At 45.2% G+C, this 144179-nt stretch overlaps 1 long non-coding RNA gene across 1 annotated transcript; it reads left to right on the top strand.

The window, feature by feature from the left end:
• The first annotated feature begins 31343 nt into the window (after positions 1–31343).
• Positions 31344–137664, top strand: LOC138581424 (uncharacterized). The gene is made up of 3 exons (XR_011304548.1): positions 31344–31455; positions 136724–136888; positions 137099–137664. It is a non-coding gene; the product is annotated as an uncharacterized lncRNA (long non-coding RNA).
• The last annotated feature ends 6515 nt before the right edge of the window (positions 137665–144179 follow it).

Here is a 144179-nt window from a genome sequence, read left to right as displayed (position 1 = left end):
ACAGCACCTTCATTTTCTTTCTATGCTCAGCTGATATTCTTTTCAAATAACCATGTGCTCTGTATCGTCTCCAGCATCTCCCTGCATCTTATTTAACTCATAACAAAGTATTACAAAGTATTACAGAAGAGGGATCCATAGTTACAGAAGAAGGGACTCAATGGGCCTCATTACGAGTTTGGAGGCAGCCATGGTGCTTTTAGCACCATGGCAGCCTCCAAACCGGGCTCCATTACCGGGTTCCTGCAATGAGGACTTACCGGGTCATTTTGACATAGGAGGACCCGGTAATTCCTCCTTGCAGGAACCATTCCCCATTCCCATTTGAGCCCCAATAGGGCTCAATGGGAATGGGGAGAGAGGTAATAACAGGCACATTACAACTGGCCCGTTATTACCTCCCTCTTCTCCTCGCGGGACCCGGAAAGGACGCCTGGTTTTACCAGGCGTCCTTACAGGGTCCCGCAAAGCGAACCTCGTAATCGGCGTTCCCGTAATGAAGGGTGCTGGTCCCGTACCGGCACCCTTCATTACGGGAGCGCCACCCCTGTAATGTTGTATCTCTTGAGATTTGATGCCATTAACTTAAAAGGCATATATATGTGATTTTATTACACAGAGATCCACAATAAACCCCAATAACGCTCTTGTTTAATTTGTCTAGGCTCTGGTGTGTAATGGTGACAAAAACCATAGACTATATTATGTTCCCTATCATTTCACTTTCTATGTCAGGGTTACAAGCAAGGCTCTAATCAGATTTTGCTCCCTACATGGAGTCAAATGATTTTTCGGGGAGTAAAAAAGTAATATGCGTTGCCACTAGTGATACTTTCTGCTTATTAAAAGATGTTCTTCCTCTTAAAATTCCTGTTGAGATCAGGCATTCATATTATTAGATTCCTTCCTATGCCACTGCTCTGCTGCTGGTCTCTAATTCGGGAAAAATATCAGCAGAGCTTTGTGGGTTGAAGCAACAAAATGTTCATTGCTTCTCGTTTTTTGTTGGGCACATTTTCATTTTTAGGGAGTAAAAATTGATGGTGTATATGTCTCTTAGCTGTAAGGATGGTTTTATCACTACCCAAAGGACAACGTAATGTGGATAGTAAGCAGAGGCACAGGAATATTTAATCATCATATTCTGAGGTGCAGTTATTCTGATGCAATTATCATCCTTACACAAATTATTAGACGCATGTTCTCCTGGCCCTTGAATTACTTCATTAAAGTGGCTCTTGAACTCATATCAGCATGTTTATTGACACATTGCTTTTAATTTCCACTAATCCATTGGCAAATGTTGTATTCTGTCTGAATTTCTTGACAGCCACATCCGTTTATGGCAAGAGATATTTGTGTTTTGTAGTGCACATGAGTGATTTTCCAGTGGCATAAAACGTTTTCAAGGTACTGTGGCAGATGTTGAAATCTTGGACTGGTTGATGAGTTTTCTGTTTAATCACATATGACATTCTATTTTAGCCTATGTGTTTGGAAAAAGTGTAAGATATGTCAAGAATTGCAGTGGCTGGGAAGAGGAAATTCCTTTCCAAACTCTCTTCTGCGACGGTAGTTCACTAAATACGCATGCTCACAAAGTGGCTTACCATTAGTCAGTTGCGCACATGGAAAATAATGTGCGCACAACAGCAAACCAATTCCGCACATAGAGAAAAATAATTAGAGGGAACATTGTCTGTCACCAAACCCGAAACCAGAGTTGTTCCATCCACCGCGTTGACCACCTGCGGCCTAGGTGTAGAAACAACGGATATCCCTGTTTCCTGGGCATACTGAATATCGACATAGTTGCCTGTAGCTCTAGAATCGATAACTGCCAGAGTGGTCCAGGGTTGGCCCGAGCGAAACAACAGAGTCACCGTGATCGTGAATGGTGCCAGACCGGCAGGAAGAACTCGACAGGCAGACCACATCTACTGTCAAGCCTTGGTGTTTCCCAACTTTCTTGCCAGTCTTTTTGGACAGGAGCGTTGGAAATGCTTGGAAGGACCACAATAAAGACACAAGTTGTTCCTCCTACGGTTTTCCCTCTCGGCCGGGGTATAATGGACCACGTACTGCTCCTACTTGCATCGGTTCAGCGTCACCACCCCCTAGGGAGTCAGGACGCGGAGGAACCGGGATCAACGGCCTTATCTCGCCCTTTCTCTCGGCCTTCCGGGTCTCTATTTGGAGCACCAGGTCCAGGAGCTCAGGGAACGTAGTGGGATCCACTGGGACGGTGGCAAGGGTGTCTTCTAACAAATCAGAAAGCCCCTTATAGAAAATAGCAAATGTTTTGTCCTCAGGCCATCCCGTCTCGGCTACTAGTTGGTTAAATCTAGCCAAGTAGGAAAGCAGAGAGGAGTTCCCCTGGTGAAGACTGAGCAGTGCCAGGTCGAAGGCTTGCGTCTTCTAGCGGGTATCAAAGACACGACCCAGGGCATTGATAAGAGCATCACAGCCATATAACATGTAACTGTTCTCCTCAAGTAAAGGATTAGCCCAGGCCGTGGCCGACCCCCAAATAAGACAGTACAAAGGCAGTCTTTATGGTGGAATTGGGGAAGGAGGCCCAAAAGACATAGAAAGTGTAGCCGACACTGGTTGATAAAAGTACAGTACTGTTTGGGATCACCATGCAACCTCTCCAGGGCTGCCAGAGGGAATTGGGCGGACATTAGGACTAGTACCGGGTCTTGCCGGGGTAACGGGAAAGCAGAACCAGAAGCCACCGGCGGGGCGGATGCCTCTGCTCCTGTGGCTTGTGACGAGGCCTGAAGCACAACGATACGACGATGCGTGGCCTCATGTGCAGCCGTCACATCCCCACGTAAGTCAGAGACCAAGCGGACCAATGTGTCAAGAGCGTCAGCTGTCTCCATGTTAATGGCTTCTAATTCTGTTAGGGTTCACTGCTGAGTGCCGCCTTACAGAGTATGGAGAAGCTGTCAGAAGACGGTTAGAAGCCGATGAGTTATTCCCACAAATGTAACCATCTACTTAGTAATAAGAACAAGCAAAGGAGTCTATTAGTTGGAAGATGGAACACACTGGATCACACCTGCTGCGGAAACAGAATAATTGGTCAATAACACTGCTTGACAAAACCTGATGCAGTTCCCCAAACCTTAGACCAAGATACATGCACCTCACAACAAACGGAGCGCAACCCAGGTGACAGGTGGTGGCGTGGTGCCGGCAGATAGAGGGCCTCATTATGACCCTGGCAGGACGGGGTAAACGGCGCCGCAAAAGGTGCCGGCGCCGTTTACCCCATACCGCCTCATTACGAGGTCCCTTTGCGGGACCCAGGAAGCAACGCCTGGTCAAACCAGGCGTGCTTACCGGGTCCCGCGAGGGGAAGAGGGAGCAAACAACGGGCCAACTCGTAATGGCCCGTTGTTTGCTCCCTCTCCCATTCCCATTTCAGCCCTATGGGGGCGAAATGGGAATGGGGAAGGACCGGGTCCTTGGAGGGAGGAATTACCAGGCCTTCCTAACTCGGAATGGCCCAGTTATTCCTCATTCTGAGGACCCGGACACGATTTCGGCGGCAGCCATGCCGCCAATAGCGGCATGGCTACCGCCGAACTCGTAATGAGGGCCATAGTATGTTTGGTTTTTCCATTTCAGAAAGAGCGTTTGTGAAATTACAAGGAACAATAATTATTGACGAGGAAAACGGGGTATGGTGAACAAGCATAAACGAAGAAAAGTTATTACCAGATGTGTTCCCTTGGATTGGAAGGGTCAGTCTGAATCCAGAAGCAAAGGTGATATTCCCAGATGAAACGAGGACACCTATACAGTGGGCCTCATTCCGAGATTGGAGGTAGTCATGGGGCTATTTGCGCCATGACTTCCTCCAATAACGGTACCGGCACTGGTCTCATTCAATGGGGACTTACCGGTGAAGTCTGACCTTTGCGGGACCGGTAAGTCCCCATTGAAAAAACCATTCCCCATGCCTCACACTTGGAGCAGATACATTCTGGGTCACACCAGTATAAATTTCACTTGCATAGAGAAAGAACTGCATGGGATCGAGCAGTGCAAGCACCCCCACACCGAAGAGGTACATTAAGGGCCTCACCACAGCAATGCAAACTACATTCACATATAAATGGAACATCATAGGCCTCAGCAGTCCAACTTACTGTCACAAAAAACATGCCCAGCATGTGCCTCACTGATCCAGCAGTGGGAGAACCCCCCACATAGAACAGGAACAGTAAATTGCCTCAGCAGTGCAAGCTCCTCAATGATAGAACTAATAGACATTGACAGCGACTAGTCAAAATACACAGGCTAACTCGAATCAGAAAAGCTTTGCATAGTATGGATTTAATACATCATAATTAGAAGGAATTCAGCCTTAGAAAAACACATTATTTCTATACCAATTCCGAGCTACTCTACAGTTGGTTCACTTCCTAAAACATGTTGAAGTGTCCTGGGAGGATAGCTCATGGGCAACGCACTCACCTTGGAAGCAAGACGACATGGAACAACACAGGCTCAAACCCTGGGTCCATGCTTAGAAACCTCTGGGTTTAAGCACGTTATAATTAACCAATTGCCATTACAAGAAGGGTATGTTAATTTAATACAAGGCAGTAAGTCACTCAATGCCCCTTTCGTTATTTCTCTCTAAGGTCTGGCCATTTGATCTCTTCTCTATAAATGTTATTTTTTTAAGACACACACCCTAGCCAATTACACAGTAAAGCAAACATGAATTGTATAGTGTGTTTTGAAGTTCGATAGAATTGTCTTTTGATTTTTAATAAAAGTCCTAATTTCCTGGAACTACTACTACCTAATGGTATGACAATGTAATATACAACAGTACAGAGAGGCAAGGACTCCATGCTAATCTCTATACCTAATCTCACAGTCAAATTCTGCACAGAGTAAATTATTTGTTATGATTTGTTAATTATATAGTGCTTTTGCAGGGATCGAAATCAATACTAGGTAAGCAGGAGCTAAAAGCAGCTCCTGGGTATCCGGAATTAACCAGCCAGCAGGAGCTACCAATGGGGGAACCAGGAGTTAGTACATAGCATTCCGTAAATCTAACTTCAAAAAAAGATGAAAACAACATTTTGCTTGTTATCTAGGACTCCTTATGCTTTAAATGGGACATAGATGTGGCCTAAGGCTTATTTATAGATTGTCCCAAATGTAGAGATTTACATTTACATAAGTGTGTTTGTTTGGCATCAGTTGGCCTCGAGGGCTAAAGGTAGCACCTGGTAGCTGTTGGTGCCAAGCTAACAAGGCTCTTCTAGGCTACAAGCAGGAGCTAAATAGCTCCCAGCTCCCCTAAATTTTGAACCCTGCTTTTGCAAAGTGCTGCACATAGAACCAATGCACATACCATTATCACCCTTTGGTACTCATTTATGGACCTTGAAAGGATGAAAGGCTGAGTTGGCCTTGCTAGAATTCAAACCTGCGACCAGCAGATCACGCACAGATCGCAGCAGCAAGCACTGAACTGACTGAGCTATCTTACCAGCTACCATCCTTCAGAGGTCCGTAAACTGACTATCTACTGCGGTATAATAATCACAGTGCCTAGAAGTTGGATGAATCCTGCATGAAGCACTACATAAAAAAGTTCAATAGAAATCTGGATTATCAGTACAGGGACAGGTTTTCCTGAGTTTCTATTTCAATTACAAATGTAACTTACATTTTTTTTTTATCCGTACTTGGACTTCCTGGAGAGTCAGGTTTTGGATGTTTTAATTTTAGTCTTGAAGAAGTCTCTGACACCTGTCATTTGTGTAATTAAAATCACTCGCCCTTGAGCAAGGACTCTGTTGACACTAACCATTTACATTAATGTACCCCATTGACTGCAAGTTAAGATTGAATGGATGTAAACTAGACCGTGCATACTCATCATTGTACACACTGTTTTTGTAATTGAGTGTACATTAAATGATACACGTAAAAACACAACAGGCAACCAAAACATGTCAAAACTTGAAAATGAATCGGACCCATTAGAAACTAAACAGTTGTTCAGCAAAGAGGTCTGGTTTCAAACAATGTATTACACATGTGGGCAGCTTTTACTACACAATAGTTTGTACGAACACACCATATAGATGCGTGTTAATGACAAATGCACACAGAACTGGAATTCTGAAAATACGTTTGTGCAATACTGGTTTGATTTCACGCAAAAAAACATATTTGTTATAAAAGATAATTCTCAATTGTAACCCAGTATTCCATCTTATTAATTATACGGTCCTAAAATGCTAGGAAAATAAATATGCACAATGCTTCTGTCAGTTCCATGAGCATCTACACAAAACACAGCAGAGACTGAACAGAAATAACCCATTTGTTACATCAGGGTGTGTGGTTTATTTCTGAAAGTCTTCAGAGAAAGCAATTCTGTTTCACAGGCAAAAACTCCATGGTGTGCAATTACATCCATGTAGATAAAAATCAAAAGAAGTGTTCTGGTTTCTGTCAAGTAACTGGACCTTGCACTGCCCTCTGCTCTAAACCTGTGCGTAAATGTATAAAGCTGTCGTATTTACAAGATTTCAATGCATAATAAGACCTGGTAGGACATTTATCTGGAGACCTGGTAAAAACTATGAAATTCACTGGGAACACAAGAAAAGATTCCTCACCAGGTACCAGATAAACTGGAAGCATCATTTTGCCAAGTGCATCAGCCAAGTAGGAGTCTAACTAAACATGTAGAGTTGCTGTGGACAATGTTTACTAAGAGACAGACAAACCGAGAAAAGTTACTGGACCTCATTATAAGTTTGCCGGTCCAGTAACTACGGTACCAGCAAGGTTGCGCAAGGTTGCTGGCACCGTAGTTACCGGACTGGAAAACTACGAGTTCTGCTCGCGGGTCCCTTTTCGCCCACCAGGTCTGACCTGGCAGGCGGACCAGCACCTGTGAGCAGTCCATGTCGGATGCACCGGCACCCTTCAGAATGGTGCCGGTGCATCCGGCCTCCCCATTCCCATTCGAGCTCCTTAGGGCATTATTACCAGCACCCGAGAATGGGCAATTACCGGGTCCCCTGGGGCTGTAATGCCCTGCTAATTGCCCATTCCCGGATGCTGGAAAAAAAATTACTCCAGCGGCAGCTGTGCCGGTTTTACCCGCACGGCTACCGCCAGAGTCATAATGAGGCCCAATGCCTGCAAGAAGTGCTTACATACCTGCAATAAAGAGTCAGCTGCCAGGTCATGGTGTGGAACCAAGACACATCACGGCCACACATTCCCTCTCCTGTTGGACATGGATGGAACATGGAGGACTGAGAAAAAGCTCCCATTCTCTGTGAATTGCAATGTGTGCCAGACTCCATTCTGCAGTTGATAAGATGTGTGAGTGTGAATAACAGATGCATTCCACTGTGCAAATGTTTTCCAAACAACGAATATAAATGTGTAAGTGTAGAAGGAACAATGAACTGCGTGATAATGATCCTAATGCTGAACTGAACTTAACCAACGGTGGCAGTAAAGTTCATTTCAGTAGTCCACACCGAACTTGAGAGTGGGCAATCTGCTCCCCCCTATTTTCCCTTCCTGCCAAATGACCCCCCCTCTTCCCCTACCACGTTGTTAGTTCCCCACTCCCTTGTATTCATCCCTTGTAATCTGGTTCTCTCGCCGTGTACTTCCCCCATGACTTGTAAAGCACTCTCTTACTTCCTGAAAAGGGTTCACGTTGAACAAATACCATAATATTAATAATACTAATAATAACAAATATAAAATATCTCAATTAGTGACCTACTAAAGGACACTAAGTATGTTTTCTCAAGGTTAGTAATACCATCAGGTTAGTTCCAGTCATGTTTCAAAGGGTAAAATAAAAATGCTCAAATGTTATTTTGATAAGTTGTATTTCCTGTGGAACATGCAATTAAAGGTACACAGGAGATTTTATAGTATAAATGTGGTTATTTATGAGACATCATTGACTCCAGAGTCAATTTGCAGACACTACCGTTTAGGCTTGAAAATGTATTTTGGATGAGTCCTTAGAAACAAGTATCCATTCATAAATAAATTAGATATTGAAGATTTTATCAACTTCATTGGTGGCCAGATTGATGACATCATCAATCCTACATGCCATAAGATAGTGACACTATGGACATTATTAATCTATTGGTGCTTTCTGATGATACAAGACCAGTGACACATTTTCCGCACTAAAACTGCCACAGACCTACAAATGCTCCCCTAGTACAATAGGATCAAAATTCCAGTTGTTCATGACAGAGGCACGTCGTAATCCTGTGATATAGGGTGATTAGAAAAACTACATAGTCCCAATCCTCCCAAAACGTATGAGTCTAAGGCTGCAGATTGCTGAAAGAAGCGATGATGCTGGAGAGAACTGAGGAATGGAAATTTATTTCACCTGGACAGTTGGACCTGCCAGCCATTTTAAACTTGCCTTCCTGACCAAAGAAATAAAAGTGAACCTGATTTTTGATGTGGACTTCAGAAAATGTGGCAAAATATGTTAAACTCTCTCATCGCCCTTAAGACGTATGCATATGTCCCAATTTACAAAGGAAGTAATTGAAGCGTCAGCAATGAAAGGCATAAGAAGATAATCGTTGTCTCTCTACCATTCACCATTCATTCATGTCTCTCCACCATTTAGGTGTAGGTTCGGGCATTCTGGGCAATCTCAACCAGTCTCTACTGGGCTGTCGAATTGATGTCCCCGGTCCTTCTTCAGATCTGCTGTGACAAAGAGTCTGTTGGAAGCAGAACCAAGGGTAACATATGCCCTTTAAATGCAGATTCCTATTTCCTTCCTGAACTTTCTCTATTTCTCCAGAGTGCCCGGAGCCACGTCTTGATAATACCTTATCTTGTGGCGTTCCCACATGGCGTGTTCCTTTTTTGTCATGCCTGTAGAAGAAGCCTCTTCTGCAGAGCACATTGAAAGAACCACTCTATGATTAGTCTATGTGGCTTCTCGTCACGTGATCTGGGTCTGAGGGTTTGGTGCGCACAGTCAATGTCCTTAAGACCTTTCAGCTGCAGGTGAAGTATAGTGTCACATATGCATGCCAGCTTCCGTCCCTTAATTGACCACCAACATTTTAAAGTGTTCCTTCTTGCCTGTGAATCTAAATCATCCAGCGATCTAGTCGGTATTGGCGATAAGTTCCCTCACCATTCATCATGCATATTCAAGAATCCAGCAATGCAAAAATACAGCAAGGTAAATAAATGAGATGTCCCAGGGAAATGCAATTCCCTGATCCCCCAGCATTGATGGCGCACCCCAGTCTTTATCGAGAATGAAAGGTGTGGCACAAACAAATGCACTGCAGTAGAACTAATGATGAATGATATACTTACATGATCAGCTGGAGCATACATGGGACCACAATCCCATAAAGAGGACTAATGTACTGTCCCATAATTAAGAGATGGGGGAGTAAGAGACCCACCTGTCTGATGAAGACCATCTCAAGATGTGAAAAATGTGGAAGGACGAGTTATTTACAGATCAACATTGCAACCAATTGTGGAGCAGCAGTTCTGAACTCCCTGACTCCCTTCTTTCCTTTGTCTTCCTCCTTGCCGCCCTATTCTTCCTTCATGGTGAATTTAAATGTCATTTGAACTCCATCCACTCTTCTTCTTCCCTTCTTGACTCTCATCATCTTCAATTTCCTACTCCTCCTTCTCATGTTCCCAGCTTCTATCTTGACCTCATAATTTCCTCAATCCCCATTGATGCCACCATTTCTGCGCTATTCCTCTAATCATTTCTTGCCCTCATTCCCCCATACTTCCGTCTTCTCCCATTACTCCCCCTCACACCCATACCTTCTTTTGCCTTGACTTACGTCTTTTCAAAATTGTTACTTTGTGTCTCCTCGCTCGTTGTCCTTTCCTTCACTCGCTGACCTTTCTCTTCTCTCACCTGATCAAGCTGCATCCCCATTTCCCTCTAAGCTCCTTTCCACACTTAAATCACTCTACCTCTCCAACCCCTTACTCCCTCTTGAAGCCACCCCAATCTTGACTTTCCCCAGCTCTTCTTGCACTCTGCAATTTACTTCGCTCAACGGAAAGACAATGGGAAAAACCTCTCCTGCGTCTGATCGTGCTACTCTCTCTTCTCTCCATTATTTTTACAATTTCTCCAATTATTGTTCTGACCTCACTTTAGCTTTCACTTCTCACCCAAATTGTTTTAACTTCTCCATTGAATTCTTGCTCCTCGTTTGCTTGACCACTCTCTAGCCTATTTTCTTTCTTCCTATGATTTTGCTAAGTATTTTACCTACCAATTCTCCCTTTTACGCTCTTCCTTTGTGCCTTCCACCCTGAGCCTGCCCATCACCTTCATTATCCCCTCCCCAATACTCCTTTTGCTCCTTTTCTCCCCTCCAATTATGTACTGCTACGTTTCTTTTTTGCACTCTCCCTACTGATTCACTTAATGTAATAATGACCTACCCCTTCCTCTAATTCCTTATGCCTATCCTTCTCTTCTATCTTATTTAAACTCTCTCTTCAATATTTCTCTTTTTTATTTTCCCTAAGATTTCAAGAATGCTGTTATCCTCCCTCGACTCTACTCTACTGTTCCAGCTTATTTCATCCCATTTCTCTTCTCCCCTTTCTCGCTAATGACCTGGGGCCTACATTCAAGTATCTTCCCTCTTAGGCTTTTGCCCTCTTCTTCCCCTTTTTTCAGTCTGGATTTTGTCCTCATCCCTCTACTGAACTGCTCTTCTTCATGTTACTGATTTTCTGATTTCTGCCTGTCACGCTAAACTACCAGATATTCTCGTTTTACTTGACTTGACTTGTCTTCTGCTTTTGACACTGTAGATCATCAGACTCTACTTTCCTACCTTTTTTCACTTGAGTTGTCTGCCTCTGTCCTGCCGTGGTTTTGCTCCTATCTTCACAACTGCATATTATGTGTTCCTTGGGCTGGAAAAACCTGTCCTTCTCTCCCTTTTCACTTTGTTACCCCCCAGGGCTCGCTGCTTGGCACTCTTCTGTTCTCTCTTCACACCATCCCTCCTTTGACACTAATTGCCTCCTTTGATCTCTTTGGCGGTTACCAGTCATTTGGTCGACAACCAAATGGTCGAATGACCATTTGGTCGACACCAAATGGTCGAAATCCAAATGGTCGAATTTTTTTTATTTATATTCTTATATATTCATTTTTTTTTAACCAAACAAAACGAAAAAATATATATATAAATAAATAAATAAAAAATGTCGACCATTTTTTTTTCGACCATTTGGTTTCGACCAAATGGTCATTCGATCTTTTTTTTCGACCAAATGAGCGGACACCCTCTTTGGCCACGTCTATGCTGATGATTCACGTGGCTTATTTTCCTTGTCCTCCTTTTCTGACTCTCTTCATGTGATTCTGGCTACTTGATTTCCATGCGTGCCATATTGTTCACTTCAATTCTGCTAAACTATGGTTCTCTTCTTTCCTTCTACCTCTCCCACTCCCTTTTCATTTACCTCTTCATCTTTTGCTTTCTCCATATCGGCATGCAATCTCTGTGTCACCTTTGATTCTATTCTTTCTTTCTCATTGCATACTTCTAATTCGGTTCACACCTGCATCTTTCATCTCTAAAATATCCACAAAGCTCGCCTCTTACTTTCCTTTAATGACACTAAACTTCTTATCTCGTCTCTTGTTCTCTCCAATCTCGGCTATTGCACTGCTCTCTTAGTTGGCCTTCCTGCTTCTTATCTTACCACCATCTGTTCTGTCTTAAACTCTTCTGTTTGTCTTCTTTACTTGCTCATTTCTTGTTTCCCCATCACTCACTCTCTCTTCTCCATCTCTTTGGTCCACTTCCCCACTCTCGTGTCCTCTTCCATTTCCTATGTATTTTCTATAAATGCACTACCTGCCTTTCCCTGCCCTATCGTTCTCCCCTGGGCTTCTTCTGTTGACCTCTGGGTTTACTTCGTTCCCAGTCACACTTCCTTCTGTCTGTACCTAAACCTCCCTGTGCAAAATCCTGTTTCCTCTCTTTCTCTCTCATTGGTCCTCAATTCTGTAACTATTTGACTCTCACTGTGGGTTCTCCCCTTCCCCACTATTCTTTCAGATCCTTAAAATGTCACCTTTGATCATTTAACTGTATATTCATTTATCAGTCATTTTTTCAATATTTTATGCTGTTATCATGTATTGTGCAGCATGTTGATGAAAGCGCTATATTTATGTATTGCAAGAATACAAATACAAAATCCAGAAACCCTTCACTGCAGAACACTCTTCAAATGAGTCTCAAGGAAGATGATTGCTGGCCTCTTGAAAGTTGAACTCCCACCTGATGATACACGTCTTAGCATACTGCCCAAACCAAGCAGAAAACCCTTGCGTAGATCAAGTATTAACTCAATTAGAGGCAGCCAAGCTGGATCTGCTCCCAAGGACATGATGGAGGACCATTAATTGATAAATGACTGAATATTGCTAAATTCCAGAGAATGAGGGTCCAGCTTTTTATCTACAAGACACAAGACCTTCTACAAGATGGATAACATTCTTAGGGACAGATTACATACCACTAGCATCCCAGAGGCTACAAGCTGGGCTCTTGGCATCACAGACCACACCCCAGTGGCTCTATGATAGACAGTGGCTGCAACACTGAGACCTCCTATTGGCCCAAAATACAACATCTCCTTAGTCAAGACCCCAGTGGAATTGTCAGAGCTCCATGATAACATGACAGAGTATGAATATGTGTCGCTGAATGTAGTTTGGAATGCTGTGTATGTTGAGGTGCAATGTTGCACAAAGTAAGCTAGAACCCCCTTTTGCACTCATGTATGTCTTGATATTGGGCAAAATCTTCCTCGGGGCCAGCCCTTTGAGAGCAAAAATACCCAATTCAGCCCAAAATACAGGTTCTATTGTGCTGAGCAGTGATCTCATGCTAGTGACAAATGACACCCTCAAAGTGTTAGCATATTTATTCTAAGCAGTGAATTTCATATACATTTGGGATTCAAGTTAGAGAATATTACAAAGCATAAAACAAAGAGCAATGCAAAATATAGTGAAACATGGAACTTAGATAAACATAGAGAAACATAGAGAAATATAGAGAAACATAGAGAAACACAGTCTTACGTCCCTTAATCAGCCCTGGGAGACCTGGGTTTTTCATAAGCTAGCTGTAAAACAAGCCCCGCTCATAGAAAAACAAGGCTGGAGGACACCGTGAGAGCCAATTCCGGGCACCTGACTGTACACGAATCAAGTCCACAGGCGATCTCCCCCTGATCCCATGTGTGCATGGATATTTTATAATCTCTTGCTGTCAGTCACCATGACGCATAGTTCCAGAACTTTCCCTGTGAGGCTGGCTCATGGAAAAAACCCAGCTCTCTCTGAGATGCTCCCTGCTCGCTCCTACCCCCTCCCTTGGTTCCCATCTGCGCTGGCTGAGGAATGTCTTATCAGTACCTTCCCAGAGAAAAGGAAGATTAGCTTGGAGCCAGGGCTACCGTTAGTGAGGCTGAATATTCTACGGGAAGCAGGGATGTATTAACCCCATTTGCAAGCTCTAAAAGGCATGCACTCATAGCTTAGTGTTTATAGCGCTTAAGACTGGCTATCTAAGCGCTATATAGGTGCCATGATGTTCCAAACACTCCAAAAATACCTATTAGCTACATAGCTAGGGGCCCTCCCTGCCTGTCTATCAACAATGCTTAATTTGACCTATTTCATACTAGGCCTGCATATTCCTTGTAGCTCACTACTGCATAATGGAAGTGCTACAACAGACTACTGTCAGCATTTTTAGCACATACTTTGAATACACTATTGGCTTTCAGCGGCTAATGCTGTCATCTAAAGCCCTGATTGGCAAGGTTGCAATTTCGTGTATCACTACATTCCACCCCTATTCAACGTGTGTGCGACAAAATGCTGACTAATACCTATCAATATAGTATTTAGTGCAGTGATAAAGACCTTGGGGCTTTGCAAGAGGTTTAAGCAAACTATCTTATAGCGGTTAGTTAGCGTGGCATGCAAGGTAAAACACTACCTAAACAAAAATGTACACAAAGTGAACAGTGACATATACCCTTGCCAAAACCTGGCCTACACAAAAATACCTACGCCAAGTGAACATGGACATTTACTCTAGCCAAAACCTGGCCTACACAAAAATACCTAAATCAATTTTGTATAACTGATTGTCAGTTAAAAAGCAGCATGCAGTTAAAATGTCAAGGCAATCCAGTGTAGTCTAATCTACAATGCACTATTGCATTTATGTATGGTTACCAATTCTAAAACCTGGCAGCCTTTCACCCTAAGGGCCTACCCTCCCCCTGATCCCAGGGCATTCAAGCGTGACTATGGGCTGTGTGACTAGACACTTCCCCCAGGTAGGTGGAACCCAACCAGAAACCATCTAATTTCGTGAACAAGGTGAACCCATGGGCACCAGGTTGTCTAAATAAAAACAATTCTACTAATTTACATCAAAGCATGGCATGTGTTATTCATGCAATCAAAAGCAAGCAATTCAATCCATATGTATGCTGGTAACTGTAGCTCTGCGTGCCAGTGTGTGGAGGATGGTCGCCCCCACCCAGTAAAAAGCCAACACCTGCTGATTTAACAATGTTTGCCATACAATGCATTGTGTGTATTTAGCAGTCTTGTTGACCTGCCCTATGGCAGACAAAAATGTCTTCATGTCTAAAATTCTGTCATCTTCAATTGGCTGTCAATACTTGTAGCAGTGCTGGGCATATCAATGGGCCCCACTAGGCCAGAAGTTCTATAGCAGAGCTGGCATCAGAACCCATAGTGGCTAGCTTATTGTGCACAGTTTCTATGTCACAAGCATATAAAGCTCCTGCAATTAATGAATCTAGCTCCCTAGCTACGCGCACTCTAGTGATGGGCCATAGAAATGGACTCCATTTGTAGCAGCTTGGTAGTACTAAGGAAACATTGCCTCATGATAAATCTATGTCTAAGTGTAGCACTGTAATAATGAAGGTGTGCATTACCAGTCTACAATTTACATGTTGTCTTACCACTGGAAAATCTAACAGGTTCACAGTGTCTACCTTCTGTGACTTGGAGAATACCCTTCTTCAAGTGGGATATCTACCATATACAATATTAACTTTAGCCACAAACACCATACTACTATCCGGCAGTGGCTGTTTCATCACACCATGGAAAAAATTCATTTAGTCAAGTTATAGTTCATTAAATCTTGGCGAGAACACTCGCTGCAGTTCTTGGTCAGAAAAACATCACATTAGACAAATTAAACAAATGGTATCCATTCAGTGACAAAAGATGCCTGACAATGTGCCAGGCCAGTACACTAGCAATTCCATGTGGATACTCATTTGTAGCGCTTTTCCAAAGAATTATTCCAAATGTTTACAATCAAAAGGTGACTCTTTGCATTAGTGTGCTGGAGACAGCTGTCCCCACAAAAACATGAAACTGGTTGGTTTAACAAAAAACCGTGTCACACTCTGTGTCATAAAATCAAACATCAAGTCAGTCATGGTTTCATTTACCTGCCTTAAGCTGGCTGTAAAAGTATCCAGTGTTTCAAAGATTACCATTTCAAATTATAGCTCATACACTTGGCAGCATTACTTCAATTAAGAATCTTAACCTACGCACAGGTGACTTTGATGTGCGCACTCATCTTATCTCAAAATAAATTACGCTCCTGCTTGCATAATTCTGCTGCCCCAACAGTTCATAAATCATTCTCCTGCCTAGGTGCAATGTAGAATATTTTTTTTTTCTTCAAAAAACAAAACATCTCTGGTTAAAGCCATTCAGTTGGAAGAGTAAAACCATTTGGTTTTTTCAGATTCATCTCAACAGTGCATTTAAAAACCATTTTTCAATGTGTTAGCATTCAATTGCTGTGTCACACAGCTGTATGTGGTGCCTGATGTTACAGTTCACAATTCATTGTCCATAGTCCTTTAAACAAGAAAGGGCAAAACATGTCATTTAAATGTGTAGCATCAAATACTTGATAATTAGCCAAGTCTGCATCGTGCCAGTTCAGCAAAAGTTATTACTCTGTTGGACACTATTCGCAGGTTACAGCATTGAGTGCGGTGCAGGGCACGTTAAAGTTGAAATAGCATGTCGCAGTGGCTCGCTTTCTCTGAGAATGCGTCTGACCCTTCTTTGATCAGTGTCACCCACAAACTGCATATTAATTTCTGATATTATGAAATGTCTTGTCGTGCTTTGCCTAGGCAAAATACAAACAGAAATGTTAGGATGTCATCAAAACTTCAATATCAGCGTTATCCACCCCTTCCCATAATACCACCCCCATCTTCAAAAAGTCTCATCAGGTAACTACACACTTTGTCATTGCTACTGCAATTATTTATCACCTTTCTGCATGTTTCTGGGGGCTTATTTACACTCAACCATACGGGGTGTAACTGCCTAATCACAAACTCATTTGTGCAATGCAATCATAGCTGGTCAATGGTACCTCAGACTGATCTGTGCTTTTACAAAGCCATATAGTAAGTACCCAGGTCGCACAATGCTTTTCTTTTTCACCAAAGCGATCACAAATGCCAGGCGCCAACTTGCTTCCAGTGTCCCATGATCTTGGTTTAGGTTGCCCTGCTGGCATCACTCCATTTTTCAAAGGTAAAGTCTTTCAGTCCAATACCGCTTGCAGTTGTACGAGCAGCTTTGTTTATTTATCTTTCTTTTCTTAGCAGTGTCTTTTCAAGCCTCTGGTTTTTTCACTTGTCATTTTTTCAAAGGGCGTTTGCTGTTTTTGAACCACCCCTTTGAGTGCGATAGTCTAAGCCAGTTTCTTTTGTTGCTTCAACAAATCATTCATTCTTGCACTAAGCCGTGTGGCTTCTGGATCATGGCTAATGTGCAGTGTTCATGTTGTACTTCAAAGCCCCGCTCTGCATGTTGTCTCTTGCAAACCGGCTAAGCACTTTTGTCAGTTTTGCTTCCATCTGGAATGCCATAATGTCTTTGTCAGTTACTCCATCCCCTGGCAATGTAGCTTGCAGTTTGCCAGATGTGTATTTTCTCTTCTCAAAGCGCCTAGAGGTTTCTTCTCCAGTGCACAGCGCTTTACTTCAGTTCACATCACATGGAGCATTGGAATGCAGCTTGCACAGCAATAGCGTTTCACTTCACTTCACATCACATCACATGGGAATGCGGTTTGCACAGTAATGTCTGTTGGAATGGGCAGCTGTCTTTTCTTGGCCCATTCACAGATGCATAGGTAAATGTTCAGATGTGATGTGCCCGTCTGCCATCCTGCATGAAGCCTTTGCTCCGTACCACAGTTTACTGGGCAAATTCTTTACTTTTTGAACAGCTCTCTGTTTTTGCTCCCCCTTCCTCAGGAATGCAGGCATGTTTATCTTTCGTGTGCACCTGGCAGCGCCATGAGCACGCAGCTTATCTCTTTTGCCTATAACTCTTATACTGTGGCGGCTTCACTCGTTTCAGACAATTCATCCAGATTAACTCTTTCTTGTACTGTTTCTGCTTTTGTTTGCCTTCACGCACCTCGCCCAAGACAGCTTCAAGGCACAAGCTCTGCACACACAGCAAGACTCTTGTTTTCAAAAGCGGCACTTTTCTTGTCATTTTTCTACTCCATGTAATTTTGCAAAATGTCAAAGCGTCTTTTTTTTTCTTGTAATGTGCGATCTTTCAAGAGAACTCACAACCCATTAAATCTTTGTGCTATCTTATCACACACAGATGTTTCATTCTGTTGTACCATTGCCAAACTATAACCACTCAGTTCAGTGCATTTAAAAATAAAAATGCCAATGTTTAGTGCAGCTCCCTGCACGTTTTTTTTCTGCAAGAACAACCCACACTCTATTGCTTGTGGGCTGTTTAATGTGTCAACAACATTTTTCCCCATGTATCACAGTCAACAGGACACTATTTCCAAATCATACATCACTTATAAGGCAACAGCACAAATCCATGGCATAGCATGGGGACAAAAAATACTCCAGGGGCAATTTAGAAAAATATAAATTGTTTTTCCCCCCAAACCATTGCAAACTGGTTCTGCAATTTCAAATCAGTACACAAAAATCGAAAATCCAAATAACATTCACTCACTTTCCTTTTAAGTGAGTCTCTCACCCAATATAAGCATGGCACAGCCTAAAATGCAATATAACCATTTTAGTGTGTTTCCTTTAAACAGAATTTGCCACCATTAGCACATGGAATTTTACAGTTGCCAAAAGAAAGAAAAAACTCTTTAGGCTCTCAGCACAGATGTTACTCATTCTCCTAAGCATGGCTCATTCCCCTTCCTCATTATTCAGGAATGCCAACCCTTCAAAAGCATATATCAAAAAAGACGAACCTTCGCCTCCGAACATTACAGCCCCCACTCGCTAGCACACTGGGGCTGAGTCAATGGTTAAATCACTATTCACAATTTGCATGTCAAATCCCTGCAATTATTTTTTTTTTCCTGCCCTCATGACAGAATAGAGATGAGAACTCCGTCTCATTATGCATTCCAAATTACAACTTTAAACTTGGGAAACCACATGATAAAATTCTTTTTCTAATTGAGCATACATCTTTCTTAACCATTCATCGGAGTGCTTTAAACAAAGCCATTTCCCGCTCGTTTATTGCCTTGTACTCCCTGGAACCAATCCCATGCAATAAGTCAGTCACGACTGATTTACTGAAGGGAGTCTTAACCACACAAGCTATCGGCCACGGCAAGCCGACACAACATTGCTGCCTTTTGAAGTCTCAGAGCTGCAGTGAGACCATCAAGGAAATGCGACAGCCTGCTCCCCACTCTACACTGTGTTCTCTCACACCATTTGTCATGTCAGCATGGCACTGCTCTTCACAAATCCCACGAAGCTGCCACCAAATGTCTTGATATTGGGCAAAATCTTCCTCGGGGCCAGCCCTTTGAGAGCAAAAATACCCAATTCAGCCCAAAATACAGGTTCTATTGTGCTGAGCAGTGATCTCATGCTAGTGACAAATGACACCCTCAAAGTGTTAGCATATTTATTCTAAGCAGTGAATTTCATATACATTTGGGATTCAAGTTAGAGAATATTACAAAGCATAAAACAAAGAGCAATGCAAAATATAGTGAAACATGGAACTTAGATAAACATAGAGAAACATAGAGAAATATAGAGAAACATAGAGAAACACAGTCTTACGTCCCTTAATCAGCCCTGGGAGACCTGGGTTTTTCATAAGCTAGCTGTAAAACAAGCCCCGCTCATAGAAAAACAAGGCTGGAGGACACCGTGAGAGCCAATTCCGGGCACCTGACTGTACACGAATCAAGTCCACAGGCGATCTCCCCCTGATCCCATGTGTGCATGGATATTTTATAATCTCTTGCTGTCAGTCACCATGACGCATAGTTCCAGAACTTTCCCTGTGAGGCTGGCTCATGGAAAAAACCCAGCTCTCTCTGAGATGCTCCCTGCTCGCTCCTACCCCCTCCCTTGGTTCCCATCTGCGCTGGCTGAGGAATGTCTTATCAGTACCTTCCCAGAGAAAAGGAAGATTAGCTTGGAGCCAGGGCTACCGTTAGTGAGGCTGAATATTCTACGGGAAGCAGGGATGTATTAACCCCATTTGCAAGCTCTAAAAGGCATGCACTCATAGCTTAGTGTTTATAGCGCTTAAGACTGGCTATCTAAGCGCTATATAGGTGCCATGATGTTCCAAACACTCCAAAAATACCTATTAGCTACATAGCTAGGGGCCCTCCCTGCCTGTCTATCAACAATGCTTAATTTGACCTATTTCATACTAGGCCTGCATATTCCTTGTAGCTCACTACTGCATAATGGAAGTGCTACAACAGACTACTGTCAGCATTTTTAGCACATACTTTGAATACACTATTGGCTTTCAGCGGCTAATGCTGTCATCTAAAGCCCTGATTGGCAAGGTTGCAATTTCGTGTATCACTACAATGTAACAATCATATTTAATATCCCCCCTCACAGAAACCTTTTCAGAAACTTAAAAATGATATGTATGAATTAAATAATATCTGCACAGAACAATCCTTATTCACTGACATAAAGAAAGCGGAATGCTCATTCTACGAACAAAGTATCAAAACAGGTAGGCCTCTAGTACACCTCACTAAGCAGTGACAACTGACACATCCTGGCTATTGGCACAGCTCAAGGAGGCATAACCACAAAACTGAAAAAATATGCAGTGTGTTTGCGTCATTATTTTTCTTACTGTTTGGAATTTAACTCAAGGGACGACCAATGCGAAGCATACTTCGGAACCTAAGCCTGCCCCCAACTCACGCAAGACAGCACAAACAAACAGCACAACAAATCACTGTGATGTTAAGGCATCATGACTCAGACACAGACAACAGGTTCAGGTTTTCTCAACAAAGATCTATTTAATTTATAAGGCAGGGTCGATAAATGCCTTACATGCCCTGTGCTGAGGTGGGATTTCCCTACCTAAAAACAACTAAGGATAGTCTATGTCAGGAAGTCCAAAGTAAAAACTCTGTCTTTGTCCAAAACCTATACTTGTACTTACAACTAGCTGCATACAATGTGCAGGGATGTCAGCATCAAAAGGAACAGTGTTCAAAGGAACGTTCAGAGCTTCTTCCAGCTCTTTGGTTTTTAATCAGCTGCCCTTCCGCGAGGTCAAAGTAGTTCATCAAGTACAGGGGTTCCCTTCCCCAAGAGTTCAGATCTTCCAGCTTTTAAACAAATACAACACTGGGGTTTTCTTTCCCCAATAGTTAAAATCTTTCAGTTTTCGAAATAACACTTGTCTTAAATATCACAACAAGGTCTTTGCACAACACAAGCTTCTTTATAGGTGTTTCAGTGGCTTTTCCATACCGGGGCACCCGATCTAGGCGCAGTTCTCGGACCACATGGTGGACCCCTTACAGGTCACGCAACTGGTACCCTTCCTTGACTGTTATTATTTGACATCAGTCCACTGCTTCTCCTCAGCAGTGAGGTTTGCCTCGGTCACACGTGTCACAGGCACCGGACACTGTATTGTGGCCTGTTTAACCATCTTGCGCTTGTCACACCTTCTTAGGTTTCCTTGGCTCTTTCCAATGCTTGTTTCCTTATAATACACAGTTCCTTGCACTTTCTTGGCTATGTCCAGTGCTGGATTTCCATATCCTGTATTCACCGCTTTGTGATCTCTTGGCTTTGTTAGCACTTGTTTCAGTTAATGCAGTTCAAAAGGTTCCTTTCAGTAAAGTTCACTATCTTTCTTTCACTCCTTTCAATAAGCCAGAGTGTTTCAATTTGCTTTCAATTTGTTCGGTATTAAAAAAACTTCTCATCTGCTTGAAGTTGCATTCGGAAGTGAAAGTGCCTTGCTTTCATTTCATTAAGTATTCAAAATACTTGACATCTGCTTTAACTTGCATTTGGTATTTGGTATTCAAAATGCCTGGCTTTCATTTCATTTCTATCACTTCTTCACCCTTTCTGGTTTCACTCACCGGTCGGTCTTATAGCTCCTCGTGAGGTCTTCCACTGCCATGGGTTCCTGTTTCTCCATACCGTCGCTCCTGCCTTCTCCCGGCGGTCTTCTTGTGGCTTGCAAACACCCAGCAGTGCATCCACGGCAAAGTATTATACATACGACCGCTTTCCTCAGTCCGTCTGGCCTCCTTCTCACGACTTGACAACGGCCTCCAGCTTCTTGTGCCACTGCTTGCTGCTGCATACACTCTGCACTGCTTCCCCGCTCTCCAGTGCTCCTCCTGCCATGACGCCAAGTCAGAGAGGTCTCCCTGCACAAAGCTGACTGTGCTCCCGCGGCTGACTACATTTGTTTGGGGCTTCCCGCTTTTAAAGCTCCCACCTCCATTTTCATTACAAAAAGAACTGGACCGCTCACCATCAACCGGTCATCCTGCTTTGCTCTAGTTGTCCTCTTCTTCGTCCCAGTAACATATTGATGCAATTTGGGGCATACATTAGGGGAATCACAGGACAGGGCTGACAACATCCTATGAAGGCTTGAGGGATGGAGGGTCTGTGGTGAAAGGGAAATATGGGATACCATGTCTCACCTAAGGGCGTCCTCTCCCCACTCCACAAGTCTCCTCCACCCAGGTGATCTTCCCTCGCATATCCAATCCCAGGGTCGGGATCCAAAAGCAATGGCCTTTCCCTGGCCACCTGAGCAGAGGATACTAGGGGAAACGAAGTGAGGACGCCCTCAGGTTCTTCACAAGAGTTGAAGGAGGCTATTAAAAACGGTTCTATGACTTTGCTCCTTAACACTCAGCAAACACCCCAGAACACCTTTCCTTGCTGTGTGCTTCTCCTGTCCCAATGTGACAAACTTTTTGGTAGGGGGGGCCTTGTCGCCTCCGACCCCTTGTCTCTTGCTCCCACAAAGGGGCAGTTACCCCTATCACTGTCTCCCCCTGTCCTGGCCTTCTCCCCAACACTTACTTCTCAACCGCTATTACTGTCACGCCGCTTCCTAGACCACGGACACACCTCCCCACTCGCCCCTCCTTGCCTACCCTTTCCCGCACTCCCCAACACTCGTGCACCATGCCCCCCACTCACGTCGCACACTTCAGGGCACGGCATGGCATGTTTGGGGGAGCGGGTGTTTATCGCCCTTCACGGCGGTGGCAGATCAACTGGAAGCTCCGTCACTTCAGGAACTTACGTCCTTTTCGGAGACCGGCGCTTCCTGGCGCTTTACGGATCACGTGACTTTGGTTACCTAGCAGCATTGCAACGCTTTCGGGTCACGTCACACGTGACTATGCGTGCGTCCCTTCCGAGGATAAAAGGAGTCGGTGAACCGAAGGCGTTGCTTCACAGCTGTTTAGTTTCGGATCACGTGACTTCTCTCTTTGTTCAAGGACCTGCTCTGATTCTGACCTCGGCTTGCTCCCCGGACTCCTCTTGCTTAACCCTTCAAGTACTTTTGGATTTGCCTGTTACCGACTCTCGCCTGCTCCCCGGACTCCTCTTGCTTAACCCTTCAAGTACTTTTGGATTTGCCTGTTACCGACTCTCGCCTGCTCCACGGACTCCTCTTGCTTAACCCTTCAAGTACTTTTGGATTTGCCTGTTACCGACTCTCGCCTGCTCCACGGACTCCTCTTGCTTAACCCTTCAAGTACTTTTGGATTTGCCTGTTACCGACTCACGCCTGCTCCACGGATTCCTCTTGCTTAAGCACTTCATTGGCTAGGACCTCGGTCCTACAAATAGGTGGTTGCCTGTTCTACCCTACAGCACGTTTCCAGCCTAAGCTAGGAGACCTACGCCTTGACCCAAGTTCTCACAGGTATTCTGGTAACTTGGGGTTTATGTACATGGAGGTATTTGGGCCCTGTTTCGTTGCTTAACCACTGTATCTTGCTTTGCAGCGCTCAAGGGGTTCTTCCGGCTGTTCCCGCGTCCTGGTTTTCCGGACTTCCACCTGTGGCCTTAATGTTCACACTGACCATATAACAAAATCGGTCAGGGTGTTTCTTGGGGACAGAGGGGTTGTCCATACTCTACACGACCAACGAACTTTGTAACAATAACAGCGTCCCGTCCCTTCTAGGTTGTTCTACTGGATCGTGCCCCGCCACGTCCCCTGTCAATGCCCCCTACCCGATCACCATCCACTCTCTGCCCATATACTCCCCGCCTGCCTCCCGAGCCCAGCCTACCTGTGTCTCTATTACGGCACAGTGAAGACTGTCAATGCAAGTGCATCACGGTAAATACCCGCACCGCAAAGTTGGCGAGGTATTGACCTGCCACCATTAAAAACTTGATGAACAAGAGAGGTCCAGTCTGATTGCTTTCCACTAGAATATTACCGACAGTATGAAGAGATTCTCATTCCCCACTTGACAAAGCTATTCATCCACATTCTTACATCTAAAACCATCCCCCTACTATGAGAGAGGCATACATCGCTAATCCATAAAATTGTGAAGGACCTTACAGTGTCTGAGGGAACTACCACTGATATGCCTCCTGAATACAAACCTCCACATCTTCGCTAACTTTCTAACAGATGGGGTGCAGAAGAGCATAGCTCAGATAATGCACAGAGATCAGGTGGGATGAATTGTGGACAGAAACTATATGAGACGGGTCATTCACATGAATCATCACCACACTTTACACAGATGATCTTTGTGCTTGGTCTTGATCTTTGCCGAAAAGGCAATTGATCTCATTCAATGTTCCTTTTTGCAACACACTCTCTTAGGTAATTTGTTATTAATGACATATTCTGAAGGTGCACTAAGACCTTCTTTGATTACCCCAAAGGACATCTATCTACAGGACTATTGAGATTGGACTGTTTCCTACTGATGAGGGGAACGAGGCAAGCAAACCGCTTGTCACCCCTCGTATATCCCATAGTTGTAGAACCCTTTGCCTTCAAATTAAAATGGCCAGGCATAAAAGGAGCACCAACCCCTGGGCTTTTGCATTGGCAAGTGGATCCTCTATGCCAATGATATCCTGTTTACCTTGAGTGTCCTCGGGGCAGATCAGCAGACGATCCTAAGCATGGCAGAGGACTGCAGAGTTGTTGCTGGGTACTTGTTAAATTGGCAAAAGTCAGAGCTAGTGACCCTTACAGAAAATAAACCAGAAGAAGGAGACCTGAATGAGGCCCTAGGGCTTACCTTTAGAGACTCAGTGAATCAACATGCACTGTGCTAACCGGCTGCCAAAAGTGGGAGACATGCTTTAGGAGACCACATAGCGTTCCATTACATTTCAAGCCATAAATAGTACCCTTTGGAAGCTTGCTGAAAGGAACTTTGACAAAGTATGGAAAAGATAAATGGGACGAACTCCCTATATCCTTTATTGGGAGGGTACCCTTTTTTTTTAAATTGCTACCACACCACAGGAAAACTCTCTTTTTAGCTGAGCTCTGCCATGGGTGTAGACTGCTTTCTCAGGTGGCTAGAGATGTTGCTGAGTTTCACGTAACTGGGGAAAAACCACATATTTAATTAACTGACATGAATAAAGGAGAGAAAGCCATGAACCCAAGATCAGGCTGTCACTGACACATTAGCTGAGGATGCTGTCCCCTCTAGTGTTTGGACCCCTCGCTCTGTATCTTGGTGTGCCCTGGGGAGAAGGCGGCATGGTTAAAGATTAGATGGGGGTGGTGAGGGGTAGAGGTTGGGCAGAAAAGGCAATGAAGAGAGGAGCCCTCTGCAAACAGAGAGATAATAGGAAGAGTATTGGGCAGAGGAAGTAACAGGGAGGCGCATAGCGACCATGCATAGAACATGTGGCATGAGGAGTGACATGGGAGAAGGAAGGAGCCGAGGGCGACCTGTAGAGCTTCTGTTCTTGAGAAGCAGGCTATGATTACAATTGTTGCACTAATGTGACCCGGAACACCTCTGTAGATTCTATAATTAACTCCCTGTGGAGAACCCCGGAGGTAGACTAACAGGAAACTGGGTGTGGCGCCAACACTTCCCCATAACTAATTCATCTCTTATTATGCGCGTAACACCGGAGAACAGTCTCTAGGCGGGACCGATTGGAACCTCGTAGCTTTTAATTATCTTGCTTCCAAAACAAACGCATTGCCTCTGAGCTATCCTCCTGGCTCATAGCTAGCCCATATGGCTTATAGCTAACTTTAAGATAGAAGTGGAGAGTATTTTGGGGGGAAATCCTTACATTGGTTTGCCATTGATTGTACTCCATGATGATAGACTTGAGTAACCCAGAGCAGTCGCATGCCAAGGCATATAGATACATCCGCTCCATGGGTCTGATGAAGTGAAGCACGGCATGGGCCTGCGCAGTCCTACACCCAACAGCACAGCCATGCTTATCTCAGGGGAGAGGCCTTTATGTCATGCAGGAACAGGAGGTTTGGTTACAGTGCTTCCAAAATAGATTTCATTTCACATTTTGCACAGGTACCACACCTAACTCCACAGTTGAAGCAACTCCCATTCAACTAAATAGTGGGGTTTGATGTGCAAGTGATTTATCTTTTTGGCATATGCTCTGGTGAGGACTTAGGTTTTCGCAGTTGTGGTCACAAGTCTGTAATTCCATTGGAATGGCATTGCAGTATTTGTCGGATTCTTCCATGGCTTGGGTACATTCCTTAATGTCATTCCCAGGATCATATTGATTTTGCAGAGGGCTCCTAGAACTCTGCTGCATCATTTTCTAGCCTTGGCTGCATTCTATGGCCTTGCAGTCACAACTCTATAGTTAAGGCTATATGACACTTTATTTATTTTTTCTTCAGATGCAAACAGTGAATCATTCACTCAACCAAGAGTGGCCACGTTTCAGATCCGTTTTCAAGTGGAGAAACACATTTGAATTTATTTTATTTATTGTTCGCTTGTTAGGTGTTTATACAGCAAGTAAATTCAGTTTCAAAGCGCCCAAGGTGTTTTCTCCGTTTGGTTTTCCATACATCCACAAAATATATGTTTTTGGGATGTATATTTCAAAATTGTCAGATTTCCGCACTGAGAATGTCGCCACACTCTCAGCCCTTATTCTGCCCAGGTGCAAGTTGCAAAATGTTTGGGAACCCGATCAGCCAAACTCAAAATAGTCACTCCCTTGAGGCGCTCCCTGCTGCTGGCCCCACTGGGTTGGATGTTGATGGGGCTGGGCAGACCCTTGCAAAATGATCTTCTTTCCCGCACCTCCCGCACGTATGTCCTTTGGCTGAGCACTCATGTGCGTGCGGCAGACCCCATCCACACTGAGGGCATAACGTTGTGCCCATCTCCTTTCGTGGTCACTCCCCTTTTCTTGCCGGCTTACTTCCCTGACATTTGCCCACGACACACACGTCCTCCAAATGGGCCCAGATTTCCTCACCGCCAATGTGGTGTCCCGCTCTCAGGGAAAAGGAGTGTGACACTCAGTGCACCGGGATCACCCGGGCAGACAGGCGTGTCAAACGGCAGCGGTCACCTGCGGGGGTCAGGATCACCCGACCCAATACCAACACTGGAGGTCACTCAGCAACGGCTCTGTGATCACACAGGAAGAGGCTTCCACACAGGCCGTGTGCACACAGCGGGCACACCATAAGAAAAGACACATGAACAAAGTTGACACTACCTGGGTCTCTGCTGAGTGCCTGCACGTGCATGCAGAGGCCCCTTTTATTGCCTAAAGGGGCAACATGCCACAGTTAAAGGAGCGACACACCACAGGCGAGAGGAGTCTTCTGAACCCCAGAAAAAAAGGTGTGGTCCAGTGAGGAGTGAAAGAGCCCCTCAGAACCCCAAAAGTGGGGTCTGCTCCAGTGAGGGGGAGAAGAGCTTAAACCCCCTGAGCACCTAAAGTGGCGTCTACTACAGTGAGACAGAGAGGAGCTCCCCCGAGTCCCAGACAAAGGGTATGTTTCTGTCAGCAAGAGATTTGTCCCAGGGAACCCAGAAGAAGAGAGGTGTGCAGAGGACTGCCCCTTGACACCAGAAGAAAGAGACCTGGACTCCAGAGAAGGGATGGCTGAGAAGTAGTGAGAGAGCGAGAGGGACTTTGGCCCCAGAACAGAAGAGGGGATATGTTGCAGAAGAGGAGAGCCCTTTGAACCCAAAAGATGTGTGTGTACAGTTAAGAGGGATGGAGTGAGCTGGGAACTATATCCCTCAGTACTGTTTAGTGAGCAGTGCACTATAATCCGGGGTGCATATTAGTTAACAGGGTACTATCCCTGGGAGAGTGAGTAGGGAACTATATCCCTAGGTGCGGACTACTAAGCAGGGAGCTATGTCTCTAGATAAGGATCAGTGAGCAGGAAACTATATACCTGAGTAAAGACACAGAGAAAGGGAGCCCCAGTGAAGGGGAGGTCTTTGTGGTGACATTTGACAAAGGGAGGAAGGCCCAAAACCCCAGAAGTGATAAAGGCTGAATGCCCGAGTGACCTAAACAGGAGAACTTCCTGTCCAGAACCTTCTGAATGCCTTTTTGTTATAATCCTCAGTTCAATTACTATGTTGTCCAATAATTATTATGTTATAGCCACCCTGAACCAATTTCCGTTCAGTAGTGTTATGTTTTTATTTCGGTTACTAAAACCCTCTAAACCTATTTTGGTGTCAGTAGGTGTGTGTTCCCTTGGCCATGTGACAATGCAAGACAGCATGCATGTACCGAATAGCATATGATTAATAGAAACATTATTTTCACCACAAAGGGATCTAGACAACATGGGTGACCAATAGGCAGAGACCAGAGACACCTGTGGAATATAGGCAAAATCATTTGCATGCTTGATGAACTTTCAAAGTCTCAGAGGAATTGAGAAAAATGAGAAACGTGAAGTGCATGTAAAACCAATGGTGTCAGTCAGTTCAAAAGATGTAACACTAGAATGTTCAAAGATTTTTTTTCATTTTCTGGCTCAGTGTGTGTATTTCACTAATCATATGTTTTAAGACTTTACCAGTATTGTGTGCTTGCTCCGTGCTTTTAAGTGTTTTGTTTTCATGAGCTGCGCATCTCCTGACTCTTCGTTGATGAGCTCTAATGAAAGCGAGGCACATGCCAGTAATTGCTTTTCCATTATTTCTGGTTGGCTTGGATGGTATCTTACCAATCAAAAAAACTGTAAAAATGTCCCTGGAATGGTAAAAGTCTCTAGTGCATTGCAGCAAATTAAGCTTTTCAGAAATGAAATTCCGCTTTCTTTGTAGGCGTTCTCACTGTAATGTAACAGTAGTTTTTTGTTGCATTTGCAGTATGTACATGTATGGACCACAGACCCATAAGGGGGATAAAATGCCATGGTACATGGCTTAGAAATGTACAGAAAAAATAGTTCCACGTCTTTACTTCGATTGTATGCACTGCACCAGTCTTTCCCATGCACTAAATACATCAGAGCACTTTCCTCAATGCCCAGTCCTACCCTGACCTGCCTTTTTAAAGGGGGTCTTCCCCCTTCACCCTCTACAACATGCCTCCAATTACAATGGCCTTGTTATTTTTCATCTTTCCGAACCACTCCCACCCCAACCGTCGCTTAACTCATTCTCCTGACATGACTCTGCTTCCTTCTCTTCTGCTCCATGTCGTGGACGTTGCTTAGGCTCCCAACCCCTTCACACTTCTTCCCTGTTCAACACCAGCCCACTGCCCACCTGCCTCCAGTACACGCACACTCACCCCACTTCACTAGGCTAAGTTCTTTGACATGTTCCAAGTGCACAGCAAAGGCATGTCTCAGATAAAATTGAATATGACATCTGTGATGATATGAAAAGAAAAAAACTTTAGTAGTAGATGTGGCGTGAGATATGGCATGGCAAAACTCTTGAAAGTCAGTGAAAAATCTTTACTTAAGAGAGAATGGACTTGAAAGAGCTCAGTGCAACAAAACCTGTGAAAAAACCTTAGTTGAATTGACTTTAATGTGATAGTTTAATGCAACAAAACCCTTCAAATTTGGCACTCCGAGAATAGTGTTGCTCATCCCTTGGGCACATTGATGACATCACAGATTGTATCACTTGTCACATATGGCATGGCATTGCATAGATATGGCATGACAAAACCCTTGAAAGTCAGTGAAAAATCTTTAGTTAAGAGAGAATTAACTTAAAAGAGCTCAGTGCAACAAAACCTGTGAAAAAAACTTAGTTGAATTGACTTTAATGTTATAATTTAATGCACCGAAACCCTTCAAAGTTGGCACTCACAGACTAGTGTTGTTCTTCCCATGGGTACACTGATGACATCACAGATTATGTCACTTGTTACATCGACATTAGTGTCACCGGAACCTAGAGCAAACTACTGATATCCAAGATGACATCACTGCATACATCATTGGAAACTACCATCAGATTAAAATAATTCTCTTGGTCTATTTCGAGACATATGGCAAACATGTTGTATAGACATCTGTGTAGTGCATCCTAACAGAAATGTAATAAACCTCAGGACCCCTTACAGGGGATGAAGTGGCCACTGGTCCTGGCTTCAGATCAGTACAGGTGGCTACTTTGGGTGGCATGGTGGTGCCTGAAGCATGGCTGAAGGCAATGACCCCGACATGGTGGCCATTGGTCAGGGCCACAGGCTATGGCCAGTGGCCCATGGTCCCTTTACTACAAACCTTACATTTCATACCTTATCCGGATAAGTGGCTACTGGGCCTAGGTCTACAGGCCCACAGAACCTATATGCGGGTTGAGTGGCCAACAGGGCCTGGCCTCATGCCAGGTGCAATGGCTACTTTATGTGGCTTGGCCAGTCATGTGGCATGACCGAAGGCCATGCTCCAGGCAATGTGGCAACAGGCCATGGCTAATATCAGTGTTGTCTAGTTTCCAGTGGGTTCATTGATGATGTCATCAGTGTGCTCATGGGATACGCAACAGGAGACTTAGTTAAGGTAGCACAACTTCCAACACTTGTAGAATGTAAAGGGTTTTGTTGCAATGAACCATCGCTTTGCATCAGTTCAATTAAAGTATCTATAGTTAAGAACAATTGAGGTGATAGTAGGTGTTGGAAGTGATGTTAACCTTACATCATAGTCTCCCATCAGTGTCATCCATTATGTAATTTATAATATCATTGCTAATGCCATCTGTGATATCATATATGTACTACTGGACTGATCAAATGGAGGGATTTCGAGTAAACGTTGTCATAACTTCAGCTCCCACAAAGTGTATGGGTTTTGTTGCGAGAAATGCTTTCACCTTAGCCGTCTCTGAACTGACTTTTTTGCAGTATATTTCAAGGGTTTTGTTATGCGATATCTTCTTGACACACCTCTAGGAATACATGGCCCACTGGCCACAGCCTTCAACATGGCCACTTGTCACATTGCACTAAATATGCTGAAAGACTACTAGGCCATGGCCCAATGGCCATGGCCTTCAGCCCTGCCACTTTGCACCAATGAGGGTGACAGACCAAGCCCCAATGGGGATGGCATTCGGCCAAAACCACTCACCACTTGGCACCAATTGGTGAAAGACTAGGAACCACTGGCCATGGCCTTCGGTTGGGCACCTCTCCTCTTTAGTAGTAAACAACCATGTCACACAGGTCATGGCTTTTGGCCAAGATTTCCTTTGGGGTGAACAAGCAATGTACAAATTAATTTAACGTAACTTAACAAATGCACCAATTACGTTGCCACTTTCCAGCTATTAGAGTAAAACACAATGACGCACTATCCAGTGTTTCACGCCTTTTTCCTTTTTTTGTTTCCTCCTCTTTCATTCCCGCATGTTTTTCACCAGAGAATTTCCAGCAGGAACCTAACCATTAAAACCACTATGAGGATATTACTGCTCTGTGAGAATGGTTCCAGCAGAAACACAACGCCTTCTCATTACCACGGTAAGTCGAAAACGCCTTAAAACTAAAATGTCTTCCACAGTCACCCTCGCACTTCTCCTTTTTTAGTCTACCCAATTCCCCCTACTGGAAAGGTGCCCCGTATCCCTCTATTAATATAGTTATCCCCTTGTTTCTTCCTCTGACTATTTCAATTCCAGCATTAATCTCATTCTTCCCCTGGAATCCTGCAGTAATGCAAACATTATCTGACTAAAAAAAGGCCTTGTTAGCCCATCCCAAAGTGTCAAACTCACCCCTTGGTCCCCTTTCACCCTCCTCAGATCCTCCCTGATTTCAAACCTCCACTTCCCAAATATCAGTTTGAACTCTTTCTTTTTCTGTGCCGCTGGATTATCACGGGAACAGCTTGCACTGAGACAACAAATGATAGCTTCTTCTTTTATGGCACACATCTGTCCAGCAAAGTTTGCTCTGTGCATGTCTAAAGGATGCCCCTTCATCCCTAGGGGAAGGTCAAGGGACTCAGTCCAAAACCAGTTAGCATTGGAACTCTTTCATGAATTTGCCCTGAATGTTCCAGTTTGAGGATTGTGAGGGGTGTATCAGGCAATATTTTTGGCAGCGTTCAGCCAGTTCCACCAACGGATTAAAAGTTATTAGCAATAGAATATTGGAAAAGGACAATGGTTCACATATTTTACTTTAACTATAGGGTGGCAACCAATAATGTATGTATGTATGGAGGCTTCAACTGCACTGAGAGCAGCACTGAACTCAGCACAACACAATCAGAAGCACTCATTCCAGCTGCCTGAACCTGCCTGCATAGGGTAATGGACCTACACGAAATAACCTGGGTGGATCTACAGGCCGATCATGTGACCACTGATACCAAAACCACCATCTTTGTATGGTATTTATATCCTCAGAAGGGGCTTCAGCTGAGCTGAGAAGAACACTGAGCTGAGTCCACCACCACCAGAGGCACTCATTCCCGCTGACAGAGGCTGCCTTTAGGGGGCGATGGATCTACAAGTACCAACCATGGTCAATCTGCGGGTTGACCAAGTGTCCTCTGACCACAAAACTGCAATATTTGAGGGGACTTTCCATCCTCAGAAGAGGACGCAACTGGGATGAAATGATCACTGGGCTAGGCACAATACGACCAGAGGCACTCATTGTTGTCTGAGGCAGCCTGCATAGAGGAGTAGACTTCCAAGAAAAAAACAGGGTCGATCTATGGGTTGATCATGTGACACTGACCACAAAACTGCCATCTTTGAAAGGTCTATCATCTTAAAATGGGGCTTGAACTGGAATGAGGGGAACACAGAGCTCAGCCCACCACCACCAGAGTCCCTCATTCCAGCTGCCTGAGGCTGCCTGCAGAGGACAAAGGACCTACAAGTACCAGGGTAGAGCTACGTGCTGATCATATGACCCTTGATACTAAAACCACCATCTTGAAATGGTATTTCTATCCTCAGAAGAGGCTTTAACTGGGCTGAGAGGAACACTGAGCTCAGCCCAGCACGACCAAAGGCACTCATTCGAGCTGCCTGGGGCTGCCTGCAGATGGCAATAGTTCTACAAGAACCAGACAGGGCCAATCCATGGGCTGATCACACGATCGTGGGCAAGCTTTATCAGGAAACCTGCTTAGGGCCATCCTGCCCTGGAGCGTCCATTTAAGTGTGGAAGGTAGGATAGATCCCCACTTAGGAGTGCCATTTTGCAATCTGCAGCTCCGCTCGCAGTCTTATGTCCAGATCCTTACCATCATCCTGTGATCCTGTAGCTGCTGCTCTCACTGTCAAACGATAAGGGGAACCAATACTAGAAAAACAGAAAAGATAACCTGTAACAGCAATATCAAGCAACAATTTAATTTTTCATTACAAATTTAATCAGTTCATGAATTCCAAAACAAGTCATCAGAAAAAATATAAATTAAACATGCAACGATCATGCACAAGCCACCAACAACCACATCAAATATCATACTCCATCATTCCACATGCATCACTACCTACATCCAAACTCATTAAAACCTACAGAGGTGCATACAATTCTGCACAAAATTCACACAAAGAAAAATAAATAGAAATCATCAATGCAATAAAACAGTAGCGAAGGGAAGAGATGGTAAATGAGCTCTTAATTCCATTTTCAGGCTACTGGCAACACACCCATCCGGTTTTCGACGTCAGAATTAATTATTGCACGTCATCATTAAGGGAACAATACATCAAATCACTGCAGGCCACACTATTCAAAAGGGACAGGTGGTTTCATTCAAATTGAGAAAGCCGAGATGTAAATCAAGCAGTATAGACTGGAGTCCAAGAAATCACCCAAGGGACAATGCAATGGGGACCAAGCGATGTGAACGCGGCAGAGCAGGCGCCCATAGATGCGGCACGATCAGTTCACCAATATAGGCATGTAGTGAAGGCTTCACAATGTGGGTTCTTGCATCTAGAAATAGCGGTCCCGGGTGGCAAACTGACCAAAGGCAGTGAATGCCAAATTTGTGAAGCCTTCACTATATGCCATTTGTGAGCTGACCGTGCTGAGCCTATGGGTGCCTTTTGTGCCGGGTTCACATCGCTTGGCCCCAGTTGCATTGTCCCTGGCGGTGAGCCTGCTAAGCTTGTCATGCCCTAGGGGCAGGGAAAGAGGGATCCCGTTTGGGGTGGCCCCACCTTGGAGGACAGAAAATCCCTGCACAGGGGTATGTGTTACCCTGCCTTGTCTTCTGAAGATATTATCTTTGTTGGTTATACAGGGATTGGAAAAGATAACTGTGTGAATATCCCTAGAGAAGTGGCTGCTATGGATTCTGACCCTTTACTGTTGCCATCCTTGAATGAAGCGCAGGACCAATGGATTGTCTCGTCTCTTTACAGGGAGGAACACAAAGGTCCTGTGAGACTGAGAGAGAGAGAAAGAGAGAGAGAGAGAGAAAGAGAGAGAGAGAGAGAGAGAAAGAGAGAGAGAGAGAGAGAGAGAGAGAGAGATAGGGGAAGAGAGAGAGACACACACACAAGTGGAACCCCCTTTCAGGGATATAAAAAAAGAGAAAAAGAAGAAAAGGATCCCTGATGTCAAGCCATGCAGAGATCCATTTGATTGGAAAAAGAAAAATATTAGAGTAAATGTCCCTCGTGGATGGCCAGGCAAGGGTTCCTTTACTCCAAAAAAAGAAAAAACAGTTGCTCTGACCAGCAGGGGCACCTGAAATCCTCATCGCCATGCCCCTTATCCCCCCAGGTGGCCTGCTGATACCGCCGGGCCCCAGGCACATCAGAAATACCGGCAGAACTGCCCTCCGCTGGGTGCGCCGAATATTACAGTCCTCCTGGGCTATGTAGACAAATCAAAGGGGGCGGCCCACGAGGACTCCCCAGGTTGCACCTGGCAGACGCAGCCCGGGTTTAGGAGAGTTGTGTGGAGCCCCCCTACGCTGCATCTGATTGCTCGGCTGCTACTTACATAAGTAGCCAAAGCAAAGACTTTGGGCCCCCAAAACACTGCTGCTGCTGGCTGCCCATTCAAAGAACAGTTGCCAACACCACAGAGAAGACCATAGAGCCATCATTCCTATAGAAGAACATCAAGCACAGCAAGACCATTGAGACAGCCCTGGCCAGATTGTCTCCCAAGTAATGACAATATATAGAGTTTTCTTTTTTTTTCAGTGCTTTTAGGGCTGTTTATATTTTTAATGAACTGTTTTTAAAAATGTTACAAGGGACTCTTTTTTACATGTTGGATATTAGTTACGCAGTTGCTTTGGTCCTATATTAGTTTAATATAGTGCCTTATGTTTCCCCACTTTTAATTTTTTTTACAAAACTCATAAAAAAGCCTGCTGGTGTACCAGAAGAAAGGACAAGTGAAACTAAGAACAACTAAAAGAACCGTACACCAGCATTTCTTTGTCTGCCTTTCCTTTTGTGAGCCAGTTATTCTAACCTAGTGTTTTTATCCTTACGGTCATTTGGGAGGAATCCATCCTGCCCTAACCTTTGCCTTTCTGTCCCTTCTCCACGCCACAGAGGAGCTCACCAGGGTGATCTTGAACCCAGGTAAGTGGGGTTGGAGACAGATAAGAGGAGGTTCAAGTATTTGGTGAAGGTATATAGAAAGTGTATTATGTGCCCACCTACACCTGTCTACCAATAAGGTGCATGGTACCATCCTCCTGCTACAAAAGCCTGCAGAGTAAGGCAGAGTAGGGAACATCCCCCTTTGAGCTGGAACCAGAAAGCAGCACCACACAGACAGCATGGAGAGGGAGGAGCAGAAAACTTGCAGAGCGTTGCTGCCTTCTGCACAGCTGGGAGCCAGAGGAGCTCACCCTCACCGAATTTAAAAGAGAGGCAACCATCAAAAAGACGGTTGACTGGAACCTGCTGGAATTGATGTTGACATCCTGCTGATCGCCAACGGGAAGAACCAATGCAAGCAAACTGATGAGGAAGATCAGAGGAACACCAGAGTTGCAGTGCCGCACCAGAGGAGACCACCTCCCATAAGGAACACAGGCAGAGCAAAGAAGGGATACAGTGCATCCAGGGAACTGGGAGGAGGGGCAGAGAGGCCTGGCCATAGCCAAAGATGGGGCAAGAAACCAGATACCCCAGGAAGTGTTAGAAACCAAATACTCAGAGTAGGGTTGAGAAACTAGATAACTCCAGAAGGGGTGAGAAACATGATAACCCAGGAAGGGGTGAAACACTGCATAACCCAAGAAGGGGTGAGAAATCCAATAACCCAAGATGGGACAAGAAATAAGATACCCCATGATGGGGTGAGAGACAAGATATCCCAAGGCGAGGTGAGAGGTAGGAGACCCTAAGGTGGGCTGAGAGACAGAAGATCCCATGACGAGGTGTGAGAAGCTGAGTACCAAGGCAGTGCGGGGGATGAGCAGGACCCCAATGCATGGTAGAGTAACAAACCTGCCAGACGGGTAGAAGGAAGAAATACCCCAAGGAAGATTGAGAGACACGATATGTCAGGACTGAGTAGTACATGCCAACCCAAAAAGACAGAGACTGTAATGCAAAAAGAAGAGGTAGAATAAACAGACATCAGGCAAACCTGAACTTTTAGTTACATCACTGGGCAAGTGGCCTGGGAGAAACCAAAGTGGCATTTGTGTGGGGGTCTGACCAGATCTGGTTTGTTTGAGTTTGTCTTATCTTTTTGTTAGTGGTAGGGACAGGATTCACTGTAGATTAAGCTTTGGACAGAGGACCGTTTTGTGTTAACCAGACATACTGACGAGTGCCTTTTATTATTTTCTTTATAGAGTAGGGTAAACATCTCCTTAGAGGTAGGGATACAATAGGCCTTACTTTCTGTTCAGAATAAAGTTTGACATGTGAAATGATCTCTTGTCCGCCTCCTGAGTCTGACTTAGCACAGGGTGAGAAAGTATACAGGAGAGAGCCAGGATTACAAAGCAACAGCAACTGGAAATGTAACCAAGATCCACAGTGTGACCCACACACCTGAAAACAATCCATGTTTTTTTTGTTTGTTGAATATGTATGGCTGCTGTTGTTCTATATGGGTCAACACTAGTAAACCATGTGTTAAGGTTGGCCCTGTCAATGATAATCGATAATAGGTGATCGATAACAAAATGAATTGAGTAACACCAAGTGCAAGAAAAAATCCATCTTTATTCGAATATAAACGACCGGGAGTGCATGCAACACAGCATTCTCTCAACAGTACAATGTAAAACACAAGCTTTTAAATCAAATATGCATCACAAATGATGTCATGGTTAGTGATAAGAAAACACTTCTATTTACTTGTCATATTGGTTAATAAGGTATACCACATATACATTCTATATGCGAGGGCTACTACTTTTAGGTATTCCTTAACTGGTGGCTCCTCCTACGTTCGTCCTACTAAAATGTTACACTTCGTTCTAACAAATAATTGATTGAGAATGTTCTACATTAGCCAATGTGGCAGACAACATTCTAATTGGTTGATAGTTTGTTCATCCCACCTTAGGCACATTCATGTGATGCCAGGGTGCGTGATGAGGAAGGGGAGATGAAAGGACCATTATGATTCAGTTTGAAGAAGGTACTCCCTTCTCGTTCCCAGGTTTGAGGCCTTATCTGCCACTGTGTTTGTGAGCTTGACATGTCGTTGGAGTATGGATGCACAACAGGAGTATCAGGTGCACCATCTAGTTAGGCCTGGAATAAATTATCTCTGTTCCGAGCACGTGGTAGAAGACCACTGTTCAGAGCTAATTTTCTTCTATTTATTTAGGTTTTCTGCTATCCTATGCCATGTGTGCTGCAATGTGAGTTTTTTCATTAGGAGGTCATTTGGCATGGTGGCTATTCGCACCTGGAGATCAAGGCTGTCTGTTTTTTCTCACTGCTACCAACTGAAACCAGTCAACTTTAGTTGCATGCTGTGTGCCTATGAAGAATGTTATCTGGTGTGTTTTCGAATCCCCGTCAGGGCCCCCTTCCTTACTGACCTTGATGCCTGAGGGTCTGTCTGAACATCGTGGGGCTTGGGATTGTGTGCAAAGCAGTTTTGATGTCAGGATTCAGTATTTCAGAATAAAGGCATTTCAAATTTCTGTCTACAAAATGGTGGTACTGTAGTTAATTCTCTGCCACGTTAATATTCTTTGTTGCATGCCGCCATACATCATTCCCTGCCCAGGTATTCGACAACCTATCCCTAGCCACGTCCATCTCCATGCTACTTCTTTAACGCTATCTTTGTATTCTGCAACCTTTCCCTAAACATTTGAGTGCACCCTACTTCTCACTTCTCACCCTATTCCTTATGATGGCTGCATTACCTCTAATATTTACAAATCACTTCTCAGCTTGTACTTTCGTTCACTTCTATGAACAGGTGGGGGCAGGGCTGGACCTTGTGTTGATCTTATCATCACACATGAGTGAGTTTTTTGGGGGGAATATAATACACTTCAAACTGAAAGACTTCCATAAACTCCCAATTTTGACTCATACTTACAGTGAGATTAAATGATGTGCCCAGCATCAAACACTTGAGCATCGTCTGAAATGTAGGTTTTTGACCACATATATTTCCAGCTTAAGATGTACACATAATTGTCTGGTTGAAGACTCTGTTTTATGGAGATGACTTTAAAAGCACACCAGCCACATACATATATAATACACATTGTTTGAGAACATATTGCGCAAAGAAAGTATGAATGCTGCTTTATTTTACCCATCCTGAATCTAAGACTACTATTTCCAACGTGTAGTGTAAAGTAATGTAAACCTACACAAACCTCCTACAGAGTCACGCTGACATTGTTATTGCTGCAGTCCATGCGCCCCATCATTTTAGCCACTCAACAATTCCACTTCAAGTGCCTGTTCCCATCCCTGGTCGCTTTGAGTTGTAAATGGATGCTGAAAGAGGTGTTAAAAAGACAGTTGAGACCCCAGGGTTGGGGGGCAGGGGGGGGTGGGCGGTGTGCAGCCCTGGCAGTTGAGGTCTTTGAGGTGAGATAGACAGGGCAGAGGATCAGCAGGGGGAGAGGCGTCAACATTTCCTTCTTGGAAGCTTGCAAAATCCACCTCTGCGCTTACCCCAAACTCCGTGCATGTCCAAACCATTTTGAAAACTGGATCAGGCAAACTCAAGATATGCAGTTTCAAAAAGTAAAAATTAAACTATATATCTTTACATGCTCCGTAGTGCTGCCGTAGTGCTGGAGGGACAAAATTAAAGAAAGACAATTGTCTACTGAACGTAATGAACGAGCTGGCCTAAAGCTATACAGAAACCAGTCAGGTGAAGCACTGCACTACAAGATGGTCTCTCAGTGATACACTCAGGGCAGTTTAGTGCTTTACAAATACCTGCTGAACTAGCATAACATCAGTAGTATGGTTAAAATGAGCCTTAGTGAGTGTAGTATTATTTGGTATAGTATTATACTGTCACCAGAAATAAAGGTGTAGATAGGTGCTGCAAAGGATCGTGAACCTTTTGGAGAAATAAAAGCCATTCTCCAAAATGTTGAAGGTTGAGGAGAGTGTTTTATTACTGGGCTGTGGCTTAAGCTACTGAGCACACTCAAGCAAAGCCGGGCCAACTATATGAGGCGCCTGTCTTACTTAAACTCTTCTTCTGCTGAACGAAATGTACAATTATCAGAAATCTATAGACTGGTTAGACCTGCTCAGTCCAATTTAAGGAGCTGTGACAATCGTCAATACTGTCAACAATATGCTGTGTTCGGCTGGGTTGTGCTCTATGAATGCACCTGTCTGAAGTCTGGAATGCAGCGGGAGATGTCAGTGTGCTGGTATCCAGCCCAGGGCATTCACACATTAGTGTGTCAACTAACCGACCAGAGAGGCTGTCCTGTGTCTGTACCAAACGTGTACTTCACGTCTACAGGTGCCCTGGAGGCAAGCAGATCACAACGCAACCAGTCACCCTATGGGGCATACCCTGCTTGCGTTTAGAGGGGAGGGATCCACAGCAAGCTTGACAAGGGGTGTTTGATGAGATGCCACATCTTTTATGAACTTGAGCCACAGTCTCAGCGGACCGGTGTTTAAAAGTGTTGCTCTGCATTAAGGTTATTTTGGAAGGAGTTTGGTAGCTCACAAAGCATTTGGCATGTTCCTGAATTCTCAATGAAGTTCCTAGAAAATGAAGAAAAAAAACTGCATGGAAGACAGGGATTTAAGTGGCCTTGCACCATGCACCCTCCCCCCGGTCTATGCCAAGGCAGAGTTTGAGATTCGGATTAGGGGCAGGCCATGCCATTGGTCCACCATGGGCATAATAACTCTCACTATTCTGACTGGCAGCATCTGCCATGGCAGGGCTTATCCCTCAATTCCCGAAGGAGTCAAAACCTAATTTGAACCAAATTGAACCCAGACACATCACTTTCACTGATCACTGCAAGTACCCCTAGAAGGAAAGCCTTCGATTATTCAAACTTTCCTTCCTCCTTTTGTCCAAGAGGGAGTTTCCTGCTGCCTGATTTCAAGCAACAAATTGCAGTGTAGGTATTTCCGTTTTGGGGTTTGGACTGGAACAGTGAGTGTGGATCCCCAGCTTTTCTGTAGTTTTGGTTTTGGGTACTATGCTACATGTAATCCTGTGGCTTAAGCAGCTTTCGGTGCTGAGGGGCAGAGGATCCTCAGGGGGCAACTGCATTTGCCCCAAGGTGAGTAGCTGCTGATTGTTTATCTCCTTGGAGGTTGTTTAATATTTCACCCAAATTAGTTTGAGTGATGGAGAATAGAGAGTGAGCCTGAAGCAACATTGAAGTAAGCATAGCCGGATGGTTTTAGCAAAACGCGAACCTGTAGAATTTCCAGGGGTTCAACCGAGTCGAATTTTACGGGGTTTGTCCAAGGTTTGAGATAAGAGGTTCGACGTTGTGTCTAGATAAAAATTGGCGAGTAGAAACTTGGGACAGTCAAAGGGTGGCATATGAAGAGGCAAGAGCTGCTCAGGCTTGTTGCGGAAGGGATGTGTATGCTAGTCAGGTTACAGTAAACTTAAATTGATATTAGGGCCTAGATCAGGGTTCTGCAACCTTTGGCTCTCCAGATGTTTTGAACTACAATTTCAATGATCCCTAAGCATTGACTATGCTGGCCGGATTAGTGAGTGTTGTAGTCCATAATATCTGGAGAGCCAAAGGTGGGAGACCATTTGCTAAAACAGAGTTAGTTTGGAATAATTTGGGTTATATGACAGACATGATTTGTGACAGACATGGTTGGGGTGTGAATTGTGACAGACATGGTTGGGGTGTGAATTGTTGGTGCAGGGGTAGTACATGCATCCTGTAGGAGACCAAAGCTCCAAGAACTTGACAGGTGCATTTACCAATCCTAGGAGAAGACCAAAGCACTGGGAACCCCATGTGCACTTAGGTAGAGGAGATTGCCATAGCACTAAGAACCCCACATGCATTCACTAGGTGTAGGAGAAGGCCAAAGCACTGAGAATCCCACATGCATTTAATAGCATAGGAGATCCCACATGCATTTAATAGCATAGGAGAAGGCCAAAGCACTGAGAATCCCACATGCATTTAATAGCATAGGTGAAGAGCAACGCACTGGGAACCCCATGTGCACTTAGGTGGAGGAGAAGGCCATAGCACTGAGGACCCCAGGTACAATCACTGGGTGCAGGAGAATGCCCAAGCACTGAGAACCCACATGCATTTAATAGCATAGGAGAAGGCCAAAGCACAGAGAATCCCACATGCATGTAGAAGCATAGGTGAAGAGCAACGCACTGGGAACCCCATGTGCACTTAGGTGGAGGAGAAGGCCATAGCACTGAGGACCCCAGGTACAATCACTTGGTGTAGGAGAATGCCCAAGCACTGAGAACCCACATGCATTTAATATAGGATAGGAGAAGGCCAAAGCACTGAGAATCCCACATGCATGTAGTAGCATAGGTGAAGAGCAACGCACTGGAAACCCCATGTGCACTTAGGTGGAGGAGAAGGCCATAGCACTGAGGACCCCAGGTACAATCACTGGGTGCAGGAGAATGCCCAAGCACTGAGAACCCACATGCATTTAATAGCATAGGAGAAGGCCAAAGCACAGAGAATCCTACATGCATTTACTAGCAGAGGTGAAGAGCAACGCACTGCGAACCCCATGTGCACTTAGGTGGAGGAGAAGGCTATAGCACTGAGGACCCCAGGTACAATCACTTGGTGTAGGAGAATGCCCAATCACTGAGAACCCACATGCATTTAATATAGGATAGAAGAAGGCCAAAGCACTGAGATTCCCACATGCATGTAGTAGCATAGGTGAAGAGCAACGCACTGGGAACCCCATGTGCACTTAGGTGGAGGAGAAGGCCATAGCACTGAGGACCCCAGGTACAATCACTTGGTGTAGGAGAATGCCCAAGCACTGAGAACCCACATACATTTAATATAGGATAGGAGAAGGCCAAAGCACTGAGAATCCCACATGCATGTAGAAGCATAGGTGAAGAGCAACGCACTGGGAACCCCATGTGCACTTAGGTGGAGGAGAAGGCCATAGCACTGAGGAGCCCAGGTACAATCACTTGGTGTAGGAGAATGCCCAAGCACTGAGAACCCACATGCATTTAATATAGGATAGGAGAAGGCCAAAGCACTGAGAATCCCACATGCATTTACTAGCAGAGGTGAAGAGCAACGCACTGCGAACCCCATGTGCACTTAGGTGGAGGAGAAGGCTATAGCACTGAGGACCCCAGGTACAATCACTTGGTGTAGGAGAATGCCCAATCACTGAGAACCCACATGCATTTATTATAGGATAGAAGAAGGCCAAAGCACTGAGATTCCCACATGCATGTAGTAGCATAGGTGAAGAGCAACGCACTGGGAACCCCATGTGCACTTAGGTGGAGGAGAAGGCCATAGCACTGAGGACCCCAGGTACAATCACTTGGTGTAGGAGAATGCCCAAGCACTGAGAACCCACATACATTTAATATAGGATAGGAGAAGGCCAAAGCACTGAGAATCCCACATGCATGTAGTAGCATAGGTGAATGCCAAATCACAGGGAAGGCCTCATGCACTTAATAGACAGAAGAGAAATCCACAACACTGAGATCCCCACATGCATTTAATAGGCATAGGAGAAGGACAAAGCCCTCAGAACCCTGTGTGCATTCAGTAGGCGCAGGAGAAGACCATAGCACTTAGAACCCCACGTGAAGTTGCTATGTGGTGGAGAAGGCCATAGCACTGAGACCCTCATGTGCATTTACTAGGCATAGAAGGACCAAGCACTGAGTACCCCATGTACATTTAGTAGTTGGAGGAGAAGGCCATATCACTGAGAAGCCCATGTGAATTAACTAGGTATTGGAGAAGGCCAAAACACTCAGAGCCCCAAGTGCATTTACTTAGCGTGGAACAAGGCCACATAACTGAAAACCCCATGTATCTTTATTCAAGGGAAGTGGTGAATTACATTAACAAGCCTGAATCTACTGTAGCACCCACATATTGTAGGGAAGAGGGCAAGGGTTGGTAAGGAATGTGTCCGCTGGGTATTTTGACCTGCTACAGCAGCACCTGTTTGCATTGGAGAAGTCCAGATAATTTGTGGATCTCTGTGATAGTCATGCCAGCAAATCAGTATCCTCAAAACAGGGGCATTTGTCCCAAAAAGAATCAGGTGCATTGTGACAACATTTAATTGTGGATGCGGTGCCTTTGAACATGCATCAGGTGACAAAGAATGGAGTGCAAGGAGGAGGAGGCAGTTGAGCCACCACCATCCGAGGCACAAGAGGGAAAAGATATGACATCAGCTCTGCAACCGGATTAGGAAGAAGAGGTGATTCCTGAGAATTCCCCACGTCTGATTTCCTTGGAAGCAGATGACAATGAAAAATATGACTACGATTATGCTCCATCCCCTGATTCAAGATCAACACTCAGCAACCTCTTCTTTGATGATACTGCATACATCAAGAGAAGTCGGATCAAAGAAGAGGGTACAGACATTGACATATCCATGCAATTGTCCAGTTCATGCATTGTACACAGACAGCATCCTTCAGACATTTCTCATGTGCCAGTGGACAGTATTTACCCAAAACAGTCCAGAAATACACATGCTTCAGGTTGTAAAACCTTCCAGTCATTCACATTAACATCACCATCCCCTCACCACCCGCACAGCATCCACTGCAGAATACACCAAGTAGAAGAAGGAGCAGAGGTAAGGTCCTGCCTCAGCCCTTTCATAAAATCAGGAAGGTAGAGTTATTTTACATCTTGCCACCTGCCAGATATGCAAGGAAAGTGTCTTGTGAGGCAAGCAGGGCACCATTTTGGGCACCTCTCTCCTGTGAGCCCATGCCAGATTGCATAATGCACATGCTTGGCAAAAGAAAGAGGGAAAGGGCAGTTTCACACCACCCCTTCACTGCGGGTAATGGGCACATTTTGAATACATTGAATGTTGGCCAGTCTAGCCATGTAATAACACTTACAATATTTGCATTACTCTTGATGTCAAGTAAAAAATGCCATGCTTCCTTAAGAAAGTATATGGAGAAGGGCACTACTAATGTAGGCCAGTGTAGCAATGTAATAACACTGATCATGTTTGCATGTCCCTTGATGCCAAGTAAAAAATGCCATGCCACAGTAAGAAGGCACCTCCAATGTGGGAGGGGGGCACTAAATTTAGATGTGGGGATTGGCACACACTCACATACAACACTTTCACCTACACATTCAGACAATATTAAAACAACTCCTTCAATGCACACAATCATAAAAACAAAAACAGTAACATGTGCTCACACATACACACACACATGCCGGCCGGCACAGCCAAAGACTACTGCATGGCCCACCTTTCCCCTTCACAAGTAAAAGAAGTTGACTGAGAGTAGAGTACCCCTTTCTTGTCAGCCAGCATGTCTACACTGTTAGCATAACAAAGAGAGACGGCGCAGTCGCCTCTGCAAATAAAGCGAACGGTGGACTGTGCTGCCTGCCACTGAGGGGAGGGGGCGACACTGAGTGGAAATGCCTTTCTCATGCCTCTCCTCCCGCATTGGTTAAGAATAACTTCCCTTCGATACAATCAGAAAGACCCCGCCTACTTTCCCATACTGCATACAATACACAACTATTTCGAACTGCACAGCTTCTTTAAAATGCTTCATTTTGATCTTTATTTACTACTTTGAAGGGGTGTTTGCTTACATGCCCAAAGAGTTCCTTAGCTGGCATTCTAGCATGGTACAGTTGTAATAAATAGCCTATTTGCTTTATAGCTGGGTCTCTTCTGTGGACATTCGTTGCAATTTTCTTAATGCTGTTGAGAACTGAGAAGCTCATATTCCTCTGTAGATTCAAGCCAGAGACATCTTATCCCGCATACCCCAAAGAAGCAACCTGAGCCCATACTGACCACGTCCCAACTTTGACAGAGGTTGGTGCAAAGTACTCTGCGGCCACTGGTGAACAGCAAGGCTGACCACAGGCTGAACTTCATTAATATCAGGCCAGAGTTTTACGGGGATGCATTAGCCATCCACCCTATCAGCTCCTGGCAGAAACTATGAATGAATATAAGTCACTGCTGAGAGATGCCGCGTGCATCGCAGGAGAGACTCGCCCCTAACCCTACGCTAGGCTTAGGTTTCCAATTATAACATGTGCCCTCTGTGTGGGCAGCATCTTATAATACCTAAAAACAGTGGTCGAAGTGGGCGGGAGCGGTGCTCCTCTACTTTAAACAAATAACTTTTTTTAAATTCTTTTTTTATTAAAGATTTGTGGTTCAATAAAATAACCTTTTATCTTTCCATCCAAAATTTAAAACGTATTTTTCCCCCAAGAAGAAGAGAAGAAACAGAGGGAGAAGAAAGGAAGACATCAGTTTTCAAAACGGTGGAGAAAAAATGTGCATCAAGTCCATTAAGTATCATTATTTACATTCATAAGTCATATTTACACTCGTAATTCATTAGTTATCCCGTCAGTGGGAGGAGGAAAGAGTTCAAAGTGGGTAATGCATCCACAATTCCATTCATGATTTCTTGATGATTTCTTCTATGACCGCAATGATCAAGGGTCGTGAATCGCCCAAAATGATCCAGGTGCAGATGGTTTCAGCATCTTTCAAACATCTAGCTTCAATCAAGTCTCCAATGTATCTCGTGCGGATCTCTATGAGTCCTGTACAGAACAGGACAATGTGTGTAAGTGTTTCACTATCTATTTTCCTCCCGTTTACAGACTCTGCCTTTTGAATCAGGGACTTGTCCATAAGATTTGTCTTGTCTGCAAGACGTTAGGACGGAATCTCAAAAACTGGGATCGGTACCATTCGGAGGGAAACATCTTAGGTACTCTGGGATTGTGTCGTATGGTTTTGTTTCATTCATCATTTGGCTCAGTGGCTGATAGGACCACATTACCATCTGTGGTTTGATCCAGTCATCTTCCTTCAAATGTTTCTTCACTTTCTGGGTTTAGTCGCAGGGTCCCTCATAAGTCAAGGAGATTATTGTTCCTCCACTTCTTATCTTGTATGAAGATAGAATAAAACTCAGATTTGGGGACCAGTATGCATTTCCTGAAAAGGAATCATGTTTTCCAAACCGTGAGGGCTTATATGGATGTCAGCCCTAGCACAATTGGACCATTGCTATCGTGACATTCTGAGGGAGTCTCAATATTTTCCTGCAGAAAAAGGCTTCAAGGATGTCCCAGATCTTCCACAGGGTGAATGTACAAGCGTCCGCTCCATAGGTCAAGCAGGCCATGACCTTCAATTTGTAAAAGGCCAGGATCGGGAGGATGGAAAATCTACAATATTATTTTGTAGATCCAGAGGCCCTGGTCCATTAGGGCTTTTATGTTTGTCCTTAGTTCCAGGTGGTGGGGCATATCAATCCAGCTGGAGTTAATACATATAACGAGGCATACTACTGAGGATACCTGGGAGTGTATCTCATTCCCCAGGTACCATTTAAAGCTGGCTTTCTTTTCGCCCTGACCAGACAAGAAGACTAGGATGTTCGTTTTTGCCACATTTATCTCCAAACCGTTGTTTTGCATGTACTTGTGGATGTCAGTAAGGACTCTTTGAAGTCCTCTGGGCGTTTGGTCCATAAGGACTACATCATCTGCATATACGATACACGGTACTGCTTGGCCATTGATAGGCGTTGGAAAGGTGTTCATTTGATTTCCACTATTTTTCAGGTCTGCCAAGAAGAAATTGAATAGGGTGGGTGACAAGTGGCATCCCTGCTTTAAACCTCGATGAGTGTGGATTTCTTTAGTAAGGGTACTCTGATCGTTCAATCTCATTTGGACTCTGTTAGAGAAGTAAATGTCCTTCATAGAGCACAATATTTCATCAGGGCATTTCCCCACCTCCATTTTTGCCCATAATAGAGACCTGTCGACCATGTCAAATGCCTTCTTTAGGTCGATGAAGGCGATGTATAGTTTATAGTGCATTGTCAGTGCATCAGCCTTTAAAAGGTTTATTGTAAAAAGATTTAGTTCCGTCCCTACTCCATGGACACATCCTGATCTGCGTGGGTCAAAGCCATTGGTATCCTTTATCCACTTTCTCAGTGGTTTTAGTAGCAAAGAGATTATCCAAAACATCAAGAAGAGCTATCGGACGGTAGTTTGCAGGATTCATCGTATCTCCTTTCTTCAAGATAAGCAAAATAATGGCTTTTCTCCATGAATCAGGGATGGTCTCTGATTTCTTTGAACCTGGGTAAATAGGTCAAAGATAAATGGGATCCATACCTCTCTATGGTTTTTTTTATCATCAAATTTGTTAAGCCATCTGGGCCGGGTGCATTCGATGTGTTACATTTTTTTATGAGGATCTGTAGATCAAGTCTGTCAATCCAGATTGTCCAAGGCTAGTTCACCTCGTTCTTCAGTTCTTTAGGCATACTAGATCCCAACCCAAATAGATATTCATAGAAGTTACACCAGGCCGCCTCTGTCACCACGTTGATCAGAGGAGCTCGGTTGGTAGCGGTAGGATTGTTTAGCCATTGCCATATCTGTCTGGAGTTCTTCTTAGCCAACGCTTTTAGCATGGCTTCTGCATCATTTTGAGTTAGTGTTGCATGGCAACCTCGAAGCCAGTTTCTATATCTTGTTTTTCGCTTCTTCAAGAATGTAAAGCGAGATTTACTTTCCAGTTTCTTTATCGCTCTTAGATCTTTATTAAGCAGTTTCTTTTCATCATTTATGTCAGCCTTTTCTTCCCATTGCTTGAGGTTGTAGTCTTAAACAGGTTTATGTGTTATTTGCCTCTACCCTCCATCCCCATCACTTCTCTTTGCTGTAATATTGTCTGTTGCATGTTATCTTCAGGAGAGCATGGTCACTGGTTTCTTTGTTAGTCATCTCCAGCTTGTTTATATCTCCTAGTATGTCTAACGAGACAAATATATAGTCCAGGTATGACAAATGGGCGTGGTTTGACCATGTTGCTTTTGGTAGTTGATCTCCTTTCGTTTGGCCATTCAGAAGAAAAAGGTTCTTGGATTGCATTGTCCTGAGCCATATTGCCATGCTTTGCAGGCGTTTAGTGGTATATTCCTCATCTTCATCGATTATTATTCCTTTTTTCATCAATGCAAGGGATATTTAAGTCTCCTCCCAATATAATGAATCTTTCCACGTACATTCCAGTGAAGAGGTCTTTTGCTTCCGTTATTAGGTGCAAGAGAGGAGCAGCTTTTATCATTACGGGATTCCAATAAACGTTCATTATTAGGCCCCATGTAGGTTTTTTATTTGTGTCAGTTTTTAGAGTCACATATATCATTTGCCAAAAAGGGTTAGGGTTATGGACCCTAGATACTTCTATGCCAACACTGTTCTTTATTAAGGTAAGCAGGCCAGCAGCAGGTCTCCCTTTCCCAGCACCATAGGCTGGATTTAGGTGTGAAAAGTAGCCATCCAGGTTTAGGGGAAGTCTCAGCCATGTTTCCTGAAGGCATATTATATCTAAGTTTGCCCTTGTGATATCGTTTTCTTTCAGCAAATGTCTACGGCCTCTAGTGTTCCAATATCCAAGAGTTCATAACTTGTTTCGTTGTTATTGGACATGCCTATGTACGGCCATGGTAATGTCATGGTTTATTATAGTTTTTGGTTTATTACAGTCTTAGAAGCAAGGCCGCACAGAGCAACAGAGGTTTGAATCCTGGATCTGCGCTTCGGAACCGAAATCAGGTATGGTATTAGGCGTATTATAAAAAAACAATTAATTAAATAAAGTTTGTTCATCAATGCAGGCTTTAGGTTCCATCTCCCTCCCTGACGATCCGTTTGTTGGTTTGTTTTAAACGAAACCATAAGGGATCCCGTTTGCTTCTTCTTGATAAGAGTCTGCAGATCACTAATCTTTTCCTGCTCATCATTTTCATTCTTTAATGGATCCTTGAGTGTAGCCTTTTTTAGTACTGAGCAGTTTGTCTGCATGTTTGAGAAATATTGATACAGAGGTTGAGTTCTCCTTCGTATGCTCTCCTTCCATGATTCGTTTTTATTATTGGAGCAATCAGATAATTCGAAGCCCACTGGGAGTATTAAATGAGCCAGCTCCATTAAAGTTGCTTTTAATCCCCAGGAAAGAGGCACTGCAGTTGGATGGTGTCATCATCATTGTACTTTCTAGCTGCGGCGTGCCTAGTCTCTCTTGACAGGCTTTTTCCCCTTTGTCAGAAGCGCTTCTTTCAGATCTTTTTCTATAGCACGGCCCAAGTTTTGTCACTAAATTCGCATCCATGTCCATCGTGTCCTTGTAGGTGTTATGGATACAAACTCTTTTCTGCTCCAGGGTGAGGAAATTAGGTGCAGTTTGGGTTTTTCTTGAATGGTGGGAGACCTTTGGGGCTGGTCCTTCATCCAATGCAGATTTAGGGTTTTGTAGAGGAGGTGTACCTGAATTAGCCCTTGCCGGCCTTTGGGTGGTTCTATTATATTTCCTATTAGTTCTCTTCCATATCCTGTGGAGCGAGGCTTTCCACCACATCTTCTTCCTCGATCGTGTAAATCGAGAGGTCTAATAGGTCCACTTCATCATTGGTTAAATTATTTGTTTCCTGATGCCAGGTTAAGTTTTGGGAGATCTGTTCTTGTCTGTGGTCAATAGCTTCTCCACTTTTAGTGATCTGTATTGCACTATTTGTCTCTGATGTAGGCGGGGTTTTGATGTGTCTCACAACATTTTTAGCAGCATTCGAATTTCTTTTTTTCGGTGCTGGAAGGCTTTACGTTTTTTTTTGTTCCATACCAGTATGTTGTTTCTCGCCGGCTAAGTTGGTTTTTTGAAAATCTGGAAGGGTTGAGCTTTCAATGTGTCATGGTAAGTTGTGGGCATAATTCATTTTTGTCCCAGTAGGTATAGGTGAGAGGCTCCGAGGAGCCCCTCCAGCTTTATGTGTTGTGAGGTCAAAGCATGGCCACTTATCTCGTACTTTGGCGTTTCTTCCGTCATTATTGGAGGTTATCATTCCAGGTTTTTCATTGCTATCAACAGCCAAGGGTATGTCATTTCTTTCTGTCTGCTCCTCAGCCGGAGTTTCAGACTTCTGCATATCTTTAAAGTTGTTGTTGATGTAAAGGTGCCTGTTCATTGACCAAGTTCAATGGTGGTTCTGCTTCATGTACAGATGTTATATGAGGGGCCTGCATTGATGTTCTCTTTTTTTCTCACAAATAATTTCCATCAATGATAATAAGATCAGCTTCTTCTCGTGTCGTTCCACTTCAAGTCTCCGCTGCATACGTTTTTGAATTTGGCTGGAAGCAGCTGCCTCTTGGTCGTCACTTGTCTGGATTGAGGAAATGAATGTGTCAATAAATATTACTTTGGAGTTAATCATAGCCAAGAGGGTAGCTTGATCTTTAAAACTCTCATGCATAGCTTCATACAATTTTAGGAAAGGAGTAAGGGATATTGTCAGCACTGACATCAGACTATTCTGGGTTTTGATGATTGTCGATGAGAGTGGACCAGGAAGGTCCTGACTAGATTTTGGAGAAAAGACAGTCATCAAGGGTAGTAGAGGAACGAGATGATCTAATTCTTTCCGAGCTATGTTGGTCTGGTTCTGTCTTGGGGTCCTGGAGGAGATCTGGGTATCTTCTTGATGTATGTTCTTGCCCAGACTAATGTGAGGTCTCTCATCATCCGCCCATATTTTTTCTTCCTGTGGAAGGCTCTGAGTTCCGAATGACTCTTTAGAGCTTCCTCTTTTGATCTGAATGTTTTTTTTCCAAGCAGTCCTTTAATGTACACTATGTCATTTGCTAGCTCATGTGGAACAGGGGAAAGATATTGGTCAGGCTCTGTTCTGTGCTCTGGTTAGAGTGTAAGGGGGGTCTTTGCTTCTAGGTTAGAGGCAGGGATTTCAGTAAGGGGAGATCTTGGGTTCTCCATTTTGTTTGAGTGTCTAGGCAAGTCGCAGGTTTTGGACTTGGGTTCGAGCCTTTGCATTTCAGTTATCTCAGGGTTTTTGATTTCTAGCATTTCTGCGTCAGTTAGGCCCAGTGTAGATAGTTTTTCCCTTTTCTGTTTGGTGAACTGGGGCTGCGTCAAAAATCATTCTATCGCCGTCCTGTTGGGTTTGGGGCATTTCAACCCGCCTGTTGGGTTTTGGCCATGTTTCTGGAAGCATGCAGGAGAAAGAGGTTGAAGGTGATTTTTTCCTTCTTAGAGCTTTCTCCAAGCCACCTCATTCCATGCCCTCCATTTTATCTTTCTCCCATGTTAGTGCATATTTAAGGTATTTTGTGTTCATAGGACGGAAGAGGGGATGGGTTTGTTTTGTCAGTTGCTTGGTAATCGTCAAGGCAAGCGTTTTTTTAAGCAAACTATTGGCTTCGGCTGAGCATTTGGTTTGCCTTCGGGTGTGCGGGAGAGTCGGGCCTCCCTCTCCCACAATACCTGTCATGGGTTAGTGTGGCGTGCAACGGGCCAAAGTGGGCAGGAGCGGTTAAGAGCGGTGCTCCTCTACTTTAAAAAAATAAACTTTTACTGTCCCTATACTTTTATTTTAAAATGAAACTGTTCCGGAATGGTTTAGTTTTAAAATAAAAGTGTAGGAAAAGATGAAACGTGCACTTCCGTGCACTGAACATTCCCTTAAAGAGCACATGTGTTTGTGTGGGGTTTGGATTGCGATTGGGAGGGGGCGTGGCCGGGGGGGGGGGGGTGTGGGGAGCTGGGTTAGGGCAGCAGGGAAGATAGTTCCACTACTTCTTCTTGTAGGCTTCGACCACTGCCTAAAAAAACGACTGTGCTCTTGTGTGATAATGACCGAAAAGTATGCGAGATGCCCGCAGGTCAGTAACAGCATTCCAGGCGATCACTTGCCAGTAGGGCGGGCTTAAAGAGCTCTGCCACTCCCAACTAACTCCGTGCCACAAACAGAGCTTTGTGGAGTAAGAGAGAAATATTATTATCATAATTACTATAATAATACAGCCATAAAATGACTTTTTATAAATAAATCATTGCATGATCCAGCATAAAACAATTAATCCAAAAATAAAATAACTAATTTAAAAAATACATTAACATTACACTATATACACTACATTCCACTAATTTCACAGTTACAATATTATAATCTGAATTCTACATCAATCTGCGTCCTATATATATAAATACATTCATTGCAGTGTAACGGCATCCTTCAATGCAACTCTTTAGTCCCCGCGGTACAATACGTCATAAAGATGGGGTATTGAAGTTACAATGAAGAGCGGAAGCAACAAATCTAGATCTGGGACACCAACTTCAAGTGCCCATCTAAGCCCCTTTTTAAAGTATCCAGGACCGAGTGAGGTGGCAAATAAGTGGGATGTTGTTACCCCTTACATATGTTTATGTTTATGTTTATTGAGTTTATATAGCGCTTTACTCCAAAGCCCTTTACAGAATAACAACAGTACAAAAAGAAAGGAGCATATTTACAAACTTGAAACAAACCACTGGTACAGTATATAGGACAATATACTCAAAAGGAGGGGGGAAGGAAGGGAGTGGAATCACACAGGATGACCGTTGGTCTTCTTTAGGGTTTTTGTTGGTGGGGATTTTGGTTAGGGTTACTCTTGATCGTCAATTTGGTGCTAGCAAGGAAAGAACAAGTATCGGTACATGACGCGGCTCTGCCGACACCCGTCTGCTGATACTGCCTTTTTGCTTCACGCAGTGCTGCCACTCACTCTTTGTCTATGTTTTCTGCGTCAGCCAACATGACTTTCCTTCTTCCTGTTTATGGGTTAATTTTACCCGCTCTGTAATGTGAGGTTTAGGTTTCTTCCTCTCATGCACCTGCTGGTTTTCTTTGTGGGGGTTGTAACATCCCCCAAACTAGTTGCGGGTGTACTGGGGTGAACTCTAGATTCCGTACTTCTCAATTTCAGGGACGCGTCCACATTATTACACCCAGTAATCATGCTCGCCTTAGACCCTTTTTTCAGCTTGCTGTTGTCCAGTTTAATTCTCCTTTTGGTTTTGAGGTTGATGGACTGGCAATCCAATTGGTCTTCTGCAGGATTAGGGCCATTGATGTTATAATTGGGTCTCTCCCTATTTGGATTCATCAGAAACTCTTTTAAGGTATAAAAGGGCCGTGTGGCCTTTTTTGCACTAAGATTATCACTTATCAGAATATCATCCTCATCCTCTTCCTCAGTACTAACGATATCGGAGATGTTACGGACAACATTGGTAATTACAGGTTTAATCCCAATCTGTTTACGTATAGCCTGGAGTGTTTTAGTGTGTTCAGTTAAGATCTTGTAAGTCCTTTCACTATGAATGACAGACTAGTGAAGTCAGTGCAAAGTCCAAACCTTGTAATGTAAGTGTAGAGGGTAGGCAGTTATGTGCCAAAAGAGAGCCTCCATAAAAGGTAACATCAACATTATTCTGCCTCAGTTAGGTAGCCGACACCCGGCCCCCTCTTATTGGTCTCATCCGTGAGGCAGAGAGAATTTCATCAAACTTAGTTACTGCCCACTGATGTTAGAAGGTGATATTTCCTCCCTCTCATCATCCATTAGGGTGGAATTAAGTCAAGTTAGTTCAGGTGTCACTAGCAGACTTTTATCTAACATGCCGCTGTGTCCATATGTACCACAATATTGGTCTGCAGTACACTGCTGCCAATAGTACTGCCAATATTGTTGCTGGGTACACTTTGGGGGGGTCGGAGGGAGATTTAATTCAAGGCCTTTTTTCTCCCATCTGAGAGGAGTAATGGAGAGTAACATACCACCCCTTCCACTTCCCTGTTGATCGTGCAAATGAGTTAAGTGCCTAAAGATGGTGCACCAAATTAGTGCCAGTAGCGCTCATGATTGGTTAGAAATGTAGTTATTTTTTGAGTGGTCATTTTCATCATTCCTCACTCTCCACCCAATTGGTTAGATGGTATCGCTCCGTTAGTCAAATTTCTCAGGCTGTGCGTATGGGTGCAGGCGGGATCGGGCAAGTCAGATAGCTGTGAGTCACTCACCGCCAGATACGCAGTGAGATACGCCAGAGAGAAATAGAAGATTGTCATTAGTTACACTAGTGTTTCTGCGGATTCTGTGAACTGATGTCTTCAAGAAAGCAAAAAACAAAACTGGCTTCCACAAAGGGCCCCCGAAACCTGTAATCCTGCATGCAGTTCCACAGTGACCGGCTGAGCCATGTCACCAAGGCTGGCGTAGATAGAAATCATCCTCTAAGATTTGGACGGTGCTGCGGGTCGGTAAAGAAACACTTTTATGTGAACGGGTGATGTGGTGTAAAGTCGCTCCACATCTACCTCTTTCCAAAATACTTCTCCATGCAAAACACAAGATGACACATGGATTGCTGCTGGATTATCTGAAAGGGTAAAACTGAATATTTGCATATCTTTTTCCCTGCTATTTCTGGTCCACAGAACAAACTTCCAACCTGCAAAGTAACTTACTAGTTTCAGAAGTTAAAAATAATTAATTTTTACCTACCAGTCAACCAAACTTCAGGAACTGGCTGCCAAAAGCCATTAGATGTAGTTGCCGTCATTTTAGGTATTGAATAAATGCAATGCATACAAACATCATTTCATTCATTAAGAGAAATAAAATAAATGGAGAAATATAAACTGGATGGTTGATTTCTCTCTGTGACAGAATGAAATTTGAAATTGTAATCTTGTGATTTCTTTTTATCATTTACAATACAATAAAGGCCTTTTCTGAAAGAAAGTGTCCTGTAGTTGAGGATAGGCGTCTGTAATTTCACGTGGGCTGAATTGTGGGCCAAGGAGTGAGTGACTCATTCAGTGACCTCCTACATAATTACTTTTGCTGTGCACAGACCAAAGACATTCCATCAGCTGTAAAGTGGAATGGCAACCTCTGAGATGCAAACCTATTTGGAGCCTAGCTGCCTGCAAATATGCACATGGGAAACTGTGTAGTATTTCCTTCAAAGGTAGAGTTCATTTGTGAAAGCAAAAAGAAGATATCAAGGCTGAGTACCCCAAAAGGAAATACACCAAACGCGGGTTACAAAGAAAGATACAGAGATCTTTATTCTACAACTGAACAGTTTCAAAGGACAAAGCAACAGATAGCTATCAGGCCCCCCAGTACGAGACAGCGAGTACCAGCCCTGTTCGGTGTGTGTAGTGAGTGGGACTGTACATCAGAATAGTCGCACCTTTTATACAGTTCAAAACATGATGTCCAGCCCACCTACAAGTTAATACACCACGGATCTAGGGTTCGTGCTGAGTTCACGCTTTAATTTATGCATCCATATGTTTATGGATTATTCCTAATACATTCACAGTAAGTTACAATAACAACAGTGTGTCTTCGGATTTCACATTGATCTTTCGCATATATCCTTATACAATGCAGTTAAACAAGTGTTCACATTTCAGTATTTGACTACATTATGCTTAACATGTGCTCGTGGATTAGCTTTGTTGGCACAGGTAATCCTCTATACACAGGTCAACGAAGGACAAGGTCTCAGTACATGACCCTAACATTTGGCCTGCCGGCAGTTTATACATTAACTTGTACGCAGAGGTCAAGACAACCATGTTACATTCAAAATGACACTGTCCACCATTTAAGGACACAGGGTGACTTTAGAGTGAGAATCTAAAATGATGGATGAACTTAAAATGGCGGCTAATACTGATCTAAGATCAGGACCTTGCAACGCGGATTTCTTAGGCCAATATATACAGTAAAGGTGGCACGATATGATTTCCCGTTCGACAAACCCTCCTTTTGGCCTAAACCAAACGCTAAACTATTTCTAGCCACTTTACGAACAACTCCACGTTTCAACGTCCATACACCCTGAATCACTATCGGAGATATCAATTGCCATTAGATCGGTTACTAGGATTTCCTTCAGCACATATTCATTGGAGTTCTTGTCTGGGGCATATACCTTGTGTCCTAATCTACCCATTGCCTGTGCGCAACATCCTCCTTACATCGAACATACACCAGGAAGACACTGTATATAGCAGCAAAGAAACAGCAGGATTCCTAAGATAATCAACAAGACAGAGAGTAGCTTCCAACCCCAAGATCGCAAGAAGTTCCAGAACCAAGCGCTAAGATCCCAGTTCCCTTAAGGTACATGCACTTCTGAATTTAAGACATGCAAGTTCTGTATTGCTTTAAAAATAGTTGGGGAGGAGTCTGGCACAAAAACACAGCAAGCGGACCCCACTTATTTACATAGCCCTCCACATTCAGCCAGGATGACATCTAATGCCATCCGGTTCTGAAGGGCTATCAACCTTATTGCTTTCTGTTCTAACGTCATATTATAGAGTATGTCAGTGGTCCGGTTGATGGTTCTCTCCAGTACTCTTGCTAGTCTCCTGATATCTTCAGAGTTTATTATTTGTCCCCAAAATGGCACAAAGGACTTAGCTACATCACCCAGAATTTGCGCTGAAGTATCACCATCCTCGTCCCGCCGTGGACGAGCCTTTGAAACCTCTACAGTACTGGCTATGAATACCCCGGGAAACAGGATCCCTAAATAACAAGTTCCCTGCCAATCCCTGGGTAACCATGAAATGCTACATTACCACAAACAGAGTAGACAGGTTCGCCTACATACAATGGTCTGTCCTCCCCAGTCAAATTTGCAACGTTGGCGCAACCTTTAAAATCACCCACTAACTGAGTACCATTCCTCTGTATGCAGAGAGAAACTTTATCGGGGCTATAGTTAACAGTGTAGGAAAGAGGCGTGGCATCCTTATTGCCTATAGGAGCCATTTTGAAAGAAATCAAAGATTGAAAAGGATGAGACAGTATTTCAGAAGGTCTAATAGAAGCAACATTAGGCTTGCTCCCATTTGCGAAGAGCGAGCATCCCAAGGGAGTCAGAACACGTTTTTCAAACTGATTCAAATTAGTCCCATCAAAGTTTCCCGAGATGCTATTGTTCCAGCGACCAAGGAATAGTGCTCTAAGAGAAGAATAGCATGCAGTTGTCAAAGGTAGAGGATGAATATACCAACCTAGCCCCTTATCCCCGTGTTGCGGTAAATGGGAGCAGACCCAACTGTTGGATTTATTAAAGATGGCATGTGTAGCATTAATGATGAGTAATAGCGTGTTGTTATACTATCTCTGTCTATGCTGAGAGTCCCTAGGAGATAGAGTGTGCAGGTGCACGATATGAGTAGAAAACAGTAGGTACATTTTCAGTCGGCAACAAATTCTCTAGCGGATGTACTTCTTCTAGATACCAGAAGCCTAAAACAATAATTATTATAAAACAAATTAACATTATCACAAAGCAGCAATACATTTTCGGGGCCCACTTAGGTAAATGTTAATTCCCGTAGCTGGTCACACAGTCTTTTCCCTTTTCCATACGAGTGGGAGCGGTTGCAGGCATTGTAGTCTTCAAATGAAAAAACACCAATGTTTTTAGCTGGTGACCTCCAGGCAGAGCGTCTTCTTAGTCCTTCCACAAACCCTAGACAATAGAATCCCATTTTCAAACAATTAATCGGGCCGGAAAGCAAGCCCTTGATGACTTTCTTCTTCTCCGAGCGCACAGCCGAACCGTGCCATAAGTCTATTTCCTTGAACACAGATCGTACCGTGCAATCCCTGTTACTGATTGATCCGAGAACAACGTGTCGTCACTTCCCACTGGAAGCGGCGAATGAACGGAAGTAAGGTTAGAGGCACAATTGAGGATCGCCTCTGGAAACAAAATGGTTGAAGAGTGTGGGGATGGAATGGCTGTTTCCCCAGACCTCACAGGATCAGGGAGAATCCCAGACACACTCTCGATGCCAGTTACTGCTTCGGGATCGTTGGTTGCAGTACTGACGATGGGTATCTCCTGTAGCGTGAGGCACAGGGTGTGGAATCCGTTTGATATTCGATGCATGGATCCAGTGTTTTCGTCCTGCCACCCGCACCGCCGTCTGTGTGACCAGCAGGACCTGGTGTGGGCCCCTCCAGCGAGGCGCGAGACAAGAGGATCATTCGAATGCTTTTGTGAGGACCCAGTCCCCTGGGCGTATGCTGTGACCTGGGCCCTCATACTTAACAGGTAAAGCCTCCCGCACCTGGTGATAAATCAGATCCAAATTTTTTGTCAACTGGTTACAGTAATCTGAAAGAAGTACATTTTCAACATTTCTCAAAGAACGACATTTTGGAAGGTTCCAGATATTATCAGGCCTCCCCATTACCACCTCAAAGGGAGAGAGCCCAGTCTTAGTTTGAGTGATTGTACGCATGGATAACAACACAATCGGTAAGGCGTCCGGCCATTTTAGTTTGGTGACGGCACACGTCTTAGCGACCTTGTTTTTGATGATGCCGTTGTGTTTTTCCACTAGTCCGGCACTCTGGGCGTGTCTGGCCGAATGGAACCGTTTATCGATCTGTAATCCCGCGCATATCTGCAGAATTACAGCAGCGATAAAATGTGGACCATTGTCTGACCAGATGACTCTAGGTAGCCCGAACCTCGGGAAATATTCCTTTAACATAGTTTTTGCAGTAGTCATGGCTGTAGCGTCTTTAACAGGAAAAGCCTCAACCCATTTACTGAAAGCACAGATGACAACTAACGTACTTCAGATTATTACATCGTTCCATCTCAATAAAATCAAAGTGTATAACCTCGAAGGGGACAGAAGGTGGACCAAAACTTCCCCCGGGAGTCGACGTACCCTTTCCCACATTAAGCTGTAAACAGATCATGCACCCCTGAACAAAACGTTCAGCTATTTTAGAGATTTTATCATTTACCCATACTTTTTCCAACAGCTTTGTGTAGCGGGCACATACATGTGTGGGACCATGAGCCATAACAACCATCATCATAATGTACGTGTCAGGAAGTAGCCATTTCCCTTCAACTCTGTCCACCCAACACCCATCATCATCGAGTTTCCCCAAGCCTTCAGCCCATTTCTTAGACTCTTCTAATGTGGCATCGGCTTGGCTATCCCTTACAGAATCAACACCCTCATCCATAGTACAGGCATTTGTGGCCTCCCTTGAAGTGTATTTGTCTGAAGATCAGTGGCAGTCTGTTTAGCTATCTGATCACCGAAAGCGTTCCCTTTTCCTACCTCATCTACAATCTTTTGATGTGCTGCGCATTTTACGACAGCTAACTGAGTAGGGAGTGCAAGCGCTGAGAGTAGTTGTACTATCAGGGAGTCATGCTGGATCTTTGTATCATGTGAAGTTAAGACTGTCAGTATATATATTTACTGTAAGCCCTTCGGAAAGTTCACAAGCTCGGGTCAATGCTATAATCTCTGCGGCTAGCGCGGAGTTATGCGTGATTCTCTTGGTTTCCACGACCGTGCTCAATGTAGTGATTGCATAAGCAGCTGTGGATGTACCATCCGGAAGTTTGAAGCAGGAGCCATCGCAAAACAATTCCCCTTGTGGGTTGTCCAAAGGAGTATCTTCGAGATCAATTCTACCCTTTGTCTCTTATTCAGTAGTGTAAAGGCAATCATGTGACTCTTCGTCACTGCACGCAGTACCTTGCGAGAAAGGTCAAAGTTCTGCCGGATTAAGAACACAACACCTCTTAATTTGAATGTGTGGTGCAAACAAGATTAATTCATATCTCGTCAACCGTGCGGAAGTGAGGTGTTGCCTTTGAGTTCTGTTCAGTAGAACATCCACAGAGTGAGGTACCATCAGGGTTAAAGCATGGCCTAGGACCATTCCCTCACTCTGTTTTACAGATGCAGCAGTGACAGCACGCAAACATCTTGGCAAAGCGCATGCAACAGGATCAAGGGCGGAATAAAAGTAACTGCATGGCCTATTCTTCCCTCCATGTTCCTGCGTTAATTTAGCCAAAGCACATCCTCCACATTCATGCACAAACAACACAAAGGCCTTTTCATAATTTGGTGTTCCCAAAACCGGTGCCGAGCACAATGCAGTCTTGAGCAAATCAAATGCACGCTGGTGCTCCATTTTCCACGGCAATGGCGAAGAAATGCCCTTCTTTGTCAGAGCCAACATCGGCTTAATCGTTAACAAAACATTGGGGATCCACTGCCTACAGTAAGAAGCCATACCTATCAAGGCTCTAACTTCTTCTGTGTATTTGAGGCAGACATGCTAGAAATGAGTTTTATCCGTTCAGGCGTCAATCTTCTTCCCTCCTTTGACAGGAGATAGCCTAAATAGGCAACCTCCTGACAACAATATTGACATTTTTTAAGAAAAGCTTTGTGTCCATGTTTAGCCAGGTGAATAATAACACAGTGCCCTCCTTACAAATGCTCTCTGAGTCAGCAGCTAAAAGCAAGTCATCAATGTACTGGAGCAGTGTACAAGTAGAGGGCAACTCAAGGGTATCAAGCTGTTCTTTCAAAGCCCTACTATAAATGCTAGGACTTTCCGTGTAGCCTTGCGGTGCACGGGTGAAAGTAAACGAACGTCACCCTAAGGTGAACGCGAACAAGTATCTACTATCTTTGTGTATCAGAATACTAAAGAAAGCATTCTTTAGATCCACAACACTAAAGTGAGTAGCTGAAGCCGGGATCATAGTTAAAATCGTCGTCACATCAGGCACAATTGGAAATTGTGGAGCAACAATTTTATTAATGGCACGTAAATCAATTATGAAACGAAAAGGAATTGCATAATCGCCTTTTTTGTACACGGGCAAAATCAGACTATTGCACTAACTACCTGCAATTTCCTCAATCACCCCTCGATGCACAAAATCGGAGACGATGCATTTCAAAGCTTGCTCACCCTCGACTGAAATCTTATATTGTGGGGTACGTGGCAGCTTTACTCCATGTTTCAATACAATTTTAACAGGCTCAATTTGCAAAACACAGACATCATTGTCGTCAACTGCCCACAAACACTCCGGAACTTCACTAAATTCCGGCGGCAAAGGTCTGGTCAAGAATTGAGAGACAGAAAGTTGCTGTGGTGAAATCGTCAAACGCACTCGATAAGAAGAACAATGAATTACTGCATTTAATTCCTTCAACAGATTCAACCCCAGCAAATTCTCTCCACAATTCGAAGTCAAAAGGAATAGACAACGGTCCGTAAAGGGACCCAAAGAAAAAGGGACCGGCGAAGAAACCGGACAGACAACTGGTGTGCCAGAAAACCCTACAGAAACGTTAGTTTGGCCTGACAGTGGAATGTTTAGAACCTGAGAATGATCAAAGGAGCACTTCTGTGCCCCTGTATCTATCAAGAATAGATGCTTCCTATTTCCCACTATCTGTCATGATGCCTACCTCCAAGGAGCCGAGTCCGACCCAGCAACCCCAGAGGCAGGCATCATTCCCCCCAGGGAAGTGCCAGCGGGCCCAAGCTGGTGCCCTTTGGACACAGTCCTGGCGCCTTAGGCACCAGGCTCATGTTGGACCCCTGTCCTGGCGCCTTAGGCGCCAGGCTCATAAAGCTAGACATGTGTTCAAGTGTTTCAATGTGCACTTACCTGATGCAGACCATGCTGCTACATCCAGGCCCTCTTGAGGCCTGAATGGAACTACTTTACCTGTGGGACTACTTTCCACCTGGGTGTGGTCGGGGAAGGATACATACCTGATCGGTGGAAGGATACATACCTGGAACTTCTTCCAAAGCTATTTAAACCATGCCCGATCAGCAACTCTTGCTTCGCGTTGTTCTGCTCCTCGCAGCTGGACGCTCACCGTGTCAGCTCCTGCATCTGGACTTCAGCCACGCCTGTCAGCATCCTGGGTCACCTGCAAAGGGAGATAAGAGAGAATTGGGGAGAAAGAAGACCTTACCTGCTAAAGCTGTATCACGGAGACATCACACTGACGATCCTGAAAAGGAAGATATCATTTTTAAAAGCATTTTCGTTTCGATCGCTGCAGCGCTGCATTTCACTCACCTTTCCTGGGCACCTCCATCTTCAGCAGCGATCATCCGGATCCGCAGCCACTTCCCAGTGCCTAGAGAGAAAAAGACAAGAACACAAGGTGAGAGAAGGAAGGGAATAGGAAAAGCTCAGTTTCCTTCTAAGACTTACCAGTTGGGTCATTCCCATTTCATTTCGGGTCCTGCCGCTTCCTGGCATTCCAGACCCCGGCCCCTACGGGGAAAAAAGACAAAGACATTGAATGTGCGAATGCAAAGACATTACCCGAACGCTCATCCAGAACTTACCTGTCATTTATTGGAACTGCACGTTTCACTTCGGGTCGGCGCCATATCTCCGGCATTCCGAACCCCGGCCCCTAAGGGGAAAAAGACATAAGCGTTAGCGCTTGCTGCAATAAGACAATGAACATTATTATTAAGCTTAAACTTTTGAACTTGCAACAGAAATCTTACAGCGCCTTACCTGAATAGTCAAGCTTATTTGAACTTCCATCAAACCTCAATCCAGTGAAGTAACTGGGTTTCAACGCGCCCCTGCATCAGAAGCAGGATGGAGAACTCATCCTTCCAGATCCTAAGGTGAGACTTCACGGGGAATCGTGGAAGGGTATCGTGGACGGTTGGAAGGAAGTGGGAGGCTTGAGCATTATTCCGTCAGTAGGTAAAACTCCCTTTTCACGCACAGGGGAATATTCCTACGAGCCAGAGAAGCCAGAGTAGAGGGGCCCTACCTGTCCATCTTCAGAGTCCTGCGCTTCACCATTGAAGAAGCATCAGCACACGAAGCCAGACCTGTGCCTCTGTGGGAATCAGGTGAGCGTGACAGAACGCGAAGCCTACCCACAATTTCCCACCAGGGCGCTATGGAGACTTCCGAGACAGATCAGCTGGCCCAGATTTTGGGAGAATTACGGGCAGAAGTGCACTCAGCCCGCCAGGAGACTAACACTCTCAAAAGAGAACTGATCCTATCCAAGGAAAGAACAGATGACCTGGCCAAAAGGTTATTGCAGGCCCAGGCAGGGCACACTCCTTTACCTAATTCCGGAGGTACTTCCACATCAATGGGTTTGAATAACCCGGTACAAATCAATCTACCTGGACACATGCCTTTGGCCCCGCCTGAACGTTTTGCGGGGGATCCCAAGAAATATGCCGTCTTTATGAACCAATGTCGTTTACACTTTCTATGCAGACCTGGGGCCTTCCCTAACGACCAGACCAAGGTAGCCTTTATACTATCTTACCTCAGTGGCAGTGCTGCCGATTGGTCTATTCCATTGGTAAATCAGGATGATCCCATTCTCCAGAATTTTCAGGGTTTCCAGGCCAGCATGGAAAGATTGTTTGCTCGACACTCTCAAGGACAGGCCCTTGATAACGAACTGCTATCCTTACGACAAGGTAATCAGGATCTCCTGTCCTACGTTGCCACCTTTAATAGACTGGTTGTGGAAACTGGATGGCCAGAAAACAAAAGGATCACATTGTTTCATCGAGGCCTGCGCGGAGAGCTTAAGGATGTTCTAGCTCAGATAGTAGATCCACCCCAGGTCTGCGCAGACTACATAGACTTGGTGGTTCAACTTGATCACAGACTTCAAAATAGAAAAGCAGATCGGTTCAAGTACGAAACCCGAGTACCGATCAAAAGCCATGCAAACTTCAAGAGTACCGACGTATCCGAACCTATGCAAATCGGCGGTGTTAAAGGACCATTAACGCAGAAGGATCGAGAGAGAAGACGGCAAATGCAACTTTGTCTGTATTGCGGGACTTCCGGTCACTATCTTCGAAATTGTCCGGTTAAACCACCTAAGAAGGTGGTTGGAGCCACTGATAACGATTTATTGACACCTGATTCGGGAAACGACCTAGCCCGACAAGCGTAGGGGTCCGCTTGCCGAGCTTGAAAACAGATTCTTTGACCTCGCATTTTGTCATGCCAATGGTGCTCGTGGACCCAAAACAGCCTCAGCAGTTGCATGCTATAAAGCATACATCGACAGTGGAGCTATTGGAAATTACATAGACTGTGAATTGGCTTCCAGGATTAAGCTCCCTCTCCGCCCGAAAGTAACCCAAGATGTCATTACTACAGTAGATGGAACCAAAATAGCCTCAGGGCCTGTAACGCATTCCACTGTTGAAATGACACTGGTAGGTCAGGATGGACATAGGGAAACAATCGTGTTTGATGTGATCAAGGCCCCACAATTTCAAGTAATTCTTTGAATTCCTTGGTTAGAAACACATAATCCCAGAATTGACTGGCGAGCAAAGAAGATAAGTTTTCCTGATTGTGAACCAACTTGTTATCCAAGAAATCCAGTTATGGGTCTAGCCTCAGCAACTTCCACCCCTGTACAGCTACCGTCAGAATACCAAGAATTCCAAGACCTTTTTCAGAAGGAACAGGCTAACACGTTACCTCCCCATCGGTCTTATGATTGCCAAATCGATCTGGTACCCAATGCTCAACTACCTTGTAGTAGGATTTATGCTCTTACGGAACCTGAGAACCTGCATTTGCGTCAGTATTTAGATCAGTACCTAGCCAATGGTTTTATTCGCCCGTCCAAGTCTCCTGTCTCCTCAGCTTTGTTCTTCGTGCCGAAAAAAGAGGGCGACCTTAGAACATGTATAGACTATCGCGCCCTAAATCAAATAACGATTAAGAATCGTTATCCTCTGCCCCTGATCCCTGAGCTTATCGACCAGGTGAAAGACGCTTTTGTGTACACCAAGTTAGATCTTCGAGGAGCTTATCACCTGGTACGTATAAAAGAAGGCGACGAATGGAAGACTGCATTCCGCACCAAATTTGGGCTCTTTGAATATCAGGTGATGTCCTTCGGTTTGTGCAATGCACCTGCCGCCTTTCAGTACTTTATGAATGATGTTCTTCGGGAACTTATCGATGTCTGTGTCATTGTTTATATTGATGACATCCTGGTATACTCTTCTTCAGAATCCGATCACAGAAAACATGTTAGAGCAGTTCTTGAGAAATTGCGCCTGCACAGACTATTTGCAAAGCTCGAAAAATGCGTTTTTCATACCACAGAAGTTGAGTTTCTCGGATTCATCCTGACACCACAAGGAGTCCGAATGGACTCGCGAAAGGTGGACGCCATCCTCAAATGGCCATCTCCTAGCTCAGTGAAGGGAGTTCAGAACATGCTCGGCTTCGCCAATTTCTATCGAAGATTCATCCCGGAATTTTCCCGAACAGTCCAACCCATCACAGCTCTCCTAAAGAAAAACAAACGCTTTGAATGGACTCTTGAGGCCGAACAAGCCTTTCAGGACCTGAAAACCAATTTCACCTCTGCACCAGTATTAAAGCACCCGCACCCAGATCTCCCTTATATTGTGGAAACCGACGCATCCAGTTCAGCCATGGGAGCTGTCCTGTCGCAAAGAGACCCAGAAACTAACCAACTACACCCAGTGGCCTTTTGGTGCAGGAAATTTTCTCCTCCTGAAATCAACTATGCAATTACCGACAAAGAGTTACTGGCTATTAAATCTGCTTTCAAGGCTTGGCGTCACTACCTTCTCGGGGCAAGACACACCATCACCGTAATTACGGACCACAGAAATTTACAGTATTTAAAGACGGCCAAAGCTCAATCTTCACGACAACTCCGATGGGCTCTATTCTTTGCGGAATTTGATTTTGTAATTACCTATCGCCCTGGCTGCAAGAATGGTAAAGCGGACGCCTTATCCCGGATTGGCATGGAAGAACCCAATTCGAGTTTAGAACCTGTGCTAATCATACCTGAACAAAGAATCTTAGGCCTAACTTCATTGCAAACTATTGAGGACATCCAAACGCAAGTAAAACAACTTCTAGACTCTTCAGCCTTACTGGAATGGAGTCAAAAGGGTCCTCATTACACCGTTAAGGATGATTTACCCTACTTCCAGGAGCGGTTGTTTCTGCCAAGTAAAGAATTGCAAGAACTTGTTATTGCCCATCATCATGAATCATTAATGGAAGGACACCCTGGTATCGCTAAAACGGAGGAAAAAATCAAACGCCACTTCTGGTGGCCTTCTTGGAGAAAAGACATAAAGTCTTTTGTATTGTCTTGCGGAATTTGCGCCCAAAACAAGGGTCAAAAGAAAAGGCCAGCCGGCCTACTTCAACCCTTGGATATTCCACCGGCACCATGGCACACCTTGTCAATGGACTTTATAACTGACCTGCCTCCTTGTGCTGGTTACAACACTATTCTTGTAATTGTGGATCTATTCTCCAAAATGGCCCACTTTATCCCTTTAAAAGGTTTGCCTTCAGCTTCCACCTTGGCCAAGGAATTTCTGGAGAATATAGTTTGCATACATGGTTTCCCTTCCATATTAGTCTCGGATCGTGGAAGTCAATTTATCTCCCATTTTTGGAAGAAGTGTTGCCAACTAGCACAAATAGATGTGCGGTTATCCACCAGCCACCACCCCCAGACCGACGGACAAACCGAGAGAACCAATCAGACTCTCGAGCAATATCTTCGGTGCATGTTACACCAATCCGAGTTAAATTGGAAAGACATCCTTTGGATCGCAGAATATGCATACAACAATTCAGTGCATTCTGGAACCGGACAAACTCCTTTTTATACTTTGTATGGTCACCATCCTCGGACCTCTGACCTGGATCCACCTCTGACCCTGGAAATGCCCGCAGTAAATCATTTGGATTCCACAATAACCCGAGCCTTCAAAGAAGCTGCAACTCATTTACAGCAAGCCAAGAAAAAGTATAAAGAAAACGCTGATTTGCACCGAAGTAAAACTCCTCCTTACCAAGTAGGAGACCAGGTATGGCTAGCAACGAAACATTTACCCCTCAAGGGCCCGCGAACCTTCAATCCCAGATTCATAGGACCTTATCCCATCAAGGCTATAATCAATCCCGTGGCCTTTAAACTGGATTTACCGTCCAACATGCGTATTCATCCAGTTTTTCATGCATCACTTTTGAAGCCAGTACAACCAGGGACCCGACTGTCCAAGCCTCCAGACCCAGTTCAAATTGGAGGGGAATTAGAATTCGAAGTTAAAGATATTTTAGACTCCAAGGTGTTAAAGTCAAAACTCTTCTATCTTGTTGACTGGAAGGGATATGGACCTCAGGAGAGATCGTGGGAGCCTAGTAACCATGTTCACGCACCTCGATTAATACAAAGGTTCCACCGGAGATTTCCGAACAAGCCAAGACCCCCGGAGGGAACAACCTTGGGAGGGGCCTTGAGGGGGGGTACTGTCATGATGCCTACCTCCAAGGAGCCGAGTCCGACCCAGCAACCCCAGAGGCAGGCATCATTCCCCCCAGGGAAGTGCCAGCGGGCCCAAGCTGGGGCCCTTTGGACACAGTCCTGGCGCCTTAGGCGCCAGGCTCATGTTGGACCCCTGTCCTGGCGCCTTAGGCGCCAGGCTCATAAAGCTAGACATGTGTTCAAGTGTTTCAATGTGCACTTACCTGGTGCAGACCATGCTGCTACATCCAGGCCCTCTTGAGGCCTGAATGGAACTACTTTACCTGTGGGACTACTTTCCACCTGGGTGTGGTCGGGGAAGGATACATACCTGATCGGTGGAAGGATACATACCTGGAACTTCTTCCAAAGCTATTTAAACCACGCCCGATCAGCAACTCTTGCTTCGCGTTGTTCTGCTCCTCGCAGCTGGACGCTCACCGTGTCAGCTCCTGCATCTGGACTTCAGCCACGCCTGTCAGCATCCTGGGTCACCTGCAAAGGGAGATATTAGAGAATTGGAGATAAAGAAGACCTTACCTGCTAAAGCTTTATCACGGAGACATCACACCGACGATCCTGAAAGGGAAGACATCATTTTTAAAAGCATTTCGTTTCGATCGCTGCAGCGCTGCATTTCACTCACCTTTCCTGGGCACCTCCATCTTCAGCAGCGATCATCCGGATCCGCAGCCACTTCCCAGTGCCTAGAGAGAAAAAGACAAGAACACAAGTTGAGAGAAGGAAGGGAATAGGAAAAGCTCAGTTTCCTTCTAAGACTTACCAGTTGGGTCAGTCCCATTTCATTTCGGGTCCTGCCGCTTCCTGGCATTCCAGACCCCGCCCCTATGAGGAAAAAAGACAAAGACATTGAATGAGCGAATGCAAAGACATTACCCGAACGCTCATCCAGAACTTACCTGTCATTTATTGGAACTGCACGTTTCACTTCGGGTCGGCGCCATATCTCTGGCATTCCGAACCCCGGCCCCTAAGGGGAAAAAGACATAAGCGTTAGCGCTTGCTGCAATAAGACAATGAACATTATTATTAAGCTTGAACTTTTGAACTTGCAACAGAACTCTTACAGCGCCTTACCTGAATAGTCAAGCTTATTTGAACTTCCATCAAACCTCAATACAGTGAAGTAACTGGGTTTCAACGCGCCCCTGCATCAGAAGCAGGATAGAGAACTCATCCTTCCAGATCCTAAGGTGAGACTTCACGGGGAATCGTGGAAGGGTATCGTGGAGGGTTGGAAGGAAGTGGGAGGATTGAGCATTATTCCGTCAGTAGGTAATACTCCCTTTTCACGCACAGGGGAATATTCCTACGAGCCAGAGAAGCCAGAGTAGAGGGGCCCTACCTGTCCATCTTCAGAGTCCTGCGCTTCACCATTGAAGAAGCATCAGCACTCGAAGCCAGACCTGCGCCTCCGTGGGAATCAGGTGAGCGTGACACTATCATTTCAACGTAGGGACCTTTCTGATTAACGGGAATAGGTGTCGGTTCCAAACCCTGCTTCGGGCAATCCTAATGAAACAAAATGTCATCGAAAGGAAGTTCTTCAGAGAGGTAAGCGGCAGAAGGATGATTGAATATGTTTCTAGAATCCAAACTTGGTGCCTGATTATCCTGTGAAAAGGGTTTCTGTGAATCTTGTGCAAACTGACCTCTACCAGGCCCCCTACACCCGGGCGACCTCTGGGTCGTCTACCCATATTCCCAAATGTGTAATTTCACCTTTATCGATGGACCGGGCATTGTGCACGTCAATGACCCTCTTGCCTACAATAGGCACACTGGTTAATGTTTACCGGACCCAAGGGCACATTTCCTTGTAGAACATACTGACCTCTAATTTGTGAACTACCCCCTCTAGGGCTTCTAACAATTTTCTGCAATAATACTTTTGTCTTCAAATCACCTTTTCTCTTTTCGACTCTTTCTTTCTCATTATTGACACGATTCTCATAGTACTGAGCCATGTGCAGCACTTCTGATTGAGACTTCGCTTGCCAGGCACTCTCAGAAGACATAATTTGTGACTGGATGTTAGGCAGTAATCCACGCACAAATTTGTCTACGAATAATCTTTTCCCAGACTCTGTGCCTAAGTCTTGTCCACTGAAATCCAAAAATACTTGTTCGAACCGATTAAAAAACTTGGTAGCACCCTCAGATTTCCCTTGGACACAGGCAGTAAGCTTGTCCCAAATAATTCTCATTTCGGGAATTATAGTTTTCAATTTCGCAACGATTCTGTCAGGTAAAGTTAGTATCACCTGAGGCGGTCTCTCGCCAGCTGGCCTTTCTCCATCGAGTCTAGTTATGTTAGCCCATGTATCTCCTAAGCCTGCTACATCGTCTATAGTCCTAACCTGTTTCCACAAATCTACGGGCAGGAATACGGGAAACAACAAATCAATATCACTTAAGGTGAATACTGAGGATTGCAAGACAGACTCTATTTCTTTATAGAACCCTGTCGGATTTTTCCTAATGTCGGGAATAGATTGCCTAATAGTGTTCACATCCTGTCTTGAGAACGGGACATGAACAAACTGCGACACATAATGTTCAGGAATTTCATAGGCCTGCGCACCCGTTCCAATATCCGCTGGAACCTCGACTTTTGGGACAAGTGTCGGAGGAACCTCTCTCATAAGCAACTGAGAAGTAGGCAACTCCGAACGCTTACTAAGCAACAGAGCCAGATCGAGCGCTAAAGCAGCCGAAGAAGTGTCAAGTGAAAAAGCTCTCTTGTAAATACTCAATAACTCTGCGGGACAACAAATCTTTCTTTTCACACACTCATCCTGTAGGTACTCTACCATTACCTGTATCACTTTCCTCTGCATTTCTGGTGTATACTGACTATACGTGTCATATACTTCAACTGGAGTTATCGACGTGTCTGAGATCCATCTAATTGCGTCTTTCGTGCAAATTCACATTTCCTCAGATATCGGTTTATGACAAGGGAGGAATCGCTTCTGCACATACATAATGTCCAAACTATCTTCATCTTCATTCTATAACCTTTCCAACTCCTTTCTATACTCAAATACCCTCTCAACATGCTCTTGTACCTTCTCTGCAGTGTCTCTAGAGAACGCTAAAGTGTTCAGATCCCTCAACCCTTGTGGGAGGTCTGTATCGTTTAATCTGTCCCACATTACACACAAATGAATACCTAATCCCTCAATAAAAACATTTTTCTTAGGAAAATTGTCCATATTAGAAAGTGTGGCAAAAATATTAGCTCGATCTCCCCCCTCCATACAATGCTTAGCCCATGCAATCAATTCACGTTTCTTCTCTGGAGGTACAGTATTGCGAGTAACAACCCTCGATCCCGCTCCCTGATCTACTACAAGCGGTGCAGGACCGCTTGGAAGAGGGAGAGCAGGTAAGGTCAACGGAGGAATTAACACTGGTGCAACGGGAAAAAGTGGAGGAGCAGGTGGAGGAGTAACTACGAAAGGAGGACCAACAGCAGGAGGAAGAGGAACAACAGGAGGAATGATAGGAGCAGGGGGAGGAGCAGGAGGTGGAACAACAGCAGGAAGAGGCAAACCAGCAGGAAGAGGAACATACAGAGGTGGCACAGTGGCACCAGGCCTTCGTTCATTTAACAATTTATCAATAAGTTTATCGGAAACATGAAAGTCTTTAGAAGGATAAATGTTCTGGATACCCAGTGAGAAAGCCCTATCCATAGTCCTAGCTGACTCAGACTGTTTATCTTGGTCATATAACAATGCTTTTTCAGCGTTCATCTTATGACAGCATGCATGTTTTTCTCTACTCTTAAGCTGCTGTAAAGCTTCTTTTTTCCAATTCTGTAATACATCAAATGCTGCAGGTCTAGCCTTTTTCTTTAATAAAATGGATTCTAAGTATTCAATACGAGGAATTTCAAAACTTCCATTGATTGGCCACTGACGTTCGGAAGCATGTCTAGTTTGTCTGTGCCAAGTACTACCAATTCCATGCTTACAGTACATAGTACAAGCCGGTGACCCCTCCTGTGGCGGCGGATGGCTAAATTCCAAAGATTGTCTATCGCTGCAGAATAACGCCCTGAAGCAGGTAGACAGTTTCCCAGGCATATCAGAATACTGGTGTTACCTGGTCAATAATTGTACTCACAAGTGCAATGCTCCAAAGCAAATTATCAGGATACTTAAGAATCGGGTCACGACTCACCTGATCAAGCCTAAGGAGGTCCGATCAGATTTCAAGGTTTCTCTAACAAATGTTACCTCATGTTTGGTGATTTCTGCAAATCTGCCCGCCTCGATAAGTGGACCCTCGTCAAGATGCCGACTCGGACCGCGTGCTCACCGTCGAGGGATCGGGCCGTGCAGCGCTGCTGAGGTGTTGCGTCTCATTCAGAAAGGGGCCCCTTTTTTACACCGTCTGATCCCGGTCCAATAGCCTGTGTCAACCTTCAACGAGCTGGCATCAATCTTGAGGGTCCCTATTCGGGCGCCATCTGTGAAAGCAAAAAGAAGATATCGAGGCCGAGTACCCCAAAAGGAAATACACCAAACGTGGGTTACAAAGAAAGATACAGAGATCTTTATTCTACAACTGAACAGTTTCAAAGGACAAAGCAACAGATAGCTATCAGGCCCCCCAGTATGACACAGCGAGTACCAGCCCTGTTCAGTGTGCGTAGTGAGTGGGACTGTACATCAGAATAGTCGTACCTTTTATACAGTTAAAAACATGATGTCCAGCCCACCTACAAGTTAATACATCACAGATCTAGGGTTTGTGCCGAGTTCACGCCTTAATTTATGCATGTATATGTTTATGGATTATTCCTAATACATTCACAATAAGTTACAATAACAACAGTGTGTCTTCGGATTTCACATTGATCCTTCGCATATATCTTATACAATGCAGTTAAACAAGTGTTCACATTTCAGTATTTTACTACATTATGCTTAACATGTGCTTGTGGATTAGCTTTGTTGGCATAGGTGATCCTCTATAGACAGGTCAACGAAGGACAAGGTCTCAGTACATGACCCTAACATTTGGCCTGCAGGCAGTTTACACATTAACTTGTACGCAGAGGTCAAGACGACCATGTTACATTCAAAACGACACTGTACACCATCTTAGGACACAGGGTGACGTTAGAGTGAGAATCTAAAATGGCGGATGAACTTAAAATGGCGGCTAATACTGATCTAAGGTCAGGACCTTGCAACGTGGATTTCTTCGCAGAGCGACTGGGCTTAGGCCAATATATACAGTAAAGATGGCATGATGTGATTTCCCGTTTGACACATTGGCACATGAAAGATAATTTAATATTGTACAGATGTGTATTGTCAACTGCGACCTTATCAGTAGCAAAGTCTAAAGTCAAGGAAAGCGTACCATTGATCAGGAAAGTCTGCTGAGGTATAAACTGCCTGGTATGTTATGCTAATAGTTTTTTGTACTGCACCAGTCACCACCGTAGTGGCCTTAAAGCTGAGTCCTTGTCCATGGGGGAGCAAATTGTGATCCTGCCCAGGGTCTTGATAACCCAGACCGCAGTCTGCTGGAGCAGCAGAGGAGGGGAGAAGATAGGGGGAAAGGAGTGGAGAATAGGCGGAACAGAGTGTAAATGGGGTGGGGTGCCAAAAGAAAACTATGTATAATGAGTGTGTGAGAAGGGATGTAAGTCAGAGATATATGGCTGGTTGTTAGGAGAAGGAAGTGTCCATCAGGAGAGAGTGAGATGGAACCTTAAAGGCAGCCTCATCTCAGGCAGTTAGGTATAAGTTAGGTGTGTTGGGAGATGTGTTGAAATTAGTAATGGATGGACGATGGCCTTGAGATGTGTGGGTTTTGGTGGCTATGATACTTGCTTGTAATGTCAGAACTCTCACCTCTTAGTGGTACTTGAACAATGAGAAGCACAAGCCTAAATGGACCTGGATGTCTCAGAGCCAAGGATTGCCTTACGTGTTGAAAAGTATGCCGGGAATAGAAACAGGCACAGGGAATAATGAGATGGAGGGGCTAACCCACCCTACAACAAAAATATAGGCTTCCGTGCTGAGAAAGAAGGAATAATATAGGCTTGAGCAGTTTGAGTCCTTTGTTTTATTGAGTTATCCTCAATAGGCGACAGTTGTCATATCAGAATCAATTTGCTGGAGAAGTCAGTTATTTGAAGTGATCAATGAGGTTGATTTATCCAATGTACTTTTGTACCAGGTGGCTTTGCCCTAGCAGTACATAGATTGGATGGTAGGTGTACTTAAATAAACAGCAGCACAACCCTAACAAATTGTACTGCGGTGTAAACGAAAGCAAAGTTGAAAGCGCACACGGCTGAGAAAGCATCCCATCTTTCAAAGGTGACACCTGGTGGTTTCACACCACACCATGAAGGCTGTTTCACACTTCAAATCCATGTAAACGGGAGACTACAAAAGACTGGGCTGATCCGAAAACAGACGACTGCATCGTCATACGCAAGGAATGAGGAAACGGTAGTCAGGGCTCTTTGTTCTTGGGGAGACAGGAAGTGGGCAGAATTAAGCCATTGTACAATCCACGGGACAGGGACATCCTCCTTCCCTATGCCCCCTTGCAGAACATCCCTGGGAACAGACAGTCCATTTTGGGAGAACAAGGGGCTTGCTTGACAGTGTGCCTATAGGTGCTTCATTTAACTTTATCCAGATGTAGTAGAAGCAGAAGAGAACTTCATTTTGTGTGGATCTGTGGTGAAGGACCACCAGCTTCCAGATGCATAGCCAGAATTGTCTAACAAGTGGGGCCTAAAGATAATGTAGTTGGGCCCACCACAGTGTCATTAACATCTGTAAATGCCCACACAGTGCAGCTAATTGGGCATTTACAGATTTTGGGCGAGCATTGACTGCTCATGCCCTATTCTATCAATGCCTCTGTCAGCTTCCCAAAGTACTGGAGAATTAATTCTGGCATCTGATGTTCGTCATCAGAAGCAAAAAGGAATGTGAAACATTTTTGAGATATATAATCAGCCTTTGAACCATTGTCGAACTTTGAGTCCTCTTAATGCTAAGGGCGGCCACCTGAACTAGCATACCCCACTTCACTCAATGAACTGCCCTTTCAAGTAACCAGTGTCTTACTGCATCAAAGATATCATTTAATTCAAAAAATTCCTGTCGAGCAGCCTCGCTATCCTCAAGACATCGAACTGAACCCACAGCTTTGCACTATCAAGCTGTTGATCAAGACATTGAGCCTTCAAACTTGATAACAGCTACAGCGCCAGAGCTAAGTAGAGCCACTGAGCTGTCTTTTCAAAGACACATGCTGTGGTAAACGAGCACCATTGAGACAACCTAAGGCCACCAAACTGAACCTTGAACCTTGATCATTTTGAAAAACACAACCCACTTAAAATCAGCCACTTTCTGCTGCCATCCACCCTATCCAACACAGCAGACATGCCAGGAAATGGCAAATCAAGAGTGGCTGAGGTCCGGCTACGCAAGCCATGTTTTACGGAACCCAAACTGACTGCCCTCACTGACAATGCAGTGGCAAATGCAGAGGCCCTCTTTGGGCCTGGCAACTGCCGGACAAGCCAGAGGAGGAGGGTGACATTCTTGCAGGAGGAGGCTAACAAGGTGACTCCAGTGGAGCCCATCCCATGCACGCCACGTGACTGCCACAAGCGCTGAGACAACTTGCGGCTGCTGGTCAGGAACATCCTGGGGCCCATCAGAGGGAATCTGCTGCCACAGGAGGAGAGATGGTGGCACCCCTGACCCTGATGCCCTGGGAGAAGATCTGCAGCTCCATCCTGCACATGGAGGGCATCAAGCGTGTTGGGGTAGCAGAGACGAAACCTGGACCTAAGGCGACGATACTAAGTACAACAAACCCCATGTAAATGCCAATTTTGTGTACAAATAAATGAGTCCCCAGGCAGAGAAAAATTAAGTTGGCAAGAGAACAGGTCCAACATGTGTCAGTCATAGCAAATGGGCAAATCTCAGACACACACATGCCAGAGGTTGTGGGCAGACGTAGCCATGAAAAGCATGCGTACAAAATGCACTATACCACACAAGGACACATGATTAGCGCCTAAGTGCACAAATGGAGAACAAGACAGGAATCACAGACCCAACGCACACACAACAAGAAGCCACCTTGGAAATCCACCAGTCAATGTGCACACCCCCCACCCACATGTAGAAGCACACATCTCAGCAAACCAACCAAATAAACAGCATGACAAGAGCAGGACACACACAATGTAGCATGAGTGTAATGCAAGGCCGCAGATGTGACTCACTGAAGACTAACTGTATGCTCATCTCACCCCAACGGACACATCCTCCTACAGCGACATGGCTGGTACGTCATCTGGCCAGGCAACTACAGCCAGGAAGGCCACACCACCACCTCCTGCAGCCCAACCACCACCTGTCATGATGGCTGCAAAGCCGACCCAACCACCACCACCACCACTGGTCATAATGGCTGCACAGCCGCCACCACTGCCAGCTGCCAGCAGGACCACACCTATCACCAGTGGTCCCACCATCTCTCCCGTACCGTACACACCACCAATGTCACACCAGCCACTATCCTATCTTGGCAGGTATGGCACAGAGGAGGAGGAGGAGAATGAAGATGAGCACACTCCCTACCCGACCCTATCATTTATCCCTGCCACTCTGCACAGCCCCGCTCCACCACCCATGCCGGCATAAGGCGCTTTATAAATGAATAAAATACAAATAAAATACAACATCCGGGACATGGATGTGTGGATCTGTGCTATGGAGGAATGGTACAGGGAAATGGCTGAAATGGTCCAGCAATAGCTGAATGAGCTGCGGCTCCTGCGGGAGTGCATTCAGGCTCAGGGATGCACCAAAGGATCCGTGAGGGGAGTTAGGGGGTCTTGGCAATGGCTGAGTCCCTCTCCCACACCCTGCAGGTCACCCTGGAGCACTTGGGGGCCCAAGGGTCTGACCCGCCCTCAACCGTCACCACCCCAGGAGCTCGCAGCAGGGCAGCCTGAGGCGCTGCTCCCAGCAGATATCAACCATACGTGGGCTTTTCACTATGTCCTTAGGGTTTTTGGGGTGTGTGGAGAGGAAATGTATTGCCACTAACTGATCATAGTGGAAGCTCACCATTCTGTATGCAGTCCCTCAAAGTCTGCACTGAACACAACCATGCCTCTATCGCACCACTGACTGCACGCACTTCACAACACCAGACATGAGAACCAACCATGCATCAACACACCATGATGGCTCCCAAGCAAAAAAACGCCCCAACGCTCTGTGACCGGTTTCTCCAAAATGAAGCTGCCAACAGCACATCAAAGCCCTCTTGCTCTTCTCCCTCTCAACCTGACTAATAATCTGCCCCAACACTGATTCCATTGCAGATCCACCAAAGCAGTAAAAGACTATGAAAGTGCCAACAGTGCGCAGTACAAGACCAATTGACATTGACATTGGAATAATGATGCTCAGCAGGGATGTTGACTGTGACAGCAAAATGTCAACGGTCAGTCTGTGAATGTATGCCCCATGTCTAACCAGGACATACATCTCATGGCCATAGGTGGCCAAGTCTACTGATTAATTTGCATTGGAGGGGTGGTGGTGCTGCATTCTGGTACCAGTTGTGCATTGCATGTGTATGTCCTTTTGGGTTTGAAATGGTCTGGTCAGTAACTAATACATCTCCAGTCATTTAAAAAAGAAAAATTGGCATTTGCTTACAGGCATACTTTTAAATTGAGAAATATAATGTGCTTGGTCATAGCATAATGTCTTTTATCTTTTGACGGTTAACATTCAAACAATAAAACAACAATTAACAGAGTCTGTCTTCGGACTGAGCAGCGTAATGTCTTTTTCACTATTCATGGGCGGGGGGTTGAAAGGACTTGTAAGTTCCAATTCGGAGGGGTCCTATGGAAGGTGTGTTCGGTGGTATGGTTGTGTAGTTGCGCATTCTCAATGGGTGGAGTGAGTGGGTTCAGGGAGGTTTGGAGTCCGCTGAAAAGTGCATGTCCGTTATGAGTGCTTTCCATGATTCAAGCGTGTCGTTTATGTCTCCCTCTCCACTCATTGATCCTTCTTGCCAGGCTCTGGTTTCCGCTTCTGTACATTTCTCCATCTCCCTAGTCCAGATTTCGTATCTCGGGCCCCTAAATGATTTCCATGCCATTGCAATGGTTCTCTTTGCAAACATGCACGACATGTCCATTAGTTTGATAATGTGCTCAAATTTGCTTACTCAAGGGTGCGTTCCAAGTAGGCACTCTTTCGGTATCCATTTGTACCTTAGTATCCCCACTTCCCTGCAGGTTTGTTTTATCTTGCCCCAGAAGCCCATCGTCTTGCGGCCGGTCCAGAACATATGGATCATGTCAGCTTTGTCGTCTCCACACCAGGGGCATTTTGAGGTGGCTTGCTTGTTGAAGTTGGATACTCTCTGCGGGGTCATGTAGGTTCTATATAGGATGTTTAATTGTATTTGTTTGAACCTAGCGTTCCTGGACACCTCTTTGGGGTAGAGTTGTGCCCTTTCCCACTCTTCTTCTGTCAATGCACTTCAAGTTCTCTCTCCCACTTTTCCTTCAGTGTTGTGCGGTGTGCGTTGGGCCTGTCCGCCAACAAGCTGTACAGTTGGGCTACCGGTTTCCAGCCATCGGCGAGGTCGTGGATTTCCTGCAGCAGGGGGTCTGGTGTTGGTTCCTCCGGCCATGAGTTCCATTTCTTTTTGGCGATGTGTTTGATTCGTTGGTACCAGAGGAACTGGCCTTTCGGGAGCCCATCCAGTGTGAGTAGTGATTCAAAGTCTCTGAAGGTGCCCTCATTAAACATATCCCCCCAGGTGTAGATCCCTGCCCTTTCCCAGCTCCTCATTGTAGGTAGGTCATTGAGGGTTCGGCATGCGTCAGCCAGTTTAGGGTTATTGGGTGAGTATGGGTGATTTAGCTGTAACATCGAACTGGTTCTGGACCAAATTAGCCCGCCCAATTTTGCAATCATGGGGATGCCTTGGGGTTCGATCCATGGGTTCCATAGCACTTCCCTGGGGAACAACAGGGTTGGTAGCTGTTGCAGTAATTCAGTTTCGTCTGTTGGTTCGTCCGGCAGCCATCTCGTCACTTGACTGAGTTGTGCCGCAAGTTAGTACCTCTGGAGGTCGTGGAGTTGTATCCCTCCTTCTTTATATGGTAACGTCAGAATTGGTAGGGGTAATTTGTGCCTGGCCGTGCCCCATAAGAAGTCTTTGAGCAGTGCCTTGAGTCTCTTGAAGAAGGGCGGTCGGATGTAGTGACAGATGTTTGTGAAGTAGTACAAGAATCTCGGGAGGATTATCATTTTGGTGATGGCTGCTCTGCCCATTATCGAGAGTGGGAGTTTAGACCAGAATTTCATGGATTTTCGTAACCCTCTCATTACGACCTCAGTGTTGCATTCGTGGGTAAGCTCAGGAGTGTGTTTCATGTTGACGCCCAGGTAGCGGGACATTTCAGGTTGCCACTTGATTCCGACCTCGGGTAGGTCTGCTTCGCTGGACTGGCCAGTGGGAATGCGCAGGACTTCTGCTTGCTGAATGGTATCCCTGAATAGCGTGCATAGTTGTCTAGTACATCTAGTGTGACCTTAGCGTTTGTATGTGGGTCTTTTAAGTATAAGAGGACATCATCAGCGTATAGTGAAATAATGCAGTATTCGTTGCCCACCTTTATTACTGCGTCAAAGAACTTCTTTCTGAAGTAGACAGCTATCGGTTCAAGCCCTAGGATGTATAACATCGGTGATAGTGGGCAACCTTGCCTGGTGCCCCTCTGTATCGCCCAGGGTTTCGACACCATGGCCCCAGTCTCACCCAAGCCACAGGTCCGTTTTATAGAACCTTGACCCACCTCACGAAGCTCCTGCCAAAGCCGAATTCCCTCAGGACTTCAATTATCCATTCCCAAAATATGGAGTCAAAGGCCTTGATGGCGTCGAGCAAAAGTACTGCTAGGTCTTCGTCTCTTTCCAGAGTCTGCGCCATGACATGCTGGAGCCTCCTTAGGTTGGCTGTGGTGTTGCATCCCGGGACAAAACCATTTTGATCTCCGTGGATTAGAGGTCCCACCACCTTTTCGAGTCTTTTGACCACTATGGTGGTTAAGACCTTGATGTCGTAATTTAACATCGCCAGTGGTCAGTAGGAATCACATTCGTTTGATGGCTTGTTTGGTTTGAGCATGGGGATTATGATTGTTTCCTTCATGCTGCAAGGTAGGGTTCCTGTCTCATATGCTTCTAGGAATACCTTGTGTAGTATTGGGGTCAGGGTTGTTTCTTAAGTCTTATAGAACTCCGGCGGGAGTCCGTCGCTACCTGGGGATATGCATGTGGCGAGTGATCTGATTGCTTCCGTCACGTCTTCTGTGGTGATTTCTTCCTCGAGTGCATCCCTTTGTTTGGTGTTCAGTTTCGGAAGTCCTATGTCCTCCAGTGTGGCCTTAATTTCGTCTCTGGGCAACTGTGTATCATGGGCGTATAGTTTGGAGTAGAATTCCGCAAAAGTGTTGTTGATCTCGTGTTGGGTCTTGTGTGTTACTCCTTTTTCATCTACTATCTCGGTTGGTAGGTGTCTCGGATGTTCTCGCTTGCACAGCCAGACCAGTAGTCTTCCTGGTTTGTCCGCTTCCTTATGTGCTCTGGCGGTACGTGTTCTGAAGTCAAATGTGGATATTTCCCAGGCTGATTGGCAGCTGTTCCTGATTTCCTTCAGTTTAACCTCATCCTCTGCAGTAATGTTGGTGTTGGCTTCTAGGTGTTTTATTTCCTCTTCCTTTTCCTCTAGTTCTCTTCTCAGTTGTTTTCGGATCCATCCAGCTCCTGCTATCATTTTCCCTTGTGTCACCACTTTCATGGCTTCCCATAGTGTGCTCCAACTGCTCACTGTGCCTTTGTTGATGTTTATGTATTCCTCAAGTTTGCTACCTAGATCTTCTTTGAACGGTTGGTCCGTGAGTGCTGTGGTGGGCATTCACCACATTGGGATCGGTGGTCTGGGTCCCCTGAGATTCCATTGCATGAGTAGGGGGGAATGATCAGATATCGATCTACCTAGGTAGAGTGCGGAGTCTGTCAGGGGTAATTGTTCCCTGTCTATGAACAGATAATTGTAACGCTCACCTGATTCTCGCAGAGGCGCCGGTCTTGACTGGGCGACTACCGTATCTTCAAAGGTGATGTGCAGCACCCGGTTGGCTCTTTGGGCTGGACCTCTGTGCCCTGTATGGCTGACGTGCAGAGTAAGATGTCTGCAGATAGAAAATATGGGGTTAATGAACTGGGGTTATTGGGGTGTCCCTATCTCTTTCCTCTTCTCCTCTCCTGTAGACCCCCACAGGTTAACGCTCTCACCTTAGGTAAGTGAATGCCGAGCTCTCCATCTGCCTCGGGGCAGGGTGCTGTAACCAGTTTCTTCACCGGATAGGTAGCTCAGGCCTCTTGACTTCAGAGGACTGCTGTCCGTCGTTTACTGCACGAACGGTAAGTTTTGAGTAACTCAAATGTCTTTAAAGTCTTTAATAATGATGTCTCTTGTTTTGCAGGGTTCCGGCGATGGCGGATGATGGGCTGAAGTGCCTTGAAGATGGAGCCCGTGTGATGAATAGAAGCGCCTGGAAGCACGTAAGTAAGCGCTTGTTGCCAGCTTCACAATGCGCTCTAACTGTCTTTTTATTTTGCAGGTACAAGTTCGGAGCGGCTGCAGGGTGCCGGGATACCCACTGGGTTAGATGTGGAAAGGAGTAATGGCACGTGAGTATTAAAGTTCCCCAATGTCTTTAAACGCACCTTGTTTTGTCTTTCAGATGCGGGATGCAGCGCCGACGGCCTCCGGAGCGTGCGAAGAGTTGGTAAGCTTTTGTCTTTCAGATGCCGGAATGCAGTGTGAAGACCTCCGGAGCGCACGAAGAGTAGGTAAGCCTTTGCCTTTCAGATGCCGGAATGCTAACCTGTTCTTTCTTGTCTTTATAGGTGTTGCTGAAGACTGGATTCAGGATGGTAAGCCTTTTTCCTTAGGCCCAGGATCAGATGCAGAAGACACAATGAGCGTTCTGCTGCAGAGGATGCAGAATAACGCAAAGCAAGATTCATCCACCGGGTGTGGTTTAAATAGCCTCCTGTAGTGCTTAGGTGTCTCCTTCCACAGCCACGCCTAAGTAAGAAAAGAGTTCCTGGTAAGAAAAGAGTTCCTGCCTTCCAGAAGAGTTCCAGTGTTCTGAATCTAGGGAGTGGCTCCAGCCCCACCCAACAGGAAAAGTAGTTCCAAACAGAAGAGGATCAGAGGCTCAACTGGCAGGCAAGTAAGCAGCATGGTCTGCTGCAGGCAAGTCCACCCAAGCATTATGAGCCCGGCGCTTCCAGCGCTGGGACTGGGCATATTTATGAGCCTGGTGCCACTGGCGCCAGGACTGGGTCCAAAAGGTCCCCATTGGGACTGGTTGGCACTCGGAACCTGGGTTATGGATCTGCTTCCAAGGGAGTTGGGAAATCCCTGACCTTTTGGAAGCAGAGATCATGACAGTACCCCCCCCTCAAGGCCCCTCCCAAACCGGGCTTCTCCGGGGGTTTTGGCTTGTCAGGAAATGTTCGGTGAAATCTTTTGATTAGGCGAGGAGCGTGGACATATTTAGCAGGTTCCCAGGATCTCTCTTGGGGGCCGTAGCCTTTCCAGTCAATTAGGTAGAATAGTTTAGATTTGGAGATCTTGGAGTCCAGAATGCTTTTGACTTCAAACTCGAGTTCTCCATCAACTAGGATAGGTTTTGGAGATTTGGTTAGTCGGGTTTGAGGTTGCACGGGTTTTAATAGAGAGACGTGGAAGACCGGATGTATCTTCATGTGCGGGGGCAAGTCCAACTTGACCGCTACTGGGTTTACTATGGTAGTGATGGAATAGGGACCAAGGTATCTTGGGTTGAATGTGCGTGGCCCTTTTAGAGATAGATATTTGGTGGATAACCAGACTTGATCCCCTACTTGATAGTGAGGGGCTTCCTTCCGATGTTGATCTGCTCCTTTCTTGTATTGTTCTTTAGCCCTTTGAAGGTGAGAAACAGCTTCCTTAAAGGCTTGGGTGATTGTAGAATGCAGGTAGTCTACTGCTGGTGTTTCAAGATCTTGGAGGGGATCCAACTCCGAGGTTCGAGGGTGACTGCCATACAAAAGAAAAAACGGGGTTTTCCCAGTTCCCGAATGGACAGAGTTATTGTAGGCATACTCGGCTATCCAAAGGATATCTTTCCAAGTTTTTTCAGTTTGTTGCAGCATGCAGCGTAAATACTGTTCCAGAGTTTGATTGGTCCTCTCGGTTTGTCCGTCGGTCTGAGGGTGGTGACTGGTCGATAGTCTCACATCAATTTGAGCCGACCGACAGCAACTTTGCCAAAAATGAGAAATAAATTGACTACCTCGATCCGAAATTAGAACCGAAGGAAAACCGTGCAGTCGGACGATGTTTTCGAGAAATTCTCGGGCCAGAGTTGCTGCTGTTGGCAAGCCTTTGAGCGGAATGAAATGCGCCATCTTGGAGAATAAGTCCACGATTACTAGAATCGTATTGTATCCGGAGCATGGAGGTAGATCGGTGATGAAGTCCATAGAAAGCGTATGCCAAGGGCGAGGTGGGATGTCAATAGGGCATAAGAAGCCTGCTGGTCTTTCCTTTTGACTCTTGTTTTGGGCGCATACTCCACAGGACATTATAAAGTCTCTGATATCTTTTTTCCAAGACGGCCACCAGAAGTAGCGCTTGATATTTTCTGAGGTCTTGGCTATACCGGGATGACCTTCCATTAAAGAGTCGTGATAACAAGAGATTACTTTTTTCTGTAAATCTGTGCTGGGTAGGTATAATCGTTCTTGGAAATACAATAAGTTGTCCTTTACTGCAAAGTCCTTTCCCTCCAGATGCCAATTCTGTATGTCTGCTGGAGTTACAAGTTGCCTGGCTTTATCCTTAACTTCCTCTATGGATTCTGTGGTGATTACACCCAGAATTCTTTGTTCGGGAATGATTGGTACAGGTTTAGGGTTGATCAAGTGTTCTTCCACTCCCATCCGAGAAAGGGCATCGGCTTTACCGTTCTTTGTACCAGGTCGATAGGTAATTATGAAGTCAAACTCGGCAAAGAATAATGCCCAACGGAGTTGTCTAGAGGATTGGGCTTTTGCAGTTTTCAAATATTGCAGGTTTCGGTGATCCGTAATCACAGTAACGGTGTGTCGGGCCCCCAGCAGATAATGCTGCCAAGCCTTAAAGGCAGACTTGATAGCCAGGAGTTCCTTGTCAGTAATCGTGTAATTGACTTCAGGAGGCGAGAATTTGCGGGACCAAAATGCCACGGGATGCAACTGATTGGTTACCGGGTCCTTTTGTGATAGAACTGCCCCCATGGCAAGGCTTGAAGCATCAGTTTCCACGATGTAGGGGAGTTCGGGGCGAGGGTGTTTTAAGATCGGTGCAGAGATAAATTTAGTCTTCAAATCCTGGAAAGCTTGTTCCGCCTCGGTAGACCATTCAAAACGTTTGTTTTTCTTTAACAAGGCAGTGATGGGCTGGACTATTCGAGAGAACTCGGGGATAAACCTGCGGTAAAAGTTAGCGAAGCCTAACATGCTTTGCACACCTTTTACGGAAGATGGTGATGGCCATTTGAGAACTGCATCGACCTTCTTTGAATCCATACGCACTCCGCCAGGTGATAATATGAATCCCAAGAATTCAACTTCAGTCACGTTGAAAACACATTTTTCCAACTTAGCGAAAAGTTTGTGTTGACGCAATCTTTCGAGGACCATTTTCACGTGTTTCCGATGTTCAGATTCCGATGAAGAATAAACGAGAATGTCGTCGATGTAAACAACAACACACACATCTATGAGCTCTCTGAGGACATCGTTCATAAAATATTGAAAGGCGGCCGGGGCATTGCAAAGTCCGAAGGGCATGACCTGATATTCAAATAGCCCATACTTGGTGCGGAAGGCCGTCTTCCATTCATCGCCCTCTTTTACTCGTACCAAGTGGTAAGCTCCTCTAAGATCCAGCTTTGTATATATGCATGCTTTTCTGACTTGGTCCAGGAGTTCAGGGATCAAAGGTAACGGATATCTATTCTTAACGGTGATCTGGTTCAGGGAGCGATAATCGATACAAGTTCTAAGGTCTCCTTCCTTTTTTGGAACGAAGAACAAAGCTGAAGAGGCAGGGGACTTGGAAGGACGAATAAACCCATTTGCCAGGTATTGATCCAGGTATTGTCGAAGGTGAAGGTTCTCAGGCTCGGTGAGGGCATAAATTCTACTACAAGGAGGAGTAGATCCAGGTATTAGGTCTATCTGGCAGTCATAAGACCTATGAGGAGGTAGAGAGTTAGCCTGCTCCTTCCGGAAAACATCTTGGTATTCTAGGTATTCGGGAGGTAACTGGGGAGTCTCTGAAGAAATTGCTGCCAGTGCAACACCAGGTGGAGGGTGACAAGTAGAGACACATTCTGGAAACTGGACCGTTCTTGCTCGCCAATCGATCAGAGGATTGTGTTTCTCTAACCAAGGTATTCCTAGAATAATCTGGAACTGAGGGGCCTTGATCACATCGAACACGATCTTCTCATGGTGTCCATCTTGACTTACTAGCGTCACCTCTTGAGTGTTATGCGTTACTGGCCCGGAGGCTATCTCCGTACCATCCACCGTAGTAATGACGTCCTTTACAGCCTTGGGACAAAGAGTTAGATTCATCCTCAAAACCATTTCATGATCCACATAATTGCCGATGGCACCGCTGTCGACGTAAGCTTCAATTGCATGTAATCGATCCGGATTATCAGGGCTAATGAGGACCATAGGTATCACGAAATGCGAGGTCACGGAACTGGTTTTCACGTTCGGCAAGAGGACCTCTATTCTTGTCGGGCGAGGTCGTTTCCCTGCTCAGAGTTTGTAACTGTGGTAACTGCAGCTCCTACTGCCTTCTTGGCAGGTTTCACCGGACAGTCTCGAAGAAAGTGCCCTGAATTTCCGCAATATAGGCATAATTGCAACTGTTTTCTCCTTTCCCGCTCCCTTTGTGTTAGAGGACCTTTCAGACCCCCTATTTGCATGGGTTCCCCGGAGTCTACTCCTTTGGAAGGAGTTGGCGGTTTGGAAAATACTCGAGCATCAAACTTGGAACGATCGGCCTTCCTGTTCTGCAGTCTGTGATCTATTTGAACGACCAAGTCTATATAATCTGAACAGTCTTGTGGGGGATTCACTACTTGGGCTAAAACATCTTTGAGCTCTCCACATAGACCTCTATAAAACGGCGTAATCCTTTTGTCCTCAGGCCATTGAGTTTCCACTATTAGTCTATTGAAAGATGCAATATAAGCCAAAAGGTCTTGATTACCCTGTCGCAACGAAAGAAGCTCATTGTCCAAGGCCTGCCCCTGTGCATGTCTTGCGAACAGTTTTTCCATACTAAGCTGAAAGGCTTGAAAATCATGGAGAACCGGATCATATTGATTAACTAGAGGGATCGACCAGTCTGCCGCATTGCCACTAAGGTACGAAAGTACAAAAGCTACTTTAGCTTGATCAGTTGGAAAGGCTGCTGGCCGGCATAAGAAGTGCAACCGGCACTGATTGATAAATACCGCAAACCTCTTTGGGTCACCAGAAAATCGTTCGGGCGGAGCCAGAGGTACATTCCCAGGTAGGTTGATCTGCACTGGATTCATGGAGGATGTTGAAGGAAGATTTGCCCCTGATGCGGGTAGCGGGATCTGTCCGGCTTGTGACTGTAGCAATTGTCTAGCAAGATCATCTGTTCTCTCCTTGGAAATAATTAGTTCCCTTCTTAGAGCGTTCGTTTCCTGACGAGCTGCATGCACTTCTGCCCTTAGTTCCCCAAGTAACCGGGCTAGGTGGTCAGTATCCGAGGTTTCCATAGCGCCTGGGCGAGAGTTTTGCGGTAGGCTTTGCGTTCTGTAACGCTCACCTGATTCTCGCAGAGGCACCGGTCTTGACTGGGCGACTACCGTATCTTCAAAGGTGATGTGCAGCACCCGGTTGGCTGTTTGGGCTGGACCTCTGTGCCCTGTATGCCTGACGTGCAGAGTAAGATGTCTGCAGATAGAAAATACGGGGTTAATGAACTGGGGTTATTGGGGTGTCCCTATCTCTTTCCTCTTCTCCTCTCCTGTAGACCCCCACAGGTTAACGCTCTCACCTTAGGTAAGTGAATGCCGAGCTCTCCATCTGCCTCGGGGCAGGGTGCTGTAACCAGTTTCTTCACCGGATAGGTAGCGCAGGCCTCTTGACTTCAGAGGACTGCTGTCCGTCGTTTACTGCACGAACAGTAAGTTTCGAGTAACTCAAATGTCTTTAAAGTCTTTAATAATGATGTCTCTTGTTTTGCAGGGTTCCAGCGATGGCGGATGACGGGCTGAAGTGCCTTGAAGATGGAGCCCGTGTGATGAATAGAAGCGCCTGGAAGCACGTAAGTAAGCGCTTGTTGCCAGCTTCACAATGCGCTCTAACTGTCTTTTTATTTTGCAGGAACAAGTTCGGAGCGGCTGCAGGGTGCCGGGATACCCACTGGGTTAGATGTGGAAAGGAGTAATGGCACGTGAGTATTAAAGTTCCCCAATGTCTTTAAACGCACCTTGTTTTGTCTTTCAGATGCGGGATGCAGCGCCGACGGCCTCCGGAGCGTGCAAAGAGTTGGTAAGCTTTTGTCTTTCAGATGCCGGAATGCAGTGTGAAGACCTCCGGAGCGCACGAAGAGTAGGTAAGCCTTTGCCTTTCAGATGCCGGAATGCTAACCTGTTCTTTCTTGTCTTTATAGGTGTTGCTGAAGACTGGATTCAGGATGGTAAGCCTTTTTCCTTAGGCCCAGGATCAGATGCAGAAGACACGATGAGCGTTCTGCTGCAGAGGATGCAGAATAACGCAAAGCAAGATTCATCCACCGGGTGTGGTTTAAATAGCCTCCTGTAGTGCTTAGGTGTCTCCTTCCACAGCCACGCCTAAGTAAGAAAAGAGTTCCTGGTAAGAAAAGAGTTCCTGCCTTCCAGAAGAGTTCCAGTGTTCTGAATCTAGGGAGTGGCTCCAGCCCCACCCAACAGGAAAAGTAGTTCCAAACAGAAGAGGATCAGAGGCTCAACTGGCAGGCAAGTAAGCAGCATGGTCTGCTGCAGGTAAGTCCACCCAAGCATTATGAGCCCGGCGCTTCCAGCGCTGGGACTGGGCATATTTATGAGCCTGGTGCCACTGGCGCCAGGACTGGGTCCAAAAGGTCCCCATTGGGACTGGTTGGCACTCGGAACCTGGGTTATGGATCTGCTTCCAAGGGAGTTGGGAAATCCCTGACCTTTTGGAAGCAGAGATCATGACAATAATCTAGTCTCGTATGTAGTTTGTGTGGGGATGAGTAGTAAGAGTAGCCTCGCTCCTCGGGATGCAGCTCTCTGCAGACATCTACCAAGTTCAGGTGTTCAGTTGTGGTATTTAGGGCTTGTGTGGCGGCATTGCTAGTTTGTAGCGGCGGGTCGGACCTGTCGGCGGCTACGTCCCTGACACAATTGATGCCCCCCCCCAAATGAAGGTTCCTTCCCTGTGGTGTGCTATTTTGGTGCACAATAGTTTGAGGTGCATGGGTATGCCATGATGAGGAAAATAGGAGTTCACCAAGCATACTGTGATGTGCTGGATTGTGCCCCACATTATTAGGTACCTGCCCTCTTTGTCAGCCTCCGATCCCGTAAGTTGGAATGGTGTGTTTGGGTTCACCCATGTGTATACTCCACGTGCATATTTGGAGTATGGTGCTCCTCTTCCTTGGCCCCCCCATGTTCCGACAGTTTGGCCGTGGCTTCTACAGTGAGGTGTGTTTCCTGAAGCATTGCAATCGAGACTTTCTTCCTACGCAGGTAGAAGTGGGTTTGGTTCCTCCGTAGATATGACCCCATCCCCCTCACATTCCACGTCATCACCCTAAGTTGTGTTGCCATATCGGGGTTTGGTGGTTTTGCTGTTCGGGCCCCTGTTGTAGCCTCGGGGCGGCCGACGCTTCCAATGCATGGGCCCCTCCCTAGGTTCTCCATTCTTGCTGGTTTTAGGTCTCAGGTCTATCCTGTCCTCCGTCCCTCCTGTTATCTGTGGTTCGAAGACAGTGTAACGAACAGAACAAAGAACATAACTAAAACTGGTGCGCCCAGCTACTGTATTTTTTCTGCGGTGCTCAGGCGCACTTGCGCTGTCTAGACCCATCTGGGTTTTGGGCGCGAGTGGCATCGTACTGGCAATGGGCCTGTACTTATCTCTTTGTGGGTTTGTGCTCTGTGCTTAGTTGGGAGGCCGAGCGCGGGCCATATTCGTCTTGCTGTCTTGATTGTTTATGGTGTTCTTGGCTTATCAATGTGTTGCGTTAGTTGCAGTTGTGCAGGGATAGGAGTGGGCGCGTATCTTCTGAGCTTCTCAATGCCCTCCTTGGGATTCTTGAGGGGGGTGCATCCTTTCCATCTGCCAGGTTATTGTGCTCCATCCACATCGTGGCAGCAGCTGGTGTTTCCAGGAATATCGCACGACCTTTAAAGATCTCTTTCAGTCGTGATGGGTAAAGTAGCATATATTTTAGGTTCAGTTGTCTGAGCCTAGCCTTGATTGGTACAAACAAATTTCTAGCTCTCTGTACTGTGGGAGTGTATTCGGGGCAGATGGTGATCTTGGAGTTATCCCGTTCTATGATTCCTCCCTTTCTGGAGTGTTTCAGTATGGTTTCCCGGTCTTGGAAATTGAGGATCTTAGCGATTATAGGGAGGGGGTGTGAGCTCGGCGGTGGATTCTTTTGAAGGGATCTATTTGCCCTTTCCACCGCAAATCCCTGTGTTAGTTTTCATGCTCCAATTTCCTACTGTATCAGAGATTCTATGTAAGCCGTTGGGTTCGAGCCTTCAGTTTCTTCTGGTACTCCAAGTATCCTGACGTTACTGCATCTGGCGCGCCCTTCTGCCTCTTCTGATCTAGCTTCCAGCGTGACCACCTTCCTTTCCAGTTCAGCCATCCTGGCTTTTAGATCTGTGGTGTCATCTGTTGTTTCTTGGAGGGTTGTTTCTATGTTAGTCACTGTCTTGGTAAGATTTCGGGCATCCTGGCGCATAAGCTGCATGTCAGCCTTCACTTCGTCAATTTTAGAGTCTATAAATGTGCGAAGTGCAGCGATGGCTTCCAGTACTTGAGTGTCCTTGCCTTCCCCTTCCTTTGCTTGAGGGGGTTCTGCTGCAGAGGTTGGGGCTGAGCTGGAGCCTGTGTTTTGCTTGTAATAAATGTGTCCATCGTTGTTGTCTTCCCCTTGTTCCTGGAGGAGGACATGGCAAAGTTTCCTTGGATCGCTATGGGGTGCGGCTCAGTGTCCTTGGGATCTGGTGTATAGCGCGGATTTGGAACCAGGGCCTCAGTTCCTGTGTTGGATCGGTCTGTGGTGCACTTCCTGCTTATTTTGTGGGGGTCATGTGCGTGGTAGGGCAACAGGCCTGTGTCCTTCTAGCCCTGGCGGTGGGCCGGCCTTGTGTGCTCGGTTTTTGCCCTCCCGTGTCGTTGTGCCACACGCAGGTCGCTTCGAGTATGAGGGCTCAGTGTTTAGCGTGGGGGGGTTTGGGCCCAGCTTCTGTTCCCTTTGGTCGGCCAGTAGATGGTATCTGCTCTCCTAGTTTTGTGGGCCTGTGTATTTTGCGGTCAGGTAAGCCCGGTTAGGGTGCTGCAAAGGTGCCCCCTGTGGCTGTGGCTCACCTTGGGCTTGTTGGGGTGGCACGGGTGATTTCCGTGGTTCTGTGGTTGTGGGGGCTTTCCCGCCTCAGCGTTGGGGTAGCTCGCATCGTGGCTCACGTAACGAGTATAGAGGGCCTCGCCTGTACCTGCCTGTGGCCCCGGTGCAGTGCTGCGGGGTCTTTTCCAACCCTCCGCGTCGGAGTCAATCGTGCCCTCCCTGGAGGGGCCCAGTGCGTGTCCTCTTCACTCGACTATGCTTGGAGAGTGAGAGCTCGGTGTTTGACGATGGTAGCTTTGGGCAGGTTTCTATTTCCCTCGTTCGGATCTTGGGGGGTATCTGTTACCCGGGTTGTTGTGGGCTTATGAGTTATGGGGTTGGGCTGCCCCGGCTCGTTTGCTGTGTGGATGGCCCTCACGATCGTCGCTCACCTTGAGCTTGCTGGGGTTCGCGGCTGTGATTTCCGCTGCTACGGGGGGACCCTCTCCCTTCTCAGCACTAGGGTTGCTCGTGTCTTGGTTCACCTCAAGTCAGTTGGAGATCTCAGCGGCAATGTCTTGTGGGTTCGGTGCGATGTCGCGGGGTCCTCCTCCCGTCCCGCTTCGATGCTGGAGCCACTCGCGCCTTCTCTGGTGTAGGTCCACTGTGTTTCCTCTTCATTCAGCTGGGCTTTCCGCTTACGGGTAACCAAGGCGGCTCACTCATCGGTCCACACTGTGGTGTAGTTTCAGCTGGTGTTGCTATCTTCCAGCGATGCTTCTTTCCGCAGTCCCATCTCCAATGGCCACTATCCGGAGTGCAGTCGGCGGGCAGTTCCTCGCTCGGAGATACGGACTCTAGGATTCGGCCGCCATCTTGTGTGTGTCCCCAGAGGAGGGGTGGGATCGAATCAGACGGAGTTGCTCGCCTTCCCCGGGTCCGATTTTCTTGCAGATTATTACACCGAGTAGGGCGACGCTTCCTCTGCCCCTACAGGTGTTTTGTTGGATTTGTGGTGCTTTTTGAACACCTTTACAGGATCTGGATATGGCGCCTCAGCCGGAGCTCGGCGTCTCTGCCTCCTCACACCCTGAGCTACAGGCCACTGATACATCTCCAGTCATATGCTACTCCTGTGTGTTGTGGCCTGTCAATTGAGGCGTGCGCTGGTTGGTCCTGCATGTGCAGGGTGCTTACCGGACATGCATTTATGACATTCACCCTCCCCCCTTTGCCTGTCCCCCATGCTGCAATGTAGGTGTAAATATACATGTACTCACCCAATATCCAGGTCCTTTGTCCACCGTGATGCGCCATGTAAACTGGCAGGGCAGCGCGTGATGGCCTGGTCGGCGTCACAGCAGCACGTGATGGTCAGGTTGACATTGAGGGAGTGGTACTGCTTCCAGTTCCTCTACACCTCCTCTGAGGTGTGTGGGAGCACCAGCTCTATGTGTGTGCAGTCCAATGCTGTCAACACATTGAGCATACGCCTGCAATCGCATTGAAGCGAGCCTTGGGGATCTATGTGATCACTGCGACTGTCATAATTACGATGGCCGAAAATGCTGACTTTTTTTGTTTCTTTTTTTTTAAACCCCCTTTATACCACATATATATGCGGGGGGAGACCCCTTGTAACCCACCCATATTAATATTATATCATATACCCCCCCACATATATATGTGGGGCCTCATTACGACCCTGGCGCTAAGTGTTTAACGGCACCGTAAAAAGGCTGCAGTGCCGTTAAACACTTAGCGCCTTACTACGAGGTCCCTTTTCGGGACCCGACCTTAACGGCTGGTCTACACCAGCCGTTAAAGTAGGGGTCCCGCAAAGGGACCTTGGTGCTAAGTACGGTACCGCAATTTACGGTACCGTACTTAGCGCCTTCCCCATTCCCATAGAGCCCTATGGGATGAAAATGGGAATCGGGAAGGGCCACGGTTCAATGGGGAATTACCGCCCCGCCAACCTTGGAATGGGGTGGTAATTCCCCATTGAACCATGGCAGACCCATTACAACACCAACACCAACCATGGTGCTAATAGCGCCATGGTTTAGCGGCGGTGTTGTAATGAGGGCCGTGGTGTAAGGGGGGGGTCTAAAAACAAGAAGTCGTCATTTTCGTCTGTTGTAATTGTGAGGGCGACATTTTGGGCCATTACCGGCCTTGGTGGCATTGACCTGTGCCCGGGTGGTTGGGAGGGGGATGTGCTGGCCCACATGGTGCAGGAGGGCCTCCAGTACCTGCAACAACACCCTGGAGAAGGCTGGCTGTGAAATACTATGCAGCTGGCTCACAGAGTGCTGGAACATGCCAGTGGCCAGGAAGTGCTGGACCGACACCAGTTTCAACAGCGGTGGTATGGCTGTTCTGATGCCGATCAAGCTTCCAATATAATCCTGGATAAGGGTCAGGAGGTCATGAATGGTCTCCCTGTTTAGGCAGTATAGGGTGTGTATCTGCCTGTCTGTGATGGCTCAGTGTTGCCCTTGTGCGAGGGATCACGGCACACATCCGCCTGAGCACCTGAATCACCTGTATCCCCATCCTCATCCTTCTCCTTCTGTCCCTGTCCTCCTGTCACCACTGCTGCTGCTCCAGAACCATCAGCTGCACATCAGTAAGTAGCGCCTTCAGGTACATGGCAACAGCAATAAGTAGCAGCATAGTTGTGTTGGGAAGTGTTCTTGGGGTGGGTGTGGCCCTGTAGTTCTGTTTCTATGTGCATTGGGTGCACCTTGGTGGATTGGGTGCACCTGTGGCCTTATTATCCTCACTTGTGTCAATTTACCGGCCTCTCTGAGGTAGTGTATTACCAGCAAGACCATGCTCATAATATGCCGGTGATACCATTGTGTTACCGGCACATGTTTCTGGCATTGCCGTTATTTCCATTGCCTGTGTTACTGGTAATTCCATGAGAGATGTTACCGGTGCCAGTAATACCGGCAAGTGGGTTCCGTGTAACCAATACTTGTGCATGTCCTGTAAAAGTGCAGGTACACTGTATTACCGGTACTTTTACAGTATACGGCAAACGCCTAACGACCCCCAATATAAGTCCAACAGCCTACATGTGTTTCATGCCTTTGAAATGAAGCAGCCCTTTATAGGACTATAGATTTATGTGGGTGCTGGTGTTTGTAAAAGGACTCTATGAAATGATAAGTGCTATCTGATATATCTGGAAGATCTGTGGGGCTGGTGTGCTTTTGAGCCACACAGTCCCCACAGATCGGCTGGAAACACTAGATATAACTTTTGATTGACAACATCAGTATCACCATATTTTGACAGTCCTGAAGAAGTGCCAATTCTGAGGCACGAAACAGCTGTTATCAGATAGAATTATGTTGAATAAAATCAACGTTGCCTAAAGGCACTTTCTCGTTTGACTCCAGTGAACCAACCATTAATTATGATCAATTCCATGGCTAGGTCCTGCTGCTTCAATTATGTATGTGCACAGGCTGTTCTACCTACTAATATTCATTCAGGCAGAGTGGGGCTTCAGAACAGGAGCACGCATGCAGCACGGATTGAACGTAAACATTCCTATTGTCTATCAAATGCACAGTGCAGGCCAAACTTATTTGCTCAGACTCCACCAATTTATGGACTAGTTATCATTTCTAGGCCTCCTAGTTACCATAGGTGGCAAGCAGCACTTAGGACCTAAAAGTCTATTTTTGTCCTTTCCTTTTCTTTTTACAGTTGCCTATTTTTGATATCCTTCCTGCAGTACAATTCCCAGTTGCCCGGTCTGCCCATAAGCAGATGTTCGGCCTGTATTACTATGTAATCCCTGGCAGAGGTGGGTGGGTAGAGACTGGCAGTTGTTATAATTACTCATTTTAATGATACTCAATGTATAACCTTAGCAAAACTGGCCTGGCCTGGTTCATTAACTTGCTGAGCTACCATGGCGGCAGGAAATTAGGCCCCATGTTTCATGTTCTGTACTTTTTACCATGCGATCACATACTTAGTTGAGTAGTTTTCTATACTTTAAAATCTCATTAGGCCACACAAATATTAATATAATCTATTAACGGGGCTATCAAGTATGTGTTTTGATCTAGCAAATTGCAATTCATTGACTAAATGCTGAAAATATGCTACATCTCAGAGACACCAGTGTTTCAAAATTCTAGCAAACAGTTTACGGGCACCAGCAGGTTAAACAAACAGCATATTTCCACTTTCTTGTTGAGACTATGTTTGTAAATGCAATCTAAGAAGCACAGGAAAACAAAACTTCTTAAGCAGAGTAGAGTTCGATGGTGAGGTGGTAACAGCACAGGCTTTAGAAAAGAGCTGAATGTGCATCTCGAACGTCCAGGCATTAGCCTTGCGAGCTGCTCAGACACCAGGGGAACAGGTCTGAGAAGGCTCTTGGAGCGACATGCAAATGCGGAAGAGTAAGATGTTGCAGGGGCTTAATAGACACTAAGCAGGCTTCAAGAAAGCGCTCTGCCCAATGGAGCAGAACGCTGCACTTCCACCTCTCATTTCCAGCTTGCCATGTGTCTGAGAGCGCTGCCGGAAGCCCAGGCAGGTGTGTGGAGTTTGGTAGATATTCTGAGATCCTTCCTCGAAGATAAATATCCTTTCTTTGGTAGAAAAGGCTGTACCCAGACTAGTGCCAAGAACTGTGCAGAGATATGGCAGAATCTTAGAGGTGGCAAAAGATTGGACTGCGGCTCATTTCCAGAGGCGTCCTTGCTGGGAAGGTGAGAGAGGGCAAGATGAGGTGAGTGATCTCAGGCCCGTCTACTAGGTGCGGGCCTGCATAATATGATATGGTATGATATGTAATTTATAACGCGCCTGTACACAAGTGTTTCTAGGTGTGACAAGACAAGGTATGGCAGAACAGAGGGAGGACAAGACAAACCATCTAACTAGGTCTTGTGTTATTCAGATCGTGCGCAAATTGCAGGGGGAAGGGAGAGGGTGAAGTGCCAGAGAGAGGGAAAGGGGAAGTGCGATCAGGGCATTAATGCCCTGATAAGTACACACAGCACAGCGCGTTTCTGGGTAAGTGCAAGGAGGCAAGGAGCTGTAGAACCCCTAAGTGTGTCAGGGAACAGTTAGAACCCCTAAGTGTGCTGTAGTCCCAGAGGCAGCGCCGGGGGCCTGGTCATGGAGGAGCCTGGTACCCAGTGAGACTATGAGGGTAGCCAAACAACCAGTCAACACAGCAAACAGGTAGGCCAGCAGGGGAGGGAGAGAGATCAAGCAGAGGAGAAAGGAAGGTCTTGAATTGCTTCCGGAAATTCAGGTGGTTTGGCTCAAGTTTGAGAGGGCCAGGGAGGCCATTCCAGAGGGAGGCACCTGCAGGGGAGAGATATCTGTCACCGCTCTCTGCCTGGAGAAGCATCTGACCCTCAGAGAATTGGAGGTGGCTGAGCAAAGGGCTCGAGAAGGAAGGTATTTTGGAAGAGAGAGTTGGGTATAGTGAGAGCCCTGGCCCCAGAAAGCTTTGTGGACGATGCAGAGCCGGGTCTTGAACTTGATCCTTGCAGCCACTGGTAGCCAGCGGAGAGATTTCAGTCCTGGAGAGATACGATCCCTGGGCTTAAGGCCAAGGACAAGTCTCGCAGTCCTGTTCTGGAGGAGTTGCAATGGGCAGATAGTAGAGGAAGGCAGATTGAGAAAGAGGCTGTTGCAGTAGTCCAGCCTAGAGAGAACCAAGTCTATGGAGACAGTAAGCTTCTGGGGCAAAGTGAGAAAAGGAAGAATACCTCTGAGGAGGTGTAGCGGGTAGTTGGCCTTTTTAGCAAGGTCCGTGATGTGAGGAGGGAAGGAAAGAGTGGCGTCAAAGATGACATCAAAGTTTTTTGCCTCACAAAAAGGCGAAGGAAGAGGGCTCAAGGAGGGCAGCCAGAGGGAAAGCGGGAGCAGGGATCCCAATGAGAAGGATCTCTGTCTTACTGGCATTAAGGCAGAGATGGTTGGAGGTGCACCAATCCTGAATCAAGGATAGACAGTCAAGAATAAGCGATAGATGTGAGGAGGCTGAGGGGAGCCTGAAAGAGAGCTGAGTGTCACCCGCATAACACTGAAAGTTTAGTGGAGAAGGTAGAGATCAGGTGGGCCAAAGGGGCCAAGTGCACATTGAAGAGCCATGGTGAGAGGATAGAGCTCTGGGAAACGCCACATGTGGAGAGCAATGACCCAAGTTGGACCTGGGAGGGTCTCTCCTGGAAGAAGGAGGTCAACCACTCCAGGGCCTGATCCGTGATGCCCAGGTAGTCACAGAGTCAATTGATCAGGATGGCATGATTGACCATGTCAAAAGCAGGGGACAGGTCAAGCAAAGAGGATGAGGACATAAGGAAGACTGGAGTCAAGGTTAGAGAGCACAGCTTCACAGGTGTTCAGGAGAGCGGTTGTCATGCCTCTGGCTGCTCTGAAGCCAGTCTGATGGTCATAGAGACAACCAACAGATTCAGTTTGGAACATAAACTGGGAGATGGCCAGCTTTTCCAGGAGTTTGCAAAAGAAAGGAGTGATAGATATCAGGAGATAGTTTGCCATACAGCTAGGACTGGCAGAAGGCTTTTTATCTAGGGGGTGCACAAGGGAGTACTTGAGGAGAGAGGGATAAGATCCAGTGGTGAAAGGGTGATTGCAGAAATCGGCCAAGGCTGGAGCAAGGGCGCCAATGTGGTCCTTGATGGTTCTGGAGGAGCAGGGTCGCACCTGTTTGGATGACACTTTCATAGATCAGACTTGTCTAGAAACATTGTTAGGTGCAGTTAGGGAGAAAGAGGAGAAAGGAGGAGGAGAGGGGGAGGGGCCCAGAGAGGGGCCAAGGGAGTAGAGGGAGAGGAAGAGGAAGAGGAGAGTGAGGCCAGGATGGCCTGAGTTTTAGTGGTGAAGTGAGAAGCCAGAGCCATACAGAGGGCTTTGTGGGGAACAGGAGAGGTGGAGACTGCAGAAGGATTGGCCAGCTCCTTGCAGATTTTAAAGAGTTTGGCAGTGTTGTTAGAGGCCGCAGAGATGCAGGCTTGGATGTGGACTGTCTTCTTGGACAGGACAGAGAGTCTGTTTCGCCTTTGGAGCAGGCGGCAGGCCAGTTTGTTAGAAGATGCGCCTGAAGCCCTCCACTTCCTCTCAGCCGCCCTGCATTTGCGTTTCAGGGTGGCGAGGTCGGAGTAATACCAAGAGTTGCACTTGGAGGTAGGCTTCAGGCAAATTCTCACGACAGGGACAAGGATGTCCAGAGTGTTGGGGATAGAAAAATGCAGGTTAGAGAGGGCTGTGCCAGAGTGTGAGTCAGCTGCAGGTGTAGAGGCAAAGGCATGCACTAAGACACGCCTCATGGGTCGAATGACCGAGAAAGTAGGTGGGCTTTGCCTGAGGGACAGAGAGTTTCAGGTGAGAAGAAAGCAGAAAGTGGTCAGTACAAGAGAGAGGAGTGGTGAGAGCGTTAGAGAGGGGGATGTCTGAGGAGATGAGAACATCCAAGGTGTGCCCAGCAGAGTGTGTCAGACCAGGAGGTAGAATGGAGAGAGAGATTGTCCCAGAGGTTGCAGAAGAGCTCAGAGGAGGCATTAGAAACATCCAGGTGGATGTTGAGGTCCCCAAGGAGGAGAAGTTGAGAGGTAGAGGCAAGGAGAGAGGAGAAGAGGTCAGCCCACTCTCAGAGGAAGAGGGCAAACTGGCCAGGTGGCCTGTAGATGGTGGCCAAAGTCACAGAGAGGCGAGGAGAGATGGAGATCCTGCAGACCAGGCATTCAAAGGAGGAGTAGGCCTGTGTAGGATTGACAGAAGGAGGCACCCACTCCGGAAAGATCAGAGCTACTCCACCACCCGGTCTTTTGCTTCTGGTCTTTGAGAGGATCGTCTAGCCATATGGAGGAGAGTGTCGAAACTCGTGAACCATGTTTCGGTGAGAGCAAGGACATCCAGGTCAAGTTCTTCAAGGAGGTGGCAGATGTCATGAAAGCAGAGCAAGAGTTGCGATGTGGAGCATCTTACCATATTTGAAAAAGACTTCCGGGGTGGGGTACAGGCTTGCGGTACACCCAGTGGAAGTGGTAGAGCGGCCCAAAAGAGGGCAGAGGTGGTAGCAGGAGGTAGAATAGTAGCCAGCAAGGAGGAGGAAAGAGCCAGAGAGGTGGCGGAAGAAGGAGGAGGCAGAAGAGCCAGAGAAGTGCTAGTAGGAGGAGCGGGAGAAGAAAGGAAGTTGGTAAAATGTGGGAGACGCCTATCAAAAAGGAGAATATTGGGCTCAGGGCCCTGGACCGAGACAGTGCATTTCAGATAGACATTAATGATGGTTTTGGAGGAGTGGAAGGAGGACAAGAGGACCTCCCACTGAGTACCACCATTAATTGGAGAGGAGGGGATAGGAGCGAGAGCTGAAACCATATGAGGTGTCAATAGGTCTGGTGAGGGAACGACAAAGAGGATGCCGGTTAGGGTCTGTCTGGAGGAAGCACTTATATGGGGTCATCGATTAGGAGACAACGGTTGGAGACCAGGATATCCCTCTTGAACTTTTTACTACCAACCTTAGTGAGAGGGATAGGATAGGAGATAGAGTAGCAGTTTGAGAAGATAGGAGAGATTGAGAGCACCATAGAGGGTCTGATGAGGAAAGAAGGGAGCGTGAAGGAGGAAAGAAGCACAGCCCAAGCCAAGCACCACGGGAGGCAGCAGGGGAGGGTTCACATAGAAGGAGGCACACAGGAAGCAATGAGCAGGCATACAAAGGGGAACTCAGGCATAGTGTGGACAGAAGACGGGGGTGGGGGAGCGCACAGTAGAAACACCCACGGTGGGAGACAGGCAGAGGGAACAAGGAGGCAGGGGAACGGACGGCATGCCGCATAAGCGGAAAGTGGCACAACATATACTTTTAAATTATTCAGATGCTGGAATGTGAGCAAGGCTCACCAACAGAATGGGCCAATTACCAGGTGGAGAAAAAACAGCCGAATCCTGCTATGAGCTCACAGTGAATAATAACCCTCTCAGTCAAGGGGTCAGGGTCTAACCAGGTCACGGGGGAGGTGCGGGAGGCAGGAATTAGGGTGGGAGACAGGAAGTGGGAACAAGGAGGCAGGGGAACAGACGGCACATCTGAGTGGGCCTGCTCCTACATACAGACTATCAGCGAACATTCTCCATGTGTAATTACCACAGATTGTGTCTTTCAACACCTGCTTGTACTTGATACAGCACTCCCACAATGCGATTTAAGAAGACGATTCAAAGTCTATCTGATGGATGCAAAGGCCTTTATGGACATATGCTAGAATTTGAGTTCCACCATCTTGGACATATGCAGGGGTTGTGACAGATGAACTTCATAATAAGATTAACTTTGAAGGGATTCATGGATTCATCTAATGCCACTAAAGTCAGGCCTTCTCAAACTCCCAGAGCAGTTCTGAAAATTATATTGGTTATTACATGGAGAAAGAGTACTTGAAAGTATCTCAAATCCAGAACATAAACCTTCTGATTCCAGGAAACTATTTTCCATGAGTGATAAATGTCCAATGAGGGCGAACATCAGAAATCCTTGTTTCAGTGAGTTGTGTTCCAGCACCTGAGAAAATCTAGTGCTGCGCAATGACTTCTTGGACCCTGCCCAGAAGCTGGAAAGTGGAACCATGATGTAGATCTTTGTCTGACACTGCATAGCTAATGATTGCTGGAGTTCGGAAGACCCCTAAATATTTATCGCTGCGATAGGTCAATGAATAAGTAAAAGATATAAAAAGGCACAACTGATCAATAGAGATGACCTTATGCAGATTGTACTGCTTTAGAAATTATGACTTACAGCATGTGTGAACCTGGTATTGCGTACATACTCATGGCTCCACGGTGGTCCATGTCACTAGCTAGTTGCTGACATTGTGACTTCATCCATGTTCTTCATAGAGAATTTAAAATCTTGCTGTTTTTTTTTTAAGAGCAGTTATTATTATCACTATTATTATGGTATTTGTTGAGCCCAGATCTACCTTTTATACAACAATACTGATACACAACTGAGCGCTTTACAGAGTTATACACCAATACAGATGAATAATGGAGCATTTTTAAAAATTAACAAAAGAACAGATATACAGCGGGGCTAGTATATAGAGGGGGCCCAGAGGAGGGGTACAGCTGTACAGGGCGGCAGGGAGGGGCGGACGGTGTCTCGCAAGTCAGCTGGTTCAGGGGACACAGTGATGGCCTAGGTGTTGAGAAGGAGAGACTCCTTGAAGAGGTGGGTCTTGAGTTATTTTCTGAATTGTAAGAGTGTGGGTGCAAGTCTGATGCTGACAGGGAGGAGGGTCCATAGTCTTGGAGCATAGGCAGAGAAGGCTTGTTTTCTGGTCCTTTCCTTTTTGCAGTGGCAGATTTCCGTCTGTGTGTGTCCTGGCTTCTGCAGGTGCGATATCCGCTGGAGATGCTGAGGTTATCTGTGAGGTAGCTGGGTGACTTGAGGGCGACTGGGGAGAGAATGGAACCCTGCAGGTCTCCACAGGTGACGGGTAACATTGGCAATCGAGTTGCCCATCTGAATAAATTGCTGGTGGTTAGCGAGGTAGGACTTGAACAGCATAGGAAACGGTCGCTGATCCCAATGAGCCGATGCAAGTTGTCTGTAAAGACTGAAGGGGGGTATCTGTACTTCTGCCTTCTATATGGTAAGGTAAAGGCCTAGGGCTCGTAATTTGGTAGTAATGGACTAGCAACCAGGTTTAAGCTTTCAGGAGGTGATGCAGGCTGGTTCACAAGTACAGTGTTTCTCCAAGCCCCAACAAAGGAATGTCCACACACTATGTTAGGTGATAACACAGCTTCTTTATATAAAATAACGTTTGCTGCCCAAGCATCTACATATAAATAATAACACTTTGTACATGGAAATACTTATTCAAAGAATGGCAACTATATACACTCTATGCAGTACCACACCATACTTAAATTCAGTAAGAAATGCATTATCTGCAGACAGTTTTAAATAGGCATGTGAATTCTTAAGTGAGGGTTATCAGCACAGATTAGGGAATAAAGGTATGTTAGTTGAGAACAGTGGCAGCATTCTTTCTTTATATTAGAAACACAATTCTGTGTGAGGATCACACCACCTGGGCAACCTATAATGGAAAGGTTAGGGGGTAACCTATCTTGTCTTTTACAGCCCAGTCCATTAATGTTCAATGAACGTGTACTTTTAAAAGGTTCTATCACCCCAAAGTACCTGAAAGGCCACAGGAGAACAGGATCCAATATGAATCTGGGACCCCTGGACGACTCCTGAGGGTAGAAGATGCTCCTCCTCGTCACAGTACCTTTGGTGCCTTGGTAGGCGAAGTGGCAGAATTTCTCGGTTTCACTCGACGATTCCCTTTGCGGATGGACCCCCCTTGGATGAAGGAGCCACTAGAATGCTGAATCCAAGAAGAAAAATGGAACCAAATTCTTCCAAAAATGCAGCAATTTTACTCTTGGCAGCATTCTCCTTTGGTCAACGGTTTCTCTGACTGTAGAAGTCCTGTGAACATGAAACTTGCTGTGCGTTCCTTAAAGGCTTGGCAGATGAGAGTAAGACCCCTGGTACCCTTCGATGACTTTGGGCGGCGATGGGTGCATAGGTCACTTTTGGTGTTGGGTTTCGAATTTACCCAGTTATTTGACTTTTGATTTTTTTGTGCTGCAGCCGCAGCATGGACATCTGGATGGCTTCTGGTGACCTGGGATCGACCACTGGAGTAGACCTCAGAGCTTCATCAAGTCTTGACCCTTGGGACGTCTGTTATAATACCACTGCGTGAATGATTATACAACACAGTAAACAACAGTGAAGTAACTTTTAATCCACCAACCTGATCTTCGGAAACAGCTTGAAGAAGTGAGAAATTCACCTAGCTGCCTCTCTCTGCGCCTGTAAAATCAGGCACAGAGTGAAACTGCCAGGGAAACCCTTGTGGCTAGTGAGTGCTGGGTGAAGACATCAAGAATTGAAGACAGCTGTAGCTTTCCTGATCATGTAATCCAACGGGTCTGTGCTGTAACGAGAGGTGAGTTGTGATTATAGATTCTAGGTGCTGCCTTCCAGGAGTGTAAATAAGTATTGAAGGCTTTTACCCTGTTCTTAGAATTCCGTAGGAGAATGGCACCAATTTGAGGGGGCCGGAGTAAGAGGCTTTGGTAAAGAATTCAGACCTTGATGGTTCAGGTGAAAAGGAACAGATTAAAGAAAAGAAATCAGAGGAGAACAGCGTTGAAGAGTTATACCAGAATCAATCCTACTGCAAGCAGAAAACCGTTCGACTTTGCCAGAGCAAGCTGTGGCTGTTGTCGGTGGTATACCATGAGGTATGATGGGTAGTGTAGTTCCGGTGAATGAAACAACACCTTTTGCGCTGGAGAGAAAAGAGCCCTATTATATGGAGCTCGATGAAATCTAGTGAGAGAGAACAAAACCAGAATCGGGCTTACCTACGTTATGAGAAAGGTGGCAGTTTCTGAGCATTCCAATCTTGATTCCAGAAATAAGAGAGGAGAGAGTCGGAATCGGCAAGGGAGACATAACTAGGAAGTAAATGAAAGAAGAATAAAGTTACAAGGACAGTAAGAATCACTAAGCAGATCCTATGGTTAGCAAACGTGTGTTAGTACGAGACTCACGGAGCGTGGCTGCTTTGATAGATCTGGATGAAGGGGAGGAGCACTGCCAGTCACATCCTCGGCTAGAACTGCACCGCTGCGCTGCATAGTGGGCGTCATCTTGAGAGGAGGCAAATGCAACCCCATAACACGTTGCCATAGATGCCAAAGAGACCACCAACGGCGCCTAGACATAGCAACGTCTTTGTTAGCTTCTGGTGGCGGGAAACCCACCGGCGGACCTTCCTCTTCTGCCATTGACTCTGACTCTCTACGGCAAGAAAAAAGTGGTCAGTGATAATGGCAAGGATGTCTTTTGAAATGTTCTTAGGCAGTTTGGAACTTTAATTAATGGATAGTCCTGAGTTGCGCTATTCCTCAAATAATGCAACGTAGATACGTGTTTCCTCGCTTTTAATGTCAGTGGTTCTTTTGCAGATATGTGTGTCCAGCAGCACTATGGTAGGGTATCCCCTCTTCTGGGCGGCAGACAGCAACGGCTTTCAGCAGTCACAAAACGCTCCTCCGGACCCTGGGTAACACCAATGGACTTCTCTAACTAGAGATATCCGGGTTCCTCTACAGGACTCACGAAGACCCCTTCTCCGGACGGCAAACACATAGGAATGGCTTCCAGGGCACTTTGGATGAAGAGTAGCAGTTTGCACGATGGTCTCTCGTAGCACGGGGAGAGGTCTCCTTTGCAGGTCCTCTCTGGATCAGTCCTTGGACAGCTTTCGGATTACATTGAAGAAATTGCAGCAGCAAACTTCTCCTCCAGCTGGGCTTCAAGAAGCAGCTTCTTCTTGCTATGCTTCAACTTCAGCTTCTGAACAAATTGGTGAGTAAGTGGTCTCCAGATATACACATCTGTTCAGTCAACCAATCATGCAGAAGGACATTCATGCAGGCAGGCCGCCAATCAGGCTCACAGGCAGTCAGGCCATTCACTCCACCCAGACACCTATAACAAAGAATGTGGATTGGGGTATATACCCAGCCTTTCGCCACACTACACTGCATTCATGTCAGTTTCAGTCAGGGCTGTCTCATTCATTGTGTCACACACACAGAAACCAGACACCTATAACACAGAATGTGAGTTCACTTCAGACTCCATTCATACAGGTCACACCCACAAACACACAGCCCCTGGAATGCTCCAATCAGTCTGACAGGAGGCATCCCCAGAGCCATATATGGTATTTCCACCCAATAACCAGTTGGGGAAAGGGAACAGAGACAGATATGGTGTTTCCACCCAACAGCATCGCAGGAGGAAGGGAACAGAGACAGGGCTTCCCAGGACTTTGGTAAACAAGTTAAAGGGCAATAGAAACCAAGAGGCCACAGTGCGCATCTTGCCTTTGTCTAGGAATCCATTGATTGTTATGGCAGGGCCTAGATATCCCAAAAATGGAGGACACTCAGAGCTATTGCCAAATCAGCATGTAGCTGCCACCAGCCCATACCCTGCTCTGTGTGCAACACACAGGTACCCAAAAACACACGTAAGGTTACAAGAGTATACCGCCACCCAAGGGTGCTGTAAGGCTATCCTATAGGTGTTGTTCACCAAAAGATAAAATGAATAGCTGCACTGCTAGAAGCCCAGGCTGGACCTCCGTGGCAGAAAACATAAGGAAAACACATTCAGACAATTGTCAGGAAAGGACTAGGAGGCCTTGTCCTCCATTCCTCCATAAGGAATTTCCAGCATCACAGTGTCCATGAGCGGACGGTGGTCTACTTCGTCGAAGTCGAGTAGAACCAGGAGGCAGGGATGGCCATCGTCAAGGATGTTGAGGGTGTTGTCGACCACCTGTATGGTTGGTGTCTCCATGCTGCATCTGGGTCTGAACCCGGATTGGTAACTTTGGAAGAGCTTGTTGGTGTCGATGTGTTGCTGCAGTTGCACGGCTACCACTTTCTCGATGAACTTACCTAGGAAGGGAAGATGGGTTATGGTGCGATAGTTACATAGGTTGCCGGAATCCAGAGTGGGTTTCATTAATAGAGGGAAGATGTGTCTTGTCTTTAGGGTCAATTGGAAGGTGCCTTTAGTTAGGCAGCTGTTGATGATCTCCAGGTACGGAAGGAGAGCTTCTGCGGAGATGGTCTTGAGGATGAATGCTGGGAGGATGTTGTATGTATATCATGTGGCTTTGAGGGCAGCCAGCTCTTCTACCAGGTTCTCTGTAGAGAGTGTCTTGAATGTTGACGAGAGGCTGGAGATTTCGTGAACAGGGACATGAGGTGGGTCTGTGGATGCAGAGCTATTTTCTATGTGCTGACAAATCGTTCTGATTTTGTTGATGAAGAAGGTTTTGATGGCAATGGATTTTTCTATGTTGTGTGGTATGGTAGGGTCGTGTAGCGAGTTGAAGCAGTGCTTGAGGTGGAGGAGGAGGATGGCAAGGTCTTCGGTGAGGGCTTCCACCGGGAACTACTTGAAGGACCTGAAGGTTTGTCTGATGGGTTTCTGCTGGGAGTGCTTGACTAGGGTGGTGTGCAGGATGTTGAAAGACACAGCCAGGTGGTCAGACCAGTCAATTAGGAAAGGCGAACTGTAGTGGATTGAAGACTGTGCAGTGAGATTAGGTCAAGAATGTTACCTTTCTCGTGCATTGGCTTTTCATGTGCTGTGTGCTGTGTGAGACTGTTGAGAAGGTCGAGGAGAGCATCCTTCACCCGTTTCTTTGCCTTGTTGCCTGGGAGGTTGAAGTCGCCATAGAAGATGTTGTTGGATTGCCTGAGGGACATGGTGGTGACCAGGTCAGTGAAGTCTCAGATGAAGGCGGTGTTGCGTTTGAGTGGTCTGTAGATGAGATTGAAGGTGAATGTGTCCATTGGGAAAGTGGGAAGTGGCAGGAGAGGACTTCACAGGTGCCAGTGTTGTCAACGTCAAGTCTAGTGCAGAACCACGAGGTCTTGTAGATGACTGCAAGGCCCCCACTTGTCTTGTTCAGCCGGCCTCTGTGTTGGATGCTGTAACTGTCAAGTACAAGGATGTCTAGGATGTGGATGGAGAATGGTGTGAGCCAGGTCTCAGTGATGAAGATGGTATCAAGGATGTGCGGTATGGTATTTCTTACTGGGCATTAAGAGCAAAGCAAATATGATGGGTCTTATTATATGGCTACACTGGCCTACGTTGGTGCAGCCGAACTTGATAAACTTTCTTACTGTGGCATGGCATTTTTTACTGGCCATTGTGATGAATCTGATGATGCCATCACTCTTTTCCGTGAGATAACCTTACCTCATGTGGCGAGGGGATGGCAGCCGGTACCTGTTCCTGACCCTGGGGGTGGCTATTTGTGGGAGGATTATCTGGGGGAGGCTCCCCTCAGCGGAATGACATGACATCCTCAGATGAGGCACAATATCCCCTGTTGGGGTGGTCGATAAAGGCGCCAGTGAGAAAAAGTGGTTCATGTTGCGCATGCCATATTGGTGACTGGCGGAACAGCGATGTTGATGCAATGTTGCAATTTTATATGTATCTAGCATAGTTAATGAGAATGGGATATGTGTTACTATAGTGTTACTTTGAGTTCAATTTGATATATTTTAGATTTCTATGCACGTAGCAACATAAATTTCAAAACCGCTAATTAAATATAAATGCAACATAGGTATGGTGTGCCACATAAGCGCTTAGAAGTTGAGCAGTGAGGAGCTTCATCTGCGCATGATTTGCAGTGAGGAAACACTGTGAGAGGACGTGGTAGTTTTAAACAGGAATGCACCGACATACATGTGGGAACATATGTTTGGGACAGTTGGGGTACATGGGGAATGAACAGATCTGTATGCCACATGCTCTTTCATAATTTTGGTCAGGCCCTGCAACTAGGATTTGCGAGATTAACTTTGTGTGACTGGGAAAACTGGGTTGCAAGGATTGAAGGCTGAGGGAAGGGCAATGAGCAGCTGCGATATTATCAGATGGTCAGCCGCATGAAGGTTCATGGTTTTCTACGACATAGAACTATTGCTGAAAGGAGATTCAATCTTTTTAAGTACATGGGAGCCTGTTATTCAGTGTGGTCCGACAATCTGTTTGTGACCCAGCAATAAACCTGGGCTAAAGGACACCTAAGGGCAGAGTTGACAAATACTGTATGAGTATCCATTATTTTCTAACGTTTTGTCGACAGGCCATGCGTGTTGAATTGGTAGTCATTTAGACTAGGGTGAAACTGGGGTGCCGGCAAGTCAGGCGGTTAATATATTTATCGCCAGTTCAAAGGGAAGTTGTTTATCGCAGTCCCTCCATGTATTGTTAAAGTGTCTTTGCAAAAAATGTGCATCACGTTCGGGGTTAGAAGGTCTCAGGTTAGCTGGAACTTGTAATGAATTACGTTTGTGTTTAAATGTGTAACTATGTGATGAGGTTACCACCTACCAGGGAAGACTCCAGGAAAGGGGTGTGCTATGTATTTGAGCTGATAATGGTAGATACATGAATGTGATCAATGAGAATGTGGGAATTACACATGATTGGATTTCTTTTGTTTAGGTTTAACTGATTGTGATATGATATGATATGAGAGGTTATTTTTAATGCACTTAATACCCAGAGGTTTCTTAGAGCGGACTCAGAGATTGAACCTGTGTTGCTCTGTGTCGTCTTGCTTCTAAGGCGAGCACGTTGGTCCTGAGCTATCCTCCTGGGGGGATGATGTGGAATAAAATATGTGGGAGTGTTTTAGTAAAATATATATATTGTGAAATGTTTGTGTGCTTCGGTGAGACTCAGATTAGTTTGACTCTACAGGGGCATCTAGCTCCTGCCAGCCATTTGCACAATACACTTGCTTTACGGACAAACATGCACTCGCTTCTTGAGAGGTAGGCCAACTCTGGGTTAAGGTGATTGGAGGTCCGCTCCCACACCTCCTTTCTCTTTAAGGGACATTACCTCCATCCCTCTTGCCCGAATGACATACTGCTATTATCTCCTTCAACAACTTGACAATCTTACTGGCAGTATTTCTCAATATCAGAAAATCAGTAAAGGAACAAGAACTGATACGAGGAAAAGGTAAGGAGCAATGATGATTACTATGAGTGTGAACCAACAACAGCAGTCTAGTAGCTGGAAGAAGGCAATTGGCCCAACATGGTTTAAAACCATGCTGGGAAAAGAAGCATGGAATTAGTCTTCTTACCCAGCTGTGGTAAAACCAGCCAAGGAGAGTGACCAGGAGTATGGCTGCTGGCGGCACAGGAGGTTCTCTGCTTCCGACACAGGTTGGAGAAACCTGAAGAAGCAGGGCGTCTAACCAAGTCATGGGAGGCTGGAGAATGCTGCATGGAGAAGCTCAGGGGTCAAAGCACTGCCACTGAGAAGCCGAGAAGAGGAGAAGCTGCTAAGGGGAGCCAGAGGCGTGTTGGGACCTGGTGAGTGAATGAAGGGTTTAGCAGACCCGATGACAAGCCACAGATCATCACAAGAGATGCAAAGTACCCCAAAGTCACTGCTGAGAACCGGTGAGCCCACGCAGAGGGACGTGGCCGATGGGGCATTGTGGAGGGGCTACCACATACAGGACAAAACACAGTATAAGAGCTGGGGGAGGCCTGAGCAAGTTAACAGGGCTCCTGGGACATTTGACTATGACCTAAAAAGTAAATGGAAAAGGATTTGGAACCCATAGCGCTATGTTAAGAAATACACCTGACGAAAACAACGTGGAAGTCCATGGAATGGGGTCTGGAACCCATAGCCACATTATAAAACAAAATAGTGTGGCAGAAAAGACTCAAGCGAAATAAATGTTGAAAGAAAGTCCTGGCAGGAGAGTATACCAGGCAAAGTCAGGTGGGTAAAGTGAACTACATAAAGAAGGCCCTGGTGGGAGAGTATACCAGGCAAAGCCAAGTGGGTGAAGTGAGCTACAATGAATGTGAAAAGGAACCTGGCAGGGGAGTATAACAGGTGTTGTTGTTGTGTGAAACAGAGAATTTCAAGGAAGATTCATGCCCTTCAGATTTTTGGATTACGTTGAATGTGAAAAGGACTTGGGGAAGGGAAACATTTCCCCCGGAATAAGTTGCAACATCAAGATGAAGGGAGTTATCCTCTTGAGCTGCAAAGAACTTGGTTATTCTTTTCAAACTTTTTGTTTTGATGAGAAGAAACATGGGGAAGGGAGTGATTCTCTGGAACTGTGAACATTATTTGTTTGGAACTCTTGTTGGGTTTACACCTTTTTGTTGACTTGAACATTTTTCGACTTTGCAAGTCAGAGATGTTTCCCTTAGCACTTAGTTACTTTTAGAGTGTGAGGGCTAGGATAGGATTTCGGGCAAAGGACAGTTTTGTTTTGGACATTATGACACACGGCAGGCCCTTACTCTTTGGTTGAGGTAGGGGAATAGCTTCTAGGCTAAGACCAGTGGGAAATGTTCCAACCCTGTTTTCATTTAATAAAGGTTTATGGCAAACCCCATGAGTCCCTGGTGTCCACGTGTCATTTCTGGTTCATCACACCTTCAAGATAAAATCAAACATGATAAGTGTTACTCCTGTAGGTTTACAAACGAAATTAACACTTTTTGAGGAATTTGCAAAGGACCATAATTTGACTCCCAACCCGGCAAAGACTGCCATTATGAAATTTGGAGTGAAGCAGAAAAAGGGCAATTTTAGATGGCATATTATGGATACGCAGATATCTTGTATTAACAACGCTATTTATTTGGGGTATCATCTCTCTGATCAGAATTCCATCAAGGCATGGGCAGACATTATTAAATGCAAAACCAGGACACTCCTTTCACAAATGAAAAGGATTTATACCCGGTTCTGCAAATTTTCATTAACTCCGTTAATTGAATTTATGTCCTTGAAGACTGAGAGTATCATTCTTTATGCACTGGATATTTGTTTGTGTGATATGTCTAATATGTTGGATTGTTTACAAGGTTCACTTTTAAAAGCAGCAATGTTCTTACCTATGTCCATTCCAAATGCCATCATACGTCATGAATTGGGGTTGGTGGCACTATCGTCTAGATGGAAATGGAGACAGTTATCTCATTTTGCAAAAATGAATTACCCACCGACTAATTCACTATATGCGGATTTGAATAAGATGCTGGGTACCCACTGTCTTCCTTCCTTTTATAATTATCAACTGAAAATGCAACAACTTTTAAGTGAAGTGAATATTACAGTGAATGATATCCATCTTCGCCCGTGCCATGCAAAAAAAAAACTTTTTGATTTAGACTGGTGTGTAACTATTGATCGGATTATGACATACAAATCTTATGAAGAATATGGTGCCTTTGTTAAACAGCGCATCCCTCGCTATGCACATATCACTTTATTCCCCTGTGAAATTACCAGGAAGGCATATATTCGATTTCGATTTAATCTTTACCATACTAGAGATAGAACAAAGAACTGGCGAACAAATGCCACCACATTTGCTGTGGGATGTCGATTCAATGAGTGCAATGAACCACACGAAACATTGAAGCATCTCGTACTTTATTGTCCCCATTTTAACAAAATACGTACAGCAAGATTTATGAAATTTGTCGATATAGGATTTGAGGACTGCCTTGAGTTTTTATGGTCTCGGATGATGCAAGGAGCTCACAAGCGTTTAATTTATGAATTAGTAAGTTTTTGTAAGCATATAGAAAAATAACTTATTTTGAGTGGAGAATGAAATGCCTAGTTGGTAAATTGATTGGTTTATTTTCTCTTGCACCTGTATTTTAAATAGTATTTTAAAGTATTGTGTGTTAATGTAAAATAATGTAATTTCAAATGTTTAAATTTTTTCTTTCTTTTTACATGGATTTTAACTTGTTCTTTTGCAAAGGTTCTACTCGAAATTATTCTTGTAATTGAACTAAATGCAAATAAAAAAAATAAATAAATAAGTGTTATTATGTGGCTACACAGGGCTATGTTGGTATGTCCATTGTGGATAAACTTTCGTACTATAGAATGGCATTTTTTATAATCAAAGTCAACAGGAGTAAGTTCTTACTTGCTAATACTGGCATGTATTGGTGCAGCCTGCGTGGACATGTATGGGCACAGCCAACATAAAAAAGGCTTTTTATACTGGCATGTATTGGGGGCAAAGGCATCTTGAAAATGCTCCTCTGCACTGTGGGTGACTTGCACCTATTGGACTTTTCGATGCACTACCATAGAAAACCGATTTCAAACTGTGTGGCTTTTTACCCTGTTTTCCAAAGAAATTGTGCTGTAAAGGAGCTATTTTCACCCATTATTTAAAAGATGTTCTCAGGGGGAGAACACTGCTGAACGGATCTTGGCTTGTGCAGGCTCCTTTTCTATGCTCAGTCACTCCTACATATGAAGACAAACCTTTACGCTCCTCCAATAAAAATGCTAGCAGCAATGTAGGGACCTCGCGAGATTACGAGCTTGCGTAATCACGCAAGATTTCGAGCAGGAGTGATTGAGAGCCACGAAAGGTGCAAAGGTAACATCCCTGAAGGCACCAGAGCAACAGAGCAGGTCAAGCTCCCGGCGCTCCTCCTGACCAGAGACCTAAGACTGTCTCTGTGCATTAGGGCAGCCCAGGACACTGTTGTACAGCAACATACAGACTTCCCTGCTTATGGACAGTCAAGAACCTTGTTCTCAGTTAGTTGCACGTTATTACCGTGACAAATAAAGTTGTCAACCACATCTGGCTGATTACGCCTTTATTTTACCACAAGCTGCTACGGCCAAAAGATGGGGTGGTGCATTCCAGCCAATCATGTGAATGGATAACAAACACAAAGTTGGTCAAAGTTGCTGAGGTTTGCAAATCTATGCCTTCTAACAGTAAACAGTGACTTGAACTGTACTCCAACCTGCTGAAAGGATAGAAAAAAAACCTGACTTGTACATTTAAAGGTTTACTGCATGGAAACAAGAATTCTTCTAAAAGAACTTCTTTGAAGGCTATCAGGGAAACACTAGGCCTTAATGAATTTAATGATACCTTTTTCTCCATTGTCCGTATTCAGTCTGCTTGTATGTATTCTGGGGGTTGCAATGTTCACTGTGATTTTAACACTTTACATTGCATGCCTATATTATTAGTTGCAGAGGGGCCCTTGCTGCTACAGGCCTTGACGTATTTCTAGAATCTGTAGCGTGAGCCATCAACTGCTGCGATTTTTGTCAATCCTGGCTTGAAGGATAATCCTCACTTTGTGCAACAGACACACACCCCAGATGCTCAATGTTTTGCCCAGTATTAAATGCACAACCTAATATCGGTAACTTGATTATTTGTTTTACAACCAATGATTTGGAGTTATTGCTCAATCAGAAATCTGATAATAGGATGGTGCTCTATATAGGCATACGGTTTAGGCATGCCTCAATTTTATTGAATCTCTAGACAACCCTCCCAGTAGTTTTAATCTCGCTGTCACTAAATTTAAAGTTTTTTTTCTGGGATATCATGGGATTACAAAGTACAGGGTGCGAATTGGCTCACTTATTTTAGAACATTTGATATAATATGTCTTCAGGAAAAATGGTTGTATCCTGGTTTTAGTTTGGAGGGTTTGGTGGTTTGTATGGAAAAGGCTGTGAGGTCTCCCGAGGGGCGGCTTAGAAATTACCCAGTTACACTTGTTTGTAAATCTTTTCCTTCTAATCTTGAAAGGATCATGCTGTGCGGGGGTCAGGCCGTAAATGTGGTTCTGAATTATGTGCGCAGACGTGGGAGGAAGCTTGTATTTATTATTGTGTATATTTCTCCAATTTTTATCAGGCCAATCTTGATCGAGATTTATAACGGCCTAGCTGATTTAATCAAAGAAAGTTATCAATTTAGTATTGTTATTAAAGGCAATTTAAATGTGAAAGTGGGTTGAAATAGGGCGAGCTCTGAGGGAAGTGTCCTCCTGGAAGAGGGACTGCTGATGCCCGAGGCATATCAGCTTAATCAAGATTCTTATCCAAGGGGTCAGGTGATTTCTTAATCACAATGGGAGGTGCCAAGGAGAAAAGCCTGACAGACCTAGTTTTAGGGAAATCACACTCATCTCTGATTGAATACTGTTTCTACTTCCGTCAGGTGGGAGCTTTTTCAATCTCCCCATGTTCTGAAAGTGATTATGATCCACTTCTGCTGGTCTGGCTATTGCCCTTCAATGCTGTCATTTTTCATCTTCAGTTGATGGACAGGTGACTTTTTTGTCCGTTCCTGCTGGGCCCTCTTGCAAAAGCTGGTTCTATGTTTGCTCATCCCCACCTTTTTCATCATGTGCACTTTTTGTTGAATTGAATTCAACCAATGTATTTTTTCTATTATGGGGGGCCCGAGCCCCCAACCCACTCCTCCACTCCTAGATTTGTATGTAGATTTATATTAGTAGATGAGAATGATTGCACTCCTAATGTCATTTTATGTCATATGATATCATGGCTGGGCTAAGAGTTATGTCTGAAATGATAAGGGTATTTGAAGATCTAGTTAAGGAAGTTTCTAATGGAGTTAGTTAGATGTTCATCACATGCAGATCCTCTCATTCTTTTAAGCATGTGTCATGGGATGACTCTCATTGCATGTCCCTCAAAGGGAAATTACATGTGGCTGTTAAATCCGGGGCTATGAATTCAAGTCAGATCGATGCCCTAAGATTGCAATATAAATCAGTTTAGAAGTTACAAAAGAGTGACTTTGTATGCAAGCAGCTGGGTTTGCTTGCCCCTGCAGTGAGCAACCTGAGTAGAAAGTGTTTCAGCAAACTCGTGGCAAAAGGATTTGAGGAGCCCGCTTCAGGGAACAGTGGTGCTGTCTCACCTGTGATATGGAGTTTGCATTTTGAAAATATTTCTTTTGATTCATTGACCCAAAATACCTCACTAGTGTCCTGGCATGATAGACTTAACCCCTCCTTCAGTGAATTGTGAGTAATAGTTAAGTTGTCAGAGCAGGGGAAAGCTGTGAGGCCAGATGGCCTAAGAAATGTTGCATTTGCTTGGTTTCCAGAATGATGGACCGCAGTGTTTGAGCAGGTGTATAAGACTATAATGATTTTGGGTTTAGTTCCAAAATATTAGCATTTTAGACTAGTTGTCCACTTTTTTTTTTTAATTTAAGGATTTTTTCTACTAACAGAGCGGTCAGATTGGCGTGTTCTTGTGCCCCTTGGTTTTTGTTCTGCTTCGGTGTGATTTGAACCCTAAATCAGCTCCTATTAAGATTGACCTTCCTTCTACTAGCGGATGTCTGCATTGCGAGATACTCAATGCCGCTGAGACCACTCTGCTCAATCAGACTCCTGGTGGTCTGCAGCAGAATCTTATTATGCAGAGAATTATTTTGGGGCTCATCAACTTACCCTGAATTAATTTAAGACCCACATTTTCGAAAGGATTTGGTAAAGGCTATTCCAATTTTTGTGCAGTTTACACAGAATCACGGGCTTTGGAATGCCAATGGCCCCTTCCCAGTGAGCTGAGACTTGTCAGAGAAAGGGGCCATTCGCACCCTCCATTTCACACTGGTGTCTGCTCCAGCCCAGTAATAAAAGATAAACTTTCCAAGAAACAGACCTGAGGAATGTCGTGGGGACTGTGAAGCCCTGCTATGAACTCAGCATCACTATATGTAAAGGTCCTTGACAGGTGCCAGTTTGTATGCAAAAAAGCAACCTTTTTTGTTTGTATTTCACAGAGACGGATCACTGTGTTTTATACTTCAAAAAAACACCCTTCTCCTTGTTTTCAGCGACGAGGATGCAAAGCACACAGGAATTTAAGTGCCATCACAGGGATTTTGGGGCAGCCCTTCCAGGCATCGCCCAAGTGCCCCGCGGCCTGTCCAAACCTGGTGAAATACATTTCCCCTCGACGTTGCTGAGCTTGAAGGGTGGATGCAGTATTGGGCAGGCGTGCGCTAGTACTCTCCCTTACCCTGTATTTGCTGTAGTTTGCCTTGAAGTATCTACTGTCATTTTTAACATTTCTCTCAATTTCTTAATAATCTGGGGTATTTTCGAGTTACACATTAACTCAGTGTTAATTGAGAGAGTTCCAGGCAGCAAACTTTAGTTTCCTTTAAACTATGGTTGTTATATTACGCATATTTTAGATATCCTTGGCCAAATCAGGCCTAAAAGATAACACACCAGAAAGCTATATTGCAGTCCTTTCTATTTTCAAAAGGACTCTTGAGCAAGGGTCGTAGTTTACAGTGTGTATGGTCGCATGGGTTCTAAAAGGGCATGCCAATCATTTTCCTCCAAAATCCTTCCTAGTTTTAGAACGGGTCTTACTTTTGTTTTTTACATTCTTGATGTCAGCCCATTTTTGAGCACATGAATTTGTCCCTGTTAAGGCTCCTTTCTTTCAAGGAAGTTTTCTTTTCTTAGTGGCATTAGTTTCAGTAAGGTGAATTTCAGAGCTTCAGGCTCTTTCTACTTTGCCTCCATTTATACAATTTGAAAAAGACAAGGTGACCCCTCCAGTTAAACCTTCCTTCTCACCTAAAGTGGTGCTGGAATTCCATTCATCACAAAAGAACATTTGCCTAATTTCTCTCCACTACATTCTTGGTGGCCAGGTTGGTAGATACAGACGGTGTCGGGCCCTGATTTTACTAGATCTGTCAGCGGCCTTTGACACCATTGACCATCCTACCCTGCTCACCTGCCTGCCTATCGGATCAGGTTTTGGCCTGGTTAACCTCCTTCCAGGCCAATAGATCCCAATCTCTTTCTCTCCCTCCTTTCACATCTAACTCTTGTCACCTTAGTTGTGGTGTCCCCCAAGGCTCCGCCTTGTCACCTATTCTTTTCAAAATGTATATCTTTTTGTTGTTGCGCCTCATCCGCTCCTTCGAAGTCAGGTGCTACTCTTACACCAACGACACCCAGATCCTGATTCGTCTCGATCTTGATTGGGCTGAGGTGTCGTCGTGCCTCCATAAATGCCTGACGGCCGTGGGGGAGTGGATGGGCCACAATTGGTTGAAACTGAATGGGGACAAGACAGAGGTGTTGGTGGTGGGTTTTCCCCCTGAACCCTCACTCTGGATTTCTTCATTCTGGCCGTCTTCTCTTGGTTCTCTCCCGGTGCCTTTGATTAAGGTGAAGAACCTGGGTGTGATCATGTCTGCCAATCTGTCTATGGATGCCCAGGTTTCAGCTGTTTATCAGGCCGGGCATTTCGGGCTGAACATTCTAAAAAGGGTGCTCCACTTGATAACAGTGGGATTACGCCTGCTGTTTGTGGCTGCTATGGTACTGAGCTGGCTTGATTATTGCAATTCTCTATACCTAGCACAGCCCAAGGGGCTGATCTATTGACTTCAACGTCTGCAAACTCTGGCCACACGGGTTGCGACGAGGTCACCGTATGGGGCCCATATTTCCCCAGTTCTGCGCTCCCTACGCTGGCTTCCAGTGGCTAAGCGTATGCACTTTAAAGTATTATGTATCATTCATCGGGCTCTGCACGATCAAGGAGCAGAGTATCTCCGTGCCAGGTTTGTGCTTTATTTTCCTAAACGTTCCCATGCGTTCAACTACAGCTGGCTTACTTTGTGTCCCCTTTTCCACCGCGCACGTATTAGAGGTCGGCCTTTTTCATTGCTGCAGTTCAGCTGTGGAATGACTGCTATGAAACAGATACCAAATCATTGGACTTTTAGAAAAATTCTAAACACATATTTATTTTAGCTACTGCGGTTGATTGGCTGACTTGTTGTCTAGATGTTGGTTACTTGCCTCTCCAGCGCCATGATGCCTCCGGGCGACCGAGCACTATATAAGTGAATTTAACATAACATAACATAACATTCTTCAAAGGCAGAAAAGCGGTGTAGAATTCTCGTGAGCTGATTGTCCGTCATGAGTTTCTGGAATGGGGAGCTAAGACGGTTGGAGGAGGTGGACCATGGGGCATGAGATGTAGCTTGTGAGAAGAATAAAGAAGAGTTTCAGACCTTATAGATTCCTTGCTGAGTGGAGCAACTGAAGTGGACCGTCTGCAGCTAACAGGACATCGTCACAGAGAGTTTCTTCCTCTGTGAGCAACATGACCGGTAACTGAAAAGCGGCATAGTGGGGCATGTTGCACGGATCAAGTAGGGGCGAGGCTGGATTCAGTTTGGGAGTGATCAGGGGCAGAGGCAATGGACCGGGTGAGAGTGTGAATAACCACATTCACTACATCTGCTGGAGGCACCCATGAATTAGAGAAAAGTATCCTGAAATACTCACAGGCATGAGCAAAAACAATGCGTTGCAGAGCAACGAGGATGCTTTTGCGCCGGCAAGTTGGATAATGAAGAGCACTGGCATGAAAAAATTTAATATATAAATCATTGACAAGAGACAAACTTAAAAAGGCCACGTAAGCACAGCAAGGAGGCGGGGTTGCTAAGACTTGAGCAAGACAACCAAAAGTGGGAGAAAAGATGGACACACACTTATACAGTACACTGTGAAACAAGTAACTACACAAGTGAAACACCATGCAAGGCATTCCACCTCCCAATTTCTTTTTAGCTGTGCAAAGTGGACCGAAGAGATGGAAAGAGAGATTTGAACATTAAGTACAAGCTGTACAAGGAACTAATTACATGGCAAAAAGTAGTTAATCACTCCTGATACATTGCTTAGGGAACTATGGTCAAGAACAATTTGAGAACCTTCCTTCTCTCAGTCTGGCATACAAGGGTTAAATGAGTGTGAAAAATGCATAAAGATGCTTGACAAGCACTATGATAAAAAAGGGTATTGTGTAGTCCTGGAAGGCTGCCATTTTGGGAAGAGGCTGCAGCAAGACGGAGGATCCATAGAGCAGTATATCATTATAAATATGTGTTCTTTTACAGCTCTACGTTGGCTTGCTTCAACATGTGAATTTGGAACGAAGATGGAGGAACTCCTAAGAGAGCAATTCATGCTGGCGTGCATTGGTAGTTAAGTGAGAGAAGCATTACAGGAAAAGGGAAATCTATCCCTGAGAGGAGTGTTAAGAGGAAGAAGAACATACTAAAAACTGTGTCAAAGATCTGGAGTGCAAATCGGCATAGAGAACAGAAAGACAGAATCGCAGACCACAGTGGAAGTGATGATGATGCGGAACGGGACAGGAGACAGGAAGAGGGCAACAGTGAGGAGGAAGACAACCAAGATAGAGAGGACAGACACAGAAGAGAAAACAAGCTGCGTTGGTCTGATGGCCGTGTCACATCTCTAGTTGTGCAGAGGATGCAACAGGAGAGCCATTTCGCAAAATGCTGCAGAATTATTGTTGAGTCAACAGATTGTGCACATGAATTGTGCGAAGAACTAGATGAATCCACATTCACCAACTAGATGAATCCACATTCAACAACTAGATGAATCCACATTCAACAACTAGATGAATCCACATCCATTGCAGATGTTGTTGGAGACACATAACTAGTAAGTGACATTTTGACTGTTGGTGTTGGAGACGCTGACACAGAAAAACCTATGTCCCCAATATGCATGAACTGTACAGGTGTGAAGATGGTAATTCATTCGGAAACCAAATATACACCTGTTCCTCAAAGGATGTTTGAGTCGATGTTTGCAACAACAATAAATCTAAAGCACATGGATATGAATCTATTTGCATATGGTGGTAAAAGAATAGAATTTATTGGAAGGTTCTGGGCTGAACTGAAGTTCAAAGAATGCATGGCAACAAGAAAGAAATACGGGCAAGGCCCCATTATTGAATTGGTCGCATCAATGGAGTCTGAGTATCAAATTAGACCCCAATGCAAAGGACTCGGTCTATGCTTGTGAAGATGGGAGTGAATGCAAACAATTGCCAGAAGAACTGAAACTTTCCCATGTCTTTAGAGAGGAACTTGGGTGCTTCAATGGACTTGAACATCGAATAAGTTTTAAAACAGGAACAAAGCCAGTGGTGCATAAAGTTAGGAACATTCTCCACTCCTTACGAGAAGAAGTTAAGCAACAATTAATGGCAATGGAGAAACAAGGAGTGATGGAGTGGACACAGCGTGTTTTGTAATGCTAAATTATACCAGGTTTTGTTATGTTATATTTGCAAAGTCATGTCATTTGTACAAGACAGACAGGTGATGTCTGCAGGAGGGTGACATATAGAACTTCACAGCACCCCAATAATTAAATAATACACGTTGACACCACTCAGTTCAGAAAAAGACCCAATCACCCATTCTAGTCCTGCAAATCAAGGTTCGACAACCCTTCCAAACCTAAGATTTCCCTGATGCCCTCCAATAGGAAGAGGTTACTGCAGCCCAGATTGGGAAGGGCAGGCAATGCTAGATTGTGCAGATTAGCTGCCAGGAGAGACAGTTTGGGGCCAAGAGAATTTCAATCTCCTACACCACCATTACAGTCCTAGCAGGCCTCAAGAACTTCCAGGCAGATCAGTCCAGGGCCTTGCTCAGAGCGAAGTCACAGACCAAAAGTCACCCTCATTTAAGCGTGCCCGTAATTCCTCCTAGCTTTCCTGTCTACAGAACCTGGTTGTTTGGGGCCTAGGGTGTACGTGGAAACATATGTGCTCTCCTGCTCCTATGAAAATTTCTTGAATACAACCTAGGGGTGACAAAGCAAAAACAAAGAGGTGATGGCTGGAAGGTTTAGACTGAATCTTATCCACTGGCGTTGCTCTGGGCAACCTTCCAGACCATCGTTCTTCGCCTGTTAAGCCATTACAGAAGGGGAAAAACCATATGCATATCAGACTTGGTCCCACCCCAAAAGGGGGAGTCCAGCCCAAACTGCTAGGTCACATCCCTCCTGCACGAGACCACAAGCATCCCCAAACATGTTTCGACCTTGTTGGGCCTCATCAGTGAGGAGTAGCTTGGGTCTCTACGCCCAGCAGGCACGGGACCCACGTAAGGGCATACCCGTCAAACTTGGGGTGACAAAGCAAAAACAAAGAGGTGATGGCTGGAAGGTTTAGACTGAATCTTAACCACTGGCGTTGCTATGGCTAACCTTCCAGACCATCGTTCTTCGCCTGCCAAGCCATTACAGAAGGGGAAAAACCATATGCAAATCAGGCTTGGTCCCACCCCAAAAGGGGTAGTCCAGCCCGAACTGCTAAATCACATCCCTTATGCACAAGACCACAAGCATTTCCAAACATGTTTCGGCCTTGTTGGGCCTCATCAGTGAGGAGTAGCTTGGATCTCTAGGCCCAGTAGGCACGGGACCCACGTAAGGGCATACCCATCAAAGTTGGGGTGACAAAGCAAAAACAAAGAGGTGATGGCTGGAAGGTTTAGACTGAATCTTGACCACTGGCATTGCTCTGGGCAAGCTTCCAGACCATCGTTCTTCGCCTGCCAAGCCATTACAGAAGGGGAAAAACCATATGCAAATCAGGCTTGGTCCCACCCCAAAAGGGGCAGTTCAGCCCGAACTGCTAGGTCACATCCCTTCTGCACGAGACCACAAGCATCCCCAAACATGTTTCGGCCTTGTTGGGCCTCATCAGTGAGGAGTAGCTTGGGTCCCTAGGCCCAGCAGGCACGGGACCCACATAAGGGCATACCTGTCAAACTTGGGGTGACAAAGCAAAAACAAGGAGGTGATGCTGGAAGGTTTAATGTGGAATGTCTCCATTGCCCTAACTAGCCTGCAATGCATTAATTTACAACCTTAACTCCAATTCTCTCACACTGCATTCCAGTGCCTTTTTTTGCCGATTTCTTACATACAAGATACACAGCAGTTATGGATATTTCACCACCTGCACATAATCTCATAAAATATAAAGTAAAATAATTCCTGGTAACACATTGCTGATAGTCTAGCTTATCATCAGGGATAAAGAAGTGTCAGTTAAACACATAGTCAATCTCTATCCCTTAAGAGAACAAGGGCATAGAGGACATTAGTTCTCGCACAACCTAAGCAAAAATATTATTTACACAATATTATTTACAATATTCTCAAGTCTCAAATCTTCCCACTTTTTGGAAAAAAAGGATTCAGGGTGATTACCACTGCATTATAGGATCCATTATGTAACATGCCCTGCAAATACTCAAAATTATATTTGGTGGTAGATAAGTGTTAAACTTCAAGTAACTTGGATGAGTAAAAAGCCTCTGCTCCTCAATAAGCATTTTGAAAGGTAATATCATATGTTCTGGGATTCAAGCCTACACTTAATAGTCAACGGTACCACTTCTTCTTTGGAATGTGGTGCCAGGCCCTCTGTTAACAGCCATAATTCTGGCAATCCCATTCTTAACTTCATAAAAAGCATTATGACCCAAGCCATGTGACTTCTAATGAATATCGATGGGGCACGCCCCCCAGCCCCCCTCCAAAGCTTCCATGGGATTTCAGCAAAGCCACTTTGGGATTTTGATTGTAACCAATCGCTGCATACTTTCCCTGCTTTTTTAAAGTGTTCCTGAAACAATTTCCAGTGCCTTGCTCTCTATCAATCTTTAATGGCACATTCAATAATTGTGCGTCACCTCCACAGTTGATTAAAAGTGCCAAACCCGTGTTCCTCTGTAACTGGATAGGCACTGATCCAAGAACTCTTGAATGGAATCACCAATGATTAAGAGTTACATAATTTGACACAAAATATCATTATTCTTGGCCCTCATGAAAACAAGACTCAGCTCTAAACAAATCATATCTACTGATTAAGTACTAAGTAAACTTGCCTCTCAGACTACGCCTATGCATATTCCAAATTAGACCTTTTTCAAACCAAATTCCTAGGAAGAAGTACATATTAACTTTTTCAAAGATTTAATTTTCAATTCCCGAATCAAAGCAGCAACATCACCAACTCCCCACCACATCCCTTTGGTTTTATTTTTATTTTCTACAACAGTTTTAACCTAGTTCAGGTCTGATCCAGTAGGACTGTATCATCAGCATATCTAAGAAGCTCAAGTTGTATATTACCTAATTTACAATATTCCATAAATTGCTAACCAAGTAAGCAAGTCTGACAGATACAAATTGTGTAGGTGGGTTGCAAGTATAAAAGCTTGCTTTAGCCCGCGGATAGTGCTGACCTCTCAAGTACATTCCCAGTTCATGCCTGAATCATAACCCATATGCGCATGTGTAAGGCTGTCCAGATGTTAAGTGAACTGCTGTCAATTTCCCACTCATCACTTGACAGACAAACGGGTTCCAGTGAACTTCATCACTGAACTCCTGTAACTGGCCCTCACCAGAAACTACTTCACATTCAATGATGATTTCTTCATACAGACCAACGGGACGGCTATGGGAGCTGCCTTCGCTCCGAGCCTGGCAGTTATCTTCATGGCGAGTTATGAAGAAAGATATGTGTTTTCACAACAGAACCCCTACTTGAGCCATATTTCTAATTGTTTCAGGTATATAGATGATGTCATCTTTATCTGGCATGGGGAAATGACATCATATATAGGAAGGAAACCCTTTGAAACACTTACTCCCTAAGGTAGTAAAAAGACCTCTACCTTCAAGAAGGGATTATAGAGACAAAATACAAAAGCACAAGGTAGAGAAAAAGTAATCAGCAGCAAGCTAAATATTATCACAAAATACACATTTTATTAGTAAAAAAACATCATAAAAAAACATACACATGTTAAAACCAAGTAAAAAATAAAGTGCAAGTGACACCAAGCTAAATGCTCACAATTAAATTGTAACAATTCATCTCTAGTCGTTTAATGGACTAGGTACACAGCTCCTATTAACACATTAATGTAGTGTATACAGGAGAGGAGAAATATCGGTCAATGACGACCCAAATACATAGACCAGTAGATCTAATCACTGGTACTATGCCTCGACATGTTTCAGTTCATGTAATTTCTTGAGAACTTTCTTCAGGAGGGAGTATTTTGATCCGTCACTTTCTTTTTAGCATTCACTGCAGCACTTCATTATTCTAAAGTGCTTAACCCAAAAAAGGTACTGCTGAAAACCATTTAAAAACACTCTGTAAATCTACATGTTTTATACAGAGAAGACAGAATAAATCTGAATGGGCTTGGTAGTTAGAGAAACAAATACATCTTATACCTAGCATTTAGGGTAGAAGTAGGATAGGGGAAAAGCTGGACAATGTTCCGTCTTCAAGCACAAAATGCACCCTTTGCAGATTCAAATTCTGTGGAGATACATACGCATCATATCAAAACCTACTCTTTAGAGCCCACATCAGCTAACTGTCAGAAATGAGTCTGTGTTCACATCTAGACTACACATATGTCAATTTACAAATAATATCAGAATTAGATTAGAAAAGGGAAGCGCAAATCACACAAGTATCCCCCAGAAATGGGTTAAAAAGATTCCCAAAGGATCGTGACTGTAAACACTAAATAGAACCCTTAGTACCGTGGAGGCTCAAAGCAGCCGTGAAGAGAACACAAAGAAAGGAGACTCAAAAGTGTCTCTTACCGTCAGGTAAGGCAATTGACGCCAGGACAAAATAGATATAGTCTAGGCAGGATATGCATTCAGAACGTTGTACTTTTCACTACTCTCCATCCGGGTTAGAGAGGAATAGACAGAGCCAGAGTGAGGGATAGAATCCGCTACAGAGAAAAAATAAAAGGTAAAAACGGGGTTAGAAAAGCAGAACTTTGAAAGAATGGACAATCTGGTGTGCCAAATGACAACAGGAAGCTAATTCGCAAAACTTCAGTGGCTAATGGCGAGTAAAACGGTACGAAAACGAACTAACGTCTCCAAGATGAAATGTACCGCGTATTAGTGCTTACCTGCACTCACGTGAATCAAACGCGTGTCTGGCGCATCCCGCGATAAGCTGGGAGTTAGGTCTGAAAGGGTTGGTCTTCGGAGGTGGAGTGAAAACAGCCCATAGAGCCCATAGCAGGAAATCATGTGTGTTTTAAAAAAAGATTTTACCCAGCAGCCCACGGGAGAAAGAAGCAAACTACTTTGCCATCATGGAGAGGTCCCCACAGGAAGTAAACAAAGTCCTTTTTTAGTGTCTATGGACAAGCTAGGTTTGTAACTGGAACTCAGACCCCTAGAGTTGAAAGAGCATATGGCACGAGACGCAGTCAGCATTGGAAAAACCCAATGTTGACAGAATACACGCACTGACTAAACTTATTTAATTTTATGCCACTCAATTGCGTCATTAAGCCTGTGAAGATCACTACAGGTTTGGAAAATAAGCTGTTGTTCTTTTTGTAGAAGTTTTGAATTTTGAATAGCTACAGTATCAGCTCTAACCACCAGCAATACTGTCCAAGTAAAGCTATCAAAGTCGTGGGCTTTATCAACAAAGTGTTTTACCATGGGTGCCTGGAGGGTTTTATTCTTAATGCAACTTTTATGTTCATTAATTCAAATTTTGATTTTCTGATTGGTCTTTCCGATATAGTGGAGACCACAAGGGCATGTGATCATGTATACTACAAGGTCAGTATTGCAATTAGAAAAAGATTTCTGAGTCCAGATTATATCGCAGGCTATGTTGACTTCATGGTATTTGGATGTAGCTTTACAAGCCACACATTGTCCACAAGGATAACGACCTGTGATGGGAGGAAGGCCCCATTGACTAGTAATACTGGTCTTCGGCACAGAAGGGTTGGGAAATCTGCTTTGGCTAACTAGATTTCCTATAGAGGTAGATTTAGTATAGGCAAAGAGGGGTATACCAGGGTAAAACTTAGTAGTTTTAAGCACTTTCCATTGTTTAGAGATAATCCTGCGAATTGCTAAACTGTGGTTGCTAAACGTGTTCACACACACTATTCGATCACCCAAATTATTTTTGGGTTTTGCCTCCAGTAGAGCTGATCTGTTGTTGTTGAAGGCACGTTTAGCCGCTTTTTTAATAAGTCTCTTAGGGTAACCTCTATTCGAGAGTTTACCTTTAATCTGTTGAGCTTCTTGTTCATAAGGACTCTCTGCTGGAACTATTACGTTTTAACCTGAGAAATTGCCCAAAGGGCAAGTTATCTCTCAGGTGTTTAATGTGGTGTGACTGGTAGTGCAAGAGAGAATTCTTCTCAGTCTCTTTATGGAAAGGCCGAACTCTAATTTTGCCATTGTCATGGTATAGGGTCAAGTCAAGAAAGTTAATTGCCTCTTGTTCGATGGTTAAAGTAAATTGAAGATGTCTATTGAGACTATTAAGCCAGTTTAAAAAGGCAACAGCAGTTTCATGTGTACCTTCCCATATCACGAGTACATCGTCAATATAGCGTGACCAGGCTTTGATGTTATTACTAAAAGGGTTAACTGCAAAAATAAATTGTTTCTCAAAAAATTCAACATAGAGGTTTGCCAAACTGGGGGCCATAGTGGCCCCCATGGCGGACCCCTCTATTTGTTGATAAAAAACGCCAGCAAACTCAAAAATGTTTTTTGTAAGAGCCAAAGAGATGCACCACATTATGAAAGACATGGGGAGTGGATCAGCATCAAGTCGAGTCAGGAGAAGTTCTTCAATTTTCTCCAGAGTATCCTGTTGTGGAATATTAGTGTATAAAGACACTATATCGAGGGTCAATATAAGTTGAGTTTCTTGGTTGAATTCCATATCTTCAAACTTGTTGATAACGTCTTTAGTGTCTTTTAGATAAGATTTCATCAGCAATACATACCCTTTAAGGTAGCGATCAGCAAAGATGTAGAGAGGTTCAAGAATGGAATTAATACTCGCAACAATAGGCCTACCCGGTGGGTTCACAAGAGTTTTATGAATCTTAGGGAGGCAATAGAAACAAGGAATACTAGGACTCTTATTAATCAAAAAAGCACTCTCTTGAGGGCTGATCTATCCTCTTGCTTTAGCTTTCGAGACTTTCAGTTCAATGAGAGAGGCTAATTCTGAAGTCGGGTCCCCACTGAGTTTTTTATAGTAGGCCTCATTCAAAAGTTGTTGATTACATTCATTGACGTAGTCGATCTGATTCAGGACCACTATACCCCCTCCCTTGTCAGCTTTCTTGATCATAATGGACTCATTAGTGGCCAGGTTATTCAAGGCCAAGGATTCCTGTTTGGAGAGATTGTGGAATGCTCTCGTATTAGTATGTTCGAGTTTGGCAACTTCCGCCAAGACTTGCTTTTCAAACACCAAAGATTCAGGGGAAAAGGAGTGAGCAGGGGGGTAGAAGAGCGAAGGAGGGCAGAGGCCAGTATGGTTAACCATCCTATTAGAGGCAACTTCATTAGATGGATTAGCAAAGAACTCCTTAACATGGATTTTGCGCATTAACTTGTGGAAATGGGTACTGAACTCAAACTAATTATGCATCTTGGTGATAACAAAGCCCAGGCCTTTCTCTAGGACAGACCGTTCATTATCTGTAAAAACATAATTCGACAAATTGACTAAAAGAGATTCCCGCTCCGTGTTTGTTTGTAATTGTTGTTCCAGGTTCCTCTGGAGGGGCCCTGGTGTAAAAAAGGTATCTGGGAATTGTTCCGATTTCCTCACGTGGTTCTGAAATTGGCATTGCCTCTCCCTCTTTTTGGTGGTCCATTAGAACTTCCTACAGTGGGATCATCTGGATCATTTGTGCTAGTATCGTTACTGCTACTATAAGATGTAGCGCGGAAACGGACTCTTCTTGATTGATTATTCTGACCACTATGTTGGGGAGCCGCGGTTTGGTACCCTTCTTTAGTGTATGGAAAGGATCTCTCATGAGAAAATCTTGCTAGATCTTTTTTGAGTCTAGAAATTCGGTCTAGAGTATTAATTTCCTTAAAATCTTTCATCTCTTTCTCAATCTCTTCTTATCTTTTTTGTATGTATCAAGGGAGGTATGTCTTTTAATGTCTTCTTCGATTTTTTTGAGGTCGATTTCTATTTTAGCAGCAGTCTCTCTGGCAGTGTCAATGATAAGGATTAACCAGTCCCTTCCGCACCGATTTGATATATAGCTCCATTGAGTTTAAATTTAGGGTTGTCTAAAAAAAGCTTTGGCTCATTGGGGACTATCAGTCCTTGTGGTAAAGATTTATTCTTTAAGTACTCGAGCATGATGGCTTCATGTAATTCGGTGCGGATGAGTCTTTTTTTTAATTGCACTACTTCATCCCACTCAGTACTTTTATCATTATTTTCACCCAAAGTGCTGGTATTGATAATTGAAATAGCGTTCATGAGGGCAGTGGCATAGTCATCACTATACGAAAGAGTTCTATCATCTGCCGATTTGAAGAACAAAAGAGAAGAAAAAAGTAGACAGTAGAAGGGGACAACAAATGTACTCCAATGGGGAGAAGCTAGACTAATAGACAGTGGCCCTCATTACGACCCTGGCGGAAAGTGACTGACCGGACCGCCACAGCGTAAATAGCGTTTCCGCCATTGCACGAAGGAGCAAAGTGCGGCCCATTCCGACCCATCGGGCACGAGCACCACGGCATGGCGGAAGTGCAAAGTCCGCGATGGCGGAAATGACCCCAAAACGGCCCACACCGCCGCCGTACGGCGCCCTAGGTGCAATACCGCCACCCATCACAGCGGACACCGCAGTGTGCGCCTACCGGAAAGTACGGTGACCGGAAATATACGGAAACGGAAGTTAAAACATGTGCCCGGAACGGGAAACATCCCGCCGTACACCTATAAAACCACTAAAACCACACAACCACTAAAAACACTACCCTGAGACACACCCCAACCCGTCATCCACCCTAGCAAAACCAAGAAAAATGGGAAAAGTAGCGAAGAAAGCGTGCGACCGCAAGCGACAGGTCCACTTCTCCCGTGAGGAACTCACCGTGCTAACAGAGACCCTCCAGGAGAATGCTGCCGTCGTCTTCTGCACGCAAATGACCAGGACAGCACTTGCAAACAAGAAGGCCATATGGGCTCTGGTGGCACAGCGGGTAAGTGCGGTGGGGACCGCACCCCGCACCCCACAGCAATGCCGAAAGCGATGGGACGACCTGCGGATACGCGTCCGCAGCATACTCTCTGCCAACCGCAATATTGCCACAGCCACCGGGGGAGGTCCTGAATCACCCATCAAGTTGACCCCCTGGGAAGAAATCTGTGCCTCCACCATCGGAATGGAGAGCATAGAGGGAGTCGGAGGGATGGAGAAAGGAGTGCAGACATCCGAAGATTCAGGTAGGTGGGCCAAATAAAACAATGCCAAATCCACAAAGTCCATCCATGTGAAGTACCATGTGTCCACATAGTGCAACAGAAACACATGTCCAGGAGAACGTCCACACACATCGGCCTGATAGCGCACGTTAAAACCCACAATAAATACATAAATAATTAAAAACCCCTAAAACACGCACTACACGTGCAGCAGGCACACCCTAACTGCAGGCTGCCAAACAACTGCAACCTCACTCCACACACAAATGAAAGCACCTCCAAGGCCCCGACCCAAATCACCCTCAGGTACCACCCCAATGCATGTGATACAATGCCATTCCAATTCCCACAGACCCATCAATAACCCTCGCCCTCCTTTACTCCACCACAGGGTCCGATCCAAACAACGAGCTTCAGGACACCCCTACCAGCACACCTGCAAAGAGGGCCAAGACCAACGGCCAAAGACCCTCCACCTCAGCTGCACGCATCAAGACACGGCAGCAGCACAAATCAGGTGGCAGCACAGAGGAGGGAACATCAACAGGCACCCCAGCAGCCAGCATGCCCACACCACCACCACCACCACAGGTCCCCCCAACGGATGCCACAGAAGGCACTGCCTCTGGTGGCAGCAGCACCATAGGTGACACCCCATTGATGGCAGCATGCTCCGACACAGAAGACGGGGATGTCGAAGTCAGATCCATCCATGACCTGTCCCAATCCCCCTGTCTGTCCCATCCCGTACAACATGAGGATACCACGCAGGGGCACCCACAAGACGACGACTGGCCATCCCCCACAAGCCCTGTGGCAAGGCAACATGAGGACAACAGCCCCTCTGTGACACCCCCGCAAATGGCCATGGCCCAGCAGAGGCAACAGTCCCTCGACCAGTTAATCGTGCAACAGCAGCAACTGGCCACGCTCCTCAAGGACCATGCCGATGAATGTGGGGGCACTAAGGCAGACATAGAAACATCAACTGAGACACTTAGGGCAGAAATGGAGAGAGGTACAGAGACACTAAGGGCACAAATGGATAGTAGCACCGAGAGCCTGGGAGTCCAAATGGAGAGAAGCACCGAGAGCCTGAGGGGGGAACTGCATGCGACGTCCAAGGACGTATGTGCCGAACTTGCCGCAGTGCGCAGTGTGCTCACTGAGCTCTCGCAAACCCTTAGGGACATGCATGGACGTGAGCAGGCAGAGACATCATCCGTTGCAAGTTCCGTCCAGGGCAGCCCCCAACGTAGATCTGGGAGGAACCTGCGCTCCACAGGCAGGGGTGCCCCTGATACCCGCAGAGGGGGCTTGCAATAGCGACTGCCCACTGACAATGAGCATCTTTGGACACTGGTGTTCGGGGGGGAGGTAGGAGGGTGGAGGGGGTGTGTTGGGCTCACTTGGGTGGCGGGTCGATAGGGTGTACAACATGATATCACATATGCCATAAACAGTGCACGATCAACCAATGAGATGTGTGGACATTGATCTTTGTGTACTAGGCCATCATAGGGGTACAGTCCATATTGTGCATGTCCCAGACACACACAGTGCCACGAGTCCCGTGTCCATGTATCAGCCACCAGGCGTGAGTGCTAGAAGCATACATCAATGAGATGCTGACGAATGTCACGGCCCTCCGGTGCCTCGCAGACTCCTTGAGGTGCTGCCACATCCCCACCCTCATCATGACCATCATCAGGTGCTTGCAGTTCTGCGTCAGGGGGCATGGGCACATTTCTACGTACGCACATGTTGTGGAGCATGACACATGCCATCACCATCTTTGCAACCTTCTCATGGCGGTACAGGAGTGCCCCGCCAGACCTGCTGAGGCAGCGGAAACGACCCTTCAGTAGGCCGAATGCCTGTTCAATGACTACACGGGTACGTGAGTGGGCATGGTTGTAGTCCTCCTCATGCTGGTCCCGTGGGTTCCGGACTGGTGTGAGGAGCCATCTCTTCAGTGGATATCCAGCATCACCTGTATGTGGACGATAAACGTATGATGTGGAATGCCATTGCTACGTACGCACACCCCCCCCCCTTCCTGCCAGGTCATTGCCGAATCACATACCCCACATTATCATGCATGTAATGAGACTCACCGAGTAGCCAGGATCTGTTCCCTGCGTGTCGCTCCATGTAGCGTGGTATTGTAGAGTTCCTCAAGACCATAGAATCATGGGTTGATCCAGGGAATCGGGCACAACAATGTGTAATGATCCTGTTGGAGTCACACACCATTTGTACATTCAGAGAATGAAATTGTTTTCGGTTGCGGTACTGGGCCTCCATGGCATGTGGGACGACCAATTCCACATGGGTGCAGTCGATGGCACCAATGCAACCCGGTATGCCGGCAAGTGCATGGAATCCCACTTTTGTGTTGGTAATTTCCTGCTCCGAGCGTGGTAGGGAGATGTAGTCGTCTGCGTGCTGCAGGAGGGCATCGAGCACTTGCAATAGTGTCCGTGAGAACAGTGGCTGAGAAATGCCATGCAACTGTCCGACTGTGTGCTGGTAGGTGCCTGTGGCCAGGAAGTGGAGTACAGACACCACCTTCAGTAGGGGTGGGATGGCGGTTGGGCTATCTATCATGCTGACAAGGTCAGCCTGTGTCATGTCCACAATGGCGGCTATGGTGTCCCGGTCCAGACGGTAGAGGGTGTGGATCTGCTCATCAGTGAGGTTGAACGGATGTGCTCGGAGGCGTGGGATTGCGGGCTGCCTGCGTGGTGGTAGTGGCTGTGCTGGCGGCCCTTGCTGGCCCTGCCTTGCCCTCCTCCTCCTCCTGCGTCTCCTCCGTGCGGCCGGTTGTAGTTGGTGTTCGTCTTCTTCTTGGAGTTGGAGTACTTGCAGTGCTATCATGTCCCCCAGGGCCAACATCGCGAGTCCTGCCGGTAGCATTTCGGTGTGGTTGTGGGAGGAGACTGGCTGTGCAATTTATGTGTTTTCAGGCTGTATGGCCTCCACCTGTGGTGATTCATTCCACCTGTGCAAACTGCTCTCCCCTTTGGCCGAGCACGTCCCGCGCACAACGCTGCAATTCGGGGAATGGCATCTTGCTATTGCAATCATGTATTTGTACCCGATGGCCGTGTAACATTGGTTGATATGTTCATTCTGCTGTGGTCCCATTGTTTCACATACTATCTGTGCAGTCGCGAACAGACTTGTGAAGGGTCAGTGGAACGTAGTACTCGAGTAACGGTGGGCCCTCATGCATCACTGTACCGAGTTGCAACGACGGGCGGGGCGTCCCATTTGTGGGTGAAGGCAGTTGCCATTTTCACACACAGCCGCACTCGATGGATTAATTAGTGATTTCAAACGGCCACAGATGCCTCTTCGACTTGATGTTGCAAATGAGGAATTCGAAGGGCGGCGCTTTCGGTTTTCAGCTAGCGGCAAGGAAATGCCCACAGGTCTGACTGCAAATATAACGTACTATTGTTCAATGTCCTTGGGACAGGGGCCATGGCGAGGATGCAATGATTGATATGAATGGTTTGGGATGCGCAATGGCGACGTGGGCGATGAGGCCGGACGTTCCCAAATACATGTTACTTCACTACACTGGAATTACGGGCTGGGGCACTGTGGATTTTGCAGGCTGCATAACGCACAGACTCAATGGATATTTCTAATGTTATGTGAGTAAATATTCAGGCGTTTTAATCCCGGGATGAGGGAATGATGAATGGATGCATGGGCAGGTGATTTGATACAGAGTTTGCCATGTACAGGGCTTCTTGGGATCTATCCGCCTCCCCTACGCTATGTGATGCAGGGCTGCCATAGTGGGACCATCGTCTATCTGGCCTTGTTGAGCCCTCCCTGTCTCGACGCGCCCTCAGACACGTGTGTCCATGCACGTTACCAATCCCATCTGATGGATTCTGTTTTGACAGACGCATGCACAGGTACACTCGTTTGTGATGGTGTTTACACCTCGATATAGATAGTTATGAGTCGCAAGTGGTTTTTGGGTGGTGATGGACCTTTGGAGTGGGCTAGCATGCATATGGCTGTGGATTTAGTGTGATCATTGAAGTGAGTTGTTGGAATGTAGTTCTGATGGCCATTCTGTTCTTTTTCTTTTCTTTTGGTTGACAGGTATCTCCTCCCCTTTTGCCACTGCCATCTGTATGCCACTCCTGCAGATGGGTTTTACTCCCGACACCTGCTGCTTCGTGTTAATCAGTGGAGCAGCATTACGATCTTATGGGACGATCGCCAATGGGCCACATGCCCTTACGCAGTACTGGTGGCTCGGAGCAACATTTCGGCCTTTCAGCTGGACTAGTGCCTCCCCATTGGGACGGCCCTGCGGTTCTGTGCGCTTCCATGTTGCCTTTTCGTACGTGAATGTGGCTCTGTGTACCATGATGGAACAGGGCGTCACACAAGTAGTGGCTGGTCATTTCTTGCGGATGCAGCCCACAATGGTGAAATGTGTTTTGGAGTTCATGGCCTGATGGCTGTATGGGCTTGGTGATTTTGATGTGCATTAAGTTTCTATTCTGATTTGGCCCGTGTAGCGTTCTTCTTTGCAAGTGATGTGGCATATGCCTATTTGGGGAGCGATGTATTGTGAGGAGATCTGCATTGGGTTCCAGCTTCGGAGTTTAGTTGCGTGGTACTGTACTGGGCGCGTTTGCCTACGAAGCCCGTGAGGTCAGGGATGGGGGCTGCCAATATGACTGTTTGAATGTTGTCATGCTCAGGGGCGGGGGATTGGGTTTTGTGTAACAGATGCCGGTCAGCCAGGTGGACTGGTGGAATGATGTGATTTTCGGAATATTGCTGGTCACAGGTGCCTGTGTTTGCGTGCGTTTCTTGGTGGGGGACTGTGGTCATGTCCATTGGGATGGCTTCTGTATTCGTGCCATCTGTGCCCTGCAGCTCCCATTGGCCCCTGTTGTGTTTCTTTTGTTCGTTGGCATGCATGGGTGACTTGTACATTTCAATGGTTGCATTGTGACTTCATTGCACCTACGGGGAGTTGTACTTTGTGGGCAGGGAGCGGTGTACAGGCACTCAGTGGGGCCGTTTACGGTTGATTCGCGATGCCGTACTTCTCACCATGGCGGAATGGTACATTCCGCCATGCTTGATGGCGTTAGGTACATGTCCGCTAGGGTCGGAATTGGCGTACCCTTGCGCCATGGTGGTGTTTACGGTTTGGCATGGCGCGCGCGCGCGTGCTTGGTGCAGTTAGCGTTGGCGTTCACTACGGTGTCGCTAATGGCTTCGTACTTTGCGGTGACGGGTCATAGTCGCACCGAGCGCTATTCGATGGCGGTATTGCATTTCCGCCATCGTTTTCCGAATTCCGCCAGGGTCGTAATGAGGGCCAGTGTAATTAAAGCTGGAAACACAAACTCAACTGACAGAACAGCTTTAGGTTTCTAAACCCTTATTACGTTTCCTGTGACACAGCTGCCACTGTAAACAACATATATAGGAAGGAAACCCTTCGAAACAATTACTCCCTAGGGTAGTAAAAAGACCTCTACCTTCAAGAAGGGATTATAGAGACAAAATACAAAAGCACAAGGTAGAGAAAAAGTAATCAGCAGCAAGCTAAATATTATCACAAAATACACATGTTATTAGTAAAAAAAAATCATAAAAAACATACACATGTTAAAACCAAGTAAATAATAAAGTGCAAGTGACACCAAGCTAAATGCTCACAATTAAATTGTAACAATTCATCTCTAGTCGTTCAATGGACTAGGTACACAGCTCCTATTAACACATTAATGTAGTATATACAGGAGAGGAGAAATATCGGTCAATGACGACCCAAATACATAGACCAGTAGATCTAATCACTGGTAGTATGCCTCGACATGTTTCAGTTCATGTAATTTCTTGAGGACTTTCTTCAGGAAGGAGTATTTTGATCCGTCACTTTCTTTTTAGCATTCACTGCAGCACTTCATTATTCTAAAGTGCTTAACCCAAAAAAGGTGCTGCTGAAAAACATTTAAAAACACCCTGTAAATCTACATGTTTTATACAGAGAAGACAGAATAAATCTGAATGGGCTTGGTAGTTAGAGAAACAAATACATCTTATACCTAGCCTTTAGGGTAGAAGTAGGATAGGAGAAAAGCTCGACAATGTTCCGTCTTCAAGCACAAAATGCACCCTTTGTAGATTCAAATTCTGTGGAGATACATACACATCATATCAAAACCTACTCTTTAGTGCCCACATCAGCTAACTGCCAGAAATGAGTCTGTGTTCACATCTAGACTACATATATGTCAATTTACAAATAGTATTAGGATTAGATTAGAAAAGGGAAAAGCAAATCACACAAGTATCCCCCAGAATGGGGTTAAAAAGATTAAAAAGATTCTCAAAGGATTGTGACTGTAAACACTAAATGACGACACTCAATGACTTTCATGGTTGATTGAACCATCAAACTATGGAAATTAAATTCACTATGAACTGCAGCTCGGAAAGCATTAACTTCCTTGACCTCAGAATAGAAGCTAATGAAGATAGACTTTCCTGTAATCTATTCAGAAAGGAAACAGATAGCAACACCCTACTGCATTACAGTAGTAATCATCACAGCAATTTACGGAACAACTTGCCATATGGACAATTTTTAAGGGTACGACATAACTGTACGGAAACTGGACAGTTCAAAGAACATGCAGCCGAATTGGAACAGAGACTGAGGGCAAAGTGATACCCTAAGAAATTGATAAGGAACACCAACAAAAGAGCATTGTATACCCCACGTGATGCCCTACTTACTCCTAAAAACAGGACCGTCGACAAAACACCACCAAAGTACAACAGATTATCAAAATGTTTTGACCACTAATACAGCTGAGTCTGCCAAATGAAGCACCACCCAGAATGGCACTCAAACGTGTCAGAAATCTAAAAGAGCATTTAACCCATGCCCGTTTGAAGAAAACCACTCAGACAACACTTTGGAACCTGAGGGACCTCTCCGGCCGCTACCCAGGTGGCCAGTGTGTAGCATGCAAAAAGGTCAAAACATTTAAGATTGGGGACAAGGATTGGGTACTCAAACATTTTTCGAACTGCAAGACCAACAATGCAATCTACCTCATTGAGTGTCCCTGCGGCCTAAGGTACGTGGGACAGACCCAAAGACCAGTCAATAAAAGGATAAGCGAACACCGCTTGCGCATCCGCTGCAAGACACATAATGCCCCAATGGTCACCCATTTCCTTGAATTTCGCCACAGTCCCGATGACTTCACTTGGTGGGTGATCAATAAGCTGGAGAGCAATACTAACATCAGAAATGCTCTCAAACACAAGGAAGCATGGTGGATTTTCAAGCTCCAGACACTAACCCATGGCCTTAATGAGGCTAAGGTCACGTGGGAGCAAGGGGGCTCTTGAAGACACAAGTGATATCTGTGTAACCCTGTGTATTACTTGCGCTGAAACTCTGACCTGATCAGTGCACCTTTACACATACACCAGACCCCCCTCGATTGGCCAACCGACCGGCATGTTGATGGAGGTAGATACCGACATGTGTGCAGTAGACTGTAGTACTGGACTGTTCAGTGTAACCCTACATTTACATCAGACCACCCCCGAATGGTCAACTGTACGGCATCATGATTGAGAAAGATGCCATCTTCTGTCCAGTAGGTCCTACCCACACTAGCATGTAATCCCTAGGACCCACGTGGTTCACGATGTCCTACCCACCATTAGAGCCACTGTGCTACACAGAATGAGCCGCACTTAGCTCTATGTTACTAAGCAGTTTTGCACTCGATCTGCTTAATTTGGCTCATCCCTGGGGACTCCGTACTCATCCTGGCCCTTGGGTCCCTACATACAGCCCCCATGGTCCTCACACGGTCTCCCTACTCACAGACTCCTTCTTGCATGTGCTAGGGACCCATCTTGCAGCCTTTGTATCTGATTCTGCACCTCTAAGGCCCCATATGCGGTGGCCTTAACTTCCAACAACGTTGCCATGACAACTTGGAGCTACCTTTTACCCCGCGCATTCGCGGGCCTATATGACACTAGCCCCGTGCGCATGCGCATTGCACCATTCGCTGGTACAGCTCCCTCGTGGCTGCAGGGGAGCCCCGCGGTCCAGACGCAACGTAGACCCTCGGCTTGATTTATCTCCAGGTAAGCACTCGAGCGTCCGAGAGGCTCCTTCTATTAGCCCTCTTCTTCGCTTGTCCTGCTGCCACTTCAGTACCCCACCCACGTTGATTCCGGCATACTTGGGTGTACATGACGTGCCACCAGAGAGCACTATCCTGTAGTACTCCAGCACGCCTGCACTTCTTCACCCCATTGGGATTCAACCTATTACGACATCTCACAAAGTTACAGTTACCTTTGTTCTCAATTAAACATTATGTGATGTACTTCTCCTTGCTACTTTTTCTTGCTCTTTTTCTCAAGCCCTTCACATAAATATCCTGCTTCTATAGCGCTGTTTTAACATTTGTATTCTAGATTCTCACCCTTTGAGATGACCCGCCTCATCACTTACTGGATCAAATTTCCTTGAAGCTGTTCCCACAATGCGGCAGCCGTATTTACCCAGCAATTTATGCCTGGACCTAGTGAATACAGGATTCCACCCCTTCACAGCGAAGATCAGCGTTTCCCACCCTACAGGTTGGCCTCTTCGCAGCTCCACAATGTTTTTAACATATCTGACTTTAGCTGACATTGTTAGTGTTACTTTAGAAGTATCTTTTACCTAGATTGCATGCTAGGCAGCAATGCTTTCTCATTTTAGCTCTTTTTTGCTTTCTATAGGTATTGCGACCCCATTTAGATCTCACCTACCTTTCCCGCTTCTTTCTCTTTTCTTTCATTTTACAGAGATCTCCATACCGGAGGCCCAGACAAAGGCGTTCTAACTTCCAGCCGAAAACACCCAAAGGCCAAGCTCTCCATGTGCCGCACTGACCTTACCAACTAGATAGGGGGCCCCTCCCCCTGGCGTAGACCAATGGTTTTGGTCCTCTGTTTGTGAAATTTAATTGACACCCTGATTTGACCCTTTCGTACCTTTAAGTATAGCTGGGCTACTTTTGCACCTTGCCCTACTTGTGGACTGACAAATCGTGTTTTTCTCCACTATCCATTTCCCCTGTTTTCTGTGTACTGTTAATACACATCTTTGGGAGAATCTAATTTGGTCCTGCCCTGACTAAATTCAATTTAGCCTGTTACATTTAACTTGTTAGACACCCAGCTTTAAGCAGGGTTACCAGTCAGCCTTTGCTGCAACCTGGGGACCAAACAATTGGCCAGTACATTCTTTCTATTTGTGTTGTACAAATATTGAACAACTCGTTCACATAAATACAAAAACTTTTACTTTCCCATTGTGCACAAATGTTTCTTGCACACCCAGTTGATACTAACTCACTTACTGTGTGATATTGAACAGCGTATTATGTCTTATTTCTCTGTTTACAAACTAGCCAGTTATGGTTCATGATCTTTTGGTTAAAAAAATTAAAAAAGAACAACATGAACAATGAATAAATCGAATTGAATAATGACTGAGAATGAGGGATTTGTTCCTTTTTCTGCCATATTTGATGACCTGATTATGCATGTAAATGTTATTTGGCTTACTATTTGAAGCACCACTTTGAAATAATCATATTAGAATCATGCAGACACTCCGACATTAGGATAGTGTTAAGAATTACATCTGTGGTTGGAGCCCTTTCTGTTCTCCGTCAATTTCCCACAAGCCTATTTTGCTCCACAGCTTTTGATGTTGATGTTGAACACTGTGAAACACTGTGTAGATGTCCAAAGACACATTTTATCATCTTGATTTTCTTTGCGCCATATATTGTTCTCCAAGGGCATTCAGAGTCAGAAAACCATGGGTAACAGACATGCTCTTCCTAAATCCCACCTGCCAACTCCTGCAGCTCATCCAGGAGTATCTTAGCAAGGGCCTTGCCCCAATATATAGCTAGCAAAAGGTACCTGCACTCTGCACGGGTTCTGTAGACAGACATGATCATTCATCAATTGTTGAAAATCAATGATCCTGTAGGTCACTGTTCCGAGTCCCTTATTGCTTGATGTGCTTTTTACTCTGAAGTAAACTGCGCTGAGAATGGGTTTGTGTGGCTGGCTGACATACCCTGGAGCAGTCGTGGAAGGGAGGTGAGAGTTGGCATGATGGAGCATATTGGGACCTTCTGTGCGCTCTCCCCACCTGTTGCCTAAACCTGGCATGGTGCAGTGTGTTGTGGTATGTTGCTGTGCAAGTAATCGAAAGGGTGTGTCCTAGGGCCTATAATGTAGATTTGTAGGTCCCAAAGGGACAATCGAGTTTTGTTCCTCATGCTGAGATGCTTAAAATGAGTATGATGTTTCGCAGATTCGAGGCAACCGTCTCATATGTAAAGGGGCTGAAATCCAGGGAAAGGGGTGGGGTGTCGAAATGTCATGTCGCCAGTAATGTCCGGAGGGTCCTAACAGGTAACTATGCAAAATTTGGTGCAGATTGGTGGAACAGTGTGAAATTGTATAAGGAACAAACTAACAGATTTTCTGCTTTATGTATATATAGAGATAGAGATGACATAATTTGATACTTTGCCAACTGGTCTTTTGCACAATATTTATGTATACGAACAAGTAAACTAAACTTTCCAAGAGTATGGGATTTGGGTTACAGAAATTGCGTTTCTTAAAATTGGGGCACAAAACACAGGCCCACTACCGGGGTTTGGCATTAAACCCAGTAGCAGCATTGCCATCAGGACTGATTTAATGCTGTAATCAATACTGAGATTGTATTTCAACCCTTGCCCAAGCTCATAATTACACTAAACCTTCCTAATCCCACCACCGCAGTCAACAATGATTTGGCATGCCCATACTCTTTATTCACTGGGAAGTCATACTATACTATTACAAGAGCCATCACACATACCTCATGAATTGGAGGTACTACAAATTCAGGCTTAAATCCTTGTGCATTCACAATAAATTCCAAAAGTCTTTTTTTTAATCTTTCGTGAAGCATGAGAAGCTTTCGTCACCTTTAATCAGAAAGTTCCCTCTTCTTTATTTTTTATTTTTTTATTTTAATAATCTTTATTAAGTTTTAAGTATGAAATAATACAAAGTAATGAATCAATTACAAACTTATAAAACTGAATAAACTGTTGAACATATGAAATTTGAGGATCTAATTATATAGCGAGCCAATATGTAACCTTGATTAAGGAGTAATCTTAAATGAGTAAAGTTCAACCTGTTTAATATTTGCAATCGAATATTAGGTCTAATGCCTGTGGCATACAGGGAAGACATATAAGGGAGACTAATACAAATGAACAAGAGGATAGAAGGGAAATGAAGGGGAGGGAAGTGGGAGGGGAGTAATAATCACAATTTCTAGATGTAGTATCAAAAATAATATATACAATAAAGTATTAACTTAAACAAATGTATAGGCAATAATATTCCGGCATAATATATTGGAAGAGAAGATATCCATTGCAAATAATCACAAACCATGTGTAGATGCGTTGAAGCTGTCTAAATAGCGGGTGAAAAAGAACCATTTTGCATGAAATTTTGGAATGTTACCAATGCTAGCGGCCAAACAGGCCTCAAGTCTGTGTACATGACAAATATTGTTCCACCATCCATTAATAGAAAGATTATGAAAATGTTTCCAGTTGGAGTTGATGAGCTTCAGAACGATGGCAATACATAGGTCATATAGTTTGTCCGAGGTATGCCAATTAGAATTATTTACCGCTATGCTACCAAGAACTCTGTTTGTAAAGGATAATTGGATATCTATGTTAAAGATCCTTTTAAGGAACTTCCAAAAACACGTGTTTGTAGGAACCATGAGCATTACAGCAAGACCAACATTTGTTTTAATTATTTCTCTTGGATATGGATATTTTGACAGGAGTAATAAAAGCACGATGGAAAAAGAAAAGCTGATGTTGAGTGATGTTGGCTGATGTTGATATGCTCCTGATCTTAGAGTACAATAGGGACCATGTTTGATCATTAAAAGAGCAACCTAGATCATTCTCACATTTAGAACGGGAGGGCCACTCCATAATTTTGGAGTATAGAACCTTATAAAACTTAGAAGCTTTTATGTTGGATACCATAGTTAGTAATATGAGTCTTGAGGCATCAGGTGTGAGGACACTGTTTGAGAAACGATGAAGAGAATCCAAACAGGCATAACCAAATTGTTATAAAAATGTAAGTCTGAACTTGGAATGGAAAAAAGGTTGTTTAATTGTTGGAATGGGGGAATGGACGGACCATTGACAATTTGTTGAATGAATTTGATGCCTGACTTTAGCCAGGTTTTGTGATTTACAATTCTATTGTTGATAGTGATGTTTTTGTTCTGCCAAATTAAAGGAGAAAGATTTTTGACTGGCGACGCTGTGTGTGGAAAAAGAAATAGTCTGAGAGCGAATATAGTGGATTTCATAGGATCAGATTGGGCAGGGGAAAAATGACTAAACACATAAATGAGATCCGTAATATCATAGGGATGAGCTAGATTTTTTTCTAAGCTACACCAAGGGGGAATATGAAAGGGACTATTGGGAGTGAACCAGTAACAGGATTGTTTAAGTAAGAATGCAGAGTGATATGTTTTAGTCCGGGAATCTAACTCCACCCATTTCATACTAGTTTTGTTGTTTAGCTATAGAGATTTGTTTACTTTTACCGGGGTCCCATAAGAACTTTAGAAGAATAGTGTGAATGGATTTGAAGAATTATAGAGATAAAGGGACATGTAGGAGTTGTAGATAGTATAAGACTATGGGTGAAAGCATCATTTTAATGGTTTCAAGTCAACCACACCATGACACATAGAGGGGAGACCATGATGAGGTTAGTTCATTGAGTCTGTCTAACAATATTTGCTTATTCAGTTTGATAGTTTCGCTTGTAGAACTGGCAAAGTGGGTGCATAAACATTTGATTAACTCGTTGCACTACTTGAAGCCCAGGGAATCTAGCTCATGTTTGATACAAAAGGAATTTAATGGTAGAATTTTGGATTTTTCTTTATTGAGTTTATAACCTGATACATGGGACAATTGAAGCAATCTATGAAGCAGTTGTGGTAGCTGGATTTTAGGATTTCTGATTAGGATAAGAATATCATCCGCATATGCAGCTATTTTAATGTTGGTATTCCCACTGGGGATGCCTGGAATGAGTTTGTCAGATCTGATGAGTTCAAGTAAAGGTTCAAGTGAAGGAATATAGAGAATAGGGGATAAGGGACAACCTTGTCTAGTACCTCTATTTGAGGGAAAGAAGGGAGAAGATTGACCATTGATTAGTATGAATGATTTGGGACATGAATATAGAAGTTTGGCTAGATAAATAAAATGCTCTCCACATCCATGCCACCTGAGAGATTGGAACATAAAGTCCCAATTGACCCGATCAAATGTTTTTTCTGCATCTAGTGCAATTGAAGTATAGCCTGATTTGTCCTTTTTTTGTTTAGATATTATGTGAAAGGCATTAAATAATAATCTGCCATTGGTTGAGATATTTCGTCCTTTCACGTAACCTACTTGATCTGGTTTGATCATGTTTGGAAGGGAAGATTCAATCCTGTTAGCAACGATTTTTGCAAAAATGTTTACTTTTGACATTAATCAGAGGTATAGGTCTATAGTTGCATGGTAATGTGGGATCTTTGTCTGGCTTTGGGAACAAGATGATTAAGGCTTCAGGAAAGGTTCCTGAAGAGGAGTTTTGTGAGATGAAATAGGAGAATAATTGTTTCAGTTTTGGGGTTAAGGATTGGGCCATAGAATTACAGAATTCCGTAGACAGGCCATTGGGACCAGGGGCTTTCCCACTGCCCAGTCCTTGGATGGCACGAGTAATTTCTGGAAGTGAGATGTTGCCTTCCAAGTGAGATAAGTCAATTTGGGGATAGGAATGTCTATTGATATTATGGAGAAAGGAGTTGATATTTTCCTGAGGAACTGTAGATTCGGGAGTATAAAGGTCAGTGTAGAACTGTTTAAAGCAATGTAATATATTGTTGGATTGAGTTAGTGTTGTGTCGTACTTGTCTTTGATATGTGATATTAGGTTCTTTCCTTCTTGATTTTGAGATAGGATGCTAATAATTTTCCAGCCTTGTTTGAAGTTTGGTAGATTTTAGTTTTGTATTTGAGTAGAGTGCCCGCTACTAAATCTGTAAACTCTTTGTTCATTTGGAATCTTAATGCCATGACCGTAAATTCAAGATATTGGTCTCCGTGTAGTATTTTTTTCCGCTAAGCAGAGTTGGGTATAAAGTTTGTCAAGGTGTTGTCTACGTAATTTCTTTTTTTCCCCAGCATATGCTATGATATGTCCTCGAAGTGCAGCTTTGAATGTATCCCAATTATTTACGATAGAAGTGTCACTATCGAGATTGTCAGAAAGAAATTGCCGGAGGAAAGATTGTGTAGAATGTATAAACTGCGGATCTTGTAAAAAGCTGTTAAATTTCCATCTGGGTGATGATTTCTTTATGTCTTCAAAATTGAAGGATGTAGAGACCGGGGAATGATCTGAGATGATGATATTGGAAATCTTAGAATCTACAATTGCGCCTGTAAAGGATTTTGTCGCGAAAATGTAATTTAGGTGGGAGAGTGTATCATGTGGAGGTGAGTGAAAGGTAAACTCCAACTGCGTAGGGTGTGACAGCCTCCATGTATCTAATAGCCCTGTTTCTGCTAGACATTTCTTTAAAGCTTTGTGTGTTTTAGGAGTTTTAAACAGACATTTAGATTTTCAATCGAGAAACGGGTCAAGCACTTGGTTCACATCACCATAAACAATAAGATTGGTGAAGTTATTTTTAAGGATCATTTGTGCTAATATGGACCAAAAATCTGGATCTGGTAAGGTAGGGCTATAAAGATTAAGAATAGGTACATTGGCATCGCCGACTGAGAGTTTGACCCATACCCATTGCCCATTGGTGTCAGAACCTTTGTCTATGATTTTGAATGGTAGTTTCTTACTAAGAAGAATTGCTACTCCGTTTTTCTTTCCTTTAGCTGGGCTTGAAATGATGGCTTTAATCCAGAGGGATTTTAGCTTCATTGCTTCATCATTCGATAGGTGAGTTTCTTGTAAGCAGGCAATTGATGGTTTATATTTGTTGAGATGAGAGATGATCTTATTTCGTTTGATTGGGTTATTGCAACCTTTGATGTTACAGGTTATACACTTAAATATCATTGAGATACATTAGACATATAATGGTTTGGTTATATACCTGTAATGTAAAAAGCACACATTTACAACTAAAGATGATAGTTAATACCGTAATGATGGTTGTTAGCAATAATCTGATACTTTTGAGATATTTAATCATAGGAGTGATACAAAAAGGGGAGACACATAAGGATAAGGGGCTAGGGTGGGGAGGTCTAATCAGATCTTGTGAATTCTGAGAAAGGAAATACAATATAAATCTCAGGGATAAAAAAGAGAGTAGACAGAGCAGCACAAGTGATGTAGAAGCGAGAAGATCAGACCAGGGAACGGGATAGAGGAAAAACTGTGAAGGAAAAGGCTTTGGGAAAGCCTATTGGGTCGGTTACACCAACAGAGTCATGAAGCAGAAAAAAGGAAATACCACAACGACTCTATGCAGGAGATGAGTGCCAATGAAACACCCGAATCACCAGAATTATGTCATATAGTTAATGACAACATTTGATAAGGCTGAGGGAGAACAAGAAGGAACAAAAAATGAAAAAAGCAGGGCCTCAGGATCCAGGTGATGTAGAGGGATTCATTGGTGATGATGTGTCCATTCCATCAGATTTGATGGAACAAATATAAGTTTTTAGGTTGACAGGGTCATCAAAGATAGATGTGTGACCATTGTGGGTTATTATAA

This window comes from Ambystoma mexicanum, chromosome 1p (assembly GCF_040938575.1).
Source record: "Ambystoma mexicanum isolate Mex_15411 chromosome 1p, UKY_AmexF1_1, whole genome shotgun sequence".
Taxonomy (NCBI): domain Eukaryota; kingdom Metazoa; phylum Chordata; class Amphibia; order Caudata; family Ambystomatidae; genus Ambystoma; species Ambystoma mexicanum.
Note: the sequence above shows the minus strand (reverse complement) of the source record. Positions and strands in the feature narration are given on the sequence as shown.